This window comes from Thermobia domestica, chromosome 1 (assembly GCF_964235325.1).
Source record: "Thermobia domestica chromosome 1, izTheDome1.hap1.1, whole genome shotgun sequence".
Lineage (NCBI taxonomy): Eukaryota > Metazoa > Arthropoda > Insecta > Zygentoma > Lepismatidae > Thermobia > Thermobia domestica.
The window spans coordinates 125,527,930-125,654,377 of NC_137454.1; the positions used below are offsets into that span (position 1 = coordinate 125,527,930).

A 126,448-nucleotide genomic window follows, 5' to 3' on the forward strand; every position below is an offset into this window, starting at 1 on the left:
GTTATATATAAGCGGTTATAAACATGGGACTATATGGCGAGCGGAGGGAACTACTTGGCGCAAGGTAACCGAACAGTTGCATTGTGGGAAAGAAACTAGCATTTATGTTATCAACATGGCGAATGTACAAGGGCAATGAACTAGCAGTTTTAACATTTGTGAAGGAATACATTGATAACGAGCAAAATCTTTTGTAAGTTTGTGAAGAGCACTGATTAATGAACCTAATAATAAATTGCAGAAAGTGTGGAAAGGAGATAACAGTGAAAAGACTTGACGAAAGCGGACGCCCAACTTCGGAATATATGCCCAGAATAAGAAGTTTCTATGTAGAATTATGTATTTCTATTAGTGATAACTTGTTTAATTTAGATATATACTCTCAGGAGTTTACCAAACGCTACTGTGCAGAATAAAATAATAATATTTCTGTATAATTTTAGTTGAGTTTTCCACTTCATAGAATCAGTGCGGTATTTACGATTTTGTTTCGGGGGGGGGGGTTGTTAATTTTATTTCTGGAAATGTGAAAATTCTGCAATACACGTTGTATATAAAACAAAGTTGCAATGAAATATCGTTGAGTGCTTAAGCCCGGAAGCCATCCCCTTAAATATGTCACTCCATAGAATACAATATTAAATATCTGGCGTTGATTCAATGAAGTTCCTTCTGAACATTAACATATGTAGTGAAGTCATTACCACATGATGAATTAATTAAATGCAATATTGTATTTTAAAGTGGGAGATGCAAGTAAAAATCGCTTGTCTAAGAAATTTGACAGTTAAGTGTTAAGAATATACTGACAAACCGCTCAATTCGTGCCTGAATTTGGGAATGCAAAAGTTGAATTGAGCAGATCACCTTCCACTCACCATCTAGAATGAGTGGACAAGAATCTGTTTCATAAGCGAGAGGTTTCAAATTTAGCACATAACTATTGGGGATTAAGTCGTAATGATAACACATCAATTCAATTATTCAATAACAACTGTATTTCTTATTAAAAGAGTGTAGCTAGTGTAAATGTCGTGAGTAATGACGGATATTTAGAATCTTTGCCAGACGAGTAGTGCGTATCGAGCATTGAGCATTTGTACCCTGAATTGGAGTAACACATACCTTTACTGTTTTCTTCAGGTGACGTTCTCTGTTGACCTCCGGGGTTGCTACGTTGATTTCGGTATCGCCAGGTTGATACCGGTACGGACAGGTGTTGCTTGTCTCTAGATGATTTGCATTGGTTCTGGCCTCTCCAACCAATGCTTCGGACGAACTAACGTTGGCTGCTAGTCGTTATAAGATCAAATTACCGATGTTGCTATTGAATCCTTACGGTGAATCTCATTTAGTCTTTATGACGATGAACTCAAACTACTTCGAATAAAAACGTAGAACTTCTCTCTCCAAAACTTGGAACTTCGATCAAAGCCGTATGACTTCTATCCATCAAAGCCGAAGCACTTCTCCATCAAAGCCATAACACTTCTCCAATCACCTGCTGTCCCTTGGTTTTGTTCGGATCTCAACTCCCGGAATTCTGCGGCGTCGTCTGCTGTCAGGCACGTGTGACCTCCTTTCATTCGGAAAACAAATTCTTTCCTCGTGTCAAGAACAAAAACTGCAACACTCGACACGCTCTGATTTCCCGATTCTAGGCAATTTCTACATATCCGTGAATGTGTTGGATGTTCACAAATATGTTACATCTGCGATTCATGATTTTTACAGAATGTTATAAATGTTATAGTTAACGCATTTCATAAATTTCCTTCCTGCATTCGCAGACTACCAATTATTCATTTTGTTTACTTTACCTGCTGACAACAAAATAATGCAATTCTACCAACTTGCATTAACCTCAATTCTAACAAATGTTTTCCTTCACCACATAATTTAATATATTTCGTAAAACCCAATATCAAAAATAAATGAAGTTGATCGTTAAAATAAAATTCTAATAAATAAAATACGGGCTCTGCCACAATACTTACTTTTTCTCTCCCTCCATTTTCAAATATGCAGGAAATGAAAACGGCAAGTGAGGAGGAAATTCCCCTCACACCTGCTGCAAATCCCAGCCAAAAGAAAATATGAACTGTGTGTTTTCCTGCATGTAAATATTTGTTGAATAATAATAATAATATTCATTCTGACTTGTTAAATTAAACAACAACACAACACTAGTATGTATACATGCACATAAATTTAAAGTGTTAGAAAAGCAGCTAAGAAAGTTCTTTAGAACAAATAGATTTGTTAGTTTCTTTTGTTTAACTCAATTAGGAAAACAGAATTTTGAATATAACTTTAAACATTTTATTATGTTATATGTGTTATTAGTTTATTGGGCCTACCAACTTGTGAGATTACGCTTGTCCACTGCCTATTAAAGTAAACAATGGTCTCATATTTTCAATATGGTACTTGCGCATGCTTAACTGCACACAGTTGGTTAATCAGTGGAGGAAACGTTGGCAATGCATTTTGTCGACTGATTTTAGTTCTCCCCTCTTTGATTTTTTTAGTTTAAGTGAACGTCAAGTAACCCAATTCTCACTTAGGGTTAGGCTACTTTTCATGCAGAAAAAATGTTTGAAGTTGAATTTTGTCGAACATTGTAATAAGTAGAATAGTATTAGCAGTGGCCCCCGGAATACTAAGTGTGCCCCCCTGGAACATTTCTTCTGAAAGAAAGACTGCCGCTTACAGGTCTTTCGTCTAGTGATTACTGCGGCTCCCCTCGGACCAGGGCCCTTGGTGAACGCCAAGTAGCCAACGTAGCCAGTCCGGAACACTTTTATACCGATCACAAGTTTCAGTATTCGCACGCTATCCTAGCCAACTCTGGTCGTATAAAATGTACAGAAAAAATTGGGCAAGAGAACAGAACCTAAGCAATCCCTGCGAGGCTTCTAACCCGTTCTTACTACTATTACTACTACTACTACTACTATTGCTACTGATATTATTATTATTACGATTACCGTACTACTACTCTATTACTACTACTACTACTACTACTACTCTATTACTACTACTACTACTCTATTACTAATACTATTTTTACTAATAATACTTTTCTACTACTACTACTACTACTTTTACTATGGATCCGTATAGTAAAACTGGAAGCTTATTTTAATGAAAAATGTGTTATGAAATTTTAAAAAAATAATTGGTAAATCATTTTTTAAGTATTATTTTCAATCCTATTTTAATGAAAAAAGTGTTATGAAAAATTTTAAAAAATATTTAAAAATCCTTGGGCAGTGTTTGAACCCACGCCAGAAATGATTTTGATTACTAGAAGATTGCGCTAGCACCCCCGGCTACGAGAGCGGACAGCATTTGGTCTCACTTTTCGCTATATATAGGTCATGACTCTTGATGTCCTATCTGTATCGGCCAATTAGATCGGAGGATATCTGAGATTCTTAGGATCCGTGAAAATGAGTCCGGAATTATGCCTCCACAAAAATCTTTCTGTCCCTCTGTCTCCTCCCTAATGCTGCTTGTAGACGATCCAAGAAAGCTTGAACAAGACCATTCAATGCCTCAAATTTACACGTTCAAAGGAGTATTCGAGACACTTGAACAAGTGTCTCGAACGGACTTGAAACAACTTTTACACGATCATAGAGATATTGAATGTTTTATATTCTGGTTCATAGATGGCAGTCCAAAACGAGAGACTGTAACTATAAAAACAAATGAAAGCGAAACTGTGTACTGATTTAATTCAGACCTGCGTATGAATAGCTATAATATCAGCATATTTTTCGTAACTTTCTGCAAGCATTTGTAATTTAATAGATTATATTAAATAATTTAGAAAACAGCTCAATTGATTTTGCAGCAATCCCATCGAATTTTCGCTAAGTAGTTAGTCCCTTTTACATTAAATGCGAGTAAGGTTAAGTGGCGTTAAAAAAGTAAAGCGCTGATTAGGTGTAAAATCGTTCCCTATACTAAGCTTTTTATGAAAAAAAAATCTGATTCTTCAAATGGCGTGCTGATGACAGAACCACACTCAAAAAGAAAAAATCGAACTGTTTCCTAAAATTGTGTGTATCACTAGGCAATGACTGCCTTATGATGTTATTTATGCTTTGGCATCGAAAACTGTTTAAAGAAAGGGCTGAAATCACAGAAAACCAAACGAAACAATGATAATACTTTTCAGCTACAGGACTTACCGCCTATATCTGCATCAGACTTTCTTCACAAATCTATCCCTGTTTTGGTACTGGTTAAGAATAACACGTCAAACGAATAGTAATTTTACTGTTAAAATGTGTGATGTGTATGAAGGAGAATTATCTGAGATACCGTAATAATTCCCACTGTCGAAACATGCCTCTAGAATGTAGGAAACCAGTATTTTATGTTTAGAAGTTTAATGTTACCAGTATCAAATCATTACAAGAGCTATAGTTCAGTTCAAATGAGTGAATACGATGTCAAGGGTTTGTTGCACTATTCTAATTTATACATGATTCTTATTCTTGTACTATAACCTCCGTCAATGACGCGCCTGCTCCTTACGAACTACTCTCCTGTAGACCCTTTTCAATGCTCCTGCCCGACACTGTTAAATAGCATATCGATTTTATTTTATTATTATTATTATTATTGCACAGTCTTGTATGTAGCATATGTTAGGATGCATTTTTGTATCTTACGGGAAAGCACTAGCAAAATTAATCTAGACGCGTGAAAGCAACCTCCACTTTAAGAAATAACTTCTCAAATACTACGTGTGGATTTCGTGATAAAATAATTAGATTACAGTAGGATAACATGTAATCATTTTCAGGATACTTCAGTTTGCGAGCATATTATCAATCTGTACGCAATTGTTTGATATTATTAGAGTTTAATAACAGTACAAAACGTCTTATTAAATCAAGAAAAGTCAGTTGTACATTTTTTTTATTTTATGAACTCTTTTTTCTTAATCTACATCCGGTATTCTTGTATATTAAATTCTCAAATTAATATTTACTTTTCATTGCCTCAAAATTTAACGTAAGTTATGGGCATGCAAGCATTATAACTATATTAATCGTGAATATTATCAACAAAAAATACTAACAATATCTTCCGGCGCAAATATTAGTTTTGTTTATTATAATACACACTGGAATATCAGATAATTATGGAAAAGAGTAACGAAAAGATAATTATTATTCAACTGCAGCTCTGTCTCACGACGCCATCATACTTGTTTTGTATTTTCCTGCACTAAACTCGAACGCTGATTGGCTATTGAATGCTCTTGAATTGGATTGTTTAGAACAGGACCGAAACAAAATTTCTTGAACGAAACTATTGAATTCAAGAGAAAAATGAAATCAGTGCTGACATCTTTTTCATCAAATAGTCTTGAATAGTCTTGAACAAGAGTCTTGTTCAAGCTTTCTTGGATCGTCTACAAGCAGTATAAAAAAATTAAAGCTGGTTTTGTCATTAGTTGCGATCGGCAAATTTTGCGAGACCGTTATGGAATGAGCCTACAGATAATTTATTCATGACTACTGGCTCATCGATCTTACTATATATACTTTTCATACGTCTTTGTTCTCTGGTACTCTTTCAAACCACTGCATGTTGCGGCTGACTATCAAACTAATTGATTTGTTCAAGTAAATGAAGCAAAATGAATTAAAATTTATGATTTAAGTTCCTGATCCAAATATTAGCTAGTAATTTTTCAGAGTATATTTGCAACAATATATGGAATATTGTTAGTGTTTTGTTTGCACGAATTATTTAGACACTAGATGTGTTGCCAATTACGCAATTTTAAAGCTAAAGCTAGTAATTATAATATACCAATCATATAAACTCGAAGAAAACATATAACGAATGAAGATTATGATTTAATGGAAGCGTCAGCAGCGAGGCTATTTGTTCACGTAAAATATGAGACAAATTGATATTTATAGGAATATATATTATCTTATTGCCACTTTCATGTGTTCCGCTGAGGCCTCCTATATACGAAAAGAGAAAATGATGTTTCTAATTAATGTTTTTATATATTTTTTACCTATGCAATAAAAACGTGTTTTAGCTATTAGATATAATTTTCGAAAATTTTTGTTTCATAGATGTGAATTTCAATTCATTTGTTCTTAGTAGTGGTTGAACCTCTTTTCATATAAGAATTTATTTCAGAAAAGTATGAATTGAAGCAGGTTTAGGAGGTGGGTTGGCACCATAGATATTTTTTAGAAGTGGGTTATCGATACCTCTGGTCACCACGATAAATATCTTATTTGTATCACTCTCATGTGTGGGTCAATGTCATTGCCTCGAGGGTAATATGACTCGGTGGCATAGGCGCCTGAGCCATGGGGAAAAGAGGTCATTTGCCCCCCCACTTCCCAGACTGGGGGGGGGCAAACATAGCATTTTGCACCTCCACTTTCGGGGCACCAAACAATATCCAAAAAATCTTGTCTTTCAGGGAAAACTACCTCTCAAATACAAAGCACTGAAATAAATTGCTAAGTGTTTATCATTTTTAATTCTCTCTATATATATAACTGTGTGTGTGTTTTAATGGTGTCAGGTTTTCATCTATAATGTTCAAGATGCATATGCTTGGGTCAAAATTAGTGAACCATACATATTCAAAAGCTGGAAAAGAAAAATTCAAGATTCTCAGATTTTGGTAAACCATCCATACAAAGAGCTAGATTCCAGCATTCTTTTAATGCTAGGTCACTTTTAAAATGCGCATGTCCAAAACAATGTGGAGGATTAAAACATTATTATTATTATTATTATTATTATTATTATTATTATTATTATTATTATTATTATTATTATTATTATTATTATTATTATAAAATTCACTTAATCTTTATTGGCCAATTTTGCCCCCCCCCCCACTATTTACATGTGTTAGTCGCCTATGCTCGGTGGAAGTGTGATCACTTCTAGTGCGAAGGATCCCTTATTTGATCTCAATAAACGTGAGCTTTCTCGAGGTATCCCGTTTTCCTTCCATATTCTCATCCCCCTAATTGAATAATTTACTTTCACAAATAATCCTTCTTATTTAGCCTACAGCCTGCAGAAGGTACAAGTAAAAGAAGAGCTCTATAGCATCACTGTTTTAAGGAAAATCTGACAAGTAAACCTTACGTTTGGGTGAATCGAGTTGCTGACTGAGACACACATGAAAAAGTAGTACTAAATGTGATTAGTATTTCAGTGAAGTTTTAGGTGCGAAGCTCCAGGGGTTTAGGAGATACAGCTACCAGAACATCACATGGAAGTACAGAATAGTCTTCATACAGTTGGAGGTAAAAGCTCTGTAAGACCTCTTGTAACGACAAAAGGTGCATAACAAATATATGGGTACATATTAGGACTAGGGGGAAGTCATATAGTAAGGGTATATCTGACGGCGGCCATCTTGAAATCCGCCATTTTGAATCAAGCTTAAGTTTTTAAAATAGGAATAGGGTCATGTGATACATGATTTAAGACTCAAATTTAATCAGAAGAACAATGGTGACGTTAATTTTGATTTACGCGCAATTGGTAAAAAGTTACAGGGAAATTAAATATTGTTGCAGCATATGTATTAGTTCTTTACCCCACCTTGTAAATTTTGTTTTAATGATAATAATTAAATAAAAAGCAGGTGGATAAATATTAGGTCTATGGTAAGAGTTGCATTGATGGCGGCCATGTTCAAATCCGCCATTTTGAATCAGACAAAAGTTTTAAACAAAACGCATAACAGTGAGACCTTATTAATAGCAAATTTTACCATAACCATTTTTAACAATTTTTGCTTTATCATTAACCAGCACAAAGTTAAATGGATCGCTTCTTACGACTACTGCTTTGACGGAATTGTTAACGACAAATGTGTCAAGTGTAACTCGATTGCCTGTGTCAGGTGTGCTCACTGTGAGCAAAGCATTTGTGCAAGTCATGCACTCTTTTCTGAATTACATATTGATTGTACTAATTGAGGACTTTTCTGGAAAACACCAAAGACCCAAGTTCAATTATGACTCAGTTCCACTTTGGTCATTTTTATTTAAATTAGCAACTTGTTTATGCGATAACAAATGCTGGTTAATGATAAAGCAAAAATGGTTATACCGTTGGATTTATGGTAAAATTTGCTATTAATAAGGTGTCACTGTTATGCGTTTTGTTTAAAACTTTTGTCTGATTCAAAATGACGGATTTAACAAAGCCGTCAACAAGGCAACTCTTACCATAGACCTAATATTTATCCATCTGCTTTTTATTTAATTATTATCATTAAAACAAAATTTACAAGGTGGGGTAAAGGACTAATACATATGCTGCAACAATATTTAATTTCCCTGTAACTTTTTACCATTTGCGCGAAAATCAAAATTAACGTCACCATTGTTCTTCTGATTAAATTTGAGTCTTAAATCATGTATCACATGACCCTATTCCTATTTTAAAAACTTAACCTTAATTCAAAATGGCGGATTTCAAGATGGCCGCCGTCAGGTATACCCTTACTATATGACTTCCCCCTAGTCCTAATATGTACCCATATATTTGTTATGCACCTTTTGTCGTTACAAGAGGTCTTACAGAGCTTTTACCTCCAACTGTATGAAGACTATTCTGTACTTTCATGTGATGTTCTGGTAGCTGTATCTCCTAAACCCCTGGAGCTTCGCACCTAAAACTTCACTGAAATACTGACCACATTTAGTACTACTTTCTCATATGTGTCTCAGTCAGCAACTCGATTCACCCAAACGTAAGGTTTACTTGTGAGTTCCAAAAGTTCCTGCCTTGCTATAGTTAAGTTTAAAGCTGTTACCATTATTATTATTATTATTATTATTATTATTATTATTATTATTATTATTATTATTATTATTATTATTATTATTATTATTATTATTATGAGTAGTAGTAGTAGTAGTAGTAGTAGTAGTAGTAGTAGTAGTAGTAGTAATAGCAGGCCCGTATCCACGGGGGCTAGGGTGGGACGGGCTCCCCCTAAATTTTCACTGGCCTCAAAAAATTTTCATGGTAGGCTGGCAAATGAACTATAATATGGTGATGAACTATAATATGGTTGGATTGGGCCCCCCTAAATTCTACCGGCCACCCCTACATTTTTGGGCTGGCTACGGGCCTGAGTAGTTGTAGTAGTAGTAGTAGTAGTTGTAGTAGTAGTAGTGTAGTAGTAGTAGTAGTAGTGTAGTAGTAGTAGTAGTAGTAGTAGTTGTTGTTGTTGTTGTCGTTGTTTTCGGTATATTTTACGTTTAGACTTTGTCTTAATGTAAATGGAGACGTCTTTTTATAGTGTAGCAGGAAAATTATTACAATGTGTTTTATGTACAACTAGCAGCGTTCACCCCGCTTCGCTGCGGTCACCCCGGAACGCAATAAACTTTGTTACTTAGATAATTTTTACTTTTTCGCTTTCAAATTGCAAGCGCCTGTCATTTATGTTAACCCGCCGAGTCACGTGGTCATGCGGGTTGCATATACATACGTTTATTTTTACCTATGATGAACTATGGAGACTTGAATGGTCCATTATCTCAAGACACTGGTAATTAAAAATTAAAGTGATATGATAAAAACCATCTAGGGTCCAAATCCTAACAACCCCCCAAAAATGAAAGAAATCGGTTCAGCCGTATTAGCGTGATGAGTTCACAAAGGATTTGTACGTTCTCTTTTATATATATAGATAAAGTTAGGAAGTATTTTGCTTACTTTCTTTGTTAATTTTTTTTTTAGGTATAATGTGCAGTATTATTATTAAAAAAAAAATTGTACGTTTAGCTAGTATTTGAATCCACTTGTTGGCAACATTGGATGCGACGTAGTTTAGCGTGCAACGATCTTGGAGTGTTTGTTCATAGTATACAATATATAATATGCTATATTGTGTAATATAATTTTTGGAAGGCTAAAAAAGCTTCCCAATTTACACTTGGAATTGCTACGATAGGTGAATGTTGCGTTTACACTTTTGGTGTCATGTATCATTATATACTTGGCTTCCGCGACGACCAGGGTTAGTAGGGAACATTACTCCTCGCATTTGGAGCCACATTTATGTTAATGCTCTGCTAACCCAGTTGTTGTCGTTCATAATATTGTGTTTTTAAATAGTTAATTACAGAATATCACAGCAATAAAATATACGTTTCATTTGTTGATACACTATACCGTTTTCTGATGTAAGAATTTTTTTTTCCCCTCGAAGGAAAGTATTAAATTCTCATTTCATTTGTGCGCTTTATAAATTAGTTTTTAATAGAGATAGGTAGTTTTAGATGTGAAAAACTAGAAATCAGTTAAAAAGCTAGAATGGTTGTTCAGTGGACGCCCCATAGAAGAGAGGGATAATCCAAAGTATGTTTCTCACTACGTGATAGTGCATAACAAATCCATGAAGAACAGTTTCAATCTCAGTACAAAGTGTTAAGTGATGCGTTAAAACTGTCCGACACGTAAGGTATCTAATAACATGAGATACAGAGTATATTCCATTACTATCGTTTATGCGCTTGCTCCCTCCGAACGTTGGTCCACCAGCTTCACTCTGCCCTGCCTCCGTTAGATACACTTGTTGCTTTTAGAGGCCACCTAGAAAGGCTGGTTCGTGTTTTTATACTTTCGTTTGTATGGTATATGTCCGTATGTTGTATTTATACCCATAACGGTTAAGTCGATTAAAAGGAGTACCTTTGCCCCGTATTTTTTATTATTATTAGTAGTAGTATTATTACTTTTTTTTTTTTTTTTTTGAGAAAACGTAGTGTTCTATGAGTTCAGTCCAATGACACCACGCTTGAGTGCTTGAGGCTCAAATTAGACGTGAAAATTAAAAAAGATTTTTTGCCTTGCATAAAGTGTAGAGGCTCAAGTAGAAAATCAAAGACACACCTGAATTAGAAATCGACATGGTAAGATAACTTAGAAGTAAAATGAGTGGAGAGAACTAAGTAATACAAATCAATAGTAAAATTAATTGAAAAAAAAATTCTGTTCTGAACAAAATGAATGATTGAATGAATAATTAAGAAAAAGTTCGAAGTCAAAACCTTGCTAATTATAAGTAACAAATTAACGATCTTCTGATGACATAGCACGAGAAGACATTCGTAAGGACAACAGTAACTGCAATTCTTACGGCAAAGAAGCAAAACCACGGGTCTTTCTGTATCTTCAAGAAGTCAAATCACGTTTAGTAATGATCAAAAGATTAATTGCTCACGCTACTAAAGCAGCTCGGATAGATTCAACATATACGCAAATGTAATTGTTTAGTATTGGGGCCAAAAGTGGCAAAAGCGAAGCGTAAAGAACATTTTTTACACGACTGTGGTAACCATAATATAACACGTGATATCAATATATTCACGAACTAGATTACATTTCGTTGATAGTTAACATGAAACATTGAAAGATTTTACAACTGATTTGAATATTTCTATTGTTTTAATTCATTATAAACATAAGGTGAATTAACATTTTACTTGTAGCTACAAGTGTCTACTTTATTGGTTGAAGCAAAAAAATAAAAAGTTGACCCTAGTGAGAATCGAACCCGTGAGTCACAGATGCTACTGATTCTGCCACGCCCTCACGTAATAAATTTGCGCAACGTACGACATATGCGGCGAGTCAAAAACTTTTAAGACACTTTTTCTCTGCTATATTAGGCCATTGGGTTCTCCCAGTTTGTAATATGAACACTTTAAATGTGCACTATCACATTACAAAAGGCCCCAAAGTTCATTTACTTGGAACCTAAGCAGGGGATCCAAGTTTTAATCGGACCCCTGCTTATAAAACATCATTTTTTTTTTTTATTTATTTTATTATTAGTTACTTAACGCTGTTGGCTGTAGTTCCGAAGACAATAATTCATTATGAAACATTAAATTTAGCTGAAACGTATCGTAAATAACAGAGATTTTACTTTGTATTACTAGAGCATTGACGTACAAAGAAAAAGATCTGATCAGGCCGGTAGCGAATGTTTGACGCATCTACAGGATAAGCCGGAGACTCGCGTTGAATTCCCATCTTAGTTAATATTGGATGATACCTCATACTATGGATCACATTGATCTTGTGTTCTTCCATGTCTAGGATAGAAAGATTTGAGTCTGTTATTGTACTGTTAATGACAAAACAAACAGCTCGACTGCTCAGAAGGAAGACTTGCACATGTGTACCTTTGTCAGAGGAAAGCAAACTAACATCCATATCAATTAGTGATATTATTCGCACTCATTTCAATGAGCAGTACGAAGAAATCGGAAGGTGAACCAGTGGACTGCTCGATTCCAAGTGTAATTGCTAAATTTGAAAGAGCTGAATCGGAGAAATTCATCCAAATAGCAAGTTAAATGTACATTTGCATTATCGGTATTTCATACACAGCTTCCGATATCTTCAACGGTCCGCGAACCGGCCTGGAAACTAGATGTGTACTTACCAAATGTATACTTTTTCTTATGCTCCCGGATGTCAGGCCAGATTGAGTCAGTATTCATTTTCTTAGTGTCATGCTTTTTATGCAGTTTACTCTCATTATTATTTAATAACTTCATTTCTGCATATTTTTCCTCTAACCGTTATCCCAATCCTATTTGGTTTAATAACTTTTTTTTTTTTTTTAACGCTCGTTAATTCATTAATACATATATGTATTATCATGTTTAGTTTACTTAATTTCGTGCTTTTCCTTATCTCCACCTTATCTTATTCTATCCTAGACTAACTTGTAAGCTTACTGTTTCTTCTGCTATGTTTTTACGAGTAACTTTTCCTTTTATTCATGTGGCTGCTTGTTCTTGTCATACTACTTCAATGGAAATACTGGGGCCGCGGTAGCTCAGTTGTAGAACGTTCACTTCTGGTGCATGTGATGCCTGGTTCAATTCCTGGTCACGCCAATTGAACTTTGTGGTGAACAAACACCGTATGCGTGGTTTTTCTCGTGGTTCTCCCGTTTCCTCGCATTTCACCATTTTTTTCTTTTCTCATCACCGTCTCCTTTAGCCAAGCCGGCATAATCGTCGGACGTAAAACTGAACGATGTCATTTCATTTTCCAATGGAAATCATGTACAAGAGTGGAGATTTTGTAACTTCTAAGTCTTTGACTCACGTAGTCTTTGGGCTATATGTGTTTTTATGAGTTATATTTAAGAAAATTTTGTTAATCATGAATGAAAAATAACTTCCTTACGGTATCCATTTCCTCAAGCAGAAAATGAATAAGCTCATAAAAGAACTGCCGAAAATGTGAGTGACTGCCAGAAGGACTGGAATTCAAATCTTGTAGCTGCCATCCGGACAGCTTTTATAATGATTTTTCGTCTCAGCTCCATCACACAAACACTGCAATAGTACCTTTAGTATACAGTCTCTGATCAACTTCCAAAAAAAAAAATGCATAGAAAATGAATGTTCATTTTATTTTATTTTATTTTTATTTATTTATTTATTTTGAGTAATAATTTATTCCATGGTTGAAGTCTTAGAGTGAGATATTTTTATACATATCAAAAGATAAGAGGAGTCATTTTTTTTTTTCATCACTTCCTCTTCATTTGCGGATACAGTAAAATTTTAAAGAGTGAAAAAGTGTGTGACTGAGCTGGGAGCTAAGCCCGAGTCTCTTGCTTATCGTGACGATGCGCTAATCACTGCGCTACGCAAAGTGGCACAGTTGCACGGTAAGTTAGAGATTCGGGCTTGATTTCTGGTTATGTCCCCCATTTTTCACTCTGAATCATTATATAATATAGCTTTCTATAATATAATTGCTTTATATAATATGCTTTCTCTTAAAAAGTGTTCAAAATCAATATGGTATACCAGTAAATATCGGTTGTTAGTCTATTTCCATATGTGCGTAATAGGGATGTACCAATATATCGGTATCGATGATATCGGGAGTATCGGTATCGACAAATGGACACCGATATTTACCAATACATTTTTCGAACTATTTTCAATTTGTTTAGTATTAACACTTTGTCTCCGGAGGGTATTTAAATTCTGTAAACCCTGGTGACGGTGGTTTTTAAAGCTTTCTATAAAAAGCCATGGATCGTGCGTTTTAAGAGATAATTAAATTAAATTTAACACATTTTTAGTGAAAGGACTTATCTATTTTAGTTTTAAAAAAAAATACAGCCTTATCTTTATGCATGAAAAGTCAGCAGTGTTGCAAACTTGCTAATTTTTTTCACGCATGTTTTTACTATATTCCAGTCACTATTCTTACACATATACATAAATTAGCACAAGGCAAACACTAAAATGTACATTATTATAAATAATTCGAATATCTAAAAAAAAAAAAAAAAAAAAAAATTGTCACTTTCCCCGAAACACTTTTGGCGTAAACCTACTCCCAGTATTTCTCTTTCAAGTGATATATCTCGAAGCATTCCCCGATACACAGAGCTGCACCACACTGTTGTCAGTTTTCTCGCAGGTTCTCCAGTACGATGTTTTTCTCTCTTGTAGCACACATGGCATAGTCTTTGCTTGTTTTGTTTGCTACCTGGTGCCTTCGGGGGCAGTTTGTACGCGTAATGGCCCTTGCTAATCAACCTTCCCGCAGGAGAGGCGCGAGATCGTTCAGTTGTGTTGATCCCGACATTTACAGCCTATTCCTCAGCCAGAAGACGCAGAAACTGCTGAAGCTTGTATTTTTTACCTGTTCTTTTCTTGTAAAGTATGAACGTATTCACAAGACACAGATCTACAAAGTGGAAAAATATCTTCTTCGCCACCCACTTTGAGAATCATTACTTTCATTTTGTCGTATCTTTTTGAATGGTCCAACTTCACCTCTCTTCCCAATAATGTCTTCTTCATTTTCAGAAACCTGCGAAATTTTCTCATCGACATCTGATTCCTAAAGATCTGAATCGCTATCGTTCACCATCTCCGAAATTTCCTCCATGGAAAGGACGGTGCGACTTGCAGATATTGCGCCACTCGTACTCGGAATATTTATTTCTCACACAAAAAGAAGACGAGAAAAAAAAATGAATAATACGCACAAACCCACGTTCAAGAAGCACCTTCGTTGAATCAAAGCGGAAAAATGAGAACAAATGGACAAGTTTTCTCTCCTGGCTCTTTTCTGATGAACACATACACAAAGGCGTCTTAGGAGGTAGACTAAACAATTCTTTGTTGTTGTTTTTTTTTTTCTGATAACCATGTGAAGGTTGACACATAGGTCATAACTCATGTTTATATGCCCAACACAGGATTAACTGCCATCCAGTTGTTTTTGTTTACATTTCTCAGTTTCAAGGTCATCTAACACGTGCTGAAGTTCCGTGTATGCATATGCATACAACCATCGGCAAGAGAATAGAGCGCTTGGCCGTTTATATCAATACAAACGGAGGCAAAGTGCTAACAGTGACACTTATATTTCATCGATTTCTTTTCGGCTTAAAGTTAATCTAAATTGTTATCAATTGTATAATCGATTTCTTTATGCATGTGTACGTCTTTGATTTGCACTACTCGGACTCAACTGATATTTTTAGTCCCTCCATACCAAAATACTGGTGAAGAAAAGCCAAAGGTCCTCAGGATCATGGGCGCCCGAAGAAATTTTTTTTAGGAAGGGCCCATTCCATGGTTGCTATATTACGAGTACATTTTCGCGAGTCAGGGAGTCCCCTTCCCCCCCCCCCTTCGGGCGCCTATGGTCAGGATAGCAGACCCGTCATTTGAATTGCAAACAAAACAGAGGTTTTGATTTAGAAGAAAATGATACGAAAGAAACCCACGCACACTTTCATTATTTTCTGCTACTTACTAGTTAAAAACAAGTAGTTTTAAAGTTAGTAAATAGTTTTATCGTTCTCGGCTTCGCTTAAATAACTCTCTTATTTTCTTATGGTATACACATCAACACCTGATTCACCACGCATATTTTTTTAAAACAATAACAATTTGTAATGATAGTATCCCTTTGCATTATATGAATGCAGGGGCGGCGATTAGGTGGCAGGAGGGGGCAGTTTTCCCCCACTTTTTTGAAGTGACTTCTTAATGTATATGGTTTAATTTTAAAATGAAAAGTTTTTGTATGTATTACTGGTTCATAGGGAAAAAATGGTGCCATATAATATTTGCAGTGGCGTGAATACGTATTGGTTATTTATCTTCTCGTGGAGTTCAGAAAGCTACATGAATTGCGTTTTAATTGCCACGGAGAATGATCCAAAAATTAACCTTTCGGAGCGCAATAATTCCAGTGCACTTTCATTTCTTCTTACAAGAGCTGCATATGTTAGTCAGCCGCTTTGAAACTAATTGAGAGAACATTTCGCAAAACAAGAAAAGTCTTTCACAGCTTATTCTTTAATTGCACAAAAATCGACAGTTCCTAAAATGTCTTTTCTTGTTTCTAATAGTAAGGAATATTGATTAAAAAGAGAGTAATAGGAATCAACTACCTTTTTCATTGTTTTGCCTACAGCATTTATGATATTCCGCAGTTACAGATTGGTGGTGAAAGAAAAACTGTGTCTTTTTTTTACTAGCAGACACAACAGTGCCCTTTTCGTTAGCTTTTTTCTTTGAACAGAAAACAAGAAACAGTTGAGAATGCTCGAAGAGCATTGCCAGAACGAACTTAAAAAGAATTATTTTTATCTAAATTTATATGAAATTGTATATTAAATGTATCTGATTAAATTCAGTAGATAATACATTTACATATTTGGAACCTGCATATTAGGGGGTCTGTTGAATTAGCTGTATTAAAGCTGTAACTTTTTATCACCGTATATATATTGAAAATGGAGATATAACTAGTGGCAACTGGTTTATATTTGTTAACAAAATGTTCACCATCCTCTTAGGTATTGATCAACACTAATATCATCTCTCTGTGACTTACGGTTCCCGAGATATAGCTTCTTAAATCTCCCAAAATCGGAGCTTTTTTGGCCAATATCTTGGGAACGGTAAGTCATAGAGAGATGATATTGATGTTGATCAATACCTAAGAGGATGTTGAACATTTTGGTACCAAATAGTGACCGGTGGCCACTGGCCAAATCTCACAATTTTCCAGACAGAATTTTAAGATGTTCATGAGCAAGGAATCAAATCTCTTCGTAGATCTTCGGTGTTTAATAGGACAAAGGGCTAGTACCTACTTACGTTGCTCTGGTCAATTTACTTAATAAAATGTGAAATACGATATACGGTATTTTAACTGGAAAAACAGTATCCTTTTAATTATACAACTTTTTGTCAAACAAAGTATTAGAAACAATCAGGAAAACTAAAATTTATACAAATATTCAGATCATGTCTTGCTCCCCCCACTTTTAACGTCTAATCTCTGCAACTGCATGTAGACTATGTAATAGAGACTAGTAAATGCAATATGCAACTATCAAAGTACATTATCTCTAAATACCAAGCACTGACTCGTAGAATTAAGTTTACACTATATAATTATTTGCTTCTTTTTAGTTCATTTTATGTGAGCTGGATTAAATTTAGAGGAAATATATTTTTTTGTGTGTGGAACCTAATATGAAATTCTGCTTTTTGTATTTGTATATGAAATTTTATCTTTATATCTAATATACCCAATGTTGATCATTTCATTATTCTGAAAATTCATGACAATATATTTGATGCGAAAAACTGAAAGGGACCATTTGTCGGAAAGATTAATTTTACAAGAGAGACAAATAAATGAAGAAAGTCAATTTTTGACATCAATGAGGCTCTTTTTAAGTTAATGGATTTTGTAAAGGACATTTTAAAGAATATTTTAAAACGAGTTACATCTCTTAAGTAGTTTGTCAATAAATACATTGATTTTGTATTTTGGAAAACTTTAACTTTGTTTTTTCTTACAACAACTCTTTTACGTTAATTATGATTAATCATTTTATAAAAAATTCAATTTTTAAGATTTTTTCTATAGAGGTATCTTTTCGTTCAGAATTTTAAGGTCTATTCTATTATGTTAATAACTCCATTTTGCAAATTCCCGACAAACGATCCCTTTTAGTTTTCCACATTACACATAAGAAATGTGTCCGAAAGGATCGGTATCGACAGTATCGGTCTCTTCAGTATTGGTATCGGTGAAAAAGTGGTATCGGCACACCCGTAGTGCGTAATAGTAGAACATTAGTTCAATGAGGCCACGTAACATTTTATAGACTTAGCTTTACTTAATACTGTGGTAGATGTCTGTTCATTTTGCTGTTGATAATTGGGAGAAAATAACTTCTTCATTTAGTCATCGCAGTACCCTTACTGAAAATGTATAATTGTAGGTTTTCGTCAAATGCTCGCAGCCTAGTCATGGGAGAAATTACAAGAGATTTTTCCCAGAATACTGGGAAAATCAAAAGACGAGTTGACAATATTATCAAATCAGAAGAAGACAAAAGACTTTACAGGGGTCTCGAGCTTCAGAATGAATTGAAAGTTCTTTTGATTAGTGATTCAACTACAGATAAATCTGCAGCAGCGTTGGATGTTCACGTTGGTAAGAATGTTGTTTTATTGAAATTGTTCGGTATTGATAAGTTAGTTGACCAATGGGTGCCTGCTAATTACTAAATCGATTCTTGATTTACGTATGAGAAGTAAATATTTCAAGGCATTTATTTTGCCATCAGAGAACGTGTTTGATTCCTTTTGTTAGTGTATATTAAAAAGATGCAGTCCAGTGTATATTAAAAAGATGCGAAGATTTTTGTTTTATTGGTATTGCTTATTGTAGAAACGTGTTTTCGCTTCTGAGATATTATACTTACTGATAAATGATATATCGATAATTGTGCACTTCACTTTATAGTATTTGTAGCTAATGTGCTGTGCGCTTTTTTATGATGATAGAATTACAAAATAAAATGCAAATTAATTATAGCATGATTTTAATTATTAGAATAATGGAGAGAATTTGTAACCTAAAATTGATGCAGGAAGAAGATTAAGTAAATTTAATGAAAAGAACAGTTTATTTTCTTAATTTTTAACTGTCAACATCCTGGTTATATCATTAGCTCTACTTTTTCATTCCGTGTAAAACTATGAACTGAGTTTTGAGAGCATATTTAAGATTTAATTCATATTTCGAATATACGGAAAATTTTGTTTGCTGGCATCTTCCGGGTACTGTATTATGAGGTAATAACTAATATTCTAAATTGTTATATTTCCTTAATTTCTACAGATCTGTTTTGTACTAGTTATTAGTAGTATTTCTGTTTATATTTTAATAACCGTTTATTTTTTGTTTTGTTTCTAACATTTTTGTCGAACTCGTTTCAGGTTTTATGAATGATCCTGACAATGTCCCAGGTTTGGCTCACTTCTGCGAGCATATGCTGTTCTTGGGTACAGAAAAGTACCCATCAGAAAACGAGTACACCAAATTTTTGTCAGAGCATGGAGGTACATGTAATGCTATTACTTTTGCTGACCATACAAATTACTATTTCGATATTGTTCCAGAGCATTTATCTGGAGCCTTAGATAGGTACGTATATTTTCAATATTTGGCTACGACAAATAGACTTGAGTTTCTGTAGCATTAAACTTTGGAGTTCTTTATGTCGTAGAATTTCTTTGTAGTTTTATATTATTAGAAGTTCACAAGGTGTGTCACGTACTTTTCATATTTTGCAATATATTCTAAAAACAAGTGTTAAAAATTTCCGCTGTAACTTTTCAGTCAGTACAAAACTATGTTCTAACAAGGTACATGTTTGCAGATTAATAATATAACTGATATTCAACAATTGAATTATTTATTTACCTGAGGTAAGTGGTTAGAACTATTTTTCTCTAGAATTTTTCGTTGAACTGTTAGAATCTCTCAAAAATTGAATTTCATAGTAGTGATGTTCAGAGATGTCATACTCGTGTATCAATTGGCATGCTAATGAAAAGCTCTAAAACTAAGCTAAAAGCTGAGAGAAGAGCATAGGAATTTTTTGCGGACAGCATATATTCTATTGAAGTTATTCTGGTGTCTTGTGTAACCTATTTGCTCATCGTTTTTCGTTGAATTATTAGGTTTGCCCAGTTCTTCCTCTGTCCGCTATTTACTGAAAGTGCCACGGAACGAGAAATGAATGCAGTGCATTCTGAACATGAAAAAAATATCTTGAATGATACATGGAGGCTTGGTCAATTGGAAAGACACACATCGAAGAAAAACCACGCTTACAATAAGTTTGGTACAGGTGAGTACTTTATGTATATAAATTTCATATGTTGAATAACAATGTGTTCATTATTATCGAAATTATCGTACTTCACTTAGGTCGTATTTTATGATTAAATTAGTTTCTTGGGAAACGATAATGTATTCGGCAGGTCGTTTCATCCTTATGACAATGAATTACATCCAACTGTATTAGGCTATAAAACTCTTTTAATACCATCGATCGTGTTTAATATGACTACCCTGAACAATTGCACTACTTCAAAGCTTCAGTTGAAGAAGGCATCTATTCAGCACAGTATGTTCGAGGTTAGCCCACTCGTCCTTGCATACTTTTCAGAATACCTTAAGTTGTGATTCGACGTTTAGTAATGTTCCGTTTTAATAGGCCAAAGGTACAGAAGTCCATGAAACGTTTGTATGAGCGCAACTTGGCAACTGATAAGTAGCGTTGTGTCATCACTCTAGATGTGGCGCGGGTTAATTGAAAGTTTTTCCAAAAGGTTTATGGTAGTGGTGAGTTTCTGTATCGAGGGGAAGCTTCCTATATCTAATGTCAAGGTAAATACAGCTTAGTATATACAGCGCGTCGTAGATCCCATATACTGCCAATACTCCCATATACTGCCGTAGATCCCATATATATATATATATATATATATATATATATATATATATTACTGTACCTTACGCAAGCAAGTAAATTACTACTACGAAAATTTTTATCTTCATCTATTAAGCTGTCTCCTCTTCGTATTTGGTAGCACTATTTAATGTGAATATCAGCTGAATCATAGAACGTAATTTCGTATGTTCAAATTTTGAGTGCATTTTGTCTTTGTGGTGGAATACATCATGTACGTTGTTCTTTTCGGGACAGTTTCTTTTTCCCTGTTCACATTATGGAGCATTGTCAGTTATTTGTGTATATTATCATCGAGTGACTCTAACAGTAAACTAAGATTTTATTCTATGTAACTTCTGTATTGCTGCAGAGGGATAAATTATTTTTATTTCATATTTATGTAAAGAAAGTAATTGACACATTTTAAATACTATTTTAAAAAGTAATAATTTGAGTCCATCTTTTTAAATAGTATTTTTAAGAGTTTTATTGCTCGGTTTCAGTCACTATGGTCTTTTTCAGCATGTCGGTCACTCACATGGAGAACGATTAGCTTTTGTATAAAATAATTTTTGATACTATCAGTTACGTAGAATTTTGCATATTAAATGTTAAGTTACATGCAAAATTATCGTAAATGAAGAAATGATTTGTTTTCTGCAAAATAACATTTTTATAACTCGTACCTAAAGAGCAAGATATTTTCTTAAAGTAATTCGATCTTCATGTGACTGACTTAGTCCGTTAAGAAAGACCACAAAGCAACTTAACAAGGTAGGTTAGAACTGTCACTTTTTAAAATAGTATTGTTAATTAAGTTTTGAATTAGGATAGAAACAATGTACTGTATTTTCACAGGGAACAAAACAACACTCGATACCAACCCAAAGAAACTAGGAATTAACGTTAGAGAAGAGCTTCTTAAATTTCATGAAAGATGGTATTCGTCTAACATCATGAGTCTTGTTGTTTTAGGAAAAGGTAAGTATTGTTTTCTTTTCTCAAATTGTGTTCGTGACAAGTTACTGTTTTATAACGAATTTTTATTACTTCGAAGTCTAAAATATTGAGCGGTGAGAAATTAAGGGTGGCTTGCATTAGGCATATTCAGATCTGCAGCAATTGCGGCCCGTATTTGCAAGTTTGCAATAAAACTACTGAAATATTTTAACACGAGTACAATCTAGCAGCTTATTCTAAGATAAACTAATACTCACCTGTAATGCGTCGTGTGAATTCTAATCATCTTAAATCATCGTAGTTTATAGCAGAGATGAGTAATTACAGGCTTTTTTTTTCAGAAACTTCATCAGACTCACTTAGATATTAAATTCACAGTTGAGCACAGAAAAGATAATTGTTTCAGCTGCCTGGATTTGACGCTAACTAGATTCAACAAGAAGTTTATTGCTAAAAGATACAGGAAACCAACTTCATATAATTTGTAGATACATAAAAAAAAAAACTGTTTACTCCTATATAAGGTTGTCAGAGTTTTCAGAGAAAAAAATAAAGATTTTAGTGATGTGTAATATTCATTATAAAGCATACTAGAAAACCGTAAAACTTACGAGAAAATATTACTAAATAAGATTTGGTAATTGTACTCCTATAAGATTAAGTCTAATTTTGGTTGGACTTCTCATTAAGACCATACGTAAACACAGCTTGTTATTGAAAATAAGGTGAAAGAGGATTCTAAAACGACTAAAGTATTAGTAACTACCTATATTGATTCACGTCAACGTTTCATGTACTTGACATCACACGATCCGAAATATCCGCGATGACTGTGGATGTCTTTTAGATCATCCAGATCCAGATTTAAAGACTCGATTATTCCGCTTACATTTCCGTCGAGACATACTCCTACAGCAAAAAGCCACATGGAGTGAGGGCTGGTGACTTTGCGAAACATGGTGCGTGTTCTCTGGCTAATCCACCTGCCTCCAAATTCCTGATCCGGAAGGTTTTTGACTGCAAGAGCGAAAGCGGGAAGGGACTCAGTTGGGAGCGTACTTCATTGTTAATACATAGTACAACCAACTGGGGAAAGAGGAGGAGTCCACTATGTTGAGGTAGGTAACATGCCCTCGCCCCAATATTTTCCTCGTAGAAGAAAGGTTTGATTAAGTAGTCCATAGACTACCGTAGGTTTTAAACTCGAATGGGTGGTCAGTTCTAGAGACTTGGTAATTTTATCAACTCGCCTCTCATGATACGTAGAATTTTGCCTTACCTGAGAACATGATGTTCTCAGCATTGCATGCATTATCAACATGTGTCCGGTTGAGGCATAGCTCAACATAATTCCAACATGGTCTCCTGATTCTTCTTGTTTTAGATATGCCTAATCCCCAGCTGCTTAGCATGAATTCGATTCCGGAGGAGGGGCCGCGGTGGCTCAGTGGTAGAGCGTTCACCTCTGGTGTTTGGGGTTCCGGGTTCGATCCCAGCCCCCGCCAGGTGAACTTTGTGGTGGACAAACACCGCGTGCGTGGGTTTTCTCGGGGTTCTCCCGTTTCCTCCCACTTTCTTCATTCCACAATTTTCATTCATTACTCATCATCACCGTCTCCTTTAGCCTAACCGGCATAACCGTGGGACGTAAAACTCAAAGATTTCATTTCATTTTTCGATTCCGGAGGATCGTAAACATCGTAGATTGCGGCTTATGCTACTCCAAGAACTTCGTGAAATCGACTCCTTGGGCTCTACACAACGTCCTTCCTCACTCAGTCAACTGTTTGTTCGCATGCTCTTGGTCTGCGCGAACTCACTCTCTTGAATTGACGTCATCTTGAAACTACATGAACGCTCACAGTCACGTGATCTCAGTGCATAGTATTTACAAATTAACTTAAAGAGAACTATGTAATACGAATTTCACTTCACTGAGTGAATTGAAACATGGATTTTTGAAAAATACTGTACATAACAAGTAAATCACCCCAAAATCTGCTGAGTCTATAATAATCATTATATTATTTATGTACAGGGTGGTTCAGTAATGTTGGACAGCCCTGAATAAATCGGAAACCAGCAGAGATATTAGCAAGAGTGTGGTGGATCCAGATACTTGTGGAAGGGGGACGTCTTTTGAGGTACTACACAATGTTACCAGGTCAACAGTGTTGCCAGCTCAGTACAAAGTTGTATTTTTTTAAATGGAACATACAGAAGTTTATGCCACCAAAAGAATTAGTACAGAATGTGAATACGAACAAGCGAAACCGCACCTGTCAGTGTTGCCAAATAAGGAAGTTATAAAGCTTCAAAGATCAAGAAATTAGAGTGTCCGTAGAGCAAAACTAGCAAAAAGGCAAGAAAAATAATACTACGGAATGAAAAGGAGGAACCAAAAGAGTAAACCAAAGAGCGCACAGCATCCAGTGAGTAACATGGTTGCCACAGCAAAGGGGGGAAAAAATTGAAAATTTTGCAGTTGCCATAGAAGGAAAAGTGCCCATATGACATAATGCTGGAAACACCATAGAAAGTCCATGTAAGATTCAGGAATCCTAATAGCGTTTGTTCGAAAGCGATATCTCTAACCGTTCCCGAGATACACCAAAGGTATGCGGGGTTTGCAACACTGCATAATAATTCCCTCGCCCTCCAAACTACGGCAACGAGTAATGAAAATGACCCGCTCAACAAAATGTAAGAACTACACGAGTCTAATCGTAAAATAGTTTGGAGGGCGAGGGAATTATTATGCAGTGTTGCAAACCCCGCATACCTTTGGTGTATCTCGGGAACGGTTAGAGATATCGCTTTCGAACAAACGCTATTAGGATTCCTGAATCTTACATGGACTTTCTATGGTGTTTCCAGCATTATGTCATATGGGCACTTTTCCTTCTATGGGAACTGCAAAATTTTCAATTTTTTCCCCCCTTTGCTGTGGCAACCATGTTACTCACTGGATGCTGTGCGCTCTTTGGTTTACTCTTTTGGTTCCTCCTTTTCATTCCGTAGTATTATTTTTCTTGCCTTTTTGCTAGTTTTGCTCTACGGACACTCTAATTTCTTGATCTTTGAAGCTTTATAACTTCCTTATTTGGCAACACTGACAGGTGCGGTTTCGCTTGTTCGTGTTCACATTCTGTACTAATTCTTTTGATGGCATAAACTTCTATATGTTCCATTTAAAAAAATACAACTTTGTACTGAGCTGGCAACACTGTTGACCTGGTAACATTGTGTAGTACCTCAAAAGACGTCCCCCTTCCACAAGTATCTGGATCCACCACACTCTTGCTAATATCTCTGCTGGTTTCCGATTTATTCAGGGCTGTCCAACATTACTGAACCACCCTGTATATGTGTTCTGAAAAAGCAATACTGTCACGTTTAGAAAATTATCCTATTTTGTAAGATATTTCTAAAAGCATTATTTTTCATTCAAATAAAGAAACAAAGTGGTATAATTGGGAGGCTACACATGCAATAAATGCATTTGATGTACACTTTATTGTTAAGGATAATTAAGACGTATCCTTTATCGAGGAGTGAAAAGTAGTGTACCGGTACCTTTACTTACCGAATAATAATAATAATAATTTTAAAAAACGTAATTCCATGACCTTACAGTTCATTGTTTTCATTTTCTGCAGACAATCTAGATGATTTAGAGGAGTTGGTGTTAAAACTCTTTAGCGGTGTAGCAAATAAGAATGTGGAAGTTCCTATATGGTTGGAACACCCATTTGGACCGGAACAACTTCAGATGAAAGGATATATAGTTCCAGTGAAGGATCTTCGAAATCTTAACATTACTTTCCCAATTCCAGACCTTCAAGAGTATTATAAAGCAGGGGTAAGTAGGGTGATATGATTTACATAATGCATGATAAATTTTAACTTTTAATTTTAGTTGAGGTATATTATTACTTTTGTATAAAAAAATAAAAACTTCATATGTATATGGAGTAAATAGTTTAGTTAGCGAAAGTAGAAACTATTTAATAATGTGTTTTTATTGTACTTTAACTAGTTTTTTTTCTGAATATTAGGGGAAACGTTTCTCTGCAAGCAATTTGAAAGGATATCTATTAATGTTTGGGGATGAGATTGATAGGTGGTATCTGTTAGACGTTTATCACTGGATAAGACAGTAGAAAAATGTGGTGCTACGGTGCTAAGTACCAACTATTTTGGTAGCCATAAAAGGAACTTATCTACCAGGTTAGATCCAAATAAAGGTGCCTCGCTAATGAAGCATTTTTTTTTTTTTAATTTGTTCTTTGAAAGTTACATTATGTGATGTGCCTCTCAGCTGTAAGAGGCATACTTCATTGAATGACGTTGCTCAGAATTAATCACGTAATATTATGAGTAGAACCTGAATTTTAAGACATTCGCAATGTGTAATTTTCATTAACTGTTATGACTAATTTTATTTGTTTATTTGTTTATTTCCGGGGCCGCGGTGGCCCAGTGGTAGAGCGTTCACCTCTGGTGCTTAGGGTCCCAGGTTTGATCCCAGCCCCCGCCAAGTGAACTTTGTGGTGGACAAACATCGTGTGCGTGGGTTTTCTCGGGGTTTTCCCGTTTCCTCCCACTTTCTTCATTCCACCATTTCATCATCACCGTCTCCTTTAGCCTAACCGGCATAACCGCGGGACGTAAACTCAAAGATTTCATTTCAGTTTTGTTTTTTTCGTCTCCTTTACCCTAGCCGGCATAACCGTAGGACGTAAAACTCAAAGATTTCATTTCATTTTTTTTATTTGTTTTTTGTGAGACTGATGATATAATGTGGTGTACAATGGTTTTCTATGTTTCTTTTTTTCTATTCTAGCCTGGTCATTACATTAGCCATCTTTTAGGCCATGAAGGTCCTGGCAGCTTATTGTCAGCCCTAAAAGCGAAAAGCTGGTGCAACAGTTTAGTATGTGGATCAAGATCTGGTGCTAAGGGTTTCGGATTTTTTGGAGTCAATGTGGACTTAACCGAGGAAGGAATTAATCACGTGGACGATATTGTGAAACTTATGTTTCAGGTAGTTTTTGCTCTAAACATAGATATTGGACACCTTTGCGAATCTAATAAAAGTAAAAGTCTTATCTTAAACACTGCAAGTATTAGAGATCATTAATCAAATCCTGATATTACACGAGATTACACAGTTTGGACATTGTACCACATGAATAAAGCTAACTACCGATTTATTCTTTACACCGAACGTTTGCTCGTTAACTTATGACTATGTCTAGCGTCAAAATTTTTATTAGTTGTCTTGCACTATTGAGAGCACGTAAGCTAAGATTTTTACTTCATTTGACTTTTGCATCTAGTTTAATTTATTATTTAATTTATATTTTGTTCAGCGAAATTTAGTGGTTAATAATTTTGTATCATGATTATTAAAGTTCACAATCCCAATTTATAATCAGATTCTTCTTCAGCAAGGAAAGTATTATTTGCAGAAATTTTCATGTATGTATGCTTCAACCATCAATCAAATGATCTACTGACATATGAAAATTGCTTTGAAGAACTCTCATCTTCCTGCTATTTAATCAAGTTTTGCATAATTTTGTATTTTTCCACTCCAAATCGTGGATAGAAGATCAACTCATCATACTGAATATCATGGCCAAGTTCATAGGTTAATATATGAGATATGTTAGAAACGTAATGAGACTGGCAACACTGTGTACGACCAGACAACACTGCTGCTGCCTCCATCTTCTCACGGCAGTAAAATTCACCCTTGCCATTGACTCAATAAAGTTTGAACTTTCTGCGGTTGGGAGACGATTGTTGAGAGTGTCTGAAGTGAAGCTGTGTTAGTGAGGTGTTGGAGTTTGAGCAACGTTGTGCTATCAAATTATGTGTAAAGCTTGGCAAATCCGCTACTGCGACCTATGAGTAGTTACAAAGGTCTTATGGATAATATTCTCTATCGAGGACTCAGTGTTCAGGTTGCACAAGTTCTGTTTAGTAGTTTAGTTCTCTAGAACAAGTAGAGACGAACTTCATGCGGGAGTTCAACCTCAAAATTGGTTAATAATGTAGAAAGAGTGAAGTTTCTTGTGAGGTCAGATCGTCGATTGATGGTGAGAATGATCAGTAATGAATTACATTGGATCGTAATTAATATCCATCAAATTTTAACACAGGATTTGGGCATGAGAAAAGTGTGCGCAACATGGTTCTAAACAACCATGTCACACTGCACTCTCCAATCTTTTTTCTTTCTTCAGAGAAAAGCATTCCTATAGTTTCTCAGTCCTCCCCCCTCCCCCTTACTCGCTTGATCTCAGTTCCTGTGGCTTTGTATTCCTCTTGCTCAAAAACCATTTGAAAGGATACCATTTTGATATGGATACTCAGAAAAGTGTAAACGGTGAACTAAATGATATTCCATTGGAAACCTTCCACACTGCTCCGAAGAATAGAAACAACGCCTCCTCGCTGTTTAGCTGCCCAAGAAAACTAGTTTGAAGGAGATAACCTTGATTCGTAAAAAAATAGTAAATGAAATCAGGTTCATTACTTTTTCAACGCAACCTCGTATTTATTCATTATATAAGAACTTCAGGAAACAGCCAATTTTTTCGTAAACATACGTATCTTCTACAACTTCAAATTCACCTGTCATAGGTAGTTCTTATGGACACGAAGTTTCTCAAGCTCAATAGGAGTGATGATTTAATGACTGTTCATCGATCTCAGAAATAAAAACGTCTGGATGTTGTAGAAGTAAATTGGTAGCTTAGTAATTAGCGCACTGATACTGTGAGCTGGAGGTCCGGGTTCGATCCCCAACAATCTGATCGCACATTTTCACTCTATTTCATTTTACTTTATTTAGCTTAGTAATTAGCGCACACTGAGGTGGAGGTCCGGGTTCGATCCCCAACTATAACGTAACTCGTTATATACAGGTCCTCAGTCCAATTACATCTAGATTATGTTACTAAAAATCACTTTAAGATAATCGATATTGCATTTTAACTTTTCCTCGCCTTTATTGTGGCACACACTTATTAAATTAAATACACGTCTCATGATTATGCGTACATCTCCTTCTATAATGGTTCCTGAATTTTAACGATTATTTACAAAACGTTGCTATGACAACGTAAAGACAAAAACTCATCACAAATCATTATAATCAGTTTTGATTCCTTTTCCTTTTTCGTATTATCTTCTTCTTCTTCACACTGGTTAGTGCATATTTTAAAATCATACATTGCCCGGAAATATAAAAAAAGATATTTAAAAATTACATTGAAAATACAAGATGTCGTTGCACAACAATCTGATCGCACATTTTCACTCTATTTTATTTTACTGTATTTAGTTGTATAATGTTACATCACATATTAAAACAAAATCGAATACATGAGGTTCACATTTTATTCCTGTAAAAAAATTCTCATTGTTTATTCTTCTTAATATAATTTATTTCTTTTATACCGTATTTATTAGCTTAAATCAGTGTACAATCAATTTTATTTCACTTTTCCAGTATATAAATATGTTGAAGACAGAAGGACCTAAGAAGTGGATTTTCGAAGAATACCGTGATATCCTTTCTATGCATTTTCGTTTCAAGGACAAGGAAGCTCCACGAAATTATGTCTCAAATTCTGCTTGTAATATGCACGTAAGTAACTGACTATTGACATGTATATTTTATATAACAAGGAATGAAACAGTTCAATATTAATGCCAACATATGTGCTTATATAGTGCTTAAATTTGACACTGTTTTTAGTGTTAGAATGTCGTTGTATTGGATTGAAATAACAGGATTTGCATTTTAAAGTTTTGACCAAAATGAAAGTTTTACTGGGGAAGTGGTAATGAATTCTTTTATGAAAACATGTTTGGAATAAATTGTTTGGTTAATTCTTTTATGAAAGTGAGCTCTCAGGAATTTTGAAAAAACATACAGATGTTAATTATGTACAAAAGAAATGAAATTCGAAGAGTAAAAAGGGCCAGAGACCTTTGTTCTGCTACCTTCTTAGTTGTATATTTTAATTTTTTCACTGTTATTAATATTTTACCCATGCCAAATAGCTGTTAAAACAATGGCGTTTTCGCTGTTTTACTACATATGTGTACATAAACCAATGTTCCTTACAAGCAAAATTTCATACGTTAGTAAAGTATTGAGTTATGTCAGTTGAAGTGTGTATAGCACTGGTACTTTAAAAAAAATGACAAATGATAAAAATGTAATATAGCCTCTTTGTGTTCTGGAATCTGTTGATTCCATTTCCAATATTGATCGTGCTGATCTAGACGAAACTTTTTTTGGTACTTGCATCAGTCTACGTTTACGAGATGCACAGTTCATGAAGAAAAATCTTTCGAACCCTCAGCTCTTCTTGCCTGCAGTAAATCGATAAAACCATGAAAAAAAAAAGCTACAAAGGATCATAAAAAGAAATTAAAATTCATTTGATTAATCTTGTGGTTATCTTAATTTATTTTTCTTTTATTGTAGGATTATCCTTTGGAGGAAACTCTAAGTGGCAATTACTTGCTAAGTGAGTGGAGACCTGATTTAATTGATCTTGTACTTAATTGTCTACAACCAGAGAAAGTTAGGTATGATTTATTTGAAAATAACTTTATTCTCCGTGATGAATTAAAGTGTTAGTAGTAGAACGCTCAGCTGTTGAGCATGATGTTACGGGATTTGAAAGTTGTCCTGTTTTATTAGCCGTATTCTTGCTCTTGAAGAATATATATCCATGTAACGTTAAATTAAAGGGTTTATATACAGGGTGCAGAATAAGTCCCGGAACGGTCCAATATCTCGCGAAATATACAAATCAGCAAAACAAAAATAACAGGTGTTAAATAGTTTTGAAAAAACTATCCAATGATACCCAAACACAACCCCCTTCGGGGGTGGGTAACTTTAAAATTTTAACCCCTATTTTTTATTGCACATTTGGATTTCCCACAAAAAGTGAGTGATTTGACCCAAAATTGAAAACAGTTCCTTTACGGATGGCACTTGAATCGACACACACAAAAAAAGGGGCAGCAAAACGTTATGAAAATGTGGCTTTTCAGTATCGTATTCTGTGGCCGTATGGTTAGCGTACTAGACTGCGGAATCAGAGGTCGTGAGTTTGATTCCCGCGCAGAGTAACATTTTTTAATGTATTTTTTATACCAAAATAATGAATTCATACATTTTAACTTCGATAAAAATAATGTATTTGTTCATGTTTATTAATTTGCAAGAAAATACAAATGGTGACAAAAAATAGTTTATTTTCGTTGTAAATAACCCTATGAACTCTAACCCTAATAACCCTGTTACTAAGAACTACTTCATAGAACTAGTTTGTAAAACAAATTATCGAAATTTGTATTCTATGTAACTTCAAGAAAGTAATAATTGAAATTAAAACGTATGGAATTTATTTGGAAAGATAAAAGAAAAAAAGATTGCCTTGAACGGGGATCGAACTCAGAACCTTTGCCTCCGCAATCCAATACGCTACCGTAAGGCCACAGAGCATGAGACTGACAATTAGCATTTTCGTAACGTTTTTATGCACTGCCTTGTTTGTGTATCGATTCAAGCGCCATCTGCGAAGGCACTGTTTTCAATTTTGAGTCAAATCACTGTCACTTTTTTCTGGAGAATCCAAATGTGCAATAAAAAAATTGGGGTTCCCATTTAAAATTTTAAATTTACCTCCGAAGGGGGTGGAGATAGGGGTTGCGGTTAGTATCATTGGATAGCTTTTTCAAAACTGTTTAACACGTGTTATATTTTTGTTTTGCTGATCTTTATACTTTGCGAGATATTGGACCATTCTGGAACTTTTTCCGCACCCTGTATATATACCAAGATGAGTCATAAGTGTTGTAATATTCTGGTACATAATTTGTATTTATTCAGTACAATGAAAGCAGGTAAACATTCAAAGTATAGTTTCTTCAACCATCTTTCTACCAAGTCATCGATTTCACGTCAATCTACGTGTTGTCCTTAGAGGCAAAGAAGTCATTTACTGTTGTTTTCACATCCTCCTGATTCGTGAAGCATTGTGATTTCAGTAAGTCTACTATAGGCCGAAACAAGTAGTAATTCAAAGGAACAAGGCCAAAGCTATATGCTGGGTGTACCATTAGTTCATTGCTTCAAGTTTGTGATTTTTGTTGCGTTTTTTGAGCCGAGTATGGTTTTGCGATATCATGTTGCAGCAGGACGCGCTTTCGGCTCACCAATGCAGGATATCGAACTTGAAGTGAATCACCCCTTCCTAGTTCCATCATACATAGAGCATGATTTATGCTCGAAACGGGCCTGTTTGCGGACCGATTCTGTAAACTGGACTTTGCCCAACGATCGTTTTAGCACGTTCGGAGTTCAGGGAGACGACTTCCTCCCCCCATATGAGACAGTCCGTTTTAGAAATGCACATCACGCGGATTTTTCAGTCGTTGTTGGCACACATACACTCTCTTGTAAGCCTAAGCTGGGTTCAACTCATGTGGCACAATATGGCAGCTCCTGATGGCTTTCCCGAATTGAAGAAGATGACACAGTACAGTACACTGGGAATACCTGGTTACTTCGACAATCGCAGTATGCTGGTGGATGGATTTTCCTCAATGGCATGTCGTGTAACGTCAGAATCTGGTGCATTGGGGTGGCTGGACCTTGCTGATCTTTGACATTTTTACAACGTACACGAAGTTTCTAGAACCGATGAGTTGGTGTGCTGTGGTTCCCTGCACCTTCTCCGTTCGCATGGCGAATGTTCTGGGCTGCTGCCACAGCGTTATGCCCGAGTTTGAACTCATAAAGTAACAGTTCACGTATCAAACGTTGGTAAACATCATCACTACCACCAAAAATTTACAGAAAATACTGATGGAGTGATGGCCTCCATGTTAGGTAGTTCGCTTGCCACAGTACCTCTTGAGCCAGTTTGACCTTGCACTTACGGTCGATCACGCCATATAGGTGCGCCTATTGTTTGGGGTGTAGAAATATTGCAAGACTTACGATCCATTCTTTTATTTAAACGAGTTTGTGTGTTTCTTCCTTCAATTCTTGTAAGTTAAATTTACGCATCATTTGAAGAAAAGATTATCTAGCACATAATGAAAATTCGATGTAGAATATATACAAATGGGAAGATAGGATGGGCCGCGATGCACAGTGGTAGAGTGGTCGCCTCTGGTACTTAGAGTTCCTGTTTCGATCCCAGTTTCCATGAAGTGGGCTTTATATAGGACAAACGCGGTGTACGTGGATTTTCTCGGGGTTCTCTCGTTTTCTCCCACTTCCGTCTTTCCATCATTATCATCTGTCTCATCATCATCATAATATTCCTTAATCTCTGTGCATAACAGTGGAACATTAAACTTAAAATAATAATAATACGTTAATTAAAGACGTTTTGTAGACAATATTGCCTGCTAAAAGTTTCTCCGAACATTATACATCTATTATAATTTGGACTATCATGTTTTGTAGAGTTGCTGTGGTTGGTCAAAAGTTCAGTGACATCGTTCATGAGGAGGAACCATGGTATGGAGTGAAGTATAAGCTGGAAAAGATTTCTGGAGATATGTTACAGGTTCGTTGCTTGTTTATGAAGTACGACCTTTTATTTAATTTTTTTTTTCATTACCAGATGTGTTTGTAAACATAGAAAATATTTCGAAGATTTAGTTTATGTTTTAAGTCTGTTCAACACATTAAATTCTGACACATTCTACCGATGATCCGTGACAATTGGAATTTAAATAATTCATGTGTAAAGGTGTTAAACTTATGATATAGTTGGTACGACGTTATACATAAATATATGGTGCTGTTAAGAAAATACATTATTTTAAAAGCTTTCACATTTCAAACATCTGCACTTTTATTTATTTTCTAAGTCTTGCGTAGAACGATTACCACCAAATCTTATACTAATATTTACTAATAATTACTGATGTAACTCGAATTAAATGTATTTCTTCACATGTATTTTGCTGTCAACAATTTTAACTGCATCATGTAATATTGTCTTAAACCTCTTTTGGTGGAGACAGCAAAGCACTCAGAGACGTGAAAAATTACCGTCGTGGCTCGATTATACATCGATATTTTCAGTGTAAATACAGTTTCGTTGAAACAATATGTATATTATAATCGCAGTCTAACCCTTTTCACTTTAAAAAATTTATTTCATACCACGTGGGACTGTACCGTCTATATCACTCTCCTGCAACTATGCCGTGCCATTGCGTGACTCGTCTAGGTCTGACGTTTATAAAAAATTGTAATGGATTATATTCTGGTTTGATATGATTGACACCTAAAATTTGTTAATATTACTGCATTTCTATGGGGTATTCAAATCAATCTTAAGTATAAACCGAATACTGAATAATAACTACTAGAAGAAGGTGGTGCAATAAAGACTGATTTAAATCTTAAAATAATCTTTAAATTGGCAAATTTTCCATTAAATAATATCTTCAAAGTGGGTACTTTCTAGTTGGGTATTTTTATTTTCCCCTTAAAGTAATCTCAATCAGTTGGTGTCATATTAGATTCGAAATCGTGCCATATTAAGCCAGTGTGGTATTCCTACTGATGGATTGCATGATTTACTCTTGACTGAGCCACATGTAATCGTTCGGTATTATACGCTGTAATAGTGAATTCTTACAGGCCACCATGTCCCGAATCACTACAGTCCTTGTGAGTTTCACTGACGTCCTCTTTGGATGTGATTTCGTTGGTGATTTGAGTTGTAGAGGAAGCTTCTATGCATAATGTTTAAGTAGTGGCTCGTTCTACCTCAGAGCCATTGTGGGGCATAGGAAAGAGCCATGACATATCTTTCCCTAAAGCGATTTTTTCGGTAGAATTTTGACTACTACAATTTCATTCTGCTACACAATAGCTGAGAGACCAATACAATGTGTGTACAGTTTTGTTGCTCCGCGAAACCCGGTATGACAGGGCAAAAGATGCGTACGCCAACCGTATAGCCACAAGGAATCTCAACAATTAAAACATTGCACCATGAAGTTTTGCTTTATATCGCCTCCGCTTCCTTAGATTGTATAGAGGCTGATAGACTTCCGTATAGAGACTTTGAAGTATTCACTCACCTATGACAGTATGTATGCACTTTCACTACTGGTTGTGTTCTTTGTAACAACCAATACTCTTGACTATTGCCCGATAGTGCACTTTCCAATGGCAAAGGCTTATTTGCAGATGTACAAAGATATTTTGTTCCTTTCTGTTTGGATGCTTTCCAGAGGCCGGAAACTGTGCACATCTTAACGATGTTTCAGACAGTAGTCCATTGAACTATTGAGACTCTTCACTGGAATGTTACTAAAGGGAATAGCACTAATTCTGGTGCTAGCTTCCATTCGTCTGTAGAATGTCATGATGATTTCTGTGGCAAGTTCCAGCCACAACCATGAACTGCGTGGATAACTTTCGGTGCACTGACGAACGAAATTACTTCCGTCGTTTTGCATTGACACTGCTGTACGTAATTGCTCGAACCTTTCGCAATCGATCAGATATATCCACGCCTTGTTTACAGTGAGTACAAACTTTTACTGATCACTCGCAAGATGGCGCTCATACAGCTTTCTGCAGTTAGATCTCCGTTGCATGACATGGCTGGCTTTCAGCGCATGAACATACACTTTATGAATCACCTTGAGACGTAACCTCTTGTAAATAGTATGGTAGGTGGTTTATTGGAACATAACGTAACTGATTGTTACAGCACGCTGTGTCAGTGGATTCTCCGTCACAGTCAATTTCTTACCGCGCAACACCGATGATGTCATTGTCACTGTATGCCCGAATGCGATAATACACAGTCCGGGGGCAGTAGCACTGTGTATTATTCACAGTGGCGCTATGGCATTCACAGTGGACCATCCAACAGCAAACTTGTGTTCATGGCATTGTTTAACTATACTGTAACAACTAAAGTGAGCATCAGACAATACTATAATGCAGCCTTCCCAGAGTCGATTTACTTCCGACTCCGTTAGACTTTGCACAACAGGACTACTTTGCTAACAGATACGTCATACAGTTTACTATATCAATGATGCAACTTTCACATTTCTGCGGTGCTTCTGTGAAGTACTATGCCCACTACATTTCATCTATAATCTATATGGAAGGCTGTCAGCCTCTTTATTGCAATTATATGCGAGGGGGAAGTACAGAAACCATCTGGCATTTTTCTTAACTGCAAATGAAATAACTAATCTTAGAGCGCCAATGGACTCATCTCAGAGGTAAGATTTCAAGTGTCACTTCTGCTCTCATTCTTGGATACGTAATGTGGAACAACAATGAAATCAATGAACTCACATACTTATTGGCCCATACTGATGTGAAAGGTAATTTTATGCGAAGAAGTTGATTTGATTTTTCTGCTATGTCAGTATCTAAAGAGTTATATTAGTTGTTTTATTAGAGTATTTATTTTAATATCTGATTTCTGTTGTTGTAGATGTGGAGAAATTCTGGGTTGTGCGAGGACTTAAAGCTTCCTCCGAAAAACGAGTTCATCCCAACAGACTTCAGTCTTCTTCCTAGAGAAGAAAATGTAAGTTTCATTCATCATTAATCACCATATTGCATCTATTGCATCTTGTGTATATTTTAGTGTGGCTCATTTTTCCAACATAAAATGATTCATAGTACATGTGTTTAGTAAGGTGGTTTAAACATGAAAATTCTATGTATGTATTGTTTTTCATTTTTTATTAAAACTGAATATTACTGAATATTAAAACCGCGGCAAGGTCCCTCGCACCCAAATATATCCAAAATAAATAAATACTGCTTTGCAATAATAATAATAATATAGAAAAAACATCATCTGCTTAAAATAAAATACTAAACAAAACACTTATAAATAAAATTCTAGCGTATTCAGCTATAAAAATAAGAGCAAATCCGCCCTCTCTATATTCAGTGTTAAATCCGAAAACAAGTTCTTATTCTCCTTCCACAAAATCAAAAGGAGATCAATGTATTTCCCAAACACGAAGCAAACCACACAAATTACAATAGTCTCTATCTTTCAACCAAAAAGAAAAAGACAGGAAAGTCAACCCCAATCCAACTTTATAAGAAATAGTTTGTGAAACTGCTCGTAAGCCTCCTAATAAGAATAAGAGGAGTTGGATGATCACCTTGCAACTATTACAGTATATACTCCTATTCTTGTACAATAAAATAAAATAAAATAAATAAAAATAAATGAATAAAAATAAACTAAAAACAGTGGCTAAGTAATGAAGATAATAATTAGATATGGTAGGAAAATTTACTTCTTACTAAATAGCTTAATTGCATAAGCAAAAGGCTGTAGTAGCCACAAATTCCTATACTTTATTTGGTCCCCATCAAATTTGAATATATCTTAAAACCTTCCGTTCAAGTAATATTAAAAAGGCTACACTAACTTCGTTACGATATAGTTTTAAGTGAGCGAAATATTACTTCAACTAACTTTCAAATGTAACAAGTCTACCAAAAAATGTAGAAAACACTTTCTCTTCACTATCAACCTTTATAGGTTTATACAACTACAACCAGACACATTTGGTTTTATCATAAACCACGTAAATTATCACTTGCCACACTTGGCTCATATACCTAAAATATTAACAGCCACTTTTGGTTCATCAACCTAATTATCAACATCTTCAGCCACTTACGGCTCCATTACAACATAATAACAACTTCAGCCACTTCTGACCCATTTCCAACATCAACCCCAAAACACATTATTTATATTACATGGTAACGTCCTTCATTTGTTCATATAATCTCCCAACACCTTGTCTGATTATTCCTATGAAACACCTTGTCCGATACTTTAGATACTTCCGAAGCTTAACTCACAAAACCCTAACATAACTAAAACACACATGATTGAAATTAAATAAGATAAAACTCCTATTACATAATCATAATACTTTATTACCTGGATAATTTATCCATTATTAGATCCTATATCTAATGCACTTATCTGCCAAAGTAATAATTACTTTATTTCTTACAAATAAACATTACTAATGCTTAGTCCTTTCGTATTACAGTACTACTATACTAAAAGGATAGAAACAAATCTGGCTCACGCCAATCTGAACTCAGATCATGTAAGATTTCAAAGGTCGAACAGACCCATATATTAAGCTTCTACATCTAAATAAAATCTTTCCAAGATCGAGGTCGCAATCTCTCTCCGTGATATGGACTCTGAAAGAAAAATTATGTTGTCATCCCTGAGTAACGTAGTCTATTAATTATTATTAAAGAATCATAAAAATACAAAAGGTAATAAAATGAAGTTTATTTATCTTTTCGTCGCCCCAACGTAATACTTAATAGTAAATATGTTCATTTTCAACGAAATGATTATTCTTTAACTATAAGGATCTACAGTATTGAAACTCTTATCTTTATCCCTGTAACAGTGCCATTGAGGTATATAAGCACTGTGAATAAGGTATTTTGGAACTTGTGTCACGGTGAGAGAAACGTGTTGAGAGACATGATGGGTATGTTGAAAAATAGTTGTAATATGAGCGTTTATTTTGTACATATTCTCTATGTGTTACCTTGTACACTTTCTTCTATATAAATTGTTCTATATTACTTATTGATCCGCTTTCGTAATATCTTTTATATGGTATGATAAACAGAAACCTGTGTGCAGATAATATCATTACTAATAACATTTAACTACCCCTTATACCAGGGTGCAAAATTTCAAAGTCAGACGCACTCGCCAATGTAAAAATGATAGTCGCCAGTATCTCTTACGTACAAAGTATGAGAATCCTCTCCCCCCACCCCCCACCCCCGTCCACGGCCTTTGGTTTGACAAAGAAAAGATCAAATCGGTGCATAAAATTTCAAAACCAGACAATTAGATTCAAGATAATCAATTTTGGTTTGGACAAACCATATACACGTTAAAAAATATCTTACTTTAAGACTTCATGTTTGTGTAATGCTCTCTCTCTGCACTGAAATAGCAGTTGTCGTTTGCAGTTTTCGAATCAAGAACCTAAAGTGAAGGGCCATTGATAGAAATTGTCAGCAAATCATCCAGTGTGTCAGTCTTCAGTGAATTTCTGTAGGCAGTCTTAAAATCTTAACTCTGTTGAGACTGCTGAAGCCTTTCTCACATGAAACAGTACTTACAGGTAAAACTGCACAAAATGTGACAAGTGGAAGCAAACTTGGGAATCTCGTAATGAAGTTTTCACTGTAAATATTTTTCAGTGTCTGATTCAACGTTAACCCTTTGAGTACCAAGATATAAATTTTACTTTAATGCTCAAAATGGGGTCAATTTGACCCCATAGGCTTTTGTGACTAAGGCAGCAAAGAGATCAAATGATATTCTGTTGTTACAATAAAAGCAATGAACGTTTATTGTAAAGAGGAAAATGTACCACATAAGAGAAACTAACAAAATGAGGTTGGCGCGAGAACTCCTTGCACGAAAATACCATGCCCTCAGCGCCATCTACATTTGGCGGGATGAGATTATTTTTTCTTCCCTCCTCTCGGAATATGACTGAAGACTCTTTTATTCCATGATTGACCAAGATGGGGTCATTTTGACCTCATTTTCCATTTCTGTAAATAAAAAGACAAATTAGACTCTACGGTACTTGTTAAGTGTACAAAATTATTCAAGAGACTCTTATAGAAGCATTTCTAGAAGAACATTTCAGCATATATTTTTTTAATGCAATAAAAAATAGAAGATGTCTCGCTGGGGTCAAATTGACCCCATCTTCGTACTCCAAGGGTTAATGAAAAACACAAAAGTTTATATTCTCCACTCTGCTAAAACAAGGTCCACTTTTACACTGTATAAATCTGGTTGCAAGTACTTAAAAAGCTGTTTTATTTCTTACACACCAAATTCAAGGATCTTTCCTTTAGGAGGCCAACCCAAAGTGTCAAAAATATATAAAGGGCAGAACTACCTCTGATGATACAGATTGTAACCGTTCTGTTATGTACATTTTCGCATTCTTGATTAACTTTGGTTTTATACTCTGAACATTTGTGATCTGCGAAACAGAAACTACGGAGCCCTGTGAGTTTAGGGAGAAACCATTGCTACTGAACACTAATCGCCAGCTCAAAATTTCAAGTCGCCAATGGCGACCTGGCGACCGGAAATTTTGCGCCCTGCCTTATATACAATGGAAAGGCATACATGATGAGTGTATCATAGCATTTATGCTTTAGAAGAAGGCACCATATGAGTTCAGATGTCTGTCCCATTGTGTGAACAATCTATTAATGACGTCCATGTAAAATTTGGAAGATGGGCTTTCGAACCATTGACGGCGTCAACTCATCATCTAAGTGAAATTTCGGATTTTTCAGTGCCTTCTTTAGAGGGCCAAAAATGTGTAAGTCTCAAGGTTAAAGGTGAGGGCTGTAAAAAATGTGACGGAAAATTTCCCAATTGAATCGTTGAGACAAGTCCTGAACGTTGTATACCGGAAATGGACATTGTCGTAACATAATTACCGCAGAGTGTCTTCAGTGGCAACAACATGTGCTTGACCAGGACGGGAGTAATTACTTGTTTGTGCACTTCTTTCCCAAAACATTCTTTACCAGTCGAGCCTTGTTTTCCATACGCATGCATCGTCATACACGTACTTCATCCGACGGAACACTTCAGCATTGAGGAATTACATGATAAGCACGTTGATCTTGTTACAACAGGTAGATGTGAAACGACAGCTTTCAGCAGTTATTACTATAACGATAAAAGCCATGAAAACATTATTTCTACTTACCTGAACAAGGACACATGTTATGATATACCATACACATGCTCTTGTAGTGATATCATGTAGTGATATACCATGATATACAACTACACATTTCTTTTATTACACCGTATTGTATTTTGGGTCAACAGAGATCAGTGTTGAAATAGTTTGTCTCCCAGTGTTAAGCGTCAATGAATATTAGTTGTTCCATCAAAGCCTTTGGCTCGTCTGCAAATTGCTTGCACGCTAGTGACATATCTTGACGTCAGGTAGGATGTAGCGCAGCTAACCACAACTATTAGCATAACTGTAAAATAATAGAGCGTGACTAATAGACTGAAACCTTGTTCTATTATTATAAGAATTGTTAAACTAGGCGTAAAATTTAAACGATATTTTTGTACAATCATAATTAAATGCAGAGAAATTCTATTATTACATCGTTGACCTATATTAGTACAGATTTGTTCGAAATCCTTCCTGCTAATTCTCTACTATAGTATTGAGGAACTGAAGTTATTGACTAGAAAAATGTCACCTTAAAACTGAGTCAGAAATGTAACAAAATCAAGGAAGAAAAGTATATACAGAAAAGAAACATTAGCACAGTTCTATAATGTTGTTTTAATTTTATATAAAATTTTATTTCCTCCCATTTACTAGGTTTCTGGTTTAATATTGTAGTAACCAGGAACTACAATACTTTCTAGTTACTAGTTCCTCAATACTGCAGTATAAGAAAGCATGGTGCATTTGGGTATACATATATTTCTTTTCAAAATAGTCGTATCGACATATCTTAATATCGTGAAGCAGATATTTTTTTTAAACATAAAAACGTTTTCACAAAATATACTTTTGATTCATTATGTAATATATAATTTATCCTGAAACAAAAATATACAATTTCAGCCTTCTACTCACCCCATTGTAATACAAGATACATCTTTAACTCGCGTCTGGTTCAAACAAGATGATGAATTCCTTCTGCCAAAGGCAAACCTTAGCTTCGAGTTTCTTAGGTGAGTTTTAAATCGTATGTAGTGTAATTTTGATGTTAGGTTGTGTCGTAGTAGTAAGTTTCCTTTTATTTTGAGATAAATTATCTTTTTAATAGAAAAAGTAAATGATCCTTGAGTGTATCTTGGTTATCATAACTCTAATCATACTTAGATTATAACTAAAATTTAGATATACATATGGAAGTAAATATATCTATTGCAATGTTCCTACTGGTCAGGAAAGTCAGGGAAAACTAAGGGAAAATGGCGCAGTTCAAGGAATCTCAGGGTAAGACTGGAAATCAGGGGAAAGTCAGGGAAATTTTTAAAAATAACCAGTTTCAGCTTAGCCAACCATTATGATACCTATTTGATAAGGTAAGTGGATGTACGTATGAGCAATTGATTACTGTTTGTCTCTATAGAATAAATGCCGTTATTTATTCCTTATTTATATGTCAGCGTCACCCCACACCTATCATGAAAGTCAGGAAATTTCCTGCCAAAGGTCAGGGAAAGTCAGAGAAATAGATTTCTCCAGATTAGTAGGAACCCTGTATTGTGACGTTTAAAAAAGTCACCTTTACATGTAAACAAATATCTATTATATGTACTTCTTTTTAATTCTACATTATTAGCATTTAATTTAGTTAGAGAAATAGAGAATGGACCTAGTAGGAGTTCAGGAAGTTAAGTGGGAAGGAAATGGAACTGTGAATTCCGGAAATTTTACGTTCTTTTACGGGGAAGGAAATAAAAATCACCAATCAGGAACACGCTTTTTCGTCCACAAACGAATAATTTCACCAATTAAGCGGGTTTAATTTGTTAACGATAGACTTCCTTTTATGATTCTTAAGGGTCGGTGATGTGATATTATTGTTTTAAATGTACACTTCTTGTAAGAATATAACTTGATAATGATTTTGCAGGGTACTTTTAATACTGATACTATGTGTATAATCGGGAAGTGTATATTTGTGATGAATTTCATAGGAAAAGAACTACAAGTACGAAAATTAGAATGAGTAAAACTAAATGTTGCTAAAGGTCAAGAAAGTTTTATTTTCGTTTTATTGTTCTTATTTACTGCTCTTTTGACATGAAATTTGCCACATATATGTCTTTGCTGATTATACACATACTAACAGTATAAGAAAAACCAGGTGAATTCGTTATCAAATTATATTCCTACAGCAACATATTTATAGACATGCGACAATAATTTTGGACATGAGTGTACATGTCAAAACAAGATAAGGATGACGATATAAAAGACGAAGAAGTGGAACGGATGTCTGACCAACTCCTGTGATACCATATGAAAATTCTATTAGGAGATTTCAATGCGTAGGTAGGACGAGAGGATATTTTCAAACCGATTATAGGGAACGAAAGTCTACATAAGGAAAGTAATGACAACGGTGTTAGACTCGTGAACTTCGCAACATCCAAAATCCTTATCGTGAAGAGTACAAAATTTCCACATCGCGACGTTCATAAACATACTTGGACCTCACCAGACGGAAAAACACATAATCACATCGATCACGTTTTAGTAGATAGAAGAAGACAATCTAGCGTAATTTATGTTCGGTCGTTTAGAGGAGCTGATTGTGACACTGATCACAACCTGGTAGCAGTGATAGTAAGAGAGAGATTATCGTTGAATAAAGGAAATATTCAATGTCTGAAAACGGAGAGATTTAATTTAAAGAAATTATAAGAAAGCCAGGTAAGAGAGGAATACTAAATTGAAGTGCCGAATAGATTCTCGGTTTTAGAAGATTCGGAGTGCACTAATATTAAGGATACTTGGATTAAAATTAGAGATAGCATTAAAATTTCAGAAAAAAAAAAAAAAAATAGAAGATGCGGAAATACATAGGAACAAACCATGGTTCGACCAGGAATGCACTCAACTAGCGGAGAAGAGAAAACAGGCAAAATTACGTTGGCTACAAAATCCGAATGAAATAACTACACAAAATTTCTTAGATATCAGGCGGGAAACTTCCAAAACTTTTAGAACAAAGAAACGCCATTTTATGAAAGCTAAAACTAAGGAACTTGAAGATAATAATAAAAATAAAAACATTCGGGACATGTATAAGGGGATCAACGAATTTAAGAAAGGCTGTTAACCTCGTGCCTATATATTAAAGAAAGTTGACGGAACAGTTCTCACTGACAGCATTTTAAATAGATGGAAAGATTTCTTTGACGAATTGCTTAACATGCAGCCAAATACTAATGTTCATGGAGAAAGAGAAATACACACCTTAGAACCATATATCCTAGAACCTAACCGAATAGAAGTTGAAATCGTTATAAAGAAATTAAAGAAACACAAATTTCCGGGTGTAGACGAAATTCTGGCTGAGTTAATTTTAGCTGGAGGCGAAAAATTGTGGAACAAGATACACAAACTCATTCTCCTTATCTGGAACAAGGATGAATTTCCACAGGAGTGGAAAGAATCAATCACTGTTCTAATTTACAAGAAAGGCGATAAAACTGACTGTAATAATTATCGAGGCATTTCTCTTCTGTCAACGTCTTTTAAAATCCTCTCATAGTGCGGATTTAGACGAAATCGATTAACTATCGACCAAATGTTTACCATTCGACAAATACTCGAAAAGAAGTGGGAATACAATATCCCGGTACATCAACAACTATTTATTGATTTTTAGAAAGGCTTACGACTCGGTTAGTGGAGAAACGTTGTACGACATTCTTACAGAATTTGGAATACCGAAAAAGTTAATTAGATTAATTAAGATATATTTAAATGATTCCCAAAGTAAAGTCCGGGTAGGAAAATTTTTGACCACGAGCTTTCACGTCGAGAATGGCGTGAAACAAGGAGATGCGTTGTCACCATTATTCAATTTTCCTCTGGAATACTCTATAAGGAAAATCAAAGATAGCAACCGGGGCCTAGAGTTGAATGGGGTTCACCAGATTATGGGATATGCTGATGATGTAAATTTAATAGGGGACGATAGAAGAACAATAGAAAGAAATGCAGAGGTCTTATTAAACGCTTGCAGGGACAAGGGTTTAGAAGTTAATACAGAGAAAACTAAATACATGAAGTTCGTCGGCATCGTAATACAGCAAATTATGGATGCTTTAAAATATCGAATAATACTTTTGATAAAGTGGATACTTTCAAATATCTGGAATCAATATTAACAGGCAAAAACCATATTCACGAAGAGATTAAATGCCGACTAAAAGCAGGGAATTCGTGTTGTTATTCAGGTCAAAATCTCTTGTCGAATTCTGTTGAGGAATTTAAAGCTTAAAATATATATATAAAAAAGATAATCATGCCTGTTGTTCTGTATGGTTGCGAAACATGGTCGCTTACTCGGAAGGAAGAACATAGATTGAAAGTATTTGAGAACAACATCCTGAGAAGAATATTCGGACCCAAGGGAAACTGGAATGGGGAATGGCGGAAACTTTATAACGAGAAACTACATAATTTATACGGTTTACCCAACATTGTTAGGGTCATCAAGTTGAGGAGGCTCAGGTGGGCAGGTCATGTAGCCAGGATGGAAGATAGTAGGAACGCTTTTAAAATTTTAACTGGAAGACCAACCGGAGAAACGACCATTAGGAAGACCTAAGCGCAGATTGGAGGACAATATTTAGATCTATCTCGCAGAAATAGAAATACAAAGTAGAAACTGGATCCAATTGGCTAAGGATATATATATATATTATAATTGATAGATCCTACTGAGCTGAACAGATCCTCATCGGTAGTTTTCGAGAAAGCGGTAAGAAATTGTTTTAACCTAAAAATTACGATAACCACGCCACATATTACCACTTTTAGGATCTCCACTTTTCGAGGAAAATTTTAGACTTTCACTCAAACAGCTGCTGCCTCCTTAATATTTATCGTAGGATCATGATTCATACATGCTTTCCAACGGTCTGGGTTCATGTAGGGATGCGTTTTTTTTTTTTTTTTTTTTTTAAAGAATACGTTTCTATGTACATAATACGTGTGCAATATTTTAATCTTGTATCTTGAAAACTAAGGTCGGGAGTAATTTTTGAAAGTCTCAAGATGACCCATTTTTTCGTATATATAAAATTACTTCAAAAATGTACTATATCATTACTATCTGAACTACAGACATGTTCAAACGTCATTTTCTTCAGTATAAGGAGCCCTTTCCAACGGCACCACTTACATGTCCGTACAGGGTTTGTCCGGGAAGTAATAGGACTGATTTTATTCCGCCATGACTACTTCGGAGCGTGCGCGCACCGACTGGATCCGGTAGAGGGCGTTTTTAGCTAACGAACGAGCGGCTGGTCAGTTGTCTCCGAGCACACGGAGAGTCAGGACAGGCTTTTTCGCGCGACGTGTTTCTGTGAGTGGTGCAAGCCAAAAATGCAGCGTTCGTTAGAGCAGAGGTACGCGATTAAATTCTGTGTTAAACTCGGTAAATCTGCGACAGAGATGTTTGATATGATCAAGCAGGCTTACCGAGATGATGCTTTAGCAAGAAGTGGTGTGTTTCGGTGGCACAAGACCTTTTCGGAGGGCCGGGAAGAGGTCGCCGATGAAGACCGTGCTGGTCTTCGACAAACACCGACAATGTGACTCGTGTGCGCGAAGTTTTGAACTCAGACCGTCGACTAAGTATTCGTTTAATTGCCCAGATGTTAAATTTACCAAAAACTGTGGTTCATGAAATTGTGACGGAGCATTTGAACATGCGCAAGGTGTGCGCGAAGATTGTTCCTAAAGTGCTCACTGACGACCAGAAATTGCGGCTAGTGGAATTGTGCCAAGAAAATTTGAACATGTGTGAAAGTGACTCCCAGTTTTTGAATAACGTAATCACAGGTGACGAATCATGGATCTTTGAGTATGATCCCGAGACAAAGAGTCAATCTTCCGAGTGGCACACGCCGGCGTCTCCTCGCCCAAAAAAAGGGAAGAATGAGCAAATCCAAAGTGAAAACGATGCTCATTCTCTTTTTTGACATCAAAGTATCGTCCACCATGAATTTGTTCCCCCTGGACAAACCGTCAACGCCAAGTTTTACGTGAAAGTGCTCAAGAGACTCAAACGAAGGGTCAATCGGGTCCGACCAGACATCGGAGCCGACTGGAAGCTGCACCACGACAACGCCCCGGCTCACACCGCCTTCCTTGTGAACAGCTACCTGACCAAGGCCGGCATCCCAACGCTTCCGCAGCCGCCCTACAGCCCAGATGTGGCCCCCCGGACTTCTTTTTGTTTCCTCGCCTGAAACGCCCAATGAAAGGCAAGCATTTTGAGACGACAGAGGGAATCCAAGCAGCTTGCACCGCGGCTCTCAAGGCTATTCCAGAGAATGACTTCCGTGACGCCTTCAATGCTTGGAAATCGCGCTGGCAGCGCTGCATCGACGCAGAAGGAGCCTATTTTGAAAGTTTTTAAAGAATTGTAACGATTGGCTCAATAAATTTTTTTAAATCGACTCAGTCCTATTACTTTCCGGACAAACCCTGTATCATGCACCTGAACCGGAAAAATCGGGAAACACCGGAATTTTTTCTGAAAAAAAAATCACCCCCTCAGAAGTCTTGCGCCCCTCGGGTCCGGTCCTGGTTTCGCGTAGGGATCTCAAAAAAAAAAATTGAGAAATACCCAAAGGTATACACAATCCGTATGCAAAGTTTCAATCTGATATCTTGAAAACTAAAAGCGTGAAAAAGTTTAAAATTGCCTTGAGAAAAAAATAAAAAGTCACGCCCCTCCGCTCCCACTTCGAATTGCCAAGTTGACCATCCGGTTCCAAAATGCATCTGAGGTGTTCTTTAATCCAGCCTTGACTTGACAAAAAAAAAAAAAAAAAAAACTTAAATACCTGTTATAGATCCTAAGTAAGCGGTCAAAGACGATACTACGCCATGGTAACAAAAGTTACCAAAAATCCTAAAAGGGTTAAGATGTAAACGATAATCAAGAATACCCCCATTATGCTTTTTGTTATGACACTAGATGATTATACAATATAGTTAATTAGATGTAGCCCAAAATTATGATTAACTCTCAAGCTTTAATTTTTGTGTAACTATAATACAAGGAGTTTGAAAAAGAACTAGCTGAACCTGCGCTCTCTACACAGCGCATCATTCGCATATGAGCATAAATCTCCTTCTCATTCCTCACAACATAAGTACATGTCCCTTTACAGACACAAATGAAAGACGTCTTGATTTTTTAAAAAATCGGCAAGGGGTATCATAAAGGGGAGATTTTTTTCGATTATTTTTTCTCAATATCTCGCACCGTTTGCAAGATTTGAGCCTACTTCCGGTTGGAGTTTCTAATTCATATATGACCAGTGTTTTCTTTCTTCTTGCATGCAGTATGTAATAAGCAAATACATTACATATACAATTAATTATAATATCAGTCATATATGGTATTCATTGGGCAAAACACTCAAAAAATAAAGATTTATCTTAAGACTCAAGAAATATTAAACGAAATTCAGAATGTTCAAGAAATAGTAAAGTTTTAGCACTGTGATTATAAGTGTTCTATGTGTTCACCTCCAGCAACACAGATAACATTCAGAAGACATTCAAATTCTTTCCACTCTTTCACCAAGGTACTGGCATTGATGGAATTCATGGTAATGGTGACAAAAAACACGATCCTTGACGTATCCCAACAAACAAAAGTTACAAGGGGTAATGTCTGGAGATCTTGGAGGCCAGAAGTGTACGGCAGTCTCCCGGGTCCAGTATGCGCATTCCACCCGTGTGGCAGTGTGTCATTGGCGGACAGTGGTGATGGCACCAGCCTTCTATGAAATAAAATCAGTAGAGTCCTCCTGAAGTTACGGAAAAAACAAGTGTCACAGCGTGGCAAGGTACGTTACTCACTCGAAGGATAGATCTCACAAAAAATTATTCTGGTGAATCTCGCTCAGGTTCTATGATTTCCCGTGGATCCTCCAGTCCTTACGCACATATTATGACATTTAACGTAATCGCTGACATGGAATGTAGCCTCATCTTGAAAATCAGCCATGATTAAAAAAAAAAAAAAAAAAAAAAATCGCCTTCCATGTCCTGTAACATAGCACTGCATAATTGCACACTTTATGATCACCACGAAGACCTTGCACCATTTGTAATCGGTATGGTTTTTATACTAAAGGATGTCTCAACACAATCAGACAGTCGTACGAGTAATTGCAAGTTCTCTGCTAGCACGGCGTGTCGGTTTTCTCGGGCTACGCTAAAATGTTAGATGAATTCGTTGCACATGATCATCAGAAGTGGCCGGGCGATTTGGACTTTTATATGCACAAACATTCCATTTCTTTGAACTGTTTATACGAAAGCCGAATGTTCTTTGGTGACGGCGGAGCAATCCCAAAACGCTGACGAAAGGTTCTGTGATCACTACTTTGTCTTGCTGAACTGCAAAACACAAAATGCCTTCTGTTGACTGGAAACCATCTTAACTGACTGCATTCATGCCCGATTTCTTTGTCTTCTACACACCGAGAGCTATCTCGTAGCGATTCCCTAAAACTAGTGTCAATGTTTGATATTTTGTGAATATTCTGCACTTAGTTCCATTTTTTCCGTAGTTTTCATATCAAATCGGGTCATTAATAAAACACACACTCTCTACTGTTGAAAGATAAGACGTACAGTATATGGATTGATAGATCACATCGAGCTGAACAAAAGAGTTGCTTGAGAACACATTTGCATGCATACTTTTCGAGAAAATATAAAAATCTAATGTTTATAACGCTGAAAACTGTATCGTTTGTTGCCAAATAATAATTGATATTTTTTATCCTGATAAACACACTGCTTATGTAAACACAAACAAACTATTTGCTGAGCAAAACAATATATTCACATAATAAACTACATACGTGTTACAGTTTCGCCAACTAACACTTTGGCTTCATCAGACACTATCTCTGCTTATTTATTTATGCTCTGTATACATATAAAATACACTGCAAAGTAGCAATTATATCTATTGTTGTTTGTCTTCTAAGGATGACGCATATATTATTTGTTAACTCTGTAATTTATATCCATCGAGAAATTGTTTTTGTATTTGTTGAATACATTTTGTCGAGAAGTTCGCTAATCTGAAGGAATTAAATGGCTAGTCTGTAAAAGTAACCGAATAATTGTTAGAATAATCTCTTCTTATTATTTCAATAATTTTCCTTTCATTCGCATAAATATTTGTTATTAAAACGACTATGAACTATTACTTGAAAATCATTTGAATAACTATCCAGCGTGTTCTTTGAAGGACTATTCTATTCATTAGCACAACTCAAATTTAGTGTTTTTTCAACTATATGTGATGTAGAGTTCGATCCCCGGCCAAGTAAGTTTATAGTGGACAACACCGTGTCTATGGGTTTTCCAAGGGTACTCCTGTTTCCTACACTTTCTCATTCCACCAATTCTTCCAACTTTATTCACTCGCTTTAATCATCCGTCTCCCTTAGTTTAAAGGACATAATCGTAGGACGTTGAACTGAAAGGTATAATATCATTTTTCATTTCATAAAATGTGGACCTACAGCTTAACATGGAGTCCGAACCATATAAGCTTCTACTGATAGTCAAACTTGTATTTGTTCTGTTCGAATATTTAACTGTAGGATTATTCGAATTTTAAGCACTCGCCGTGTAGAATCCAGAGATATTTAGCAGTAGTTCCACAAGTTTCTTTTAACAGGAGATAATAGTTCTTGTAAAGATTTAGGATTTTATATTTCTGGGCTTTCTGTATCTATGGCCAATTATCCCGTCACGTTTGAGGGATGACGTCCCTCAGTTAGCACACTATCCGTAAAAAGGGAAGGATGAAAGGATTGGGGAAGAAGGAAATGGTAAGTTAGATTCCACCCCGGCATTTGCCTGGTGTGAATAAGGAAAATCCAGGAAAACCATTCGACCGAGTGTCCCCACCAGTAATCGAACCCGGGACCGCTCGCACCGAAGGCGAGAGCGTTAGTGACTACGCTACGCCGGGCCACACTTCTTGTAAGATAGATAGAGGAGAAATAGATATTTGGGAAATTTGTTTTCTTATCTACATGAGTAATGTAGTAAAGCAGGATTTCGTTAATGCAGATCATAGTTGTGACCAGTTCTTTCGAGGCTAAGTCACTAACGTTCTCGCATTTGATATGTATATGATTCCCGGTAGGTGTTTGTGTAATTCGGATTCGTGTTAGACTGCAGAACTTAGTTATCTACTCTTAGTTGTGGAACGGAATATAAAGTCAAAGATAACAATCACTAGATCTTACGTGAAATGAGATTTTCATTTGTCATACTGGATTTCATGTTGAACTAATTAATCGATATTGTTTAGGTGAATCCAAATGATGAAAGACGACTTCAGTTTTAGTATTATTGATTTCTGAACTTTTAAGTACACAGTTTTGGCGGAAAAGCTTCTCTTAGCAAAACGTGAAGGGAGAAATAAAATGTTTTGTTTATATTTATATTATTAAAATGATTTGTTTCTTTTATGAGTTAAGGAAGAAATTGAACGCGGAAATAAAGAATTTTCAAGTTTACGTACATTAGTAAAATTAAGAAGAAAAGAAACTAGAAAGTTGGAAGCTGAAGAGAACTAAATATCTTCGATTTGTAGAAGCGACTTGTTCGAAAGATATTCTACACAATATGTCATTAACAGATGCATTCAATATATTGCTGTTTAAGAATATATTTAAGAAAGGACAGTCACATTATAACCATCAAAGCTCTTTTCACATTCAAATATTAGTTTGTATCATGAAGTAGCTGAATTTCAATCAAACAGTTTGTGTGCGCTGATACCTTTGTCGATGACTTTTAAATGCTACTAAACTTAAGATGTGTGTGAAGGTGAAACATACTTGAGTATTTATTATGTATTCTATAGCATTTATCAATAATTATTTTTCCCGTACTAATTAAAAGGGATAATTCCATGAATTTAGTATTGTTTTTTTTATTTATTTATTTTTGTCTACATTGTATATTATTACTGGGTAAATTATAAATCTCTCTTAAAATTTTCATTTCTTTTTTTGGATATAGCCCACTTACTTATCTGGATCCGTTGTATTGTAACATGACGTACATGTTTGTTCAGCTTTTCAAAGACGCATTGAATGAATATGCATACGCTGCAGAGCTGGCAGGTCTAAAATGGGAGTTGAGCAATACGAAATATGGCATGATTGTAAGTATTCTAAAAGTTCAAGATAAGCACTTAGTGGTCGTTGGACATTCGGATTCAAATATTTTTTTCTTCTTTCTGCCTTTCCAATCCGCTAATTGCAAACTAGGTTGTCAGAGATTCTATCGAGTACAGAGATGGAGTAATAGTAGAAAAGCGGAGCTGCATTTTTCGTTTTATTAAATAGTAGTTTTGTGCATACTGATATTTTCGCAGACCAAATAGTTCAAATAAAAAGAAAATTTTCCAAAGAAGTACAGATAATCAATACATTTAAAATAATCACTATTAAATGAGATTAAATGCAAAATGATATGTACTAAATTTTGGGATTAAATTTAGAAGGAAACTTTGTAAATACCTAACAGTTCAATGTTCCAGATAAATAAAAGGTCCATCGTAATATATTGTATTATCTAAAAAATAACGGTGACAAGTTTCATAAGACGTTATTCTCCTTATAAAGTAAGAGTTTTGTATAAATATTAATTTAAACAGAAATATGGTGAATGTAAGTAAGGCTTTGACAGTGTGAAACGAACTTTATATTTAAGATCATAACTGTCCTGCTGTCTTCATTTTCAGCTTTGATAGTATTTGATATTTAGCGTATGTTGATACCGATCCGATTAATCCCGGAGCTACAACTCTTACGTGGACGGTTTTCCAATGGTTTTTGGATCGGTCTCGTATTAAAATGATAGAGTATTTAACCACGTAGTTCTTAATAATGTTAGATAATATTTTATTGGAATATTTGATATGTTAAAATATATGATAGCCACAATGAATTCATAAGTTGTTATTCATTGTTAAGACGAAAAAATAAGTCACTTATACAGTTACATTTTATAGTTCCATTTACTTGAATAACGTAATGTTTATTTTAGTCCTGTAAATTTTACGTGTTACTTTTAACCAAAATATCTTTCTAATTTTCTGTAGCTTGGAATCGGTGGATACAATAACAAGCAACATGTATTGTTGGAGAAGATCATTGAAAAGATGACTAATTTTGAGATTGATCCCAAACGTTTTGAGATTTTGAAAGAAAACGTAAGTATAACTTACGACGAACACGATAATTAAATCGAATTAGCTTATATATCAGATTGTCTAAAAAGTTTTGAGACTTTTTCGCACGAGATGGCGTTAGTCTCTCAAATCTCAGGATATATGAGTCGCCGCGGGACGTCATTCGACAGCTGACAGTTGAAGTTAGTAGGTGTACAAAAGTGTTGGAATGTATTGTGCCATGAATATTAATGAACTTTCCTCAAAGCTGCTCTCTACTTTACAATTTTATTTCGATAGAGGCGCAAATGATGCACAAGCCAATGAAAATACTTTTGCTGTTATGGGTAAGCTACATCATCAAAAGCAACAGCCAAAAGATAGTTCAGTCACTTTCGCTCTAGAAATTTCGATGTTCATGATGCTTCTCTCAGTAGGCGACCAATACAGCAAAAGTGGATGATATTCTGGCAAAAGTCGAGCATGACCGACATGTAAGCAGTCATGACATCGCCAAACAGTGATAAATCAATGGAAAAAGCTTGGGTGCTACATGATCTGACTTCAAAACATTTACTCAATTTAATTTCCATTTGCGAGTCTCTACTGAAACGTAATGAACTAGAACCATTTTTGAAACTGTTAATCATGAATGATGAAAAATGTATAACCGACAACAACAATGTGCAAGAAAGATCGTGATCGAAGTAATGAGACGCTCCACAGTCTGTTTCAAAGCCCACACCGACACCCAGGAAGATCATGGTGTGCGTTTGGTGGAATTGGAAGAGCATCGTGCACCACGAGCTGCTTTCTCCGGCCAGAACGATAGACTCGGGGCTGTACTATCGATAAATATTGGGAGTGCACTTAGCAATTCAAAAGAAACGGCCGTAACAGGTCAATAGACAGGGTGTCCTATACTACGCTGGCAATGCCAAATCCCATATGTCTTTTAAAGACTTGTCAGAAATTGAGAGAACTTGGCTAGGAGGTTTTAATGTATTCATCGTATAACGCAAACCTGGCACGATCAGAATATCATTTACTTCCCCTTTTTCAGAACTTCCTGAATCATGTTACGTTAGTTTCAAAAGGCCTGTGAAAACTACGTGTCAATTAATTGTTCAGAAATTACAAGAGTTCTATAACAACGGAGTTATGGTGATGCCGAAAACAATGGCAGAAGGTCATCAAACAAAATGTATAATGTTCTTTTCAAATCAAAATAAATATATTCTCAATTTTCATCTTCAAAAACTCAGTACTTTTTAGACAACCTGATAATACGCAGCCATTGGGAAAATATAGAAAAAAAAAATAGGGTGGAATATTACTCATACGTTAAATGTTAATGAAATACAATACAAGTTTTCCGTGTTTTGTTATAGAATGTATTCCTTGGACAAAAGTAACAGAAAAAACGAGTAGAGGCACGAGATTTTCGCAATGCGCGATAAAACGAAATGCGGCAGAATTAAGTAATTTTTAGTTTCTTGTCATTTTATGATATTCTATGTGTATTTTCATTGGTTTCCTTTGTGCGATAAAACGAGAAAATTGACAGTTATGCGCGAAATTTCTAACAATACGCGAAATTTTTTTAAAAATACGTTTTCATTAATTTAAAAACGCCAGTTTTCCGCTGACCGAACGGTAACGCGGCATGAACTGTGCATTTTGGATGATTCGGACACGGCTATAGAGAATATGTTGCGTGTTAACTATCACCATCACAGCGATGAGACCACTGTCCACAAAGGAAGAGCTGTCTTTGCAGTTTTGGCCCGTACAATGAAGGGAACATTGGAGCCTGAATGATTTTTACTAAATGTTATTTTTCTGAATGCAGTTAATACAATCACATGTTCGCAAGTTTAATATGCACACTGCATCGCTACATCATTGAATATGAGAATGTTTTTGGGTTTGTCTCGGACAGTGCACATTACATGTGCAAGTGCTTCGACACGTTGTGAACCAGAGAAAGTTTTGTGTTAAGGAAGTTTTTTCGCCTTCATTTGAAAAATACAAGCGTCTGATTATGAAGTATCGTATTTGGAGTTTTACAAAGTGGACTATGAACTCCTGAAATGATTCGGCTGGAAAGTACAGTGTAGTGAATGTTTTGAATGGACAAATGTTCCGAAGTGATGATTGAAGTTTGTTGTAAATGGACTTACATATGTGTGGCCAACAAGCAGTGCCAATTGTGAGAAGTTTTTTCCAAGTATGAACTGGTGATAAATGACAAACGAACAACAATGAAAGGGGAAAATGTGGAAACATGTAAGATGCTTATGTTTAATGCTTAAATGTAACTTGTGCCTACGTGTTTTCAGAAGACAGCAAAACTTTTCTATTCATAGTAAGTTTGTTACTATTTTCCTTCAGTTTGATTTTAAATATATATATATAAATTTCTATAAGTGAAATTTACAATGTCAAGTGAAATATTCAGTGGATTTTGTTTTTGGGTAATTAATGCTTTATTTCTGTAGTGATATATGAATAAAAGGGAATAATTGTAAAAATGTCAGGGAATATCTTTTCCACAAGAGCTACAAAACGCAAAACTTTATTTGAAAAATGCGACAAAACGCGAAATATGAAAAACGAAACGCGAAATTTTCAAATTGTTAATTCAAAAAACTCGTGCCCCTAAACATGAGCAACATTCCTTCTTGTTCAATCATTAAAAATATCATCCTTGTAAGTAATTGTAGCTGTAAGTTGAATACAATTTATTTCGGAGGAATGATGGCAGAATTGAAAATAATAATATTCTCACAATAAAGTAGTTTTATTAAGATTAGGAAAAAAGCACATGCTATAATTAATATGATGAATTTTCTGATTTTTCTTTTAGTATGTCAGAGGATTGAAAAATTTTGAAGCTGAGCAGCCATATCAGCATGCAGTGTACAATCTTGCTGTTCTTTTAGCTGAACACGCATGGACCAAGGAAGAATTGCTAGCAGCTACAGATGGTATAATAATTATTTCGTAATATCGTATAATAATTATTACGTACATAATACGTAAAAATATACATATACCATAAAATAGTGAAAATAATCACTAAAAAAATAATCGCTCAATCCCTCATCAGGTAGAGAGAGTAACAAGTAGAGAGAGAGAGAGAGAGAGAGAGAGGGGGAGGAAACAAACAGAGAAATATCTTGAAAACCCAGGTGGACGCCATGTAGTTATTCCAATACCCAGGCGCTTCACAACGTTTTCTGTCCTTTAATTTTCTTTTCTGATCTTCCTGCTTTTACCCATCTCTATCTGGGAAAGCATTTTAGCGGAATTGCTTATACCGTATTTTTATTTAATGTATGATTATGCTTGAACTATTTTTTGATAAGTAATTGCCATTTGTTTGTTTCTTTATTGAAGTTTAATGTCCTTTATCAGCACTGAGGCTATATGAGACGTGAACTTACAGTTTAAAATAGAATCCGAACCACCGCAGTGTATTCAGATTTCAATGCAGAGAATCGAATCGGAAACCAAAGGCACGCGTCCTCTCCAATAGGCTGGTGAAGAAGACTAAGTAGTTACTACTCCAACTATATATATATGATACGTTAATGTTTTCATTTGGTTCATATATATATATATATATATATATATATATATATATATAGATAGATAGATAGATAGATAGATATATATATAGTCAAAAATGAAATAAAAAACCTACGTTAAAAGTCTTATTTTCTATATAATACACAGTAATGGGAAAATTAATAGCAACCTCATGCATTAATTAATAGCAATTTTATGGAATTACAGGGTTTAAGGTTTTGTAAGCAATGAAATATACATCAATTTAAAGGAAATTTTATGCAGAATGCAAATTAAGTTAAGGAAGTTACCTGTACCTGCAACAATAGGTGATACTTTACAAAATATGACACCCATTGTTAATGGAAGTTAAATTTAGGTTTGTACAAAAATGACTTTGACTTGAGCTAAAATTGATTTGAAAAGAATATTATGCAGCCACTTTTACAACATTTTGTTTGATGACCTGCCATTGTTTTCAGCATCACCATAATACCATTGCTATAGAACTTTCGTAGTTTCTGGTCAAATAATTGACACATGGTTTTCACAGGCCTCTGTTGAAATCACACTAAAAAAATAATCGCTCAACCTCCTCATCAAGTAGAAGGGGGTGGGGTGGAAAACGAACAGACAAATATTTTAAAAACGCAGGTGGGCGCCATGTAGTCATTCCAATAGCTAGACGCTTCACAATGTTTTCTGCCACGCAATTTGATAACTAGATTTTATCGTTTTGGCTAAGTTTTTCAGTTTCTTTGCTCGAATACAATGTTGCCAGACGTTTATTGCTTCAATTAACTGATTTCTTGTTGTAAGTGTCTGTACGAACCATAACCTTCAAAACATGCCATAAATTTTCAATAGAAATATAAGTCTGGCTCATTACCGGGCCAAGGAAGTTATTAATGTGTCATAACGGCAGAATATAATCTTTTGTAACTCTGGCACGGTGGCAAGGGACAGAATAGTCCTGAAAAATAAAGGTTCACACACCTTTGAATAAATCTCTTCCCGGACGTATCATTTTAGTCTGAGGAATTATTTTGTTTGTGCATTCGATCACAAATACAGATTCTACCGACTGCACTGGAAGAAGAAACATCCCCAATTCATGACATATCAATGTTGATTTTTGTCTCATCACGGAATAGTACTTTACGCCATTGTGTCCAATCCTTGTGAACCTTGGCTCACTACACACGCATTGTACATTGTTCTTATATAAGGCATGGCTTCTTGACAGCCCGGTGTCCATGTATTTCAACTTGTTTCTCATTGTACGTGAATAAACATTGACACTAAATGTTTCCGCCAACTCGTTACAAGATCTCGTGATGACTGAAATCTACCTGGAAGACACAGTCGATGCAGTGCACTGTTCATTTTAGGAGAGGATTTCAATTTTCGACATCTGCCAATTTTTCCACTTTCTATGCACCCCGCTTCTCGACGCTTAGCCAAATACCTACTTACTGTGCCTTTATGCACTTTCGTAATCCGCGCAATTTCAGCATTGGTTTTTCCACACCCACTTAATGTTCGAATTTTACTGGCTTTTGTTAGTGTTAAGTTACACCTTTTCCCCATTCTATGTCCGATGCAAATGAATTGCACGACTTTTCTTCTGAAATGCACTAAGTATAAACATTTATGAAAAAAAAAAAAAAAAAAAAAAAGATAAATTTGAATTTCAGAACTGACAACAACTTTCACTAAATGTTGGTCTTCAGCACTCTATCTGCGTATTACTGAACACTTCCACAACGAGAATGGACAAGAATGGTACTGTACTATTGAGGGGTTGATTAAATAATGGAAGCGCGGACTTCACAGTAAGCTAGGCCGAGTCGCTCATGAAATGAACATTCGGAAAGGCTGATTTGTGTTTCATTTAAGTTACAGTTTGTAAAGTATCACCTGCGGTTTTTCTATAACTTCTGTAACTTAATTTGCATTCTGCGTAAACTTTCCTTTAAATTGGTGTATATTTCACCTCTATGTTAATGCTTATTTATGTAGAAACTTCTTATTAAGCCTTCTAAACGCATAAAATTACATAGGTTGCTATTCATTTTTTCATTACCGTATATACATATATTTAGTGTCACAGACACAGAGAGGTAGTTATCAAATAACGAAAACACTCATATACTGTAACATAATCTTAGTGAATTAGTAGTATTGAATATCTGTTCTGCGACTGACTTGCATTAGTACTTTGTTGGGTGTTAGTAGTATGTGAGGCAGTGTAATACGGATTCATGTATGCAGTAAGCCAGATATTGGTGGTGCAGAATAGGTAACTGTGTGTTGTTAATTCGTGCAAGTATATCCAACACTGGTAGTGTGTTAAGTTATCAAAAGCAATGATGTCGAAAGTGATGACAGTGTACAAAAGCCGTAGCAAGATATTGCAAGAATATTTACGGAAACCAAGTTTAGGTGACCGATCTCTGAATGTTGAAAAGGATTGTTAAAAAGAATCATTGAGCTAACACGACACAGGTGACTGCAGAACTCAATCAGCATGTGAAATTAGCGATTTCTACAATCCCAAACTGACAAACTGCATAACCCCTATATCTGCGATCGGAGTGTAATCTCCAAACCTCTCATCATTGCTGCCATTGCTGTAGTGCGAAAAAGATGGTGCATAAGACGTAAAATATGGATAGCAGATAATGGAAAGATAGTAATATGATTCTTTAAGTTGTTCCTTGTTTCTAACAACAAGCCGGGTTATATTTGGTAGTCGCCTTAAGTGGCATATGCTCCGGACTTCCTACCATTTAACATGGCGGTGGCTCTGCTAATGTGGACCCCGATTTCATGGTATTCCTTTTAAAGAACTAGTTGTTGCAAGTTAAGTGGGTATTTTAGGAAGAGTTTCACATTGTTGCCTAACGAGAATGCAGTTTTCTGAAGCGACATTGGGCCAGTGCACGCAACTAGACCTGCCAAGTGTGGTTAGCTGAATTTCAACAACTTCCCGACTTCAACATTATTGAATATCTGAGTCATTTTTAGAAGAAAGCTTGTTCTAGATTTCCTCCTCCATCATCGCTTACGCAACTGAGTATTCACTGCATGAAGAATGTCTACTATTCCCCTGGAAATGATTCACGAATTATATGCCTCAGTTTTGTGACAAATACAAACTATATTATAAGCTAAAGGTGATTGAGTACCGTATTAATCAAGTAAGTTAAATTATTTTGGTAAATAGTTTTTAAAATATCTCTATGTGATGTGTACTTTTGTCATCTGTTATGATATCTGGTTAAATGGGTGTTTTATCTGTAGTAACGGGCGAATGTGTTTGAAAGACAAGCTTAGAAAATCTTGGATAAATGTTGTGTATCACTATTGGGAATTTTACTTATCAAGTAATCATAATCTTTTCCAGAATTGAAAGATTTTAATGAAAGACAGGATGTTTATATTATGTTTGTTTTTCAGCGACAACAAACAAGATATCAGAGATTGTTGACTTTCAGACTTTTATTTATTTATTCATTTTTTACTCTATGAATGATTGATAGGCTTCGTATGGTGGAATTCATATTTAATATTCTATTGTAAGTAGAATTAGATGACAGGATAACCAGGTCAAAGTGTGCAGTTGACGCATATTGTAAATACAATGTAAAGGTTTTACCTAGTGTCTCCAATTTTAAATGTTTAAGTTAATGTAATAACCCCTTCGATAACTTACGTTGTCTTTGACAAGTCGAAAACTCTTCAATCTTATAAATATGATTACGTTAAGGAGTACGTCACACTTCTAAGCTAAAATAGTTTTTGATTTGTCAAAGAAAATAGCAATTGTCGAAATAAGTATCAGATTAATTTAAAAATTAGATGCATTAGATGGGTAAAACCTTTTCATTGTAAAATACAACCAGGGGTGATGGTTTAGATCTTGTGCAAAACCAACTTTTGCAACTGTATACAAAATCAACAATACTGTAGTTAAGCAAAATGCTGAAGAGTGGAAAGTCCTACTTACATTTAGTCAGAGTTTACAAATTTTTAAATCGTTATTTGGTTTCTGTAGTCAGGTTTAAACAAATAAATAACAACAAAAATGGGTTTAAATAAGATTAATTTTATTCTTATTTACAACAAAAACAGTTCGTATTCAATCCTGAATGTAACTAGAAAAGATTTACAACGTGAACATGTAATATCAAGGAAGTGGTAATAGCATGTTAGAAGTAAATTTGTATTGTTAATTTCTATTAAAATTTGTATGTGTTTTATTATTATTATTTTACAGAACTAACTGTTGAGAAAGTAAAGGAATTTATACCACAGATGTTGTCTAGAATCCATATTGAATGCTTAATTCATGGAAATGCCGATAAGCAGGTACGTGATTTAGTTAAGCCTAACACGAAGAAAAGTAAATCTTACGCAATAAATTAACCACTAGTTGAAAAACATTAGACATCAAAGCTTGAATAGATTCTTGATTTGGATCCAGTACGTACGGAACCCGTCAAATTGTTTATTTATTTGTTTATTTTTTTCGAAAGATTAACCGTTAATTTGGTTGTTGTTATGTTCGGTTCGAATTTCAATTCCACAATTATTTTCAGAAGATAACAGGCTCGTACTGAGACAAGTGAGTTTCGTTCACTTGGTAAAAATGTGATACACACAAACTATGCGAATTGAATACTGAAGCTGGAACTAGTAGGTATATAACTTCCGGTTAGAGTGGAGAGATAAGGGAACAATGGGGATTGTTTTTCAGACGCTGAATCCATATCAAAAACAGTTTTTCGCTGTCTTACAATTATTATTATATAGGAATCAATATTAAAACTATAGATATACCACATTGACTTGATACGTATTCTTCTTTTTCAAGCGCTGCTATCGGCTGAAGGAATTCCACTTCCTTTGGCGTGGACGGCTGCAAGGCTTTCTCGCTTAACATCAGCTTAACCCTTATTGGCTCAACGCGTGGGTGTGTCGAGGGTGAGAGCTTTACTTCACATTTTTGCCACCGCTCTAGACATTTTGGCAGCTTTATGGAAGTTCTTCTAGCTTTTACTGCTTCCAGTTTCAGTAGAATAAGACCTGAGATTTAATCTAATTTTGGGATCTTGATTCCATAAAGTAAAATATATATATATATATAAAATAATTGTTTGTTACCTTTTATTACCGTTTTCGATCTGTGAAAATCAATATTAGAAACGGAAGTTGCCGTATATTTCTATCACTTCTGGTTGCAGTAGAGCAATATAGTCAAGAGTTGGAACTTATTCTTGTGATAGTGAATCCTAATCCAGAAACTGATTCTCGCCGTGTATTCCTAATTTTTCATTACGGCGATCAGTTTTGAAAACAGAAATTGTAGATTTCCATCTTTCCTAGTTTGAATAGAGGCATAAATATCGAGATGAAACTTATCTTTTTATCATTTTCGGTGTATGAAGAACGTTATTGAAACAGAGGAGATAGTGGATTTTTTTTACCATTTCCGGTTTTATTAAACAGATACAGGTGGAGACGGATCTACTTTTAGGAGCTTGAATCGAATCCACAAAAACACATTTTTCTTATAAGACGACTTAGTCGTTCTTATAAGACTTCCCATACTTCTGCGTAGCATAGTTTGAAAGTCTAAAAAATTACAAAATATTCCCGAATAGTTTTTACTTCTCTTTGGTCGTGCTTTTATCTAGAAACAAAAATAACAATGATAGGAGCCATGTGTTGATCACATATCATGTAACGAAAAATTGTTCAGTAGGTTATTGGCCTACGTTGGCTGAAAAGTCAGGGAATATACTATACCGTAGCATGAATAAATTCCTTATAGCGACCTGACACATTTAACAACAATAATATCAGTACATCATTAATGTCATTACTCATTCCGAAATCAGTTTTTTAGTATATTCTTGTTACACGTTCAGTATTATCATTACTTTCGTTCAGTACTAGTTGAATTGACAAGAAAAGGGCACAGATTTTGTTTTCATGTGTTATATTTGCAAATGAATTTATCGAGGAAAGCATGTTCAGCTTTAATTTTAGCTTTAGAAAGTAAACGTCATTCGGTGCTGAATGAAGGAAGGCTGAAGAAACATTGTAATCATTTACTTGTAGTCTAATTTATTTAACATAAAAATAAAATTACATGAAGAAAAAGGCATTTAATAAATTTTGCGAATGATTGAACCATTTTTAAGCAAGAAATGCACTGCTATGCGGATTAATTTACCAGAGAATTAATGATAAACTTAAGGCATATCTGGTCACTAGAAAAACTTAAATATCTGAAGTTTTCAGGTATGTCACTATTTAGAAAACGTTAGTTCTAAATACATCATTTTTATTCTGCGAGCGATTGTTGGTCGTAATATCATGTGAATACTTATAACTTTTTGAAAACGTAATTTAATGTGATGAATGTTATTGTGCACACATACACCTTCGTGAGGTAAAGAAATAAGGGAGCGAGAGTTTTGTGGGAGCTATTTTTGTAATAAAGGAAATGAAATACCTTCAAAATATCGAAAGAAAACACAAATCCTGAATAGTATCACAGTCTTCGTAATCTTGGAGTCTGGCCATATTTTATGTTGCAGATGAAGACATCCTTCAGTAAATCTACTTTTACATTTTGCTTGACTGACGAAGATGTGTACGTTCCACATAGTTCATGATACCGAATTTTGTGTTCTTCGTGACTTTATAATTTCCCTTATATTACTCATACTATAGTATTCTTAATTTTTAATACAGGAAACCACATTGGAGTATGTAAATAATTGCGTAAAATGCAATCTTTAACATGAAGTACACAATGAATAACCGCCCATAAATAATGAAATTGAGCAAACAGTACTGTTGTTATAATTTTTTTTCTTTGTTTTTTGTTTATGTGCACTGAATGTCTTTTTCCATATTCCAGAAAGCTCTACAGTTGGCTCATCTCGTAGAGGAACGCGTAAGCTCTTCTGTGTCCTTATGACCATTACTGCCCCGCCAGCTTCTGCGTAATAGAGAAATCCAGCTAGAAGATGGTATGTGTAACATACTTGGGAAATCTATACTTGAATCATTTTAAGTGTATACCAGCTCATTCAGACTGGCATTCTGCAAAGTTAATAAAAATAGTAATAACCTCATTAGATATTTATGCTGGATCCAATTTGCTTAAGTCACTAGTTGTTAATAATTACATATTAGATACATTACAGAAGATACTTGTGGTTAGATTAAAGAAAGTAAGAAAAATAAAAGCGGATTTTTTTTTCTTTTTAATTTTCAAGATAACGGACAAGAAATATATGGTATCAAAATAGATCTTCGTAAAAGTTTAGTACTGATAAAGTCTATGAAACAGAGTCGTTAGCAGTCGTTGAAATTATACTTTTTTTTTTTTTTTTAACTTAAGACTGCAAAATATTTCGAAAACTAAGCCTTGGAAAAAAAAATCGAAATAAAGTGTTTATTTTTTAGAGTAAGAAATTTACCTGTGATAACATTAGTCCCTCCTCGCCCCCTCCTCCTTCGGGGTGCGGTAGGGACAACTTGGAAAACTTAAATGAGAACTCTCATTTTTTATTGCAGATTCAGATTCTGCGGAAAGATAAGTACATTGTATTCGAAACATTTTTTTTCGATACGTAATAAATGGCTCTGTAATCAGTGAAAACCAATTCACTAAGGTTTCTTGAGAAGGGAGCCCGCATATTTCATTCCGGAACAAATTAGCGATACACAGTACTAGTCTTTTGTCAAATTTTTTCATGGTAGATAGCGTTTTATTTAATTGTGCTTCACTGTAGATCAAGAGTTGATATGACGGAATCGTTTTTTGTACATTATCTCAGTATGAAGGTGGTTGATTTCTGTACGTTCCCTTGTCTCTCACCTTTCAGTTATAGTAAGTGCTCTAGTTGGCTACCTTCAACTTTTATTCATTTATTGAGCTTTGCTTTGAATGTTTAAACACCGAGGGAAATTTTAAAAAGTCAAAATCTTTATGAAGAATTAAATACTATTGCTGCTAGCAACACTATTCTCAGGTCATGCTTATTTTTCCTCCCCCTTTTTTCATAGCAGTCTAGCAGTTAAACAGACTCCCAAGTTTTTTTTTTTTTTTTTTTTTTTTTCGTTTTATCTATATATAGTGTTAACGAAACTTTCAGTTTTAGACGCATGAAAATAAATGCACATCGATTAAGCATGTACATACTAAGTAGGTAGCATTTGTCCTTGTGGCTATATTGTTAGCATCTCACCTTTGGCGCAGGAGATCCAGGTTCAATATTTAATTGGAGCTCATGTTGTTTGGATTCAGTGTTAAATGTGGATCTATGACTCACATAGCCGTAGTGCTGAAGAGGGAAGTTAACTTGCAACCAACCAACCAGTCTGCATTAGGATTTATGAAAGACGATACAAGCTACATTTCTTATTATGTATTCCCTATCCTAAGATCCTATAAAACTACTACAACGTGAGCACAAGTTTCTCAGCAGAAGTGCAGATAAAAATATTTTACCAAAGTCACTGACATTAAGTTCCTTTTTCCTTTCAAACTATTACGATTTTGTTGTCCACATCAGTTATATGTACATTTAATTTTGAATTTAGTTTAGTTTTTAGCTTTTATGTTGTGCGTCCTTACGCAGTACTGAGGTTTTGTCCTTAGTTATTAACGTGGACTTCGAACTACCACCGGGTCTGGAATCAGATGTATTTGGTGGGTGCACAAACCATCATTCAAGATCAATTCTTACAGTATATGTCATTTCCCATCGCATTTTCTCTCCTTCAAGAGAGCTGGATAACAGGATCGTTCCACCGATTTTAGTAATTATGTAAGTTATCAGGTTAACAAAGATGTGATACTAGGCATGTCCGTTTTTTTTTTTTTTTTTTCCTTTTCTTTCTTTTCATGTTACGAATCCTCAGAAAAGGCAGATAAGAGATTTGGTAAGGTCAGTCCAGAACCAAGTGACTATGACTCTAGAGAGGTTAAGAGTTTTATCCGAGGTCTTTTCTTTGTCTAAATTTAATAATTATTTGTTCATTTATCTTGGCTTAAGGAACGCAGCAAATTACCATTCAATGTCAGAGTTTAAGTTGAGTTGTAGATCAATATTCTGTATCTGGGAGGCTGTGGAAAATTCTAACACATTGAAAAAAAAAAAAAAAAAAAAAAGGAACCATTTTCCACTATATTCATCCCCTTTTTTTTAAAAAAAATATTAGTATATCTTAAAGCAATGAAAAATATAAAACGTGTAAAACGTAAGCGAGGTAGTATCTACAAAACACTATATAGTGTTCTAGCCTTCCATATAGTGTATAAATTTGGGTGCCCAACAATTATGACGTCATAAACTGCGCACTACAATTTCTGGTCTATAAGAAAAATTTGGAAAAGGTTATTAATTTATTCAATAGCATTTGTACATATTACTACGTGGCTCACTTCCCATACTTTTAATATTTTTCATTGTCTTTAAGTTATTCAGTATTTTTTTAAAAAAAGTGGAGGTGAGCTTCAGAAAAAGTCTCAAGACATTCGTTATGTTTCTAATTTTTGTTTTTAGCAATTATTATACATTGTGCATTAACGCCCATAAATCTAGTTAAACTACAAGGAAGTAGGAAATATATTAATAAATTTGTATAGTAAGGATTTTTTTTTTTTTTAAATGTAAGTATTATATTCAGTTACCTTAAATCAAAAATAAGCTAACCAGTGTTTTGACATGTTGAAAGTTGCTCAAGAGCTTCAGCAAACTAAATACCTACAAGAGTGTTTTACTTACGTTGAAAACTGTTCCGTGATAGTTTTCAAGTAATGACTTGTATGTTTTAGTATTACAATATATCCCACACGTTGCTCTGAAATTAAATAAAGTGAAATCCTTCAGTTTTACGTCACACGATTAGGCCGTTAAGGCCAAAGGAGACGGTTATGATAATGAATGAATGAAATGGTGGAATGAAGAAAGTAGGAGCAAACTAGAGAACCGCGAGAAAACCCACATGCACGATGTATCCATTATGAGTAGAAGTATTTAAAAGTTAGATTCATTTATAATTTCTTCGAATGTACACAACTTAAATGTATGTGTGCAATAATTTCGGCGCAAGCACGTAAAAGAAATCTTACGATATAAAATACTGCTAGATCGTCTTAAGTCAGAATCACTTCGCTTTTCACGTTTATAGACAGATAATCCATACATATGTAATAGTAAAATAACTCAAATGACATTACGAAATATAACAAAATAAAATACGGAAACTCGGTAGAATTAGTTTAAAAAGAACAAATGAACGAAATTCAATAACAAATAAAGCAACTTAACAAATGATAAACAGGAACCTCTTGAACAATTAGATTAACATTCTTTTAATTAAAGAAGTAACTGTCCAATATATATATATCGGATAGCCTCTTAAGATGCCGTGTGCGTAGACCGCGGTGAGATGCAGCCGATAAAATGCTTGGTACTCAACAGCAGTTACCACGCACGTGTATCTAATTGCTTCATTGTGTCTGAAGTCTGAATTCCCGCCGGATGCAAAGTCATCTTTCACGCTACCTACGAGTTAAGAAAATGCTTAAGTCAAAGCAGATTTATTCTGGAATGAAACATGCGGGCTCTCAGTTGAAGAAACCTTGGTGAAATTAGTTTTCATTGATTCCAGGGCCATCTGGCACAAATTGGGAAATGTTTTTTAAAAAAATTACTAATTCTTTTTTCTCCCGTAGAATCCAAATCTGCAAGGAAAAATTGAGATCCTCATTTATTTTTTTAAAGTTACCCTCAATCTAACACCGAAGGGGACTGATTTTATTACAGGTGAAATTTCTCCTCCAATATATTAACAATTTACTTGGAACATTTTTTTCGTCCGATGTTTACTTCTCAAAATATCGTGCAAACTCAAGTTAGAAAACTCACCCTGTATGTCACTGCATAGTTTGACTCATTATTATTATGTAACATAATAATTTACGAACAGTTTATGATGTTTTTGTCCAGGGTATATTAGTATAAGTCGTACTTAGCAATGCACTAGGTTTTTTTTATAGTGGTAACAGTTTTGGTAGGTGCAAATCCTTTCTCTTGTTACCTTACATCTGATTCAGTTAAGCGTGCGTTTCATTAAAGCAACTGTATGTTACCTGTCAAATTTAATCGAATTATATATGTATTGTACACGTCTTTCGCTGGTGTTTTCGTAACTACAAGAATTAAAATGTGTAATAATACACAACTCGTTCAAATTACCGGTCCGTGGTGGCTCAGCAGTAGAGCGTTCACCTCTGGTGCATGAGGTCCCGGGTTCAATCCTAGCTCCCGCCAAGTGAACTTTGTGATGGACAAACACCGTGTGCGTGGGTTTCCTCGGGGTTCTGTTTCCTCCCACTTTCTTCATTTTCTCATCACCGTCTCCTTTAGCCTAACCGGCATAACCGTAGGACATAAAACTCGAAGATTTCATTTCATTTTTTCGTTCAAATTATTACACAAATTTTCACTATAACACTGAAACTTCAATGTTTAAGTGGCGCCACGTTAGTTTATATCGGATATTTGTTGACTTCTAAAATTATCTTTAAAACATTAAAGACCTTACGATACGTATTTGGGAAAACGTAACTTAATTGAACAATAAAAACTAAATTCTAAGATTTGTTGTATTTGAAATTATTAATTTATATTGTGCATTTTCCTGGTCATTTTCAGGTTGTCATTTTGTTTTTGAGGTGAAGAACAACATTCACCGCTGTTCTTGTATTGAAGTGTACTATCAGTGCAATCTTCAGTCAACAGAAACCAACATGTTGCTGGAACTCTTTGTGCAGATTGTCGGGGAGCCTTGTTATAATATCCTTCGTACAAAAGTAAGTAAGGTTATGAGGTACAATCGTACTATGTACAATCATCCGCAAAATCTGATAATCATTTGAGTGATATATATATGCATAAATAAGGTGTTTCAAAATAACATATCTATAGACTGACTACTTCCTTTCGGCTCTGTGATCAACCGAGAACTTGTTGGACAAGGTAAAAGCATTCGTAACTTGAAAGTCGGATCCAAGTTGGGTGAAAGGAGATGTCCGACATAGATTCCATTAATGCACAATTGGATGTGGTGCTGGGGCAGCGCAAAGATGACCCCCAAAGAAACAAGATAATTTTTAAGATATTTATCAAAAATTGAATGAGAAAAATAACAATCAAGTTGAAGTATAGTAGTAAATCTATAGCTAAATTTTAATGGCCATGTAGGTACAATCGTCAGATTACGTGATTGTTCAGTCAGTACTCCTATACTCAGAAGTTTCAGCGTCCTTCATTTGAAGTTCATCCGCTTAACTACAGTACACCGATACAGAAAGAACCTAATGCTGTTGCATTTATGAGAAATTGAAGCTTTTTAGGTTTAGTCTTTCAGGTGTATATATATATATATATATATATATATATATATATATATATATATATATATATATATAAGTTGATATTGATGTAATCACTGAATTACGTAAAGTAATTTCTGACACAATAGCTATGGTTACCATGTTAATTTGTTTGGTGTTCATCACTTTCTGGACACATTCATTAATAATCATTTGCGTACGTTGAGTGAATTCAAAACATTTGGAAGGTAATGTTCAATTTGTTAGTGCTGAATCAATAACAGCATTCATAATTGAGATTACGATGTAATCTAAAATCTAAAGATTTGATAAAGAAATGTATGGACATAGTATGTCAGTATTAGGCTTGAAAATAGAACGCATCTAAAACAATTGAATTAAAGAATAGGTTATTTCTTTTACTCTTCGCAATTTCAGGAACAACTTGGTTACATTGTATTCAGTGGAATAAGAAGAACGAATGGAGTTCAAGGATTGAGAGTGATTGTCCAATCCGACCGTCATCCTTCTTACCTCGACCAAAGAATTGAATCTTTCCTGGAAAGTATGGGGGTGAGTAAATGTTGATCTTTAGAAAAATAAACTCTTTTGAAGAATTTTCTGTAAGAAGAGCAGTCGTATTTTAATGTCTTTCTTCATGTGCTAGTGTAGCTTATAATATAATGTATATATTATGTTGTCGTCAACAAAGAAGACGTTTTATGTATACGGCAAGATTTTTTTTTTTTTTTTTTTTTTTTGTGTGTGTGTGTGTGTGTGTAAAAACCTAATGATAGTAGATGATGTTACTTTAGACGATGTGCCATTGCTTTGTGCGTTATTCGTATTTCGAAACACATCTAAAAGTACACGATATATGATCAACATGCACGGTAGTGCATGTCAGCCAAGTTCCGCGAAGAAAATGGGAACTGGCCTGCACTGCCGTAAGCATGTTATACACGAACAAGAGTTTTGGGTAAAATCGCCGATTTCGAGGCTCTGTAAAAACAATTCTATTAGGAGTAGAAATATGAGATTTGAATTTTAAGGAGATATCCGAGAGATGTGCTCATATACCAAATCTCACATTCCTAACTTCAACCATATTCGAGTACTGGACCCCCAAAATATACAGTTTTCAGGCTCACTGGTTCACTGACTCACTTATCAAATTGATTAGGTACTTCCCAATGAGATAGAGACGTGAAACTTTGCATAAAGGTACCTTATAATGACTTGAGTATGGAACAAGTCCGAAATATGAGAAATGAGAAATGGATTTTTTTATGGGCGAAAAACTGTTCTTAACCAAGCAGAAATCGGTTCATTCTCTCACTCATCAAATTGATTAGGTACTTTCCAATGAGATAGATGTGAAATTTTGCTTAAAGACACATCATAGGGATTTGAGTGTGGAAAAAGTCCTAAATGTAAGGAATGTTCTATGGGAAATTTTTTATGGGCAAAAATCTGTTCTTAGCCAAGCAGAAATCGGTTCATTCTCTCACTCATCAAATTTCATTAGATACTTCTCAATGAGATAGAGACGTGAAACTTTGCATACAATATTCATATACATGATTTGCGGGTCACTTCTTTAGATACTTCTAACCTTCGTCAACAGGGGACAGTCAAATTTAGTATTGTAGAAGCTTTATATCCTACGTTCCGCAAAAGTTCTTTTTTATTTATTTATTTATTTATTTATTTTTATTTGTGGTTTCTTGCTTTGTAGGAAAATATTTCAACGAAACTGTTGGTAATTACCGAGAGTATTCTTATGATATTTTACCATAATAGGGCAATGCTGTTCAGTAACTACACAGAAGACCTATTTTATAGCAATGTTGCTTTGAAATACACCCTGTATTTTGTAACCAAAGTACAAAAATACATTAAAAATTACGAAATTATGATCAGGAAGACATGGTTCAACCATAAAAGCAAACTAAATATATTAATGGTAATGTTATCAATGCTTGCCGATTAAAGAGTTAACTGTCCTCGATGTTTCCGTGTTCGTGTCCCTGTCGTTCTTGGTTAATAGAAAAACGAGCTAAGGTCACAAAGAAAATTCCGTTATCCGGACAGCGGTATATTATACAAATATACGGGATCTTTAAGTTTACTACAGAAATTAGTACTTAGCATACGTTAACCATATGCTACATGCGTACTGTACTCTTCCCCGCTTAGATGTTACATCATGTCGTTGCAGGATGTCTGACATCTAACAGTTTTCCGTACATTACATAGGTATACGTATGTTGCGTACGCCACCTGTAAGTTACATACGTCCATCTATATGTGAGATCCTGACTGCCTATATACTGTTCTTTCATTCGGGCGGAAAGTACGTTTATTCAGAACACTTATACGGAAAGTATGTATAAAATAAACCTTTTCAGTTATACGTTTACTGTACGTTAAATTCAAAAACTACAGGATTTACACATGTAACTTACGTTTTTACGTACGCCACATCATTTTTTTCTCAGTGTGCGAGCAAAAGAAGTGAAACCTATTCTAAGGCCATCATAACCTGAGCTCTGACAGATGTAACATCGTATAAGTTGACGACAGTGTTGCGAACTGTCATAGCAAGAAGAATCAAAGCGACCACTTGACAGAACGATGAAGGAATCGAATTACTTTATCATTGATTGAATCAGATTATAAGTTGAAATATTTACAAACTAGATATTTATAAAATAATCGTACTTCACTTTACTCCTCAACATTCCAGCATAACGTAGTTCCACTAGGCCTAACGTTATTGCCACAATAATGAATATTTTTTTTCTTTTTCCATTTATTGACACAACTATGTCCTTTTGACAGGTTTGCTACGTAAATAGAAGTGGGGTTACATAGAACAGCAACCGGTCCACCTCCCTGTTGCCTCAGGGAGTAGGTTTTCGTGGAATTGAAAGCGAAGAGGGTAGCGAGTCTGTATGGTTCTTCTAAAGTTCAAGGTCAATGAACCGTGATTTGGAATGTCAGGTTGAAATTAGTAGAATTTCTAATGGTCTTTGTAGGAAATTTGTTGACATCGGAAAAATGTACATAGTCTATATATTACAAAGACCGTTATAATGAGCTTTTCATAAAGACTGATTTAGAAATTGAGTAGTTGGAAAGTAACGAACAAGATCCAGCTATGTTTGTCTTTTCGTAGAAGACCTTTTTTCACCAATATGTGAGGGGGAAGATAGGTTTAGACACACAAAAATACATTTGGAAACACTAGGTTGTTTCCATGGTAACAGAACAGTGTTGTCGCATTTATACCTACTCATTACTGTGAAAGTTTTTGTGTTGTCAGGTTGTTTTGATTTTTTGTGCTATCATCTCAGTGCATTGGTGTGAATATTGTGGTGTAATCGTTGTTATTTTCATTCATCAGTGGAACATAGTTTGTATTCGTATTATTCACATAGACCTAAAATATAAATTTAATATGTCTATGTGTGTGTATTTGTGTTTATGAACACAATGACTGAAGTGCGGAAAGGGGTGGCCTTGACAAGTCAGGCATGGGAATTTGTGTTTAATCTTAGGGAATATTTCGAAAAAGAACGTAACGACGGTCCTTTATTGCCATTGAGTAAAGTGATTGAAAGAGTAGATTCAGCTTTATACATTAGCTCTACAACTGTAAAAAGAATCACAAAAGAAAAGTGCCCGAAAGACCTCACTGAACCGACGGAAATTTTATCTACCCTAGGAAAAAAGCGTAGTATTTCTACAGTAAACGGAATTAAATTGTTTACAATTGAAAGCCATTCTCCAACGTAAGTGCTTTTCAATTTTTTTAAAAAGATGTAACATTATTGGTCTTACGCAGAGTCGTTCTGACGCGTGTTTAGTGTCATAGTAAAGAGTTGATTTGATTTTGAGTTTGTCTCTTTCAGTAGCGAGGCTATATGAGACGTGGACCTACTGATTAACGTGGAATCCGAACCACATGAGCTCCCGCCGGGAATCGAACCGGGGTCTCCCATGCCAAAGGCGTACGCTAACCGCTTAGCCACGAAGAAGCTCGATGTCATACTAAAGAGTTCGACTAACATATGTTTCCATGCAGTAGTCAGACATGTAGTATGACGCTAATCATACGTCAAAACGACTCTGTATAAGGCCCTATGTGTTTAGAAGTAACGGTTGTTTTCTTTACGATTTTGTAAACTATCTTAACCAGTGGTCGAAGTGAGACGGTATGCGGTGGTATGCCATACCGCCTCTGGTTTTTCAGTGATCAAGACATATGTATATGTATGTCTTCTTGCCTTAATGCATACAAATGTCGTGTTTTGAGCATGAGTGGATTTAGCGGTCGTTTGCTGTGGGGATGGATCTTCAAGGGTTTGGAATACTCCTCAATCGAGTGGAGTTAACGCAGGAAATCGTTAATATAGAAACTCGGCTTTCGAGTATTTTCGTGTATAATTCTCTATAGTACAACGTTAGGGGATTTTTTTTTTTTTCTTCAGAAAGTTGACGCGGGATCAAAGTCTATCCATGTCCGTTCTCCATAGTTGAGGAAGCTCTCCCATGGTTTTCAGTCATTATGTAAATACAAATGCAATCTTTTAGACAACATACCCTTACTGTATTTCAACATTTATATAGCCGGTATGTCGAATCAAAATCGTAATAAAACATACCGCCTCTGCTCTTTTTCCACTTCGAACACTGATCTTAACGCAATACTAATTTGTTTGTTTCTTTTGAGTAATACCTTCGTCAGGCATAATGTTAAATAATATTTTTATTGTAATACATAGGTGATTCTTTTCCCACAAAATGTGCCCCTTGTTATATTGTATTGTTACAGAGGATAAATGTGGCAATCGCGCTTGATCGCACGTGAGTTGTCAGAGCTCTTCTTAGCGCGGCCTTACTCTAGTAATAAGTAGTTAAGCAAGTTAATGAGGCATGTTCGGTGAATCAGTTAATTTAAAAAAAAGTGGGCTAAGGCGTGTACATACTGCCGTTAATTTCGTGGTTGGAAACCCAGACAAGGAAAGTTAATATTTTTTTAGGTGAATATTTTTCCTTTACTGTAGGTAAATTATTAAATAAATATTGAAGTTAAAGTGATAAGTAGTGGAGATATTTAGAAGGAATGACGTTTTCCAAGAAAGGATAAATTCAATTGTTCGATTTTTATATGAAATATGTTTGGGCAAATATAATTAAGTTTACAAGCTATTTGGAAGGTGTATATCATTGGAATGAAAACCCGAGGCAGTATGAAACTGCGCAACATGCGCGTCATGTAATGAACTTCGTAATTTCGCAATCTTGAAGGGTAGAGAACAACTAAGTATATTGAAACACCAGCCATGTCTAGTAATGTAGCATCGATGCTTCAGCATCAAGGGTTTTGGGCCTGTGATACTCTTCGTGTTTAGGTAATGAAAAATGAGATGTTAGCGATCGTGATTTTGTAGCTCGGGTAAATGAATTAGAATCTCGTTTGGACATAACTCTCTCTGGCAGATATTTAATAGAAGAAATCCTCCCCGCAGGTTTAGTGGCTAGCATGTGCTCTTTTGTTTTACAGAGTCCTGGATTCGATTCCCGGTGGGAAAGCCCTTGAGAACTAATGTTGCATGTGGCACATTATGACTACTTTAAAAATGTACAATTCTAAATTTAAATACAGCAATATGCCACAATTGAGAATCCTAATATACCATATTGATATGGTGAACTACAAAAAGAATTGAAATCTAAACAAAAACATCAGAGGTGCAAAAAATGCAGCCAAGTTCGTCAGCCTCAAAAAGTGTTGAGATGAGGATGGGTGAGCCAAGTTCCTTGGCCACTGCATCTGAATCGAACACAGGAACTTGGCGCGAGGTGTCACGGAAAATGATGTTAAGGAGCCTTAGGGATAATGGTGGTGGGCGTGGCGTGGACCACCACCAACCTTAGGAATATCAACTTCGCTAAGGCACATACACAACATACTGCAGTAAGATTGGTGGTTCGAAACCCGACAAGGAATACTTATAATCCTTCACGAGGTGTCAAGGAAAATGAAGTTGACGAGCCTTAGGGATGGTGCTTATGAGCGTGATGGATTTGGGGGCCACTACCAGCTTTGGGGCTGAAATGTCCCGGCCGTGAAACTGGGAACATATATCTTGGTGTATTCGAATATGTTAGACACCTCGCGCCAAGTTCCAGTGTTCGATTCAGATCCAGTGGCCAAGGAACTTGGCTCATCCATCCTCATCTCAACACTTTTTGAGGCTGACGAACTTGGCTGCATTTTTTGCACCTCTGGTGTTTTTTGTTCAGATTAAGTATACAAAATAGGTAGATAATTCAAATTATTATTTATAATACACCATTTTTACTTGTTAACTACGTTCGTTTTGTAAGTCCTTTTGCTTTATTTTGGTATATCCTTGAAACCAGAGAGTCAATGTGGCCCTAAGAACTTCTCCGTAGCTTCCACATGACGTCGTTGTCGTTAGTAGAACGTCACCATGCCAGAGCTTTTTCAGGCTGGGTAATTAAATCCTGAATTGTTTCCATGGCAGACTCTGAGGTGTGAGTGTAGCGCTGTCCTTTTAAAAGAGGGCTCTTCTGTCCAGTATTTCTCCTCTTTTATCTTTGAAGATATTCAATCACTTCGTAAATCCTTAAGGAAAAAAAAACAACAAAAAAACACGTCATCATCTGCCGTACTGAAGGGTACTCATCCACAGCAACAAATCAAATACATAATACATATCAGCTTCAAACAGTTTCAAAGTGTTCAGGGGCGAATACATTTCTGCTCAGGAGTCATAAGACGTATGACTTACCGAGCATAAACTTTTGTGAAATGAAGCTTCTTTGTGATAATATGATATACTCACTCCTGAGATTCTGTGTGCTTTTTGACATGTTGACAGTCAGCGATCTTGCATAATCACGTCCTGCATGATATCTAGTTTACTTTAACCCATTGGTACACTTCACCAAAATATAATTGCGCGCCTGCGTTTTTCTAAGTCCCTTAAAACTGTCGATTTAGCAACAACGCATTCGAAGTAATAGGAGGGGAAGTCATAAGGAAAAAAAAAAAAAAATAACGAGACTTCCGAGCACAGCTTACAATTCGCTGTTTCATATACTCAGCTTCTCTTTTATTACTTAATGTAATGATCTTATCAATAAACTCAAAGATACTCATTTAGCCCCTCAAATTCGCATAGTAGACGGTTCAGAAAATTATATTAAGCGTTGAAGGTTTTATATATATGACTATGAACATTTAATTTCCTCACTTCCTGTCCCTACCAAAATACTGTTCCTCAACTAAGTCTTAAAAATGCTGACAGTTACGAGTAAAAATTGGACGTTTTTAATATAGCCGTGTGTGAAATAGCATTATTTTAAAGTTAGTCTGTATGTTTTCATGAATCTTAAAATCATTTTGTTTCTTTCGTCTTTTCTAGGATTATATTCGAGATATGAGTACGGAGGAATTCGAAAGACACAAGGAAGCCCTGGCAGCACAGCGCTTGGAAAAACCAAAGAAGCTGGCGGCGTTATCTGCGAGATACTGGTCCGAAATCACATCGCAGCAATATAATTTTGATAGAGCTAATATTGAAGTAGCATACTTAAGGACACTAAAGAAACAAGACGTAATTAAATTCTATGAGGTGAGTGTGTTTACGCTATAAAAGATATATATTCCTTATTACTGTATTTGATCATATTTCATGTATAGACACAGCTAAGATTCATATTATAAAACATATATCTAATAATAGTAAACTACAGTGTAGACGAAAGACAGGATGCAAGAAAATAACAACATACGATGATGTAGCTATATAGTGATTGAAATTTTCTGTTGTGAATCCCATTTATCTTCTTTTAAGTCTCCACTCATATTTTCATTGTAATTATGAAGGGAGGAAGGAATAAGGCATTAGTTGTTGGCAAATATCTTAATTAGTTGTGTATTTTAGTAACTACTTTAAAATAATGTATTACAATAATAACAAGTACAATTTAGCTTCCGAGGATTTTCTCGGTAATCCAGATATTCTCAGTTTCTCGTAATGCGGTAAGAAACGGAAAAGCCCCGAGAAAACCCACGGATGGAATGTCAACTACAAACTCAAGTGGCCCCGTGTCAAACCAGGAATCTCCTATCTTAGAGCCACCATGCCCACTAATATAGGTATCATGTTAAACCGCAAGCTGTACAAGTATTTATATCTGAAGGCTTTTCACTTTGGCTGTTGCATATTTTCTTTGCAGGAGCCTCCGGGAGAAGCCAATATTAATATACACTTTTTAATGCTTCATCATGTTTGTTTCGTGGTGAAGTTTACCTCAAGTGAAACATTTAGTCAAGCATTATTTAGTTTCATTATTTTTCTTTTGTTCCGGCTGCAGTTGATTTTCCTGAGAAATTTCTGCTATTACCACCATCTGAATAAGTTATTTAATGAGAGAAATTGACGCTTATTAGTAATAATTAATAATAAGTTTTACATATACCTTTTAATACGTCAAAATCATGTTTGATTTAAGATTAAAAAGTGAATATAGTCATAATATGTTAGAAAGATAGAGAAATCGAGCTTATACTATTTATAAAAATAATAAAATATCTAAAATACAAATCGTGCCCTCAAGTGGATTGCTTTAACATTATTGCCTAACATAAGATTCAGATGCAGAAATAAGCACAAAAAGTAGGGCTGGACGTCTTCGTAAAATCTTCAGAAAATTTGGGTAAAACTTAAGCAGAAGAATTATTTCGTGTACATATTAACTCAGTTAGGTTTTTACCAAGCAAATCACGAGACGAAACAATGAAACAAGAATTAAGAAACCCATTGGGGACGCAAAAATTTAAAGATAACAGAATGGCCTGTTTATTTAAACATCTTAGCACGTCGAGTCACAAGATTACTGAAGTAAAAATACTTCTCAAGTCTTTGTTATAAATAGAAAGGTATATTTTCGAATGACTTTCCATTAGAACGAAGAATCCAGGTTGGAATTTAGAGATAGGATACCTGGACAAGCAATGATAGAACATTACAAATAAATACAATTGTTTTATTTTACTAAGCGGGTTTATTTAATTTCACGTACAGGTTATATTCAACGAACTTAAAATTTCGTTACTGAATTTTCTTATGTACTTATGGGTGTGTGTGTGTCTGTTATTTGCGAATTTTTCAATTTTGAGCCCTCTATTCGGTCGAGCATCAAAAACTATCTGAAAAAGTGATAGAATTTTTCGCGTCGCTCTTATCGTTCTCGAGATATTGGCCAACAAAGTTCCTATTTCAGGAAAGAGGCATATCTCTGGAACCGTTAGTCATAGAGATACCATGTTGGTGTTGATCAATATTTAAATGGATGGTAAACATTTTGGTACCAAATAGTAACCGGTGGCCACTGGCCAGTGGACTACCGTTCCCCAGATATTGACCAAAAAAAGTTTGGATTTCGGGCAGAGGCGTAGCTAGAGATTTCGGCGCCCCGTACATTCACCTTACCAAGCTTTTTTAAAATTATTTATTTATTATTTTACAAATAAGCAGATTGTGTTGGTATGCTATTCTGAATTTTTATTAAGCTGCTTGGACAGACCATTGCAACAACCAAATGTGATCATTAAGAGTTACTATCAAGAGGCTTATTTTGGACTTTTTGTTAAATTTAACAAAACTACCTTTGGTTGTACTATGCAAATCCACTCGGAAAACAATTATGGAAATTTACAACTATTAACAACATTTCATAGCATCAATAAGAAATGAAATTTCAATACATTAGAAACTATGTGCTTTTAAAATGTTCGAAATGGGTGAAAGCATCAACTTCTAGTAATAATTGTGAACTTCTGTAATTTTATTCTGATGTAGCCATGCAAATAACATTTTAATTTCGATTCTCTCACGGTAAAAATATATTGTGAAATGTAACAGAAGTTGAGAAGGAGACTTCTTTGTGAATTTGTTAATATTGATAGATGGAGGTGAAGAATATCTTTAGTGTTTGTACTTGAAATCCAAAATATAGCTTGGCTACTACATGTGTTTGAAATTATAGTAATTACTTAATTCCTTAATGAATGAAAATTCTAAATTTAAGGTTACTTTAATGTGTGTATATCTTTTGTATGTAGATAGATAGATAAAAATATCACACAAAAAAGTAATACGTATGCACAAAAAAATCCTGGCGATACAAGTAGTTGATGGAGAAGTGATCCTAATAAATTCCTTCAAATTGGAAGCATTTCACATGTAAATAGAATAAAAAATATCACTGGTAGTGATCAGTGTTTGAAAAATACGAAATTCGTTGGATTAAGTTCTAACTTCTTAAGCCCCTATTCTATAACTGCTTCAAGTTCGAAAATATTATTCTCCTTGTTTACCTCCATTTGTAATATCCCGCGCAAACAGTAGCTTGCGTGCGTCTCTTCACTCCTCTCATTTTTTATACCTTCATTCTCACCGTCGTGATTACTCCGATTGGGTAGAAAAGCGTGATTAAGTAATAAAAATCATCATCATCAAAACGCCTAGAATGTATTCCAGATTTTGACCGTTTCTGATTTTGAAAACGCTCCTGCGTACACTATAAGTCATTACTTGCCGGCATGTATATTACACCGCATTAAGAATTCATACATGTTAACTTTAAGTAATAAGTAAAATCTTGTTGTGACTCTTATCGAAACGTTTGGACTGCGAGCTTAGCGAACCAGCAATTTTTTTAAAAATTTTTGCAAACCGACAACAATATTGGTGTAATAGGGCGCCAATACTCTTTCGGGACGCCACTTTGTTCACTCATTTCCAACACGTTTTCTTTCTTCTTACTCGTTCGGCGCCCTCTTGCTATCAGCGCCCGGGGCAACCGCCCCGCTCGCAACTCCCTCCGGGCTACAGCTCTGATTTCGGGAGATTTAAGGAGCCATATCTCGGGAACCGTAAGTCATAGGGAGATAATATTTTGCGTCCTGTCACTTCGTAATTCGTAATACTCAATTTGATGGAAACACGATTAAAGAGTACACCATGAGCATTCTCGTTAAAAGGATACATCAGACTGCGAGAGAAGAAAATAAAAATTAAAGAACAGAAGTATAAAGATAACCAAGGAAGTTCTGTCGCTTTTTCATCCACCACCTTCGAACATCGATATGTCAACTAAGACATACCTGGATGATCAAAATAGTCTCCTTTAGCATCGATGACCTTCTACCAGCGTTTTCGAAGGCCATGGATTCCATCGAGGTAGAACTCGGTGGCCATGAAGCGAAGAAGGTATCAAGTGCATTTTGCACATCTACTAGGGATTTAAATTGGCGTCCTCTAAGATGATTGTCTAATGGAACAGGTGATAATCGGACTGTGCAATGTCCAGGGAGTGTGTCGAGTGCAATAGTGTTTCCCATCTAAGGCGTAGAATGGTATCTCGGGTCATCCTAGCATCGTGGGGCTTAGCGTTGTTCTGTAACAGGAGGACCCCTTTCTGATTCAGAAGTGCTGGGTCCGTAGTTTTGAGTTTTTTTGAACACGGCTCAACTGCTGAAAGTACACAGTTGCATTGATGCTCTGGTCAGCCAGTAGCAGTTCCTGATGCACGATGCCGCAAGCAGTCCACTAAACACATAGGAGGACCTTCTGGCGCAGTGCTGGTTTCAGCTGTTTTGGAACTGGTTCATGGGATGCTAACCAATGATGATTGCGCTTTGGAACTTCGTACAGGACTCACTTCTCATCACGTCAACATCCTGTCCAGAAATGGCTACCTTCCTCAGATGAGACAGCAAAGAAACACAGGTGTCTGCTTGCGTTGCCTTCTGACCCGGAGTCAAATCATGTGGGAACCATCGATCCAACTTCTAGTGCTTCCAAGTTGATGGAGATGTTACCGAATCGTTCCTCCACTCACACTAAATTGTATTCCCAGTTCCTCATGTCTGGCCACTGTTCGCCCCAATTGATGCCTGAAGATGCTCATTTTGTACATGTGTTGGTCTTCCTGCACTTGGTGTGTCTTCTAGTGTTTCGTCACCGTCCTTAAGCTTGTTAAACCACCGCTGCACTGTCCACGTAGTCACAACACCCTCAGCAAAGGCCTGGCATATCTTCCGCCCCTTTGCATCTGCGTTTGATCCCAGTTTTAACTCGTACAGTATACACGCCCTCTGTGGGTGTCCCATGTTCACTCTGTTCTTACGCAAGTTCACGGTATAACTGAACTGCCACAACCAGGTAGTATGTTGGATATACACACACCAACAACTGACCTTCGCCTTATCTTCAATCACATTCAACTCACTGTGTGAGGACCAATTGATCACAGACTTTCATAAATAGCGAGAGAACTTTCTTGGTTACCTTTAGAACTGAGAAGCATCCAGGGGGGTATCATGCTGGAATACAGAATCCCTGCATTTTTCCCTCTACTTTAATATTCCTTTTCTTCTGTTCCCTACTTCCTTTTCCTGCGTGATAAGCGTTTTAGCAAATGTGCTTATGGTGTATTTCTTACAAGGGAAGAGAGGGAGATTATATATCGAAGTGGAAGATGGTTTATACACCAATCAAAAGCACTAATGACGCCTATTACGAAACAGTAATAAAAGTTTTCCGAATCCACATACTGTGCGAGTCATATGAGTATACAGGGTGTCCAGAAAGTCCGTTGCCACCCCTAGAAATCGCAAACGGTGAGACAGATGCCAAAACAGGAAAACACGTGTTCGATCATTTTAAAAGTACAACGCATTAAAGCAAAAAGTGTTGTCCCAGGGCCATCCACAGAGTCTCAGGCGGGATCCAACTCAAAAATTACAAATGGTAAAGGCAGGGGTGTAGCCACGGGGGGCCAATCGGGGCCAGACCCCCCAAATAATTTCCTGCCCCCCCCCCCCAAATGACCAGCTTTTAAAACATCATTGTAAGATTACCTCGCTTCAGTCACTTAAAAATAACAGAGTTTACATATAATTAATAATTTACAGTAAAATAGTATGGAAAAATACTATTTTACCATACCAATCGAAAAATAGTATGGTATCTCCTCCTTATACCAATCGGAAAAGAGTTGGTTTATTTTTTATTTTCTTTTATTTATTTATTTATTTATTTATTTTTACAGCAGATTACACAATTTACTGCTATTTATATTTGACACTTTGAAGACAAACGTTTCAACAAGGTATTGTAAATACTACCATAAAACAATGGTACTAAACTGATTTGTAAGTAGGCCTCCATTACATTTTTTTATATGCTGTAACTAGTATTTTAAAAGAAAACATATTTATATCAGATGAAAAATTTGGTGAAAAACAACGTTTTTCAGTATGGATTTCAATTAATTGGTAATTTTCAATTATTTTTACATGTCACCATCCCCCTTAGGAGTACTAATGGGGACTGAATTTGGATTTAAACGGCATCGGAAATGTCACTGTTCATATCAGCCACTCCGAAAACTATGATTCGACATTAATATGGGTCATTTTCGATCATTTTTGTATATCTTTCCCTTCTCTTTCAAGTGCACCTTCAAAGTGAAGCTATAAAAACCATCCCAGGCCCGAACCTCATCTACGTTGAAAATTTAATCGAAATCAGTCGGGTGGCTCAAGACTTGTTACAAATGTAGTCATTTCATTATATATATATATATATATATATATATATATATATATATATATATATATATATATATATATATATATATATATATATATATATATATATAGGGTAAACGGTAACTACATTGACAAATTTGGGCGGGTAATAGTACATCTAACAAGAAGCAAAAAAGAGTAGTAGTGAACATGGGGGAAATTCCGCCCAGTTTAGGAGTGACAGTGTGTCGAAAGCGTGAGAACATGAACTTCAGAGGCCAACAGCTTAAAAACAATACATCATAGAAAGTGCGGTTAAAAACGTCACTTAGAAAGTCATACCTACTCTGTTGAAAAATGCATGTTTGGAAACGCAGCTATCCGTGCACACGGGATTCCCCAAAGGAACGGAGGGATTCCCGGACATGCTGTAAAGGAAAGAAGTGTCACACGTTGTTAATCCCGTGCGCACAGTAGCTGCGTTTTCAAATATGCATTTTTCAATAGAGTAGGTATGACTTTCTAAGTGACGTTTTTAACCGCACTCTCCATGATGTATTGCTTTTAAGCTGTTGGTCTCTAAAGTTCATGTTCCCACGTTTTCAACACTATGTCATTCCTAAACGGGACAGAATTTTCCCATGTTCACTAGGACTTTTTTGCTTTTTTTTAAGATGTACTATCACCCGTCTAAGTTCGTCCATGTAGTTACCGTTCACCCTGTATATATAGATACATAGATAGATAAATAAATAATTACATTATTTCGGAAAGTTGCGAACTATATATAGCCTATATAAATGGAATCATACAGAAGTTATTCGAAGACGCACTAGACACCAGCATGACTGGTGAATGAAAAACCATGTGTGTATTACAATACAATAAAACTCCGTTTTGCGGCTATCGCAGTATTGCATTTACGTCACACGATTTTCTGGAGTTAGTTGTTAGTGATCGTAACCACCGCTTTAAAATTCCTTCGCGTTCCCACTTGCATCGCTATTTCTGAGAATATTATTTAAAACTTCTGATTCGAATCATTACCCACTCTTTTCTTCGAAGAAGTTTCGCATGTGAAACAGAAGAAACCTTTTTTTCTTGAAATATTTTCCGCGACGGAACAATGCACGATTTACAGACCTAAAAATATTAAAAACCTAATTCGTCGGATTTTAACGTCGTACTACTTTTTTATTATTATTTTTGGATTTGAATATTTCTGAAGAAATCGAGTTTATTCGCATTCTCGCACCGATTTAGGAAAAAAGAATTTGTAAAGTGGTAAACTGAAGTCCAAAGTCCAAAGAAGATGCTCGAAAGCTTGTTTACAAACGAGATGTCCCTGCTCCTTCATGTGTACAGCCACTTCGAATCTGTGGTCGACGAGGAACAGAACTCTGCATTGTTAACACTGACGAACTTCAAATGCACGAAGCATCCTGGATCTCGGAAGAAGAGGTCGATGTTATTTCTTTAAATCCTGTTTTAACTGCATCTTCCTCAGTACTTTCTCCTTGCCAATCACCAGTGACCTAAAATGATGGGTGCGATCTCCTTGGGGAAATGACAGTAGTTTTGAAAAATTAGGACTGGTTAATTAAACAACCTTATGGGGATAAAAGATTTTACGAATCTACCATTTTCTAATATTTTGATTTGTTAGCGAAAAACGCTACAAATATATTCACAATAATATAAGCATTTTGTTATAAAAAGTTCTACCATTAAAAATCGTTTTTTTATTGTAATAACCCCTAAAATAATCAAATAATGGAAAAACAAAGGTCAAAAAGTGTTACGTAACAAAGGGGAGGGATTCGGCCTTGCGTTACGAAGTGTGACAAGCAGGAAGGGGAGAGGGTGGTAAAAATTGGTCAAAAATAGCGTTACGTAATATGTGGACGGCCCCTAAAACAGGAAATGAGACATAGATGTTACTAAAATAATTATGTTTTTTTAGTCACGAATAATAAATAATTATTTTTGTCAGGAAATCTTAAAGAAAATAAGTGAAATTTCAAACAAAATCAGCCTTATGTAGATAGGTTCTGTGTACAAGGGCTTAAACTAATTATGCACAAAGGTATAACGTTTGGTCCGGGACAGTAATTATTGGTTAAACATAATAAAAACTACCTGGAATATAATTTAGGGACAAAAAGCAAATAATAATAATAATAATAATAATAATAATAATAATAATAATAATAATAATAATAATAATAATAATAATAATAATAAACTAAAACCAGTGTTTTTTAGTTTCCCGAAAGGAAACCAAAATTTGCCGGCTTTTTCAGGTCTCAAAAACACTAGCTGCAACATAATTTCTTTTGGCTTTGTAGCTGCCCCCTCCTCAAAAACGACGGGCCCCTCCTACATAAACCTGCTGGCTACACCCCTGGGTAAAGGGGTCAAGTAAAATATCGTTGGAAAGCTGTTGGGAAATGAAAGAAGACGGAATAAGCCTCGACTCTCTAAAATTAACATGTGCAAAGTGGCGGCCGGTCAAAATGTCAGCAAAAACGTCATCGTAAAATCTATGGCCACCTCCATAAATCTGAAACGGTGAGACAGATGTCAAAACAGGAGAAGACCTGTGTCATCATTTCAAAAGTACAATGATTGAAAGTAAAAATATTTGTCCCATGGTCCTCAGCAGGGTCCTACTCAAAATTTCCAAGTGGCAATGGGGATCAAGTAGCATATCGTTTGAAAGTTGTTGTTAAATGAAAGCAGATGGAACAAGTCTGGACGCTCTGCGATAACACTATGCAAATATCTTGCGTTTTAGTTCTTTCTGCAGTCGGGTTTTCGTTTGTTTTCACTTTAAATCATGTACGCATCGTAAAGAAAGAAAATGCCCTTACTGTGGGGTTCTGCTGTTTGGACCTAGTAATGTCTAAATAAATAAAAAAATAAAATAAAGAAAGAAAAGAAAAGAAATAACATTTGACATCTTTGAGTATAGAACAGACTAGTTAACATAACATATAATGTACAATAGTGGTACTTATGCTTGTTGTCGGGATTGTCAAGTATAAAATGATTCCAAAAAAAAAAAAAAAAAAATCGTACCAGGAACAGCAAATACGTGCAAGTGTCTCACAATGACAACAAGTGCCGATTGAAAAATTGAAAGTGAATGCGCTCGGAAAATCGAAATGAGGATACCTAGTTTTCAATCCAGCTTTTATGAAAGCATATTAGTTTATGCCATTGTATCTTGATGAGCTCATTTGATTACGCAAAATAGGCATGAACACTATACGGTGATCTCTCTGAAAAACTTTGTAATCACTGTGCTCGAGTTTCACGAAGTTTAAGGTAGTTTTCCCAAGTTACAAAGCCGTAGGCATCAAGTGGTTGGCAAAACCTTGTGCAATTCTTCGGAGTGTTTTCTACATGCAGTGAAATATCTTGAGGTAGATTATGTGCAATTCTCACTTGATTAGTGAATGATTTTCAATGGTCAAGCAAAACAAGATTCTTTTCTGTCGGTGAAGCTGCTTTCGCGAGTAGATCTGTGACAAATTTATCACAACCAGCTTGTGCCATGATACCACTAGGTGAAGCATCAAGGACTAGATTTTCTGTTTTCGTTGATGGCCAGACGAGTGGTCCAAAAATTCCACTAGGTTCCTCCAAAGTGATCATCATTTTTCCATACACTGTTCCATTCATTGCAATAATCGGTAAGATGGTAAATGAACGAGTCATTGCGCTTTCGGACTGCACTGATTTTTCAACTTCATCTTTACCAACGTAAGCAAGTGATCTTGTCTTTGTCATCTTTTAGTTGAATCCAGACTGATCAGCATTGAATACAAATGCTGGAGAAATTTGTGTACTATTGATCAGATCACGAATTTTCATTGACCATTGTTTGGCTTCATTCTGCAACCTTTCTTGATCTTCAAGGTATGGTTTGGTAACAAATGCAGTAATTCTTCTGCTGGTAATTCCGTGGTTGTTCTTGAATTTTTGTGTTCACCAATACGATGCATCAAACGAATGAGAGACATTATATTTTGTATCATATCGAGCAGCATAAATTCTCAGGTCTTCGTGTGGATATAAAGTCCTTTTGCTCGAGTTTGTTGGAAATCTGCAAGTGTGTCTTCATCAGTTCTCTTCAGAAAAGTTTCCCTGTCACCAACGAATTGAAGCTGTTTTTTCGATCGGCGTATTTCAGGCAAGTCTGGCGCCCATGAATATGTCTTACGAATTGATATGATTTTCCTGCATGTGCCGGCAGGTGTCCTTGCATAATCAATTAGTAATTTCTTCTCATCGTCAGTATATTTCTTCGAACCTCGTGGGCGACCGGATGATGCAGACGGCTCTCTGGATGATGTAAGACTATCACTCGGTATTTCTGCATCAATCATGAGAAAGTCGGTGAGAACAAGTGAGTCAGATATTGCATTAACCTTCTCTTAGCTTTCAGTCATGATGTTACTGATGATTGCCGCAAATTCAATTTCGCATTCACTTGTTGAAGATGACTTGATTCTATTATTACGGTTATAACTGTGGACTTGGTAGATGACAAGTGGTTACACATATATTCAATATTCATTTGTGGCATTTTTGCACCTGTAAACAAAACAAATGTTACATAACCTGAATATTCTTTCAATGTCAGCTTACAGCTGCGAGAACCACAACAGAACTGTCGGCTGGATTTGCATTTTTGTTTTTTAAGCGTCTAGGCAATGTAAGAATTTGCAGTTCGTTCGGTGTTCTTGTAATGTTCTGCCAGAAACCTCATTTTGCTTGAATCAATAGCAGAAAATGTTGTAGCGACGGACGTTCCGAAATGAGTTGTTACGTGATACGCTTCATGCAGATGACGTCACTAGCAGACAACATGCCATATTTGGTGTCATGCAATTGCTGATTTTCCGCGCTTCGCTTTTGAATTTCTCCCCCCTTCGTTCGCACCAACGGCGCTTGACTATTGCCTTGAGCAACGTGCCCCCCGCCAAAAACAAGTGTATGGAAGTAGTAATTCACTGCGCATGTAAAATGAACTACGATTTAGCACTTTTGTCAAACGTAAATCTCTAGGAAATCAGTTTCAGACTATATTCAAACCATTTTCGATACGATCTGATGCTATATTCGGTGGAAATGAGAAAACTTACAATTAAACATGCATATGACTCGCACCGTACATACATTTGGACTAATAATATTACAGTTTCTTAATGAACATAATTAGTGCTTTCGATTGGTGTATAAACCATCTTCCACTTCGATATATAATTTCCGTCTCTTTTCGTTTTCTATTCTTGTCGTTTCTTTTCTTCTTTTTTCCTTTCTTTTTTTCGTTCTTTCTTTCCTCACACATTAATGAGTCCCGAAGAGCAAAATCCCACAATAGGGGCATTTCCTTTCTTTACGTTGCGTACATGTATTAAAGTGAAAACAAACGAAACCCCGATTACAGAAAGAACTAAAACGCAAGATGTTTGCACAATATTATCGTAGAGCCCCTCCAGACTTCTTCCATCTGCTTTCATTTAACAACAACTTTAAAACGATATGCCGATATGCTACTTGATTCCCCTTGCCATTCGGAAATGTTGAGTATTGCCTCGTCTGGGACCCTGTGGAGGACCACGGGACAAATATTTTTATTTTCAATCATTGTACTTTTGAAATGATGATACAAGTGTTCTCCTGTTTGACATCTGTCTCACCGTTTCAAATTTATGGAGGTGGCCGTAGATTTTACAATGACGTTTTTGCTGACATTTTGACCGGCCGCCATTTTGCACATGTTAATTTTAGAGCTCCGAGACTTGTTCCGCGTTGTTTTATTTTCCAACAGCTTTCCAACGATATGCTACTTGACCCCTTTACTATTTGTAATTTTTGAGTTGGACCCCGCCTGGGACCCTGTGAGTGGCCCTGGGACAACACTTTTTGCTTTAATGCATTGTACTTTTAAAATGATCAAACACGTGTTTTCTTGTTTTGGCATCTGTCTCACCGTTTGCGATTTCTAGGGGTGGCAACGAACTTTCTGGACATCCTGTATACTCATATAACTCGCACAGTATATGGATTCGGAAAAATTTTATTATAGTTTCGTAATAGGCGTCATTAGTGCTTTCAGTTGGTGTATAAACCATCTTCCCTTTCGATATACCTAGGAATAATCTCCCTCTCTTCCCTTCTTAGTGTTGTAATTGTGCTTTCACTGTTTTCTGGTTAGTAGTGTATTTTCTATTCCTGCTTCGAGATGTGTATATATGAGTCCTTCCAGATACAATACAATACATAAAACGCACAAAAATAATATAACTATGCTATTACATCTTTTGTAAACAATCCACATAATCCATTTTATTCTGATGTCAAATGTCACCAGCGATCAGAAAATATTTTTCGTTGATAGAATACGTTTGTTTACCATGGCATGCTTGACTATAGGACACTGGCAAATGACAATTCTGAAACTGGGTCAGCAGAACTTTTCCTGCATTTGCCAATCTTCTAATTTTCTTAGGTTTCGGTGTCGAAGCATAAAACTTTTACATATTTTGGTGATTTGTCTGCAAAGTCCGTTAAGTACGTTGTGCAAGTGCATGTGAATAGTCTGTAGTTATATTTAAAATTTCCTGTTGGTTGCACACTTGTAAGTTTTCTTGTTTACTATCAAATGTGCCTAGGAAGGGAAATATTTTTAAAGTAGTGAAGAGTACAGTCATATTACGTACGTAGAGGAGTTTTATCTTAGATTGTTTCATTGCTTCCTTCTTATCCATGGTCACATGAGACCCTAAGTTCTTAATATTTGAGTAAGAAAGTAAACATTATTCTTTATTTCAGGACTTACTAAAACATACATCTGCGAAGCGTCATAAACTGGCTGTGCATGTAGTTTCAACAGCGGTAGGAGGAGCAGGTGAAGCTCCAGCTACTGCAACAGAAGATGGATTACAACCAGCCCCATCCTGTACGAAGGTAAGCAATGTCAAAACACGTAATATTATTTTTGAGTTTTACGTTCCACGAATATGTTCCGAGGCTTAGGAAAACTATGAAGATAATAATGAACGAAATGGTGGAATGAATGGTGATAATGAACAGAATGGGGAGAGGAAATGTACGCACACCATGTTTGTCCATCTCAAAGCTCACCTAACGAGAGCTGTAATCTATCCAGGAAACCATACACCAGAGATAAGCAATCTTCCACTGAGCCATATTATGTACCATAACATTAAGTGTCTAAAGTATTAGTTCTATTGAGAGTTACAAAGCCTCCTCCAAGTCATCAATCAAAAACGAATTAATCATTAATAACAGAAAGGAAACCAATCACATCTCGCGTCAGAAATAACTCCGGAATGAACTTGATTTGGGATTTTGCAAGGTTCTATACTAGTTCTATACTACTGCAAAATTTGGAAAATTTACTCCAAAAATAGATAAAATCATAAAGAACAATTAATAAAACATATATAACCATATACTTCTCAAAATATCGGAGTATTTCCAACAAAGTGGGCAATAAGCCAGATCTGGAAAAGGGACTAAAAATGACATTACCTATATACCTGCCTCCTAATTAATATAGATAAATCATTATTAATTAAAAGAGCTGTTTTTAATACTGATACTTTCTCTTCATCAGGAATATATGTAACACTTGCCAATGCAGTGAGTTCTATATTGACATGGCAAAACGCAACATTAAAATCGGGATCAATAAGCACATTAGATAAAAAAGAAAATCTGTTATTTTTCTTAAGACATTTGAAGTCGAGAAACTATAATCTTGCACAAACCAGGATACGACACTTTTCAAAAAAGTAACAGGAAAAGAGAAGGTTTCCAATCAAGGTACATTAACAAATAAAATAAAATAAAAGTGAAAAAAATAACTTCGACCAAACGAAGTTGATAGATATATAGAAGCATTGTTATATAAGTAAAATTTACTCAATTAAATTTGCACAAAATTGGAAATGCTGAGCCCCTTTCATAAAATACTTCATGTGGATTCCAAAATGCATAGTTTTTACTGATAAAATCTTTATTATCCACTTCTCTCCTCTAAACCTTCAAACAGCTCCGTGCTATCTTCGTGATCAAGGCTAACGATTTCGATGCGAAATATTAAAATTTCATTTATTCTCTCACAGAGGACAAAGTGAGGTCATTGTCATTTAGCTTTCGAAGTTCTCAACACACTTACCACAAAGTGCCCTCTCCATTGGTCTAGTGAATACCGACTCTGTAAACGTTATTTATAAATTAAACTGGTGAATGGACTGATAATATCGAAATTGTATTAATTATATGAAGTCTTTTCTCGGAAAATTAATGAATTCTTGAATTAATGAAAAGTTTTTTGATTATCACATACCGTGCTGAACAGCGAAAAGCAGTGGTCATGAATAGAATGCTCCATGTTGTAAATATTAGTTTTTGTTTTCTTTCTTTCCTTTCTTCATTCGCATCATGTATAGTATGTCAAATAATTCTTTTGTAATATTTCTTAAGTATATTCTTTTGTTTCTTTCAGGCGACGTATATTGAAGATATTACAGGCTTCAAGAGTAGCCAAGGTCTATTCCCGTTGGTACAACCGTTCATTAAACTACCACCAAAAGGAACAAAGTCAAAATTATGATGCTTCACAAAAGAGTAACTTTGTAGCAATTATTTAAACCACTTCGTAGCACAAACATTTGTTTGGAACTTACAATGGTGTACTATCTTGGGTCATTCAATATTTTTCGAAAGAAAAATCGTTTTTAGGAGATGGCATATTGGTATGTGTGCATGTATAGGTGTGTGTGTGTGTGTGTAAAAGAAGAAAAAAAAAAGAAAAAGTAATAATTCAGTTTGCGCATGTGTAAATATATAAACATATAATTACTGGGAAATTACAACTATTTTATCGTATATTTTTTTGTATTCGTTGTACAGAACGAAATCTTTTGCTGGGTTAGTAATATAAGCACAGAAAATCAAATCACTTGTTTCTATAGAATTGTCGTTGTGAGGATAACATAATAAAGCTTCTACGTTACCGTATTGCGTTCCGTAATTATTTCCTTTCTTATGTAGACACTTAACAGTTGCTGTGTTCTGAAAAGCAGACGTTCTGCTCCCTGACTAGTTTGAAATCCCCAAGTGAAATCCGATTATTTGTTTATTTATTTATTTATTTATTTTTAATTATCTACATTATACACAAAGAAGAAACTAGACGTCCCTTAAATACAGAAAGGCAGATTTGTTCTCATGAAATATTTGACATGATTATCACTGTATTGCGAGCGGTGGTAATAATTAGAAATAACGTAACTAAAAGACTAATAGTCACCGCAAGAAACAAACCACATCATTAGAAAGTACTTTCGAAGAACATCGTCTTCATCTTCAGCCTAGGCGCACTTCGAAAAGGATTTAAACCATAGGAAAGAAATTATGGATAGGTAAAAATGCTTCAAAAGAATTTTAAAAATATGCGAAGCAAAAATCTTCTTGTCACTATAAATAGACGTATGTTAATAGCAATTCACTTGTCACTGTTCACTGTTGTTTAATTCAGATAAAGGTGACATAAATGCCATTTGGAGCAGTTTTTTTTTTTATTACTACTCATTTCCGCCGTCTGGAAGGTAATGAAAAAAGTAAAACAGTAAACAACAGTGAACAGAGACAAGTGAATTACTGTTAACATATGTCTTATTTCTAGTGGCAAGATTGTTGATTCTTATATTTTTAAAATTCTTTTTAATTATTTTTACCTACCCATAATTTCTTTCCTATAGTTTAAATCCTTTTCGAAGTATGCCTAGGCTGTAGATGAAGACTATGTGTTCTTCGAAAGTACTTCCTAATGATATGTTTTTTGCGGTGACTATTAGCCTTTTAGTTACGTTATTTTTATTTGACATGATGTTTTTCCTCTTTCCCGTCCTCTTTCTTGAAAAATAAAAAAATAAAAATAAAAACGCTGCTCATTTACATGTGCAAGGTGAAATTATAAGATCATTGCACATGACAATAATTGGAATGCTAAATTAACCCAGGTTAACTGAGGCCTACCGTGTGGAAATAAAGCAAGTAGAGGGACGACGTAAGATGGCATAATTAAAGCAACAGTACCACAGAATTGGAGGACTTGTTCTCATTAGTTTGTGGATTGGCACATCTCAAGCAAGTTTTTGCTATTATAGATGATAGGTTGAGTTAATGGAATTGAAATGTTCGACTGACGTGAATCACTTTCGAAGGACAAAGACCTGAAAATTACAATACCCGCGTAGTAGTCTCCGGTTTAAGTCACACAATATAATATGACATTATGTTATAACCTACACACAATATAATTGTAGTTAATAAAATGTGTTTATATAATATTGATATTATCATAGTAGTGCACTTTGTTCATTGGGACAGCAGACTTTTATAGAGCCGCAGATAAATGCCGAATCTATAAATAGTTGCAAAGCAAAAGCAAATTGGTGTGTCATAGTAACGGTTTCTCATGAAAAATAATATTGTGTAGCCCACTGCATTTCCACTTTTCGATTACTTTTGTCTATTTTAAAGATATTACACAAAAACAGTAGAATTTGCTGTAGTTTTTCGTCCCAATGAAGCTCCTTGCAGACCTCTGCTTCCTTCTGTGCCAACTATGATCAAAGCTCCACTCCATGCTTCTATACATGGAGGCCACAATATTTCTAATTTCAAGTTGTTTCTATTCGGGTCTTTGGTGAAGTTTCAAACGTTCCCAGAGATCCAATGTAGATAAATACAGTCTGAATATCACCCAGGGTTAGTAAGTATTGCCTGAAACTCAATCCACTTTCAACCAATCGTCTGAGTTTTTTCAAGCCAAGTTATTAGAGGAACTCAGGCCAAAATGGAATCCAACCCCCAGAGATTGCATGAGGTGTAGTACAACACAAATTTGCTGAAAATCATCAAAATAATGTTAAAAAAGTCACTGTTAGACTAAAATGATTATGAAACCTATAAATACTTTGTATTATTCATAGCTTCTTTTTACTGCGACATGAAAAGATTTAGATACTTTAACTAGTGTCGATGGATAGGCCTAACACATTCGGACTGCTGCAAGGTAAATTTACTTGTGCAGTTCTGAATATAACAATATATAACAAAATACAGTCCGCTTTAATATATAAAAACGAACTACTAAGATGCCTAAAACGAATGATTCATGATCCTCTTCTTTCCTGTAGTGAACCACTATTGACACACTATAGATCAGTATGAAAATGAGTAGCAAGGATAGTAACTGTGAATATTATGAAAATACTTCTTGACACTACTTTTAATACGTGCAGCGAAATATCTATAATTTCGTGATATAAAAAGTATCGCCGCTTAGGACTGTGATTTATTGATATTTTGTTATCAATTCGCTAGTTTGTCGTTTCATGTCGTCTTCGTAATGAATCCACTGTTACCAGCTCCTATTTCTTGTATTCCAAAGAGTACTAGAAAAAACAGCTCTAGAGATTTATCAGCATATAAGTACAATGTACAATAACACTTATAATGTGAAGTCTTATTAAAATAGCTAAATGTAATGGCTGGGAAACAAGGTCCCCATTACAAACAAGACTTTGAAACAAGGGTCCCATTAAAAGTAGTGCTGGGAAACAGGTGCCCCATTACATGCAGGGCTAGGAAACAAATGCCCCATTACATACAGGGCTGGGAAACGGGGCCCCATTATGAGCGGGACTGGGAAGCGGGCCCCCATTATAAGCAGAGCTGGGAAACAGGGACCCATTACAAACGAGGCTCTGAAACAGTGGCTCCATTACAATCGGGGCTAGGAAACAGGAACTCCATTTCAAGCAGGGTTGGGAAACAGAGGTCTGATTATAAGCGAGGCCCCCATTACTTGCTTCATAAGAGCCTAGTGCTTAATACAAAATACCGTTGTTGTATTGTGTTTTATCTTATTTACTTTCTCTTATTATTTGAAAATTGTGTTACAACCAGTCTTTGTCTTTAAAATTTTTTGGGGCCCCCAAGAGAGTGGAGTCCTAAGCTATAGCTTGTTTAGCTTATACGTAAATCCGGCACTGACCGCATGTATTTGCTCGGTCATGAGGGAAGTTCTTCCTTGCCAACAAGTGATCAAGATACCAGAAGAAATGTAGTCAGTGAGAAAGATCGAGAGAATAGTGGGTGAGATACAATTTCATACTACAACTTACAGTCTGCACTGTCATTTGAACAACATGCGGACTTGTATTGTCTTGCAACTTAAGGACACCATGTCTATTAATAATTGGTGGATGCTTGCGGATAAATTTCTAGTGGATTAGAGTTCATTACTGTAATGATCTGCTATGATGGTTTCGCTTTGACGGAGAAAGACATGTTGGATTACCACCACGTTCTGCAGATACAGTTGTAATTTTGGAAACCGTCCTGGCCGTTGAAAACGATCCCATCACTGTCTCAACAGTTTACGATTGTTATAGTAGATTTATTTTGATCAGAAGTGACAATCCGATAAAGGAAACTTTCCAGTGTTTACGAACACTGCTCACCTCCAGGTGGTGATCCTTGTTCATCGGTGTCCACTTGTGTGACACTGTTAACCTTACCGATTTCTAAGAACCGCGGAATGACAACGGTACGTCTAACTAGTATGCAACTGTGCGAACAGTTTTCCGAGGGTTCACTTCCACGGTATTCCTGAGAAAGTCATCAGAACATGCTGTTGGTCGGGGACCACAAGACTCATTTTTCAATATTACCACCGGCACGAAATTTTACGTACCGTACAAGCACATACAGCACTCCTGGGCTAATGCACTGTTAATGTTTTTCGCGGCTAGATGTGATGCAGAATATCCCAGCTGGGACTTCGGTAATTTTAAAATTAATGTACAAAAGTGCTAAAAAGTTGTACCATAGAAATATCGGTAGGGGGACATGGTTGGCGTACTCTGTGATATTACAATGTTAACAGTGTTGCTAACCCAAGCTAAAGTTGTAATTTTTCAAATAGCAAAATCAGAAAGCCAAAATATGTATACGAAAAATTTCAATGGCGGCATCATCAAAGGAAACAATCGATGATACCTCCCTCCTTTTTATGAGATAAATAGTAGTAATTTTGGGCATAGTTTACAAAATTACTGTTGCTTATTAAGAGTGGGTGGGGCTATCTTTATGTCAACCTGGCCCGCCCACACACGTACTAATTTTAAAACATGTACCAAAAATTAGTGCTGATGATCTATAATGTTTAAGAGAAATGGCTATTTGACAAGCGTTAAAAAAAAAGGTTCTGAGTGGGGTTAAGCACCACCCACTCAACCGATTGAGATGAAATCACATACACAAAGTTAGTGTTAAATTAATGCTGATAATACAGCATAAAAAGAAAATTAGTGTTATTATCAGAAGGTCAAAAGTTATTCGAAGATCTCTTATAGCGGAGTCATCAAAGAAAACGATCACTCATTTTTATGATGGAACTAGCAGAATACCCGTTCTTCGAACGGGAAGAACACGTTCCATTTTGGACATAAAGAGGTAAATTTGGATTTAAACGGCATCGGAAGTGTCACTGTTCATCTCAGTGACCTCGAAAGCTATGGATGCGACACTAATATTAAGTCATTTTCTAACATTTTTAAACATTTGCCCCTTCTCCCTCCCCTAAGTTGCACCGTCAGAGTGAAATGATAAAAACCATCCCAGAAATGAACGTTATCTATGTTGAAAATTGGATCGAGATCGGTCGGATTTTCTTTCTATGCGGTATCCTTAGCACTAAAGGGCACTCATTTTTGACGTGTGTTTTAAAATTAGTACCAGTGTGGTTGGGTCCAGGTTCTGATGACCTACAATGTTAAAGAAATTTGTGCTGTTACTCATACGTAGAGACATGATTTTCTGGTGACACGCGAAAACGCAAAATGTATCAGTTTTGTGTACCTAAAATATATACTTTTTCACCATTTATTAGGCCATATAACGCTCGCGATTAAACGCGAAATTCTGTCGAATTAGCGAAATTTGCAACAAGTCCCAATATTCCACGAAATTTACTCAAAAGTGACAATTTTTCAACGCAATGTGATGAAAATTCTCATTTTTGAGAAAACAGACCACCATGATTTTTTGAAATTTTACATGCGAGCTCCAAACGGTATCTACGGGTAAAGTGGATAGTGTGGAAAGAGTGTTGCGCGGTATGTTAAATCAGCATTCAGAAATCGCTGGGAAGTGTCTCCAACTAATGTACACTCCTGTCCAAAATTATTGTCACATGTCTATAAATATGTTGTTGTAGGAATATAATTTGATAACGAATTTGCCCCGTATTTCTTACATTTTTAGTATGTGTATAATCGGCAAAGAAATGTACGTGGCAAATTTCATGTCAAAAGAGCAGTAAATAAGAACAATAAAACGAAAATAAAAACTTTCTTGTCTATTTAGCAACATTTTGTTTCACTCATACTAATTTTCGTATTAATAATTCTTTCCCTATGAAATTTACCACAAATATTCATTTCCCGATTATACGTAGTATCAGTATTAAAAGTATCCTACAAAAGCATTATCAAATTATGTCTTAGAGAAAGACAGTTATAGATATGTGACAAACATTTTGGATATGAGTGTACATATCAGTTTCGAATGTTGATGTGGAGAGGGCTCTCTCTTCTTACAATGACATACTTACCGACAAAAGAACAAATTTAACACCAGAAAACATTGAAACAATGCTTAAGTGTTATTTGCATAAGTAAACTGTGAACACTAAAGTTATTTTTTCTATTAATGTTCTCTGTGTGTGTGTCTTTTCTTTAAATGATACTTTTATTCAGTGAGGATGCTTAGTGTTATTTTTTAAAAACTCAAATATTGTTTGATGTAGTCATGCTTAAGCTCATATCATGGTAATTGATGAGTGGAAATTAAGGTGAAATATAAAGTAAATAATTGTAATTGCCAAGGAAAATAGTGTTCTTACATCGAATTTTTATTCACGATTTTATCCCGCTTTACGCGTATTTTTTATAACAAAATTGCGAATTTTTATTTACCACAAAATCGTGTCTCTACTCATACGTCAAAAACAAAAAAGAATTCCGGCTAGGGCTTCGTTCACGCTCGCTTTACCCACTCAACCAACTTTACAAAACAGCACTTTCTCTCTCTCTCTCTCTCTCTCTCTCTCTCTCTCTCCCTCCCTCCCTCCCTCCCTCTTTTTTTTTTTTTTTTTTTTTTTTTTTTTTTTTTTTTTTTTAATGCGGCATTGTCCGCATTAATGTAGCTTACGGCCGTAGTTTACAAAATAAGTGTTGCGTTATTGAAAGTTCATGCGCGTATCTTTACCTGAAATCAGTGCTATCCACTTTTATTAATGGAAAGTTTGTCAAAAATTACTGCTAAATTAGTGCTAACGATACTACATAGAAAGGAAATTAATGTTATTAGAAGAAAACCAAGAGCACAAGTTTTCTGTCTATGCGATATCGCCACTACTAATTTTTGCATAGAGAACAAAGTTAGCGCTGTATTACCGTATTAGAAGTCAGTGGGGGCTATCGTCATGTGAAGACAGAACCACATACTTTTGTTAATCTAGCTGTAATTTTGGAAAGTATGCCAACACTTAGTGTTAAAATAGTGGTGACGATACCGCATAGAAATAAAATTAGTGCTCTTAGCAGTAAGCCAAAGATTCGAAATATCTAATGGTGGCATCATTAAAACAAAAAAATGAATTCTCAATTTCACGATGAGATGATGCAGGAAATTTTCTTTAAAATAGGATGAATTTCTTTAAGATTTTTCTTAGAATAGGTGACAAAGAAAGTGGATTCTGATTACATGCTGTATGTTCCGTTTCTGATCCCCTGTGAAAGACGTTCTTTCATAAATTTATGTCAGTGGGTTATCATCAGTCGTGTTTTAAAAATCTTACTTCAAGACTAATTTTTGACTCGGTTTTTATTACGATGAATAGGCTTTATACCGATATCTCCGAGAGATTCGTTGTGGCTGTGTAGATAGCATATGCGCCTTTGGCGCGGGAGACCCAAGTTCGATTTCCGACCGGAGCTCATGTCGTTTGGATCCCATGGTTAAGTTGTAAGTCCACGTCTCATATAGCCTTGTTATTGAAAAGAACGCTAAACTCAAATCAAACCAAATCCATTTCTGTCGGTTAACAGGTTCACGCTCCCCCTCCGTCCTTCCAAATGTTGGCGCCCAATTTCTCCGTTGTAATATGAGCACACATTTCTTTTCCTGCATGTGATCAGCACAATTGCAGCACTAATTCTTGACATAGTTCCCATTCTAATCAGCTAAACCATTTAACTGGGAAGGTCTAGGTTCACGCTGCCCCTCCTTTAATCATTGAGCTTGCTCTGGTCCATGTGCACTGGAAGGTCTCCTCTGTTTAACTTCAGATTCATGTTTCGGGTGGTCCACTTTTTTAGAAAAAAATTAGTCACATGACGGATGTAGTCGATAAGGCCATCATCTTGGATTCCAATATGGCAGCAATGCGACCACATCCATTTATGCTTATACGGTAATATCTCATCATAAAACTTAGATACAAACTTCGTTCTGGTGCCAAATTTAAGATGATGCACGTTTTAAGTGATTCGGGTTAACTCCGTTCCTTTACGTTGCCGACATTTTTAAATATGACGTCTATTATAGTGAAAAATAGCTTTCTCAGTTTCATTACGTTCGTTCCATAGTGGATTACTACGAAACTGCCGAAATAAACGTTATTGAGTGGAGTCTCACCTTTTAAACGGTACCTATATTATTCCTATACCTTAAAAACACCATTTTATGTAGCGCAAGGTGTTGGATTTTGAGAAATTAAATTGTGCTAAACAAAGTGGCATGCGCAGGTACTCCTACAAATAAAGACTGAAAACATTTGGAAAGGTAAGTAGTATACGTTATTTTGGAAACTCTGCACCTCCTGACAAAAATAGAATTTGGGCATTGACCTACACTGACGTCATCAGTGTGATGGCCAAGCGGGAGCGTTCACTGGTCCCATGTGCATTTTACCTCAGGTTCATGTTTGGTCACATGACTTAGGTGTGGCCTGTAAGGCCTCTATCTTGAATTCCACTATGGCCACTCTGTCGCCTGTATATTTTGCATTTATGTCCACTTCGTCGCAAAATTTCGCGTTCGATGATATCTTATCTGAACAAATTTGAAGGAAGTTAATTGTACACAAATATTTTTCGATTCCGGGTGAAACCAGCAGTGTGCTTCTCTTTGATATGGTGAAGGCGTCTACAGAATTACTATTAAAAAAAAAAAAAAAAAAAAAAAAAAAAAAAAAAAAAAACAGCTGTTGTTACCAGACAAATTTTAAAAAGTATCATCATTGGATTGGGAGGTTTCCACGTTTCAAAAGAAATCATTACCTGTCTCGGTGATTATGATTACCGGATAGTGGTATAGAAAATGTGTATGTTAAGACTGAAACGTTGGATCACACGTTGTAGAGTATTGTAACAAGGAAGTGGGTGAAGTGGTACGTGGGGTTCTATACGTGTTATATGTCGTTGGAAAGGTCACACCGAGTACATCCTACCTGTGAAATATCTCACTTGAATGGGGCCTATAGGAGGCGTGGCGACCATTTGTAGATCCTAACAAGGCACACATCGAAACACCAGAAAACGTGGACAAAGTGGGAGGCTATGAAGTAATTGTTTTGAGACATGGTATATATATTTTTTTTATTCTCCACTACCCTTGCCTTTGCCAAATATTTTGGTCTTATCGACAGACGCAACTGCCCATTCTGAATAATCTCTATCCTGGTATATGTAGGTGTAGAAGGTAGCTGGATACGAATCTGACATCAAATGTTTACAAATCAAAATGGCGGACACCGATTATAAAAAACAAGCTATAGAACTGAAGTTCGGTATATAGAGATAATTGACGTCGCTATATGTATGAGTCGGATACCAAAAGAGTAAAATTCAAAATCGCGGATCCAAGATGCCAGACAAAATGAAAATATATACACAGTGCGTTCCACGAATAACACTAAGGACCACCTCGTGAAGAAACCAAGGCAGATAGAAACATGAAACCTTTTGGAACCTTCAAGGGATAAAAGGCAACATTATGCTGAGAAGGAGAATCCCCACAAGGAGGGCTAAAGGGGGTTACTGGGGGTAACTCAAAAATTTTAAATAGCAACCCTAATCGTGTGGTACCTCGTTTGAAAGGTAATCACGAGTAAAGACCACTTGTGAAAATTTTAAGTCGCTAACATGTCCATAGCCAACATGGCGGCCTTCCGTAAAGGACGGTCGAAGTGCGTTCAACGAATAACACTAAAGCTCGTCTCCCGAAGAAACGAAGGCAGATAGAAACATGAAACCTTTTGGAACCTTCAAGGAAAAGACAACATTATGCTGAGAAGGAGAATCTTCACAAGGGGGGCTAAAGGGGGTTACTGGGGGTAACTCAAAAATTTTGAATAGCAACCCCCATCGTGTGGTACCTCGCTGGAAAAGTAATCGCGTATAGAGACCAGACCGTGTCCACAACAAACTCTAAAGTCTAACGTAGGTCTAGTTCGGAACGAATGCACAATACACATACCACTGAAAAATCTGAACCCTCCGAGGCTCGAACCCCGGACCGCACTTGTACTGAACCAACACTTTACCATTGCGCTACTGTCGAACTGCTACTCTTACGGACGAGGAGATGTAGTTCTTGATGACGAGTTGCCCGTGGTGGCGCTTTGGTGTTGGACACACGTACTTTAGCAAAGCTACTCTGTTTACTCGTGCACCACTATTAGATGTGCTTTTCCGACCAACAGTGCGCTACATTACAACCCGGAACAGTAGGTCTGAAGGACGTAGACGTGTGTTTGTGCTGGTGCGTTTGACCATCCTACATTGCATACATAATGTGGTCTCTTGAACAGAGAATTGAAATTGTGTTACTCTTTGGTGCTACGAATCGTTCGTACAGTGCAACAGCACGGTTGTTCAATGAACAAAATGTGCGCAACCCAATTAGTGTTTCTTCTGTACGCCATTTATTAATCAAATTCTTTACGACAGGCAGTGTGACCAATGCCCCAAAACCTCGAAACCCTAGTGTTGCTACGGAAGAAACACAGATACAAGTGTTGGCGGAGCTGAATGTGCATCCTCAACAGTCCATAACAACTGTGGCTCAAACGTGTGGTGTGTCACGCACAACGACATACAGAATCTTAAAAAAAAAACATACCTTCCATCCATACAAACTACATATGGTCCAGGAGTTAAGTGATCATGATCCCGATATGCGTATCGAGTTTTGTGAGCAGATGTGTGAGGCATTGGCACGTGGGACCATTGTGCTGAAAAACGTGTGTTTCAGCGATGAGAGTACGTTCTACTTGAATGGCAAGGTCAACAGGCATAACTGCCGATATTGGTGTGACACAAACCCTCATGTATTTCGTGAAGGCAACACTCATCACCCAGAGTCGCTGAATGTCTGGGCGGGTATCTTAGGTAATCACATAATCGGGACCCTCTTCATCGATGGAATATTAACAGGTGGGAAGTACCTGGCGCTGCTGCAAGACTTTATTGCACCGTTGATTGTCGAGGCAATGGAAGAGAATCCGCAAGAATTTGGAGAGATTCCGCCCGTTTTTCAGCATGACGGCTGTTCTGCCCATTTTCACCGCCTTGTACGTGACTATTTAGATAGTGAGTTTCCGCGACGATGGATTGGTCGTCGCGGCACCATTGAATGGCCAGCCCGTTCGCCAGACCTTGCTCCACCCGACTTTTTTCTCTGGGGCTATTTGAAGACTATAGTGTTCCGCACGCAGCCGAACAGCATTGCGGAGTTGCGCCAACGCATAGTTGATGCCTGTCATTTTATACCGGTAATGACTTTTACCCGTGTTCGAGAGGAGTTCGCCCAACGTTTACATTACTGCCAGGAAGTGGGCGGTGCACACTTCGAGCATCTCTGCATTAATGAGGTATGTTCCAAATCATACTATGTTACTCTCTGCTTACAGGTTTGCAATGTTTCTTCGATAATAGTTTACGGATGGCAGCCATGTTGGCTACGGACATGCAATCAACATGCACTTTTCAGAACAGGTCAATACACGTGGTACCTTTCAAACGAGGTACCACACGATGGGGGTTGCTATTTAAAATTTTTGAGTTACCCCCAGTAACCCCCTTTAGCCCCCCTTGTGGGGGATTCTCCTTCTCAGCATAATGTTGCCTTTTAAGTTCCTTGAAGGTTCCAAAAGGTTTTATGTTTCTATCTGCCTTCGTTTCTTCGGGAGACGAGCTTTAGTGTTATTCGTTGAACGCACTTCGACCGTTCTTTACGGATGGCCGCCATGTTGGCTACGGACATGCTAGCGACTTAAAATTTTCACAAGTGGTCTTTACTCGTGATTACCTTTCAAACGAGGTACCACACGATGGGGGTTGCTATTTAAAATTTTTGAGTTACTCCCAGTAACCCCCTTTAGCCCCCCTTGTGGGGGATTCTCCTTCTCAGCATAATGTTGCCTTTTATGTCCCTTGAAGGTTCCAAAAGGTTTCATGTTTCTATTTGCCTTGGTTTCTTCACGAGGTGGACCTTAGTGTTATTCGTGGAACGCACTGTATATATATATATATATATATATATATATATATATATATATATATATATATATATATATATATATATATATATATATATATGCACACAGGGAAGCAAATTGGAAACTGTTGACAGATTCCAAACAAATTCCAGAAGTATCCAAACGAATCTCCTATGTCATTTCCGGAAGGAAGCAGTATTTTTACATGACTGTCTAATGTTGCAAAATCATTTCCCCCAATATATGATAACTGTTGCTGGTGGGTTTGTAGTGAAAGGAACTTCTCGCAAATTCAGTCCTGTTCTAAACGATCAAGGGTTGGAGCAGCATTACAATAAAACAGCCAAAAGACAGAGATGTAATTGGATGTGCATGGAGAAAACAAACCAGTTGCTCAGCATGATATAGTTTAATAAGAAAATAATAATAATAAATAATTTCTTACTTTTTACGCAATGTGTGTGACAGGGGCGGATCCAGGACCGACTTCTGGGGGGGGGCGGTGGGTTGTCATACTGCTACTAAGGGCTCCAAACATTGGGATGGTTTTTATTTATATATATGTAAAATAAGAAAGTTTCCTCTTCTGGGGGGGGGGGCAATCGCCCCCCCTGGATCCGCTCCTGGTGTGTGATCTTATGGACGGAGACGAATGTTCCCTGCAGCTACAGCAATGAGAGATTAAAAACATGTTACTGGCATGGTGGAGTTCATTCTGGAAAGAGGAAATACCTTTTCTATGATGAAAATAAGCGGAAAAACTACAAATTAAGAAAGGTGATTACTGAAGAGATGGTGGGTGAAGATACAACCTCATTTTTACTGAAGTGTATCGGAGCCCATGATGATTTCATCCAAAAACGCTTCACCATAACAGCAGAGGTATTAATGGATCCTATCAAGAAAGAAAAAAAAATGTGGAAGAAGAAAAATAGAAGACAGAAGTCGCGGTGAATGTGCCGAAAGGAAGTCTTTCGGTATATAGACATTGCAAGAGGTAGGAAATACATCAACAGACTGCTTAAGTACGAAATCACACAAACGTAATTTTTTCTTACAAAGGGCGGGTTCTGGAGGACGCGTGTTAAATCCGAGCTTTTCCACGAAATCACAAAGGAACTTCTTGAACCAGTCTCCACTCTTGAAGTACCTTGTACCCACGAGTCTTTCACTGTTGTTATATATTTCAACGTGCGTGAACGTGGCCCATCCCATTTGAGCACATTTTTTAAAAGTAGTACCAAGAAAATGTTGAGTTGATTTTGAGTTTAACGTCCCTTTCAGCAGCGAGGCTATATGAGACGGGACCTATTGATAACGTAGAATCCGAACCACATGAGCTCCCACCGGGAATCGAACCCGGGTCTCCCACGCCAAAGGCGCGTACGCTAACCGCTTAGCCACGGAAGAGCTCCCAAAAATGAGTTTCACAAAATACAAAATTTTTAAAAATTGTGCTCTTCAAATTAGTGAGAAATTAAAAGATTAATTTTTGTTTTGATGCTTTTCTGGGATCACACTTTTAACACTATTATTTGGCACTAGTTTAGTGACTACCTGTTGGGTGGACGGGACTAGCTTCACACTGGTCTCCAACTTGGCAACCCTGTTTCTACGGTAAATAATTGAGCACATTTTTTGTTTTGATGCTTTTCTGAGAACACTACTATTTGGCACTAGTTTGGTGCCCCCCGGCTAATTTCTTACTAATTTGAAAAGCACATTTTTAAAAAAATTTTTGGTACTACTATTAAAAAATGTGCTCAATTGGGATGGGACAGCTTGACGCACGTTAGATTTCATGGTTTTGGCTAGAAGGTTCAGCGTTAGAAAATGTTTAGCGAGTTAGTAATTCGCATATGGAAAAGGATTTTTGCAGTGAATCCGAATATTCTGCGACTCGATATCTTTTTGATAGTTATAAAGTAAACAGCATGAAGTCCCATCAGGGGAGGCTTCGACGTGTGAAAGCGAGTACGTTGGTAATAGTAATAGTCGTCTTCTAGCAATAAGATGAAATTTCAGTAGTTTTCATCAGTTGGATTCAGACAGCAGCTGTCATTCCAGAGCATGCATTCATCTACCTTGGAGGTGAGCATGGTGATGACCCTGAAAAATTTAAATTTCCTTCAAGCTGCAGAAAATACCATTTACGCGATTTCGGAAAACTTCCGGTTGAATTTTTAATTTGAAAATTCATCTACTCACTAAAACAGAATGTTTGTTTAAATGTCATGAACCTTGTAGGTCTACAACATTCAAAATCTTCACCTCACACAGAAAACATGATTAATTCCAAATTTACAGAAGTATATATTCGATTCCAAGAACATTACCAAATTTTGTTTTTGCACAATAATCAATTTCAACAGGTGACCCTTGTACCGCTCCCAAAAATTTAACAAGAGTGTATCAATGTGCCTACGTCGTATGAAAGAATTGATCCCTGTACTCAATCATATAACCATATAGGGTAATAAAGCCTCATCAAAAAGAGGATAAAATGTGTCAATAACTGACCACACGGTAATATGAATACTCTGGCAACTTTTACCCATAGATGAGGATAAACAGGACTAGTCAAATTTACAAAGTTGAGTTCTAGAGAACGTTTACCAAATTTTGTTTTTGACAATTCCCATCTTAAGGGGGGTACCCCTCCCAAACTGAGAAGGGACCATCGATATACCTATGTCCTACGAAAAGAGAATCGACCTTACACTCAACCACATAATTATATAACGTGTTAAGGCTCATCAAAGATAAATTAGGTCAATAACTGAACACGTGGCTGTACTAATTTTTGTCAATTGTTTTACCCACAGAACTCAATAAGCTGAATCACCCAAATGTATAGTAGTATATATTTCGGTTACGAAATCTTTGTTCTTGACAATTCTCAGGTTTAAGGGTGGGTAAATGTAGCTCTCCCAAAAATTTAGATTAGCAGCCTACTCCAATGTACTTATTCCTGATAAAAGAGAATTTACTCTTATACTCAAATACATTATCATATAACGTGATAGACTCTCATCAAAGGGGATAAATTACGTGAAAAGCCTCCAAATTTTGAATTTTTGGCAATTTTAAAGGATACTCTTATGTGCCCTTCCCAAAATTTAAGATGATAACATCAATATACCTCTATCTTATGAAACGAATTGGAACCCCTATACTTAGCTATATAACCACTTAAAGTAGTAAACTCTCATCAAAAGAGATTTAAAAAAAAAAAAGTTTTAAGAACTTCCGAAATTTACATTTTGGCATTTTTTAACCATTAAAGTGAACGAGATGGAGCACCCAAACTTACAGAGGTGCATACTCCGATTCTATATCACCATACCAAATTTTCGAAGTTAGCAATTTTCAAAAATATAAGGGGATGGCCCTATGTACCTCTCCCAAAATTTAAGGATTAGGCCAAGCTATCCCTTCCAAAATGTAAAGAGGCTCGTCCTGCTTACCCCTCATTGAGCCCTGTCCATGCTATTTTTTTTTTTTTTTTTTTTTTGCTGATTCAGTCAACAATACGGGGTTCAGTACTACTACATTGATCGAGCATAAAACATTCGATATAAAAACTTATGTGAAACAGGGTCGAGCTTATAATTTGTATATGAGATACTCAGAGAGAATATTGAAATATACTTAATGCCCTCTCATATCTAAATGTAACAAGATTTTTTTCTTTTTTAATTATCAAAACAAGTAGTAACTATCCTTGGAAACTACGAAATCTTCAGTAACGTATTTCACGGTTTAAACCGTAGACAAAAACAGTAAGAGAAGCACGAAAGCTCCTCTCGTGTTAGGAACGTCTTATTTATAACGTATCCGTAGGTTTTCTTGAGCTTTCGTTTTCACCTACATTACCATTCCATCAATTTTGTTCATAATGTCCATCTTTCGTCTAGAGAGCATATCCGTAGGACATAAAGCCTAAAGAAACTTATTTTCCAGTGACCAATTGGAATTTTAACATTTCAGCGCCGAGGCTATATGAGGTAGGAATGATCACTTAGAGTGAGATAAAAATTACTAGTCATGATTTTTTATACCAAGGGTGAGTACCCCAACAAGATATCTGTGACCATGCATCTTGCTACAGGAAAGTATATATCTTGACCATCTGGGCATGTGATCGCAAACTGAAGTTAATGAAAGCCAACTTGCGTTACAACGCTGTATTACAAGTAGCATGTGCGTAAAGAGGTGCGTATCACTGTTAGGGATAGACAAACTATAATAGATAGAATCTGTTAGTTAACAGTGTATTTTGCTACACACACACAGTACATAAGTAATAGATTGTTCTAACAAAATAAAAACTATCAATTATTGGCAACGAATGACACTTTCTAGAGCTTCAAAAATCTGTAATTTTTTTTCTTGAAAACTGCTCATGAGATCTAATCCACTCTGTGAGACATGTCTTATCTTTGGACAATATTTTAGTAGAATTCTATTATTTGGTACATGTCTTATCTTTGGAAAATTTTTACCCGTTAAATGCTAATAATGCTGTAGATATTTCTTGTCTATTGTGCTCTTCTTCTTCATCATCATTATCATATTATTATTAGTTTCCCAGTCTTCGACTCGCTGTACGGTATAGCTTAACCCTTTTAAGATTTTTTTTTTTTTTTTTTTTTTTTAGGTGGTTTTGTTGACTTTTAGTCAAGAAGGTACAGCATCATCCCTAATTATCGTAGGATTATGGTTCATACGTCGTTTTGAGAATAGAGTAGGCTTTCAGACAGTACCACTCATATGTCCCTATCATGTACCAGAGGCGAACTTTTGAAGGGAAATCGGGATTTTTTTGACAAAACCAACCTTCTTCAAAGTTTGGGGTCCCCTGAGCTCCCCCCTTCCCGGGTCTGACCACAAACCTGAAAAAAATCTTGATAAATACTACGTAGTGTACTAATTACTTATGACAAATTAGAATTTCCTGTCTTCAATAGTAAGGGCGAGGAAAACGTTTACCCGTTAGGAGAGCATCAAAAAAACGCCCAAAATTTCCCTGAAATTCACCCTATAACATTTAAAAATTTCCTGGCACGTCCCTAATTATCATAGGATCAAGATTCATACGCCGTTCTCTTCAGGATAGAGTAGGCTTTCAGACAGTACCACTCACATGTCCCTCGGACGTCCCTAAGGAGGAAAAAGAGGAAAATAGGGATTTTACAAAATCCCTATTTTCCCATTTTGGAGCTCTCTAGCAAGGCCCTGGATAAACACAGATCTGAAAATCACTTGCAAAAATAGTACTTGTGGTACTAATTACTTGTGACAAGTGCCAATCTCCTATCTTCAATACTAAGGGCGGGAAAAATATTTTCCCATGTGCGAAAAGCGCACAAAGCGCTCCAAATTACAGTAGTAACAAAAAGGATATTATGTAAAAACTCCCTGACACGTCCCTAATTATCGTAGAATGATGATTCATATGTCGTTTTATTCAGAATCGAGTAGGCTTTCAGAAAGTACCACTCAGCAGTCAGATGCCCCTATCATGTACTCGAGCGGAGCAATAATCGCGAAAGTGGGATTTTTGGTCAAGAAATATCCGTTTTATACTTAAGTCCCTCTGAACCCCCCTTCTGTGTTGAAGAGATCCGAAAAAATTCAGATAAAAACTAAAGGGTCCACTGATTGTTTGTGTAAAACTTCAGAAATCTAGGGTTAAAGAGAAGCTCACCTAAAAATGTTGAAGTTAGACCTCACAAAAAAAAAAAAAAAAAAAAAAATTAAAGTGATAACGTTATACCCGCTATGTTCCGAGGCTCGGAAGCGTATAGACCCTTCCAAAGCTTTCTTCAATGCCTCCTCTCTTGTAAAATAATAATAATAATAATAAACGGAACTAAAGAGCTTTCTTAGTTCTCTTTTAATCGAATTTTGAAGACACTATCATTTCGTAGTAAAAACTACAATGTATCTTAAAAGGGTTAAAATCGTTCTTAATTAAAAGTTCTAATTGTTTATATTTAACTATCTCTTTCTCTCTCTCTCTCTCTCTCTCTCTCTCTCTCTCTCTCTCTTTCCCACCGACAAATTTGAGGCGCACACACATATTAATGCTCAAATCTTAATGTAATTATAGCCCTTGTCCTATTTTGAAGTAGGGCCTACTTAATCTGAAACAATGCAGTTTATGCTATAATAATTTTAAATCTGCAGATTGCCTTGGTGCTAGCACTCTCGATCGGCATCATGGATGTAGGCAGTGCATGTAGTGGAATGGCGACCTATTAGGAATTAGCGTTAATGACAGACTCATTAGTTGGACTTTCCCTTTTATAATAAGGATTATCATTATTCTGTGTTCCTTTTCCGTAATATTACTCTATATCACAGGGTGTCCACCCACCGGGAAAACCGGGAAACCGGGAAATAGCCGGGAATTTCATGAACCTGGAAAAAACCGGGAATAAGCAGTGAACTTCTGCAAAGAACCGTCACTCGGCGCTTCTGAATTCATGATCCGTTAGGTCGGATCTAGCGTCATCCTGTCGGTATCCACCGTTTGGGGCGTCCGAATTCAGCATCAATGATGAATCGCAAGTGAACGTGGCGACGGTGAAACAGGCGATCGCTTGAATCCTATGTTGAGGTTCGCTTATCGACCATGTTAGTTTTGTATTTAGAAAAAAGAATAGAGTAGTTATGCGTCAAAGGGGGTTGTTTGAAACCGGAAAGAGCGCTATGTTGTAGTCAACAATCATGTGTGCGGTCTTTTGTTTTGGCCTTGGTTTTTTAACAAAAAAGAAAAAAATATAGATAATTATTTAACTATAATTCAACTTTAAGTAGCACGAATTGTTTCTTTGATGTATTCTTTATTATTATTATTGTTTAAAATGAATAGCAATGTAAAGATGAATGCGAGGGAATGAGATTGTCTAGTTGGCAGTTATGATTGCTTGTTTAGTAATAGGTCTGGTTCTGCAATCTCCTGATATCTTTAACCACCAGATAAGTTAGAGTAGTTATTATTTTACAGTGACGTTGCATCTCGAGCCTTATTAATGATGTTACCTCATTTAAAAAATATATATATATTGCGTGTGTCAAGAAGGACAAGAAAACACCTAGCTCGACAACGTTCTTAGTTGTAGAGAAAAAAATGCACGACAAAATGCTAGCACCAAAATTAGCATTTTTCCCAACTATTGCTTCAATGGTGGAACCATTTCGGACCGAATTTCAAACAGACCAACCCATGGAACCCTTTTCGCATGAAGAACTCACTTCTCTCGTACAAAGATTAATGGAAAAATAGTGAAGGGTGATGTTCTTAATAAAGCAGGTGCATCTGTTCAAAAAATAGATATATCAAATCAAAACAATCTTCTTCCTGCTAAAGATGTGGACATAGGCTTTGCAAGTAGGGATGCCATGCGTGGAATCAAGGAAATAACGGATCTAGACAAGCTAACACTACGACGAACGTGCAGAGAAGCTATCGCAGCGATGATTAGTAAAATAATGGATAGGTCACCATTGAAATACAAACTTACTCGAGCTATTTCGTGTCTCGATCCTGTGCTTTTGGTCACAACCTGACACTAGCGGAGAAGCGTTTGACATTATCTTTGAAGGAGATGGTAGCGATGGTTTACGGGAAGCAAAGCTGGTAAAATTTTGGGACAATATCGGAAGGTATTTTCGTCACCTGAATCTATTAATCATTGCAAAACGTTTAAAGGAAAGGAGAAGCGTCTGGATGCATTTTATGTTGAACTTCTTAGCGTATTCAGTTAGGACAGTGTACGAGAACTCAATGATTTTATACAATGTATTTTGATACTGTCACACGGAAATGCGTAAGTAGAGAGTATTTTCTGTGAATTCTGAATGCATTTTTGAGAATCAAACAGGAGAGCCTTATTGCCATGAGCAGTGGCGGCGATTGGACGTTAAAAGTGGGGGGGCAAGACATGATCTGAATATTTGTATATCATTGTTAGTTTCCCTGGTTATTTATAACACTTTGTTTGACGAAAGGTTGTATAACTAATAGGATACTATCTTTTTCGGTTAAAATACCGTATATCGCATTTCATATTTTATTAAGTAAATTCACAAGAGAAACGCAAGTAGGTATTATCCATTTGTACTCTTAAACAACGAAGGTGTAAGAAGATATTTGATTCATTGCTCATGAACATCTTAAAATTTTGTCTGAAAAATTGTGTAATCAGATTATTTAATAACAAATTTATAAAACAAATAAATAGAAAAAATAATATTAAACATAGTAATGAATAACGAGTCTTGTTTTGTAGAAGTTATATTGAAACTGGGGATTAATGAACAACTTAATTTTTAATTCCACACATGCTATTAAATGTATGTTATTACTCTTAGAAAATGAAAGACAGTAAATACTACAAGCATATCCTACGACATTTAAAGCAATATTTGCTTTTGTAGCTTCCCGAAACATGTTCGTTGCCATTAGGTGCAGTTTTCACTTTCTTGGAACTCATTAAAACACAATAATACTTAGAATCACTCCACACTGCATCACTCCACTAGAAAATAATCCTAAAACCTAGAATTGTGTTCAATTCACTAAATTTCATTGTATATACACTCGTACACCCCTAAACACACCACTCACTCGTATATTACACTACAAAACAATGAAAAAGATAGAAGTTGTTTCTTATGACACTCTTTTTAATCAATATTCCTTACTTTACAAAGAAGAGAAGACATTTTAGGAACTGTCAGTTTATGTGCAATCAAAGAATACGTGATTTTTTTTTATTTTTTTTTATTTTTTTTATTTTTTTTTTTTTTTTTGCGAAACGTTCTCTCAGTTAGTTTCAAAGCGGCTGACTAACATATCGAGCCATTGTAAGAAAGGGGTATAGAAGCAAACCCTGCTAAATACAATTTCGAATTTTATCTGGGAACGAAGAAAAAGTGACGCCCTCATGTTTTCAGAATTGTTGAACAACTTTTTTTTTTGTTTTGTTTTGTTTAGTGGTTGATTTCACTCATTTGTATTAAGTAGTGACCACTAAAAAAAAAAAAAAAAAACTGTTCTACAATTCTGAAACAAAAGGGCGTCACTTCTTCGTTTCCTGAGAAAATTGAAAAATGGATTTAACAAGTTTTGCTTCTATATCCCTGAATGCTGGAACTGTTGTGCTCCAATAGGTCAATTTTTGGGTTATTTTCCGTGGCAATTAAAACACAATTCTTGTAGCTTTCTTAACTTCACAGCAAGAAAACCAATACGTACTCACGCAACGGCAAATATTATATGGCACCATTTTTTTCCTATGAAACAATAATACATACGAAAACTTTAACTTCCAAATGAAATTATATGCATTAATGGGTTACTTCAAAAAAGTGGGGGGGCAACTGCCCCCCTTTGCCCCCCCTAATCGCCGCCCATGGCCATGAGACAAGTGTATGGTGGTGTGAGTGCATTAGGTGGATTGGAGTCAATTAAAATCAGCAAAGATATGACACATGCGGCCAGAAATACACATGCTCGATATACTGAACATTTGAAGAAAAAGGCGAAGGATTTGAGTGAAAAGGAAAAAAAGGAAAGAGAGAGAAAACGTGTAACGCAAGAAAGACTGGAATTGGATGCTAAAAAAGCAAAGGTAATTGCTGAGGCAAAAAAAGAAGCTGCTCTTCTAGAAGAAAAAAATCAATGCACTTATCGGGAAGTAACGAAAACAGGTAAGAAAATATAATTTATTTCCATAGCATAATTTTATATTGTTCGGGTGGGAACTAAATAATAATCCTTCCGCCTCTTTCGTAAAATATTCGTCTTTTAGTGCCCGTTATAACCGGGAATTTATCTAGTAGAGCCGGGAAAACCGGGAATTTCAAAACGCTTTGAGAGTGGACACCCTGTATCAGTGATGCTAACCTGTGGGAAGTACTCCATTTTGTAGGATTTTTTTTCCTACACCATTTTCCGCCTTGATGGAAAACAATATTGCAACCACTATATTCCCCGGGTATTGCACCGTCCGATCACCTGTTCCATTCTTTGGACAATCACCTTAGAGGACGCCAGTTCAAATCCGTAGTAAAAGTCCAAAATGCACCTTATACTTTCTTCGTTTCACGGCCCACCAAGTTCTACCGCGATGGATTCCATGGCCTTCCAGAACGTTTTCAGAAAGTCGTCGATGCTGATGGGGACTATTTTTGATCTTCCAGGTTAGGTGACATATCGATGTTCGAAGGTGGTGGGTGAAAAAGGAACAAAACTTTTCTTGGTTACCTTTTTTACCTTTTTAAATTTAAGACCTTGTATGCAGAACCTATCTACACAAGATTGATTTTCTTTGAAATTTCACTTAATTTCTCTACGGTTTCCTGACAAAAATATTTATTTATTATTCGTGACTAAAAAAAACATAATTATTTCATTACACTGAGTAGAAATAAAAGAGAGCGAATGAAATCCAAATTGAATAAAAGCATTGTTTCTCACCAAATTTTCCATCCTCTATGTCTATTATATGTTTAAAACACGTGTTAAAGCATATAAAAATATACTGTACTTACAAATCAGTTTAGTACCTTTGTTTTATGGCTGTATTTGTAGTACCTTGTTAAAACGTTTGTCTTCAAACTGTCAAATATAAATCGCAGTAAATTGTGTAATCTGCTGTGACAAAAAAGTATCCTATTTTTCGATCGGTATAAGGAAGAGATACTATACTATTTTTCGATTGGTATGGAAAAAACAATATTTCTCCATACTATTTTACCATAAATTATTAATTGTCAATAAACTTTGTTACTTTTAAATGAATGAAGCGAGATAATTTTTCTATGATATTATAAAAGCTGGTCATTTGGGGGAGGACAGGAAACCATTTGGAAGGGCCTGGCCCCAATGCCCCCCCCCCTTGGCTACACCCCTGAGAGTGAAGTCACATAGATAGTCACTTTCATTTTTACATAAAATTATATCTTCTATTTTATTTTTTTACATATATCTCCCCCTCCCCCTTCCCTACATTGCACCGTCAAAGTTAAATGATAAAAGTCATCCCAAGCCCGAACGTCATCTATGTGGTAAATTTGATCGAGATCGGTTGGATGGTCCAACAGTTATTAAGTTTTATTTTATATATATATCCCTTCCCCCTCCCGTAAGTTCTACCGTCAAAGTGATATGGTAACAACCATCCCAGGCCCGAACTTCATCTCCATATTGAAAATCTGATTAAGATCGGTCCTGTAGTTAAAGCGTGATGAAGTCACAAACAGTCACTTTTTATATATATATATATATCTCCCCCCTCTCCTCCCCCTTCGTTGCACTGTAAACGTGAAAATGAAGAAAATATCCCATGCCCTAACCTTATCCATGTTGAAAGTTTGATCGAGATCGGTCGGGTGGTTCATGAGTTGTTTTATTTATTTTTATAGATGTAGTTAAAGCGTGATGAAGTCACAAACAGTCACTTATATATATATATATATATATATATATATATATATATATATATATATATATATATATATATATATATATATATCCCCTCTCCTCCCCCTTCGTTGCACTGTAAACGTGAAAATGAAGAAAATATCCCATGCCCTAACCTTATCCATGTTGAAAGTTTGATCGAGATCGGTCGGGTGGTTCATGAGTTGTTTTATTTATTTTTATAGATTTCTCTCCTCCTCTCCCCCTCCCATAAGTTCTACAGTTAAAGTGATATGCTAAAAACCACCTCAAGTCTAAACCTCATCTATGTTGAAAATTTGGTTAAGATCGGTCGGGTGGTTTAAACGTGATGAAATCACAAAAACAGTCACTTTTACTTTTTGACATATATTTCCCCCTCCCCCTCCCATTCGTTGCACTGTAAAAGTGAAGTGAAGAAAACATCTCAGGACCGAACCTTATCTATGTTGAAAGTTTGATCGAGATCGGTCAGATGGTTCAAGAGTTATTTTTATTCATTTTCATATATCCCCCCTCCCCTAAGATCTACTGTCAAAATGAAATGATAAAAAAAAAAAAAAAAAACTTCTCAGATTTGAACTTCATATATGTTGAAAATTTGATTGAGATCGATCGGGTAGTTCAAAAAATATTAATTCACGAACTTTTATTTTATATTTATTGATTTTTGTAATCGCCCCCTCCACTACGTTGCTCCGTCAAAGTGAAATTATAAAAATCATGTCAGTCCCGAACCTCATCTACACTGAGAATTTGATTAAGATCGGACGGGTGGTTCAAGAGTTATTAGGTTTTATTTATTTTTTTCTTTTCCCCTCCTCCCCCTGCCCTAAGTTCTATCGTCAAAGTAAATAGGTAAAACACTCCCAGGCCAGAACCGCATCTTCGTTGAAAATTTGATCAAGATCAGTCGGGCGGTTCAAGAGATTAAGAGTCACAAACATAGTCACTTTCAATTTTATAATACAGATTCACCAAGAAATAGAAATTAAGTCTCACACGACATACAAAATTTCATTTTCATATTTTATTTTTATTTTTATTTTTATTTTTATTTTTATTATTATTATTATTATTATTATTATTATTATTATTATTATTATTATTATTATTATTATTATTATTAGTAGTAGTAGTAGTAGTAGTAGTAGTAGTAGTAGTAGTAGTAGTACAAAGTGGGAAATTAAGATGCAAAATTGATTTTTTTGCCTTTCGAGATGGGATTTTTTAGCGTTTCGGATTGGCATCACTGCTCTATACTCTCCTTGACAAACACACACACATATATACATTGTCCAGTATAGTATAGTATGTAATGAAGTTTTATTTCTGTTACTTGTAACTTCTAAAACAAAGTTGTCGTGGGTTATATTATGCACACACGCGACGCTAATTGCAAAGTTTTTCCCTGATGCTTTTTACACGCTTCTTTTTCCGTTTAGATTTTCCAGTGGGCCAGGCGACTAGCAACAACATGCTAAGTGCATGCAGCATGCATCTCTCATTCAAATATTGAAACGTAGCTGAAAAAGTTTTTTTTTTTTTTTTAATAAGTAAGTAATGGTAAGTTACTTGAGATGTCTTTCTTCGTTACATTGTCAAGTACTAGTAAGTCTTTTATTGGTAGTAGTATTAATTTATATATTCGTAGCCTATTCGAAATCCTTTGCAATTTGCGTACTACATTTTACTGATTTACAAGACCTTGACCTCAACATAAGGAAAAGTACACTATTGTCTACAGCGCCAAATATGTCAAAATATTTATTATTATTTATTAAATATAATGTAGCATATCTACGCTTAATAGTTATAGATTTGCATAAAACGGTCTGATTCGTGTAGACCAACTTACAAAATGAGAAAATAATAAAAATATACGTTCATGTTTCATGTATTTTACATAGGGCCTAATATTTAACGTTTTTATTTATTTATTATGTATTTTTGTGAGTCTAAATTTTGAATTTATGATTATGTTTATTTGCTGCATAATTATGTTCTGAACAGCCTCTAATGATCGCAAAAATCATTCCTTCTCTTCTCTATTGCTATTAATAGTCATTATGTCATCTGGAAGTTGCTAATAAGAAATTAAGACTGTGCTATGGATTATCGATTACAGCTATTTCTCAATTATCAACATCGATATCATTATTCCATCCGCATGATATAGCTAAAGAATAATGCTCACGCAATTACTTGTATATAGTACGAGTTTTAATGTGTTTATTAGCCCTTTCCTAGGTATACTGATATCTTTGACTGCAGCAAGTATATCAAATAATTACGTAAATAACATGATATGGATGTTGAAAGAGCAATGTTAATGAGTGCGAAGCATGATGGAACGAAATGGGATATAGAAGAAATGAATTGAACGATATTACATCATATTATGACTTGTCCTCGGGGTTGAAAAAAGAAACAGTTTCTTTTTGGAAAAAGAACAAAACATGTGTTTAAAACATGAAAAAGGTGTTCAAAATGTTTTGAAACACACACGAGAAAAACATGTTTTAAACGTTTTGAACAGTTTAAAACAATATTTTAAACATATATTTCAAAATCATGTAATAACTAGATATCGGATTTTTATGTAAATGCATATTTTGTTTGTTTATATGCATCCCTGATAAACTTCGTAGGCAGTGATTTATCTACACTCCCTAACACCCCTCCAGCACCCCCTGAAATTTTCGGACACCCCAAGGAAATGAATTTCTTACACTCCCCAACTAGGGGGGATGCAATATTAAAAAGATTCATTCTTGTTCTGCCTAAAGCCCTCCAGGACCTTGTAGAAAATATTTTAAATGATCTTATCTTTAGGCAGAACGGGAATTCCCCTTCTGCATAATATTTGGAGACAGGGAATTCTATGCGAGGAGGAAATTTTTAGGGAAATGCAACACCGAAAAGCTTGACTCCTAGCGTCTTTGTGTGCAGATCGGAACTCATGTATGAAATGGCTGTAGTAACGAGGGCGGGAACTAAATCCAAGCGGTTAAAATGCAAGGAAAATGATGACGAGGACAAAATCCAAGGGACAAAATCACAGAACTACAGTATATATTGGATATGCACACCCTACATGATGATTTTTTTCCTCCAATTGTCATATATTTTAAAATGTTGTTTGTATTTTTTTCAACTGAAATAACTTTTTCTTTCTTTTAAAATGCTGAAAACTCAACAAAACGGCAGTTATAATAGAAGGACAGATTAGCATTAATTACTTTCACATACCCATATGAAAAGTTCTGAGTATTCCTATTTATTATACCTTTAGTACATTTGAAATATGTTTAGCATATTACAGTAAGACCATTCATTTTAATTACGAAAAGTACCGGTAACTGTGATGCTATTTGATTTTAAAAATGTCGTCCTTGCGTGGTAGCATATACAGTAGCAGTCTTTTATTTTGAGTAATGTATAAATATTTATTTTAATTCTGAAATACTGATCAAGATTTTTTTCCGCAAAGATCAAAATGTGAAATATATACTTACTATAACGGTCTTACGTCATTTATTGGGTTTCCAGCATACTTTTTAAAAATGTTCTTCCGTAAAGTAAAGAATTTCAGATAACATTTTAGGTGCATAACAGTTGAAAAAAAAAACAATTATTTTATTAATCTGCGCCTATGATTCTGTCACTTGAATTTAATCCGTTTTGTCTGAATTTTTCTTGGGGTTTGTCCTCTTGAACTTTGTCCTGCATTCATAATAATCTGTTTGGTAATTCTAGAGGCTGTAAGAAGAATAACTATTTTTTCTCCAAGTTTCATCATAAATTTGGATGTTATTCTTCTTGTTCTTCTCGGAAAAATGACCAGGATACAGTTCTTTATCAGCAGTATTATTCACATCTACTTTGGTAAAGATGAATGTGATTAAAAAAAAAAAATACCCGCGGGCAAATGGAAGATTGATTGACTCAGTTGCAAGAAACTGACATTGTAACTGAAAGAACATACAGTATAAAATAAATTTAATTTGTATAATATCAAATTATTTCACATCAAGATTTTATTCACTTTTTCAGTAGTTCATATCTAACATGCTAAGAGCCGCAGTACGTAAAAGGTGTCACAGTTCACATCCTCAATAGCCTACATGTTTTATTGAGGATGTGAATATAGCCATATATTAACAATGCAAGAGGATGCATAAGGCGACTCTAAGAAAGAATGTTAGTGTTCTACATCACAACTTCTTTTTCGGCATCACCTTATCAGCTGATTTGTCTTATATACATAATTCTATACTGTATGCAATATTATCATATATACTTCTATTTCCATATTTATATTTTCAATGTAAATAGCAGCAATACAAAATATCAATATTAAAATACTTGTGTGTTTTTTGTAGTTTCAATCAAATCAAAAGGGCAGATAATAATCGGGGATAAGGGCCGTCTTACTTATCTTTTGCATTGTTTGCTTACTATACGGGCAAACATGTCTTGAGGATGTGAACTGTGGCACCTTTTACGTACTGCGAGCAATGGCAGTTTTAGCGGGTAGGCTAGGTAGGCACGGGCCTAACAAAAATTTTGAAATATATATAAACACTAAAAGATACAATAAAGAGTAATTATATTTTCCACTTTTTATATTAATGGTAAATAATTATTTAATAAACAGCATCAACCACTACTGTAAAAGTAATTTCCTATTGTCATTAATCAATCAAATGTGCATATGTATTCATACGCGAGGGAGCGGGCCTACCCAAAATTTAAATCCTAAAGCCGTCCCCTGACTGCGAGCCTTAGCATGTTGGAGGTGAACTACTGGAACACTGAATAAAATTTGGTTGTGAAATGACTTGATACTTGACCGAAGTAAGTTCGTTTTATCTTCGTTTCAACTACAATGTCAAACGGCTTTCTTGCAACTTGAGTCAATGAATTTTCCATTTCTCTGCAGGTAGCTATTTTTTAAATCACATTTATTTTTACTGAAATAGATGTGAATAACACTGTTAATAACAGAATTGTATCTAGTCATTTTTACGAGAAGAATAAGTAGAATAACATCTAAAATTTATGATAAAACTTAAAGAAATAGTTATTCTTCTGATAGAATCTGTTACAATTACTAAAGAAAAATTCTCTTGAAGAAATCCCTTCCTGGACAGAATTCCTCTTCTCAAAAAATTAGGCATAACAGGAATTCCCGTTCTGCCTGAAGATAAGATCATTTAAAATATTTTTACAAAGTGCTGGAGGGCCTTTAGGCAGAACGGGAAGATACCATTAAAAATCTTGCTATTTTGGTTTTTAAAAGATTTTGAATTCTTGTTTTTAAGTGCCAATAGAATAAAACAACTTACTTTCGATAAGATAAATTTTAAAGAAAAGCATGTAACGCAAGATTGAATGGAAATCAACCTTTATACGGCTGTGATCTAGGCCCGTATCCAGGGGGGGTCTAAGGAGAGCCGGGCCCCTTAAATTTTTACTGCCCCCCTAAAATTTCCACGGTAGGCTTACAAATGAACTATAATATGGGGATGAACTAAAATATGGTTGGATAGGCCCCCCCCTACATTTTTTGGGTTGGCTACCGGCCTACTGTGATCGTCACAACAACGTTTGATCAATCGATTGACAACGATTTCATTTCGACGTCAGTCGTCACAACAAGCATGAGAAAGTCGATGCTAATTGGCTCTGGCTGAGGAAGGAAATCCAATACAATTGTTGTTTGCACCAACGAATTTTAAAGTTTGTGGGGGGGGGAAAAACGCTAATTAAAAAGACGATAATAGTATACAACCTTAATGCAAGATTGCACCCCCAAGATTTTTTAAACACCCCTCTAAGTTGAAAATTCTGGATAAATCACTGCACATGCGCTATCATCATTCCTTTTATAGTAAATATTTTGATTTATTTTTTCATTTAATTATTTCCATTTTTATTTAATCACGCAATATTTTAGATTAAAATCCAATGTACTTACCTTTAAGATCATTTTGAAAATTCGAGATCGTGAGACACAGCAAGGATTAAATCATCATATATTATTTTAAAGTGAAACTTTTGTCTAGGAACTCGAACAGGGTTTTGGATTGGAATGAATTTGAGCCTAGCATCCCTTTCAGCAGCAAGGCTATGTAAGACGTGGACCTACAGTTTAACGTGGCATCCAAAACACATGAGCTCCCACTGGGAATCGAACATAGGTCTTCTGCGCCAAAGACACGTATGCTAACCATATAGCCAAGAAAAAAAGCTCTATAAATAGGGTTCTGGATTGGATTTCAAGGTATCACTGCATTTCTAAAATTGAAAATATAGAAGTGCGAGCACCACATATGATTGTGAAACCATTCTCAATAACGTGAAGAAATGTTAGTGTCTCTTTTTAGGTTAAAAAGCTGGCAACAATGAAACAACGGAGAACATGGCCAATGTTGTTCTAACGTGATGGCAGATGGAGAAGCTCCACATGCCAAAGAACAATAAATAACATCGCAAATGGAAGGAGTAGAAACAACTCTTTCTCTGATTCGTATTTTTGGGAAAGTCATTTGTTTTATGTTTTCAGTGGGCGCTAAGTAGGTCAGTCACCTGCAAACCATCAAACACATCTTTCCTTCACTCTGTGTAATGCGCACTATCACCGGGTGCTTGCTTTGCTTTCCACGGTGAGGCAACAGTAGGTAAACAGTGAATAATTTCAACGAATCAACAAGCATGCAGAAATGGATAATGCATTTCCAAGGTTATAATTTTAAAAAAGAAACGACAAAAACAACCTGCTATTCAAAGTACAAGGATATAATATTATGTTCTTTTTTTAATTTCATGTTGTTTTATGAACAACAAACTCATATCCATGGACCCTAAAATCCCGCGGTAAGGATGGGGGACTCTGGACTTACAAAACCCAAGTAGCCACTGATATGAACAATATTACTAAATTAGGCCTGCTGTGGCTCAGTAGTAGAGCGCTCACCTGTGGTGCCTGGGGTCCTTGGTTCGATCTCAGCTCTCGCCAAGGGACCTTTGTGGTGGACAAACACCGTGTGCGTGTTTTTTAGGGATTCTCCAGTTTCCTCCCACTTTCTTCATTCCACCATTTCATTCATTTGTCATTGAGCAATTTAAAAGTGTTGTGACGATTACATTGCAGCTTAAAGACTGTATTATATCCATTTAATTATTTCAACATATAACAAGAACCGTAACCATATTTAGATTTGAGCGTTAATGTTCGAATAACCGCATGTTAGTCGGTCTAACTAAAATAACTAACTAAATGTCTTAAGTGTAAATAATTAAAACTTTTAATTTAATCATGATTTTAACTAACCTATAGTGCACAGTAGGCCGACGGATTGGGTGGAACAACTTCTGTGGATAAACTGAAATACACGACTACAAATCGAGACACATAGTACAAAAATCACGAGAATTAATAATAATAATAAGTAATAATAATAATATAGATAAGTTGAAGATAGTTAAATAATAAGCGTAGTAATAACAAAGAAAAAAATTAATGAATTATTTTAGTTTTACGTCCCACGATTGTGAAATGCGACAGTGATGATCAGAATGAATGAAATGGGGGATGTGACGGAAGTATGAGTTAACGGGAGAACCCCGACAACACATAAGCATACTGTATTTGTCAACCACAAAATCCACTTGGAGCAAACTGGGATCGAACGAGAGACCCCATGCACCAGAGTTGAACTTTCTATCATTAAACCACCGTGAATCCCTAATAACAAAGAAGGAAGAAGTCAATAAATACAAATAAAACTAAATCAGAAAATATATGCTGTCTGAGTACAGGGCTTGTTACCTAGTCCAGGGGTTCAATTCACGATAGGCAAGCACAAATAATAATAATAATAATAATAATAATAATAATAATAATAATAATAATAATAATAATAATAATAATAATAATAATAATAATTTCACAACGCATTAATCATCTGTCTCTTTTAGCTTAAAGGGCATACGATTTTGACGCTTCAATTTCACTTCAACAGAATTTGTGTCAGTCGCAGTTGATGTCGAAGAAATTATCTGAAAATACTTTATACTCTCGTTACTCCGGCCGTCAAAACGATTTTCTTTCCTTCCCTCACCTCCAGCTTTATACATACAGCGAGAAATCGATAATTCAAAGCTGAAGGGAATACATAAAAATTCGAGTTATCGAGTTTTTCGAGTAATCAAGGTTCGAATTATCAAGGTGGCTACAAGAATCAATTCGAGATACCGAGGTTCCGCGTTTCTCATTAAAAGTTCTTATAAGACCTCTATAACTCGAAGTTTTATTTGTTCAACTTCTATAAACCGAAGTTGTGAAAGTCTCAAAGACAAAGAGTTATCGATCTAGTAACAGGGGGAGGAGTCTATCATGTCTAGATATTAGTAACTATAGTACATATTAGCAAGAATGATAGAACTAGCAACAATGACAATTACGTAAAAGCATAGAGTTATAGTTTCGAGTTATCGAGGCCATATCAAGAGAAATTCGATTTATACAGGTAGATACTTCGACTTGTAGAAGTTAGAGATACGAAAGTTCGAATTACCGAAGTTTTAAATGTGACTATGGAACCCGTAAAATTTGACTTATCGAGGTTTTAATTTTTAAACATTTGACTTACAGAGGTTATTTCAACATTGAGTGTTATGGAAAGTTCAAGGGAATGTGAAAAAAATCGAATTATGAGGAATTTGAGTTATTGAGGTCCAAGTGTATAACTTATCTATATTACTAATATGTTTAGAGGTCGAACCTCAGAGAATTGGCCTCCTTAGGAGAGAGAGGTTGGAGCCCCCTCTACTAAAATATAAATAAACAAGATTTTTTTCTTGACGTTATTACAAAGTCTCGTGTAACATGTTACTATCATATAATATAACATGATTACAAAGATTTTCAGGTAAGGAGAGTTTGAAGGGAGTGCTTGTAAAAATTAGTTTTCATTCACCATGCAGCAGAAAGATGCAACAGAAAATAAGTTCTATAACAGTATACGTGTATAATAAAATGAAAAATAGAAGAAAATATTCATCACAGGTAATGCTTTAATTAGAACTATAGAACATAATATATTTAAGCAACAAATAATTATACTAATTATCTTCGCAATTATCTGTTTTTCTGCATATCAAATAGCTACCCGAACACAAGAATATTTTTAACTCAGTCATCTGTAAAGTGGTAAAATAACACTGTATTTATACTGAGAAAAAATGTATGTGGCATACGTAAAATCGTATGTTACATTTGTAAATCTTATAGTTTTTGGACTTAACGTACAGCAAACGTATAACTGAAAACACATATTTTATAATACTTTCTATATAAGTATTCTATCTGTACGTACTTTCCGTATTAAACAATATAGGCGGTCAGGATCTCACATACAAATGGACGTATATAACATATAGCTGACGAAGGTAACATACATACGTATATGTATGTAATATAAGAAAGACTGTTAGATATCAGACATCCTGCAACGTCATAATGTAACATCTAAGGGCAGTGCCTATGTAGCATACGGATAACGTATGCTCCGTACTGATTTCTTTAGTAAGCAAGAGGATTCCGTATAGGTTGTACAATATTCGCTGTTCAGAGAACGGATTTTTCTCAGTGTAAATCTCCTAGTTTTAGTTTCTTTGCCAACACCTCAGCTTAGCTATGCTGACCTGACTGTTTTCGTGAGATCATCCAAATTAAGCAACATTAGTCTGGTCAGTGTTCGGTCGGTTACTCCATTGTTGTTCTCCAAATAGTATTATAGTTGTAGTCGTTGACTTAGCTTTGTGGGATAAATACAGGAGCTTCTTGAATAAGGGAACTTCGGTCATGGAAACCATCATTAACGACGAGGGAAGTCAATGTGCTCACCAAGGCCGTAAGTTTTTGGAGGGCAGGTGCCAACTACCCCCCAGGGAAGCTCCCCGCCGCTCGAGAGAGGCCCACTTTTAGACAGAATTTTCTTACTCCATATACAATACGAACATGAAATTATAAATGAAGCATCAAACAGGTTCATTACATCATATAAACAAAACAGCACACAAAAGGTAAGTAAAACAAAAATGAGTCGGGGCCCATTTCATTAAAAGAAATGTCTACTATTTGGGGTCCTAGAGACAATATTTATTCGTATCCCCTTAATTAATTTGTCATGTATGGAACGAGCCCAGGAGTGTGCGAGAGGGCCCACAGGCATCAGAATCCCAGAAAGAGTAAGAGAAAGATGGAAGAAGGAGCCTATTTTCGAATTTTGCGGGAGGGCCAAAAATAACTTTTTCTAGGGGGCCCAAATATTAATGCTTGTTCCCCTTAGAAAAAATTAAGTTACGGCGCTGGTGCTCACCATACATACCAACTACTCTTTGAAACTGGATTACAGATTAATTTTGTCCCTTACATTGTAGCTATCTGAAATAAAATTAAGAGAAATTTTTCAGCTTTACGTCCAACGGTTATGCCTTCTGGGCTGAGAAGACGATGATGATGAGAAATGAATGCAATGGTGGAATGAATAAAGTAGGAGGAAACGGGAGAACCCAAGGAAAACACACGAATACGGTGTTTGCCCACAACAAAGTACACTTGGAGCAAGCTGGGATCGAACCAGGAACTGTAGCTATCTAATTAGGCGATCCATTTATTTGGCTTTTGTCTGGAATTCCATTTTTTCTTCGTTTTACAACTTTTAAAAAAAAAAATCTGATTAGTTTGATTTTCTTCTTTAAAAAAAACTATCCTTCCTGATCGAGTAGCTACATGCGTATCTTTTGTTCACGAAAATCCGAATTCGACTTCAGTTGAGACAACATCATACGCACTACAATGATTCAGATTTTATCTAAACTCATGGATGTATTTTGGTCACCATATCCATCCATCAGCAACCGCTAAAAAGGTGCGATATTGAAACACTGAATAAAAGTAAGGAAAAGAAATTTTACAGCATTTTATCTGGGTGTTGTTTACTTTTCATGAATATAAGGAACATTGAATCAGCTTCGTTAACTTGGGATATAAAAGACTTTCCTCCGTTACAGAGTACACGAAGCTAATATTGCTGCAATCTGAATATTTTACATTTATTTCAAGAAGTTGTAAAATGAATGCTGCAACTGAATTTTATCCAAAAAAATGTGTAACGTAACCAAGTGCGATGATGGCAATTAATATTTATAAATTTCCGAATAAAGAGATAGACAAATAAAATTAGCAACTCGGCCTTTGGTACATGGGGTTCCAGGTGCAATTCCCATTATCTACATAATTATTTCAATGTTAACTTATGATAGTAAAGGAAGTGATACACACTTGTTAAAAGGTATCGAGTTCTGGTATGTAAGGTAAGAAGTAATGACTTTGGGAGTGATGCGCACACCATTTATTACCCACTCAGATGTGGGCCATCTAGCCGTATATAGCACTTTGTGGGCTATAGAAGCTAGTAGTTAAGTTATTAATTGGGAAAATCGATGCAAAATTACTGAGTGAACGTTTTTTGTTAATGAAATGAAATATTTCAGTTTTACATCCAACAGTTATGGCGGTTAGGCTAAAGGAGACGGTGATTATGAGAAAAGAATGCAATAGTGGAATGAATAAAGTGGGAGGAAACGGGAGAATTCCGAGAAA

General features: G+C 35.7%; 1 protein-coding gene across 1 annotated transcript; it reads left to right on the forward strand.

The window, feature by feature from the left end:
• The first annotated feature begins 9,846 nt into the window (after nt 1–9,846).
• On the forward strand, nt 9,847–91,675 carry LOC145688992 (insulin-degrading enzyme-like). Its single transcript, XM_081763143.1, is given in 22 exon segments — nt 9,847–10,060; nt 18,353–18,567; nt 19,356–19,563; nt 20,103–20,272; nt 21,737–21,859; nt 25,498–25,700; nt 26,685–26,885; nt 29,364–29,501; nt 30,351–30,454; nt 33,357–33,459; nt 36,376–36,471; nt 41,603–41,712; nt 51,812–51,956; nt 52,899–53,009; nt 55,837–55,957; nt 60,823–60,914; nt 63,478–63,589; nt 68,291–68,448; nt 69,409–69,543; nt 76,434–76,643; nt 89,459–89,593; nt 91,161–91,675. Coding segments are annotated over 22 exon segments (3,060 nt in total). The 5' UTR covers nt 9,847–9,998; the 3' UTR covers nt 91,269–91,675.
• Nucleotides 91,676–126,448: the final 34,773 nt, after the last annotated feature.